A 104,768-nucleotide genomic window follows, 5' to 3' on the forward strand; every position below is an offset into this window, starting at 1 on the left:
CTGTACAATATTATTTTTTATAGTCAACAACTCAGCCCGCAAAAAACCGCATGAGAACACCGAGGCACATTTCTGGAAGTTTTATGGGAGTAAAAGTTGCAGTATGAACAAATAAGAATATGAATAATAAAATGGAGTGTTCATTGTGCCGGCTTTTTATGACGCATTCTGCTTCACTGACAAATCAATACGGATTTACAGAATCCAAACAAAGCTGCAACTGAAGCGTTTCGTTGCTTTCGTGAGGTAATCCATTTCCTTCAGCAGACTGACTTCCACATCCAGTTGATAGCCATAATGCTGAAGTTCAGTGGCACAGCCCTGCTGATTCCAGGCCAGCATAAACCTCAGACTGATTTTCCAACTCACCTGGACAGGTGTTTGCCACGACAGCCGCACTGAAATGTGTAATAATGTAGGACAATAAAGCGAAGGGTTGATTACAGGCGTGGACGTCTGAACGGAGATCAGCCGGTGGGACACACAGAGGGTACCGCAGGGATAATAATGTGGTATAATCACGTAAGGACATAAGTAGAGGGGGGAAGACGCAGACTGGCCTGTCTGGACCGGCTCAGGTGGGATGTGGAGAGGTGCGTTGTGAATTCACTTGACTGTCTGGTGGCCATGTTGGATGTTGCTAACAGCTGTTTGTGGACCACACAGAGTTCTGCCTGTTTCTGGCTGAACACTAAATTATGTCACTGCTTAATGTCCTAAACAGCTCACTTATTCACTTGTGTTCCGAGATGAGAAGGTTGATACGATGCTATTGTCCGCGTGTTCAAAAAAGGCCCAGAACACCGTTTGATATCGGTGAGGTGGGGTGCCTGCAAAGAGTCTAAAGGACTCATAGTCCACCAAAAATAAGTGACATGGAAGTTTCTGTTATGCTGGTTTCACAAATCACCACCAGCCTCATTCCCAAGAGAAATCACAGACTCTCTCTGTGTATATGTGAGGATTTGTATAGCAGTAACTGGATGTATTTTATTTCATTTTATTTCTAATTTACTCTGGGTCGTAAAATGGCTCCAAGTGAGCGAGCATATCTGCCAAAATGTTGATTTCACATGCAATAAACACATTTTTTTTGTTTTATTTCGAAGCTTTTCAAAGATCGAATACAACACGTCTTCCCATAAAGCGGACTATCTCTCTGTATAACAGCATTTAATTTCATGCAATTAACAGACTGGTACAAACGATCAGCCATGTAACATTTACCCTTGTGCATGTTCAGAGGTGGTTCTTTCATTAGCATGAATCAGCTGAGACAATCATTCTCCTTTTTTCAGTTTAATGAGCTTGTTAGGCAAACTGGCCTTTTAGAAGTCACAGAGGGAGTCTGGGAGGAGAGCAGGTTACAGGTTAACGATCCACGTCGGTCACCAAGACAAACGCTGGACAACAAATACTGTTGTCTGATGGAAGCTCACAGATTTCATCAAACAACAGCTGCAATTTGTGAATCCTGAAGCAAAACCTGCACACGTCACGTCCATCTGAAGCTGAACTTCTACATCTGAGGTAGTAAAGGCCTTTGAACACTGAGTCCATTATTTTTCGTCCACAATTGTCACCCAGTTAAAAAATAATTATGACATCACATTGTGTGGATCACGTTTGCACACCGTCAAAAAGAGTTTAGAGAGTTGTTTGACCACTCTGAGCCACCGTCTACAAACGTCCAAATTATCAACAGCGATGCAAATGCACTTCATCGCTCAAAGCAAGACAACCTACGACAAAATAAAGACTGTAAAGATGTGGAGATGAAGGATGGGGGGACGATAAAACACTGGAAACGTATTCAAGAATAACACTTTCAGAGTGATTACAAAGGGGGAAAACCTGAATGTCCTGCCTGAACTTTACAATAATTGATTCTGTTTCATTGTACGATGATAGTCATCCCTTAAAGGGTGGTGTCTTTAACATCTGAGTTCACAGAGAGAGAGAGAGAGAGAGAGAGAGAGAGAGAGAGAGAGAGAGAGAGAGAGAGAGAGAGAGAGAGAGAGAGCGTGTGTGTGTGTGTGTGTGTGTGTGTGTTTGTGTCAGAGAATTCTCAGGACAAATAAATCTGGAACTTTTTGGAGTTTTTGTCCAAAGTGGTGTACGCGGCCTCTTCTGTAACGTGGAGGCAGTAACTTTCATTTTGTCACTTACGTTACTTCAAATTGAAATAAATGTGTTTTAAAGTCGCGGAGAGCGACACTGAAAGAAAATGGGCCATTTGTGTTCTTGCATACGAATCAGTAGATTTCACTTTCACGACCTTCACGAACGGCTAGAAATCATCATTGCATATCTGTATATATCAAAATACCAAAGAAAATGTTTAAATGTTTAATGTTTCTTCATCCTTGATGTTATGTTTATGTAGAATGTAGAATGCAATTTTGTGATAGATTGCTGCTGTCTATTTGAGATGTGTCTATTCTATTTGGAACATATAGCAAATGGCACCATTTTAAATTAATATAACATGTTCTTATTGAGTCAGAGCAGAGAGAAACAACTTTAGTCTAGATCCTGTTGGAGCAGGACACTGTGTGAGGGAAGTTCCTGGTTCAGCCAATCAGGACAACCCCCTCCCTCCCCATGGCAACAAGCAGAGACATACCTCGCCTCACACACTGTGGGCTTCAACATATCTGTACTGCCACCTGTTGTTGATGAGGCTGCACTGCATCCCTTCTCCTGCTTTGACAATGCAAATGTTCCCACTCACCAAAAGATTGCACACTATTTTGAAAAATGTATATTTATATTCACAACCCTAAATGTGTATGGAAGCCCATTGCCGCCACTGTCATAAAAAAAAGAGAAACGTTATCAGGTAATGACTTACTATTTCAAAATAATGACAAACTTTCTCAAAATAATGAGTTAGTGTAGTATGTCATTATTATGAGATACTAAGTCAATAATCTTTCTGGCAGTGTCCCTTCAAAATAAACTTCCATCTTTTCAGGAAGTTAGACGTATTACTGAGGTCACATTACACAACTACTCATGTGACAAAATGTCAACAATTATTTTTGCGCAGAACACGAACAGCGGTCTCTTCTATGAAAGTCTGTGTTTGTCTTCTTGGTATCAATTGTGAAGTGAAGAGTGAAGAAGTGAACTGAAATATTCAATATTCAAATGTCTTAATATATTCTGTAACGTGTATGTGAGCAAATGTTGACATGAGTATTTGGATTTTAACACCACTGTATACTTACTAAATATTTTTACCCGACATTTATACTTTACAATGTTTGTTCTGAATTCAGGCCTTTGAAATTGAAAGATGAATTTTCTTTATTTGCAATTTCAAAAGCTCAATGTAATTTTTTAATTCAAAGATCACAAATTCAGATCCAGAGATTCCTGGGAAGCCCTAATGTTGCTATGTGACAATTTTAGAAATGTATTTTTGGATTTGAATTTGTGAACATTGAAAATAAAAAATGTATAAATTCAGCTATTGAAATACAGAAATACTTTCACATTGTTTCACATTGTTCTTGTTTTATTTAAATTCTCTATTATTCTTTCATACTATCCTCTTTATTGTAAATACATGCACTGCAATGTTGAACAGATTGTGACCCTGTTTCTCTAAATCCCTGCACAACGTTCCCACATTTCTATCATTATTCTTGTTTGCTACGTTTAGTTTGCTTTTAGAGTAGGAAGTATTACACAGTCACTTCATTCTTCTGTACAGTGAAAATGTTCACATCATGTTCAGGTTCTCAGACCGTGAACTAGCTGCCGTCAACAAGGCCAGTCAGAACACAGCGACTGTACACTGATTGCAGTACAGCATGATTTTGAATGGACAGACAGGCTGTAGCATGTCGGTGCTAACTGCTGTGGCAGTGAAGGCCGAAGGAAGCGAGAGACTTTTTATAGGAAGTGTAGCTTGTGACCGAGAAGGCAGAAAACCACAAAACCACATAGAGGACCAGTAAACACACACAACCAACACACATTACCTGTTTGTTCGGCCTAATAAAGCTGCACGCAAATGAATGAGTCAACTGTTTAATGAAAAGATGAGAGGATTAATAAACAACTGGACCTTCTAAATGGAAATCCAGTTTAATATCGTGAACAGTACATGATAGACAGTGTGTGATGCTATTGTGTAGAAGCAAACACCAAAAATAAATCAACCAATATTTAATTTTTTTAAATTTATTATATTTTGTTAGATTTAATGGCATATTAATGGTCATTTATATTGTATGATCAATGTTTCATATACATTACCCATTTCTATATTATAGGTTGAGTGGGTAAAATTGTTAATAATTCAAAATTATTTCTTAAATGAGTATCCTTGAACACAAAGTGTTTATTGTTATTAAACAATCTGTTGTTTTCCTGCAATATGACATAGTGTATCTAACTGTATTCTTGATTATTATGTCATCTTACAAGTAAAACATGTTCAGATTAATAAGGAGATTGTTTCTGGAAAGGCATTTTCCAGTTTTGTGAACACCAAAAATAAAATATATCAGCTTGGCTAAACATCACAGGAGGAACTATAGAAGAAACTATATAATGACTTAAATGATTAAATGAATCAACCCAACATGTTTGTTCAACTTTTAATGCTACTTGCCTCTCGTGTTGCTGATTGGAATGATTATTGTTCACTGTATGTTTGGATGAGAGACTCTGCCCTGTACATGAGTGCTGTATGAGGTCCTGTTTGGACTCAGACCCCGACAACAATTAAACTAATGTCTGTGAGCCCCCCCCCCCCCCCCCCCACCCCCCCCACCCCCCCGACCCCCCTCACTGCAGCTTCCTCATAAACTGAGCCGGACAGAACTCAATACCAAACCACCCTGCCCGTATCACTCACATGGCGCTTATTGCAGCCAATGTGTGCGTGCGTGCATGCGTGTGTGTGTGTGTGTGTGTGTGTGTGTGTGTGTGTGTGTGTGTGTGTGTGTCCTGCTCCTTCTTCACTGTGGTAGGGTAGTAAAAGTAGGTGTGCACCACACAAAGCAGTAAAGAGATTGCTTGTTAAAATCCCTCATAGCCACCACACACACACACACACACACACACACACACACACACACACACACACACACACAGAAGCAGCCACATGAAAACACATATTCACACACACAAACAGACACAGGCCCCAGCAACGTTAAAGTGTACAACAACACCTTTTCTTTTTCTGGTAATCACCAACAAATACAATCGTATCAGTTAGAGGAAACTTCAATCCCTCCAATTACATTGACTTCTGTCATCGTTCCTCCTGCTCTGGTTGAGAAAGAATCCTTCTTCTACATCACAAGCTTCCATTAGAAGTGAGTGCAACTAAGCTGCACTCTCAATGATGTTTCTGGGGAAGCCTGTGTTTTTCTGGACCCAACGGTCATAGTTTCAAACAAAAATAGGTCACAAAACTCCATTGTAAGGTTAAGATAGCTGCTCAGGTCGTGGAAAACATCAGGGTTTGGCTTAAAATGACACTAAATCAAATAAAAATGCAACAAAACTTAGTTATGTTGAGGCAGCCAGATACTCGGTTCACACAGGACATGAACAGCAATCTCCCGGGTGATAGTCCTGCATCTTTTGGCCTTTCCATCACCTCAACCTCCGCCCTATGTGGACTTTCACAGACACGAGCATGTCACATGACAGGATTTGTGATACATCAAGAGGAAACATCCACAAAATACCAAGTGGATGTCCTCAAAAGTTACACTAGTTTCAATATGCAGTTGCCCTTCCGTGTTACTGTTAGTATCTCTGTGACTGAGAACTTCCTTCCACCCAAATGACCCCGTAAATGCAGGTTTTTTTAAACCTTGTGAAAACATGTTAAAATTTGGTGATGCACTGCTTTCCCATAGAAGATGAGTATGCCTTTGTGTTTGTTCTGGAAAACAGGGCTAATAAACAGAGAAAATCTGTTCCTTATTCATTGTCTCTTTCAAACCCTTAAACCAGAGTTGGGGATTGTTGGAACAGTGGAATTAAAATGACTGTTTCTGTCAATGGAGTCTGGTGGGTTTCAGGAAAGCATATGAATTGCATGTTTTGTATGTGAATAAAATCAAAAAGTCGTCCAAATCCTTGTTGATTTGATGTATTATTCACTTCAACACCTCACATACAATCTTTCCCACTGAAGACAAAAGCCAGATGTTAGAGGGGGTTTAATGGGGGTTTAGTTGGTGGTTCTGGGGCTTGCGTGAGCTCCTCTGCCAGCAAACCACAAGAGAAGCGTGAGCAGGTGGAAATCTAAGTGAACATTATCCACGGGTATCATGTCGGACACTTCTGCTTCTGTACTTGCCCTGCAGGACTGGGTCTTTGTTCCTCTCCCGTCTCCAGCTGTTGTACCCGGCTGCAGCACCCTGGCACAGCCTTTTGCCTACATGTCGAGCATCACACCTTATATGGAGTGTCTGCTCCCGGGTAACACCCTAGTGTGTTTCCATCCATATGTTTTCATGCCATTTTGGAATTTGCACATAAAAAAGTACTTTCCAAAAAAGTGGGAAAATAATAAATGAATATTGCAAAAAGCTTTGCATCAATATTAATAAAAACAAGATTCAATATAATGGAATGGAAACCAATATAAATGATGAAGTCGGCTAACATGACATCACTCACTTTCTGACATATTGTCTCCAACGAAAAGACGCTCCCATACAACGAAACTGCACTCTGAATTACGTTTCCATGGAAACATATTTTTCATCGTGGATTTAATAACTTGAAAAATGTGGTTAACGCACAAAACAACTATATCTGTAACTTCTCCCAATAATAAATAAAAATAAAACATGCTATGAAACTGCAGAGTTAGGTTTAGGCAACAAAACTTGGTTCAGTCAAAAATATTGTGGTTTGGCCTTAAATGACGACAAAACTGAATAAAAAAGTGGGACACTCGCTGCAGTCTCCTGGGTGAAAGTCCTGTGTTGTTTGCCCAGTCTGGCACCCAGATCTCTTCCCTTTGTGGACTTCTGCAGACTCATTTTAAATGAAATTGTGATACGTCAAAAGCAAATATAATCCACAGAAAAATACATTTCACCTTGTAACAAAGGAGGGAGGATTAGCTCCACCAACTGTTTATTCTCCAACCAGCAATATTGACACAACTGGATGGCGAGTGGATTTTATTTAGTAGATTTCACGGATAAAATTCTGCTTTACGTGGATGGAAACTTGCCCAAAGTCAGTTTAAGAGGTTGTGTTTGAGAACATTAGCGTCTAATCGAGGCAAGCTTCGTGTTCCTCGCAGGAGGTTTCAATTAACGTGACTTTAGTTCTGGGTACTGTAGGAACGGGGAGCATTGGCACTCATATTGAAAATGAGACCAGGCCTTGGGCAGAGCACATGTGAAACTAATACCATTAATGTTGGCTCCGTTCCATCGAAATGCTCCAGGAAGCCATGAAGGGACTGACATGGATTGTCTCACTGGGACCGGCTCGTTTTCTACAAACAAAAAACTTCTTCCATCAGACTAATTTGAAAATCCCTGTTTGTAGACCACAGAGCCCAGCCTGATGAATCACTAAGTACGCCCCGAAACATGACATCACAACAGCGGCCGTTACCGCTCTGTCCAACAGTCTCACAGCGGTTTGGAAAATAGTCACGAAATGCATCGTTTGGTTTCACTTATATGGACACTGATTCTTCAGGGGTTTTGGTTTCGCTTGCACGACTTTCATGTTTTTCAACTGGAGGTAACGTTTGTGGCTGCAAAACGGATGTTAGGTTTTAGGCAACAAAACCTCCCAAAAACACCACGGTTGGGCTTAAAGTAACTATGTGCGGTTAGGATTTGGGAAAAAAACATACATTAGGTTTAAAAAAACCCTCCACGAACACGTCACTTCACAACCCCACCCCAACTGGTCTCATGGTTCGGCCCGGTCCATTGCTCATCGTGAAATAGTACCAATTAGACACACATGTTTCCACAGGACTTTCGACCACGGGACCGGCGTTGGAGGACCCGTGTCCCAAAGTGAACCTAACATTTGTTTTGTTGTTGCCATGTTGCATGGTAGAAGGTCCTGTGCTGTTCACCCATCCACACACACAACTAACGCCGGCCTCTCAGTGCCACAGTTTAATTCAATTATACTTCCACTGACTTCAGGTTATGGAGATCAGAAAATTCAATTTACACGGCAATTTCCTCATTCACAGTTTTCCAATGAATTAATCCGATAAATGGGATTAATAGGAATATTCCAAGTCTGATAATTGGACTATTTGGGTGTGTCTTATTAGCACATTTTATTAGGCAGTGATGTTCTGTGTCTTAGCCTCTGGTGGCATCAGAGTCAGACAGAGACCCAACAAAGAGTTTATTAGAAGACATCCCAGTGTCCCCTACACACATGCACACACACACACACACACACACACACACACATGCACACGTACATACACACACACACACCCACACACACACACATGCACACGTACACACACACACACACACACACACACACACACACACACACACATGCACACGTACACACACACACACACACACACACACACACACACACACACACTATGTAGGGAAAGACACAGATATATGCAGAAAAGGCTCAATGAGCATCTAGTATATCATATAATCATAACATGTCAAAGTTGATCAAAAAACATCATCCGTCCATGATCCATTCATTCATCATTCATCCTTCCATTCATTCACCCATCATCCTTCCATTCATTCATCATTCATCCTTCCATTCATTCACCCATCATCATCCATTCATTCATCATTCATCCTTCCATTCATTCGCCCATCCATCATCCATTCACCCATCCATCCATCCATTCACCCATACATCCATTCACCCATACATCCATTCACCCATCCATCCATTCATCCATTCATTCATCTATCCATCAAGATGCCCCTGTCTCCAGCAACACTTTCCTGGTGGACCCTGAGGCCATCTATCATGATCATCAAGATCATCTATCCATCAATTATCTGTAAACTGGATTTGCATTGAAGAAGACTTGAAACTAGAGATTGAAACCATCAACTCCATGTAATCAGACTTCGTTTTGCAACCAGAGGAGTCGCCCCCTGATGACCAGCAGAGAGAAAGCAATTCTTAGGTACTTCAGCATTGGCTTCACTTTTCAGAACTGTTGTTGCCTGGAAGAGAACCCAGGGGAACTCCATCCAGAAGGCCTGGATGAACCCCACCCTTTTTGCTGTGAGGACGTCCTAAACCAACTTCACTCCTGATCAGAACTACGAAATGCTCATTCATTCTGAGGATTTTAACCCTTTCAACGTTTACATAATGTCACTAACATGCAGGGTGGAGACGCTGAAGTGACAACCTGTCCAGACTCCAGAGGTACAAACCTGTTAGCTATTTAATGCTGGGATACGCTCCAGAACCCAGTCACACTATAGATCTTTCTGAAACACACACACACACACACACACACACACACACACACACACACACACACACACACACACATCAGTCTTGTAAAAACATTATTAATTGCAGTGTGGATGCAGCTATCCATCTCCAGCTTGGACCAGACCGGCATAGTGGGGAATTGAATGTGTGTGTGTGTGTGTGTGTGTGTGTGTGTGTGTGTGTGTGTGTGTGTGTGTGTGTGTGTGTGTGTGTGTGTGTGTGTGTGTGTGTGTGTGTGTGTGTGTGTGTGTGCTAACCAGGCTCATCTGTCTCCAGTCTATTGATCCCACTGAGGTTGGTCATTATTACTAGGCTACTGTGGAGTGGAATGCTGAGGAGGTGTGTGTGTGTGTGTGTGTGTGTGTGTGTGTGTGTGTGTGTGTGTGTGTGTGTGTGTGTGTGTGTGTGTGTGTGTGTGTGTGTGTGTGTGTGTACATGTCTGCTTCCCCTCTGCTTGCCAATAAATCTAGAGGCCACATTGGCACTCAGCACTAATGAAGATGGCAGTCTCTCCAGTGTGTGTGTGTGTGTGTGTGTGTGTGTGTGTGTGTGTGTGTGTGTGTGTGTGTGTGTGTGTGTGTTCTTGCTTTCTGACGTTCATGTCTGATTTATTTCTGTGCAGCGACGGCTCCTCCCTACATTAGTGCATGTAAGACGTTGGTGAGTGTGATTGCTGTGATCTCCACTAAACAGAAATAGATCCCAGTTAACCAGCTGTGGACCAACACCTGGACTGGACCGTCCCTCCATCCTGACAGAAGAACATGAGACACATGATCTGTGATTAATCCGGCTCCTCTGCCTCCTGTTAGTGCTCATTTGCAAGAAGAAGACAGACAACCAATCAGGAGTCTCTAACTCACCTGTCAATCACTGCTCTTCAAGCCCTTGTACTCTGATCAAGGCAGATAGCCAGTCTGATCAAATATGAATATTTGATCAGACTATATTTTCGTAATTAACTTTGCCAAGTAAATATGAAGGGCTGTTTTTTGTTAAATTGTCTCTTTTTTTATTAAATGTTAAAGAAAAACTGCCAATACAAGTACATACAAAACAGACGTGGTTTTCTTTATGCACATAAGTTATGTTTCAGCGTAGGTTTGTGATGAGCTTGTTAAACCAATGTGAGGTAGGCCTAAATTCCATGAATGTAATAATAATAATAATGTCATTCAGATTAAAAGATGGGAATTATTCCGTCAAAGAAAAGAATAATGTAATATATTTGTCTACTGCATAGGCCTATTTGTTGAAATGTTTTTTTTTATTATTATTTATATAGTAATAGTAATATTGTATTAATGTTGTAGCTTGGCCATCAGTTGTGTCTGTAATTCTAAATTGTGCTGACGTGTAATTGCTGAGATGTGTGAACACGGCGTCGTCAGACGGGATGAAACAAGCCATCAGTCACCTGCATAAAATAATCTGGGAGTCGAACTGATAGTGAGTTCACTCATATATATATATATATTGTGCAAACCAAATAGAACGTGTGTTCTCTGTGTTGTCTCCGATCCTTCACTCAGTGGTTTTCTATATAAAATGCTCAAGGTCCATCCACAATCTCTGTGTGTAAATATCATGAAAAAAGGCCTGCAGTCAGCTCTTTAGTTGCAGGGCCAGTGACCGTGGCAACCATCAGCTCCAGCTCATGTTTAGGAGGACATCTAGTGGACGGCTGGGGTCCTGCATCCACCACATCACCATAATTATCTGCAGAAGAACTCTGCAAAGATCAGTCAGGAGAGAACTATGTATTCACAGTAATAATTTCAACTGGTCAGCTACTTAACAACATGCAGAAAGACAGAAGAGGTGAATTCAATTACAGAAGTTTGGTTGCTGGGTTTCTTTTTCCTCGCCCGACGCACCTTGTGGCTGATATCATTTCAGATTTTTTGGTAGTTCTTTTTGCCAGCGACCTGCCCATTAAGCCTGGGCAGCGTCCCATTCCTTAATTTTCCATATTGATACTGGGCTGGTCCAATCACATCTAGTGCTAGCGGGGCGATATGCAATCTGGTGGGGCAGGATTCATTTTTGAACCCCATGAAATCATGACTTAAATTGAAATCATCATTAGAACTAGTGTAAAACTAAGAAAGATTCCATTTAAACTTCTCTTTTAATAGTTTTACAAATTTAATTCTGTTGACCCAATGATTCAAACTCAAGTGTAACCTATGAGCCAGTATTACCATGAAACACTTGAGGAGGGAAACGGCTGCCTTTTTGAGATCGATAGAGCAAAATAAACAAGTTCCTTGATGAAAGCAAAGAGACAGACTGATGATGCTGCTGCTGAATTTCTTTCAAGGTACCAGTTCAGCAAAGAAGCTGCTTTGGAGCAAAAAGTGTTATTAAAAACATATTATGTTCCATTAATTGGCCGTATTGCTCCAATAATTCAGCCAACAACGAGTTAGATTCTGGAGGTCAAAGGTCAAGGTGACTGCAACACATCTGTCCATCCCTTACTCAGAAACTCCTTGAATGAATTTCTTCAAAGTCGGCACAAACCTCCACCTGGTCTGGAGTATGAACTAATTCAAAGGTCACTGTGACGTCACAACAGGTTTTTGTCTCTAACGCAAGAATTTATTATGCAAATGGTGACAATTTCACACAAATGTTTAAAAGCATGAGGTGCTAATTCTAGTCAGCTAGCTGGCTAGCAAACAATGTACCGTGTTAAGGAACTAAGAGCAGCTGAAATGGTTGTTACCCCTCTTTTAATGCCTTACTCAGCACTCAAAATGTATTTATTTATTTATTGGTTTGTTTGTTTGTTTGTTTGTTTGTTTATTGATTTTAATTGGCAAGCATCTCCACATTGATTAAACTCTATTTAATATTGGTATAAACTTGGATTTACTAAATAAAGAGCTCTGCTTAATTTTATGTCTTCACTCATTTTAAATCTTGCGAAATTATGATTCGATCTAATGTTAAATGTAATGAATCCGTGTTCAAGCCTCAAGGTGTTATACATCAGAATCAAAGACCACACCTCCTGTGATTTGTTCCTGTAGGTTATTTTGACATGAAACTAAATGATAAGTAGCATCCAGATAAAAACAGGAGTAAACACAGACATGAAGGGGAGAAAAAGGATATCAGCCTTCAGTCTCCCAAGTCAACTTTGTTCGGTCTTTGCTTCTGGTGCTCTCTGCCGTAATGGAGTGTGAATAAATGAGCTCTATGTCTGCACGTCTCTCCCAGTCTCTAGAGGAATCTATAATTCTTTTACAGAATATAATGAATATTTATGAGCCGGACTTCCTTCTCAGATCAGCCAATCAGCTGGCAGCAGGCTCAGCATAAATCAGCAGAAAGCTCGCCTCATGTGTTCGCTGGTGTCAGTAAATGCCACTGAATTATTTACATTTACAGTTTTAGCATTTAGCTGACGTTTTCATCTGGATCAGTTGGACAGTATTAGACTACAGTAGAAGGCGCAAGGGTCAAAGGTCACGTTTTTTTTTTTCCATGAGAAAAGTTTTTTTCCCTCAGTTGGTGTGAACGACGACATCGGAGCCAGAAGAATCCGCTCCTGACGACATCGGACGTCCTGCACGACACGGCCTCCCTGGATTCATCAGGATTTCCCATGAAGGTAATATCCCATTTGAAATTTCTTCCGATGAGGAAGGTGAGCTTGGTGGTGTGGGTGAAGGTCAGGTTAGGATTGATGCTGTAGTCTTCTGTAATGATGAGGACACTGAAGAGGAGGAGGAGGAGGATGAAGACACCGAGGATGAAGACTGGGAGAGCACAGATTCTGACTACGACACCATGTCTGAGGATGAAGATGAAGAAGAGGAAGATGACGATGATGATGGCAACATCAGACCTGTCTCTCCTCTCCCTCCTCCCAGCTTCTGGCAGGAACTGCGCCCCGTGTTGTTTCCTGTTCACCTTCCCCCTGGTCATCCATCCTCCCTCCCTTCGGTGTGAGCCGTCCTGAAGGAGGTCCACCCTCAGTTCCTCAGGAGCCAGAAGAGTCCGCTCCCTCAACCTCAGGCTGCAGCTCGTCCACAAAGAGGAGCAGGGAAGTGTGACGAGGCAAAGGAGCTCCGAGGTTTAAAGTTTTTTTTTTATTAGATGTAACAACCTCTTTGCATCTATGCTCAGAAATTAAGAGACAGAACGTTTGTATGTATTAAGCAAATAAAAATACAGTAACAATGTCCATGGAAATGTGAATGCAATTTGCAATACTGTAAAAAAATCTGACCACCGTTGTTTACACGATGCCAAAGGAACACCTCCTTTTGCAGGTGAGCTTTAGTGTTCTGTTGGACCAGAGAAGCGATTTTGACAAATGCACCATACGAGAGAGGCGATTCATACTTTTTACTCTAACGCACTAATATGAATGATAATGTGGTATGTTGATGATCGAGCACAGTTGAACACATCTAAATAGGCAACATAAGTGAAAACACCAGCCTTGATGGACTTTACATGCAAAACATATGATTACTTTATAAAATATGAGGCATTATAACAAATTAAACTACCAAACTGTTACCATAATAATGTATTGCTCTACCTAGATAATAAAAATGATGATAATAACAATAATACTTATTAACAATAATACCAATACGTAAATGCAGTAGTAATAAATCAATAGTGTACAAAAACATTGACAGGGGTTACTGTACTGCCTAATGAGTACTTTTTCTTTTGATACTTAAACGAATTTCAGGGATTTGAGGTATCCAGATTGTGGCATTGACTTTTATTTCTCAATACTTTTGAACTGTTTTAACTTTTAGCATTTCTTACCTTGCTCCTTTGTGCTCCTCGTCTGTTGACCTGTTTTACATTTTTATTTTTCTCTCTTATTTTTTCATATTGTGTTATCCTCATCATTTACCATTTTGTGTATGAATGTTTTGAAACTCCATTTTCACCATTGCTTTGTACCGATCTTTTATTTAATGTATTTGTTTTTGTACGTTTTATTCAATACATACATATACATTTCATGTTTCATAATTTAAAAAAAACTGCAGGGAGCTAATGAAAAGGCGGGACTTCCCTTAGACCAACCAATAGGTGCATAGGACACTGGATGTGCTTTGAAAGGTTGCTCCCTAGTAAGCGCGTCGTTCCCGGCAATACTGTCCAATGAAATTAATGAAAGATCCGTTAGTCCCGCCCTTATAAAACTCCTGGCCAATAAAAAACATTGTTCTTCCGTATAGCTCCATACGATAGGCTAGAGTGACGGACGTCACATGATGATGAGGCGTTCGATAATGAAGAGGGGTTCTCTCCGACCAATGGGCGTTTAGGACGTAGACGCTGAGCTTATAAATGACAAGGTGACAGTTTGCCCCATCCTACATTCATTGACTACCGCTGTGTGCGAGAGCAGCTAATCCCGGACCCTCCGAAAGCCGAAACAAACCGGTAATATTTGCATTTCTTGGCTCCTACACTTCATATGTACTCACTCTGGTCTGCGTTTTCACTGCATGTCCGTCTCGTATTCACACTTCACCGCGTGACTCGCCATGTAACGCTTGTGAAGCTAGCTGTCATTGCTAACATTCGCTAGCAAGCTAGGTCGGCCATTCAATGACTTGGTCTCTAGGAATGACTTCTGAGCCCATACGCTTGGATTACCTGTGTGACAGGTAATATACCAGTAGTAACGGGAGCAGTGCGGTTCGTCCAGCCGCTGCGGTTGTTGTAACGTCACGCAGGTGCAAGCGACCTGTCATGCACGGAGCGCAGCGCGGCCAGCCTGCGTTGACTAGACCATGAATGTAAAATGTCTGACACTGGGCCCACCGTGCTCTGAGTTATTCCACTGCTACAAGGGCATAGCTGTCGGACACCTAGGATCATGCAGCCCTTGTCATTGCACTGAATTACTGTTAAAGTTTGCGTAACAGGGGGTTCACCCCACCAGCTTTCCAGGCCCAATGTGACTCTCTGTGGCTCATTTTTGACCTTCAAGTCTGCAGACTGGTTAGCTTAGCAGCTTAGCCTAGCTCCGGCGTCGCCCCCTCTTCTAGGAGGACGGTCAACCAAAGACCGATGACAACCATGCGAGCCGATTTACGAACATTAAAGTCGTATAGGTGTTTTCATACACTGCTAATATTTACTGAGTTTCAAATCTTGCCACATAACTTGCAACCAGAAACGTCCTCGAGGTTTTAGCCTCTGAAAAAGCCATTCATTCTGCTGCATGTGTGGCTATTTAAAGGTTTATCTAGTTCATCCTCGTAGTAGTCTATGCAATAGGATTAGCCGTCTGGCTGAGCAGAGGAGAATTGCTGTTCTATCAGCTTGTTGCTGTTCTTGACCTCTGCATACGACAGTGCAACAGATGCGTTTCAGATGGGTACTGACCCCGAGCTGTCAAGCAGGTGACTAAAGAACAAAAACTATGGCGCCGAGCTGAATCCCTGGCTAATGCCCTTAAAAGTCACCTAGTTGTACTTGGGAACTATTCAGTTTTACAATTTGTCTGTCAACACCTGTCTGGAAGGTCTTCATTGCTTCATGTTTGCGCTGTGTATAACTAAGATGTTCCAGGTTTGATTCCTGAAATGGCCTTTTAATTTGAATCTGTTACCTGATGAACTACACGTGACTGTGCATGAGAACAGAATACCAAAGTTAACGCTTCTTTCTCCCTCCAGCTTCCAGCCATGTATGCCTGCGCCAAGTTCGTCACTTCTCCTGCTGTGGTAGGTCACCTGCAATACTATTACTACTACAATAATATTGAGGCATGTACAAGCACTAAGTATCAGCAGTTAATTGTGAAGCTTTTAACTGCAATGCAGATACATCTTGTGAGCGTAGTTCAGTGAGAGATTAAACCAACCTGTGGAACCCAAAATGCATTAGAAGATTAATGGCTGCCTTCGCTTTTCCTTGTCTTCAAGGACACTAGTTGGCAATCATAGCCCATGCTCTTTGGAACAGTCACACAGTTGGTTTCCTTGTCAGCTGATCCTGCAGCATGTCAGGCATCTCGGTCGTGGAGGTGATGTGGGGGACATTGTGTTCAGCAGGACAGGCAGACCGTCACCATAGTGCATGTTCAGTAGTTATTAATGTAACTATTGGTGAGCTAAAGGGATACTGACGTGTTCAGATGTTTCGATCATTCCTGCTCTCTGCTTTTCCATATAGTCTACAATGAGGCCCATTACAATTTAGATTATGGGATAAACGCCATGGTCGAAACAAGAAATGTCTACAGACCGACAACTCACTATTGTATATGAGGCTTCATTGTAACGCTGTACCCTTTTCTAAAACGTGTGAAAACTAATTTTATGTTGCAGCAGTGCTTCTTTCGTCATATTAATCATCAAAATTGATCAAAGTGTAGGATTTATTTTTCTTTGAAGACCTCCAGTACCATTTTGTTTGTTTAATTCTACTATTCATCATTGTTTACATAATCCAGTGCTAAAGCTGTTGTCATGAATGTTTCTGCTTAAATATTATTGATTATATTATATATATTTAATATATTTGACTAGATTAATTTAATTTGGTATATTTTTTTAAATCATAACTCCTACTGAATCATGTTAATGCACTTCCCTCATGTCAGTTGACATCTTGTTATCTCTTGGAAACACAAGTCTGCAGTTGAAAATGTTAAAGCATCTTGGAAGAATTGCACATTTTAAGCCGATTATATACTTTACATTGCAACTGATCCTTTTCCAAAAAAAATACATAAATTAAAGCAGTTCTATTCATGTCGGTTAGCTTCAGTATTTGTAAGTGAAGTGTTCAGATGACTGTTTTGGTCTTTTTGCTTTTGTTCTTGAAATGGACAATGTTTTTAAACACTGTGGAAGTGGTCTAACGTAGTTTTGTCCATCTGTAGCTGCGTGGAGGGTCCAGAGTCCTCGCCCGGCCAGTCTCAGTGTCCCTCTTCAACAGACCTGAAGCCACAGTGGAGCAGCAGGTCAGTCCTTCAGTCCTCCTACACTCATTATCTTTGAATGGCTTGTTCCTTCTTTAAACACACCTGATGAATACTGGTGTACTGCTGCATAGGGACGGCTAATATTGATCAAATCTATTGCAGTGTATCACCCACATGACAATGTTGACATGCATCTGGGTATAGTACTGATTTTGCCGAAGTATAGGTATGGCTACCTCAGTATAAATGTATAGAATTACAATTCATGGGATGATTCAAACTGGATCAAAACATAGATAACGGGAAGATTTCTACAGATTCTGGATGAATATCTTTTTAATTTGTTTTGCACTATACAACAATCTATGACATACGATTATGGTTGTCACCATAGTAGAGTTCTAAATGCTATACTGATGCCCAGGAATATACCAAATACCATTTTCAGTGGGGGGGATGACGACACAAAAATTAAGAGCCAGAACTTTTGAAACATTAGAACAATACAAACCTCAATAACACTTTTTAAAAAGTTATCTGACACGCTTGCTCTATGCAGCTTATGTATTGCAAATGAAGTAAAACACATCATGCTAGACTGCTTGATACAAAGGAACATTTTTCAAACTACTCCAGTTTTTCAAATGAATAACCTCCAGTCTAGCTCGGCCTGCCAGTTTCTTTATTAACTCCTATACTTATAATATTTACAGCTGTGTGGGAGGGGCCTCCCCTCAGTGAGCACATTTCCCCATAGCGATGCACCACGACCGGCTATATTAGGTGGTCTTGGAAAGGCCCGGGTTGAAGGTGGCTTGTGGATCCAAACCTGAGCTGTACAGCACCACTCGCCTTGACCTCCCCCACTTCCTTAGAACTCTCCTAGTTAACATGCTTTGCTGTTTTTGCTTTCATATCTATACAACCATTGAGTTTATGGATATATTTACTTTTGTTTACTGTAGATATTGGCTCTTAATTTAACTCTTAAAGTGCATCATTTGCCTTATTAAACTTTGAAAATGTACAAAATTCAGGGTGAAGTCATGTACATTTTTATACCACAATATATTGCAGGAATAATTTACGGTCTGTTTCTTCTCTCCCAGGCCCTGCTGCCCATCAGCCAGAATGCAGTCCTGACCCGCTCCTTCCAGACCAGCGCCGTCTCCCGGGACATCGACACTGCCGCCAAGTTCATTGGTGCCGGTGCTGCCACAGTGGGCGTGGCTGGCTCAGGAGCCGGGATCGGAACAGTGTTCGGCAGCCTCATCATCGGCTATGCCAGGTAAAGTTCTAACTCGTTAACTAACTCGTCGTTTGGATATAATATAATTTTTAATTAATCAAATCAATGTAGACCTAAACATGAAATCTTTTCCAAACCCTTTCCTGAGATGCGTGCGTGCGTGCGTGCGTGCGCGTGTGTGTGTGTGTGTGTGTGCGCGCCTTCAAGCCATTCAGATCTACCTGAAAATGCTGGCTGTTAAAACTGTCCAATTTTAAAAAACAGTTTACTTTCAAAACTCAGCATTACCTTTTTGATGAGTCTGGTGTTGCAGCCTGGTGCTGCCAGCAGAACTAGAAGTTTATAAACTTTGCTTCCAGTTGAAGAGTCGTGTAAATGTGCACAACGGGCAAAATAACTTAAGTTTACCTTCCATTGTTTTGGTGTGCTCTGGGATAATCATATTTCCGATGCTTACTTCATACGTCAGACTACCACTGATGTTACACATCGCACCCTCTCTGGTTCTGCTAAGCCAGGATGTTTGTGTAAAATGAGACTCCATTGCGGCGTTATGCTCCAAACCAATTTCAATATAAACAGTGTGATTGCGGCATATTGAGGGGTCTTTCTGTGATTATGGCAGAATCTTTCTAGAAACGTGTAATGTGATGTGACTGCAGCATTACTGATATCGTACTGATCTGCTTTAGTTGCAGTAAGGTCCAGCCTAGCATTATGCATGTGTAAATGTATTTTGAGGGATAACCTAGAGTCAAGTCAGTCTCTGAACGCTTCACTGAACTAAACTGAAAACAACCTCTGGTTTTGTTACTAAAACTGGGTTAAAACTTAGCTTTCAAAGAACTTGTGAAGCGGGACTGAAGTTCATATCAAGGTGGTGACGTACATAAGTAGCGTGTTCATAAACTGTCTTACACGAAGTGCATGTATAGAACGAGAGTCTGCCGTTACAGCTGCTCTGCACACCATGCACCAGTTATTGCCCTTATTCCAAAAAAGACATCCCTACTTTACATGGCTATTGAAAATGAATATTCTATTTACATGCAACCCTGTATATAAATGTGTACGTAATAGGGATGCAAATTATCGAGTAATTCATTAATCGATAGTTGTTTCATCTTATCGATCGGTGATCGATTAATTGATAAGCGGCAATTCTTCTGAGAAGCTGAATTTCCCTCTGAATAGGTTCTATCTACTGTATACGTAACATCAAATGCTATCTTCCTTATGATATAAAGAACAATGCAAATCATATTTTGAGTAATTTCATTTTAATGCATCAATTTGGGGAATTTTGAGAACCAAAATATGACATATCGTTTCCTGACCAATTTCTTCCAAACTGCTGGTTCTGATCCAAATGTTGACATTAAATGCGGTTGAGGAGTTTAAGCATTCAAGAAAAGATGAAAACAAAAATGACTAAAACACGGTGCTGAGCCTTTAGACTATTAGTTTATTATGATTATTATTATGATTATTATTATTATTATTATTATTATTAATATAAGTGGGTGACTATTCCTCAGCCTTCCATGGTGTTTTGGTTTCGACTAAAGCCCCGTTCACATACGTCGCCACTCGCCCATCTCTGAGTGACAGCTGTCAAAGAATGTGAATGTGTTCTAGTGGAATGTGGCCAGAAAAGGCGATGCGATGTGGGCGGGGACGGAGAGAAAATAACTTTAACTTCCTGTGATGCGAGTACCAATCATAATGTAGAATGGAGATGATTGACAGTTGACGTCAACAGAGAGTTCCACAGAGAGTTGCCGCTTGAAAGTAGCCGCCGGCGGCAGTGAGTGTTTTTTTGCCAGCGAGTAGAATTCAGCGAGAAAGCGAGTAGCGACGTATGTGAACGGGGCTATACGCGCCGTCAAACTCGCCAGCTGAGGGGGGGTCGGCGCGGGGGACGCCTTGCCAAGGCAACGGGGGAAAACCGAACGTTGATGAGCCAAACCAGCCGCGAGGATTTCCCCTTATGGCGTCTGGCGTCAAGCGCGCCCTCACGTCGATAATCGATTGTTTGCATCCCTAGTACGTAACATTGGTCGTCGTCTTTCCCTATTCTTACCAGCATCATCTGGCCTTTACCTTACCGCCCATGTAAACAACCAGGTTTCATCAATCATGGCTGGAATAACCAGTATTGCTGCTTTGTACATGTAGGGAAGTCCCAAATATGCCGGGACGCATAACATCGTATAATATCACCCAGAGGTGCTCGAGTGAGTTTCATCAAGCTGTATACACTGGATGTAGCAACACACTCATCTGCTGGTTTACCACAGCTGGATGAACCCAAAAAAACTAGTTAGCTGTGATATCAATGGACGGATAAAAAGGATGCTGAAATAACTCCATAATGATGGTGATCAGTAAAAAGTCTGAAGTCATGCTTTCTTAGGTCTGTCTGCAAGACGACAAACTAACAACTTGTTTTCTGAATGGAGTCTGGTTGATGGGTGCTAGGCTATGCTAACATTGTAGCTGCTCCATCAACACTCCAAATAAGGTCATCAAGGCATAAATACACAGAGACCTTGTTGTTTGGACCACAGACAGTCTCTGGTTTCTCCACATAGTCTGGTCTCTGGACTTATGTGAGCTACTATCTAGACCTCTGGGGGACCACAGACACAGGAGACATTTGTTTCCTCCATTTATTCAGTGATGACGGGAGGAGAATCTCTATGCCGGTTAGTCTTTCGTGACATGTCACGTGAATTTCTCGCTCGAGTTGAAAAGGATCCAACTTGCATGATTTCATGTCATAATAATCCTGGCCAGAATAATTGTGATTCACAATAATCATCAAAACATGCTTAAAACTCTTAAAAACCCATGAGTCATTGACTTTGTTTCCAATCCAACCACACAATGTCCTTCCCATTTGGTTACTATTTCAGCTCATCCAGTCTGTGAAATGCAGAGTGATATGTGCTTTCAATGTTTGTATACAAACTTCTCACTCTGACATTTTGGGGAAATTTTGAACATATGACACTCTGTGTCCTCCCAGCAAGACTGTGTGCAGGATGCCCGTCCGTTCTGTTTAGTGGTCTTGAGATGAGTGTTTAATAAGCAGTGTTTGACGGTGCACCTCTGTTTCCCCCCCCCCCCTCCACAGGAACCCCTCCCTGAAGCAGCAGCTCTTCTCCTACGCCATCCTGGGCTTTGCTCTGTCCGAGGCCATGGGTCTCTTCTGTCTGATGGTGGCTTTCCTCATCCTCTTCGCCATGTAAACCTGGAAGCGCACCCACAGCTCCGCTCCCTTCACTTCCCCCTTCCTCCCTGCAACCTCCTTCCTTCACTCTGGAGGGGGATTTCCAGAACGGGAACTCTGAATGAGCTGATAGGCCATTCCAATCGGAAAATATATATATAAACGGAAAGATATTTACATCTGTGGTTAACAAACCTCCAATCCTACATTTTTATGTTCCTATGCTTATTTTTGTTTTTCAAAACTTTTATGTAAGACCTCACTTCGGTTGAACTGTCCAAAATAAATGGTTGGGATAACTAAAACATGGTTGTGTTTTTCATCTTTTTTTGGTAAGGAAATTAAATGTTCCCCTTTGACCCCCTGTACAAATATTTTCAATGTAGACGTTACTGTGGCAACCAGCAGAATATAGTACCCATCTGTAATTAATTTACCCATGCAATATCGTTATTTATATAGTCATTATCTGAATTATTGAGCAGATGGTCAAAATTGGAGAGACTGGGTGAGGAGGGGGGAAACTTGGACATGTGGGTTTAAAGGTGGTAAATTTATGGTAAACACAATGTTCTATGACTATGTTCTATATTAAATATGTATGTCCACTAATGTGACAGGATAAAGATACATTGATTATGCAAAGACGTAAATGGCTATATGCACTATAAAATCCATCCTCTTAAAGCCCCCCAGGTAAATATGTGAATTAAAAAAGGGGATGCATAAATATGATCTGATGAGTCTGGAAGGCTGCCAGGCAGGTACAGATCTTGGGCTAGCAACGTCAATTTTTGTCAGGTTTTTTGCTCCTAATAAGTCGGGATGACCCTGTGGACAACGAAAATGGGGTCAAAAATGACCGGATTTCTCCTTTAACAGTAAAATCTGCATACAAAAATCTAAAATATACATGCTTAGATGTTGAGGTAGAAAATGAATGAGCAGACTTTATTTCCTGAGGAAGCTGAGATCCTTCAACGTGTGCAGCAAGATGTTGGAGATCTTCTACCAGTCTGTTGTTTCCAGCACCATTTTCTTTGCTGCTGTGTGTTGGGGCAGCAGCATCAGAGCCAGCGACACCAACAGACTTGATAAAATCATCAAGAAGGCTGGCTCTGTACTTGGTCTCAGGCTGGAGACTCTTGAATCCGTGGTGGAGAGGAGAACGCTGAATAAACTGTTATCCATCATAGACAATGATCAGCACCCTCTCCATCACACAGTGGTCAAACAGAGGAACACCTTCTCCAACAGGCTGCTCCAGCTCCGCTGTCGAAGGGACGGATACAGGAAATCTTTCCTGCAACGTGCCATCACACTGTACAATAACAGCTAGAACTCTGTTCATTCATAATAATACAGTCCTCAAGCCCCTTAGCCTATTGTATTTATCTGTTCACTGCACCTGATTTTTTCACTTTTCAATTTGCACTTTAATTTACTGCCATTTTTACATTTTATATTGCTCTTTTTATACGTCGTGTCTTTACCTATTGTGTTCTTTATCTTTAGTTACTGTGTTGTCACTGTGTGTAATGCTGCTGCTACACTTTAATTTCCCAGCTTGGGATCAATAAAATCTATCTATCTAAAAAATAAAATCTTCTGAGGGTACCAAACGTTTAGATATTTTATGCTTGAAAGGTTATCTAATCTGCGTACTAAATGGCATACTGCGACTCCCCTTACAGATCATGTCCTGTTGCATGCAGTGTGCATTGAATATGGACGCACTGCATAACATTAGGCACATTGGAGATGAGCCGCACAATGCATGCTGGTCAGATTTGTGTCAGACCTCACGAGATCAAGGTGAAACTGAAATGCCCAGGGCATGATGGGAAACGCCTGATCAAAGCGCTGATTGGCTCCCAGGATTTCCCAACAAATGCCACATTAAGTCGAAAATGCTGATTTTCTTTGGAATGTAAAATTCAACACTAGATTGACGACTGTTAGTCTCAGGTTGAGAAATGAAGGTTTAATATGTTAAACACGTGTCGATGATGATGAATATTTATATAGCACTTATGAGAACCAGCTCTCACATAATTACAAGCTTTACAAGGCAGGTATAAAACGAACAAATGATAGAATACAACGGCAGATAGAGAAACATTTCCACATACGTGTATCTAGAATTACAAGCTATCGGAACATGGCGGACAAACTACAGGTCGCCTATAGATCAGATCTAACAAGATGGGACTATTTCTGTGACTTCCTGTAAATTCTTTGAAGGAAACTGTCTGACTGACCTTTAACCCTCTTGCTCATATATCTAATAAGCAGAGGACTGTGGGTCCGGATAGCCAGAAAAGCATGCTGGGTTTGCAGACTATAAAATGCTACCAGATGTAGTAGGACATCCTGGTATTTTTGGTGTACTGCGTTCAACATGCATTGGAACATACTTAAATCTATGTTGCCGGTCTTTACAGTGAAAAAAGTAAGATGCTCTGGATGTCACATCCTTAGATTGTTTATAAGGAGTTGATGTTGTCATGGTGATGTCAGCCATTGGTTTGTGGACTAGGGTTTTGAAGCCTTGGGTTCAGCATTTTGGCTGTCATCATCTTGGATTTTAGCCATTGAGACTTGGATTTTTGCAGCGAGTGAAGGAAGTGACCATATTTGGACTGCAGAGGAGCGACGGGTGGATCTGATGAACACAAGCGCCAGAGCATCAACCTTACTGGATCTGGATCCATCTGGATTCTGTTGTGAAACTGCTAAAAAAAAAAGTTAGCTTCATAATTCAAGGTCAACTTTACAGCTTTGTGTTGTAGTAATTTTAGTAGCTAATTGGTAGCCCTGTCCTAAAGCATCCCCTGCTTCCTGGTCTGTTTGACTGGATTATGGACCATCATTTAGGCTACTAAATGGACATCATGCTGGATTGAAGAAGACTTGAACCCAGACATTGAAACCATAATTTGTTAATTATTATTATTATTTGGCTGGTAAGTCGCCCCCTGATGACCAGCCGTTGGTTTTACTTTTCAGAACCACAATTAATTTTGGTCGTTCATTGCCAAAAAAACTTTAAAAATAACTGTTTTAGGTCTTAACAAACACAACTCACAGTGATAAAAGATCAAGTCGATCTTCTGATTGGTCTTCCGTTCCTGAGTGAAACAGGATCAGCAGGCTGGACATAATGTTGGGAGGAATTTGATTTGATGGTTAAAAAGATTCGCTCACAACCTTCTCAATGTCTGTGAGCTGCTAAAATTGGCAGATCAATGATCATAATTATGTCATGATGTTATTGGTTGGTACTAAGCATGAGTCATATAATGTTTTCCAGGAAGAAAGAAATATTCGATTTCGGGATAGAAATAAGAAGAGATTGTTTTGTATTTATTTCGGTATTACTATTTGATTTAGTTTTGCTAATGTCACATAACAACAACGTCTTACTTTGAAATTCCCACCGGATGTCCCGTCAGCTTAACTGGCGAGAAATCAGATCCTGAAGTTGCCTTCTGTGAACAGAGTGATGCGGATGTGGTCGGTTCAGATATACGTTTTCTAAAACCATATCACTTTTCAACGATAACAACCGGACCGTGGACGGCTCCCTAAGACCCGGGCGGCTGGACGAGATCATTTTCCCGACGACTTCGTACTTTTTCGGAGGCCTGGGGGGAAACAGATAACGTTAAGCTAACGATAAGTAGCCACCATGTCGTGGGAAGAAATGCCTTGTTTTCTGGCCTCGCCTCGGTGCTCGCCTCTGCCCTGCTCGGCTGCTCTCTGATCCCCTGGACAGCAACACAAACAGAGGTAACTTCGCACTCCGCTGCCAGATGCAGCTAACCGTTAGCATTATAAATTAGTCAGCGCCGACGGTTTTACTGTAGCTTGTTAGCTCGCGAGCCATGGCGGACAGCTTCGGAGAGCAGTCCAGCGGCGGTGCCCTTGGCTTAGGCGTTACCGGACAGGGGAGCGGAGCTTCGCTGCTGCCGACTTTGGCCAACTCCTTACCGGTGGGACACTCGGCAGCCAGCGGTGCTGCCTCCAGCGCGAACCCGGCCTCCCCTCCTCCCGTCCCGGCCGTGCAGAGTGGCCTAAGCGCTCTGGTGGCACCCTTGTCCGCTGTCACTGCTACCGCAGCCGGGTTTGGAAACACATTCTCCCCCGGCTCCTCGTCACCGGTGGTGGCTATATCTCCCAGCCTCCACGCCTCCATGCCTCTCCCCGGTGTTGGGCTCGGCGGGGTGGCAGGAGCGGATCTTCTGTCCCATATCCACGCCACCTCCTGGGACCCGACCCTCAGCACGGACTGGGACAACGAGAAGGCTTCTCAGCAGTGCATCCTGAGGATAAAGAGGTAGGCCGACTCAAAACACACGCTCTCAAAGCCACAGGTCAGGTCATTTAAGACCTAAATCTCAGTGTGGTGCGTGGAATTCGAAAGTGAAAGTTTGTCATGAAGTTTGTGTCGTCTGTGTGTCGTCTGAACACTGATGGGGGATTCCAACAGACGTCACCCTTTTTTGTAATTTCGACACTAGCATACCTGCACATAATTGTGAAAGATGTGAAGATCACCAGTTTAGTCTGCTTGAACAATGTAAAACACATTGTATTTATTGTCTGTTAGTTGCCATGTGGTTTCCTCACACGTCACTCATCATTAAAGGGTCAGTTCACCCCAAATTCCTTCTGAGTGGAATTCATCTTTTCAAAAGTAACCACTGAAAACTCGCCAACAGCCGAGACAGCGGGATCCACTCTCAGCCTGAAATATTTCACTAGCATCTCCTCCGCCATGGTATTTAAATTAAAAAGAATAATAACGGTGGTTACCTTCTCTATGCTCTTTCTTGTCAACGCAGCTGGTTGCTAGGCGATTTTTTTCATCTAGGATCATGTTTATAGGATTATATGGATATTAGAGTTGGGCGGTATCCAAATTTTGATACCGTCAAACCTCCTCCCTATTTTACCCCAGTATACGGCATTACCGTGACTAATTAAAAATGATGATGTAAGGCTCAGACGACGTCACTAAACTCATTAGAGTTTAGCTTCTCTGCCCGACCCGAACCCGGCCCGAACCACGGGCCGTGTCGGGACGACATTTCCCATCACTACCCTCGGGCTGGGCCTTTAAACAAGCGTTTGTGTTCGTTCGTTCGTTCTTTTTTTTTTTTTTTTCTATCATTGCATTTATGCCTAGCCTTCTCCCCTTATCTGAGGAGAAGGCTAGGCATAAACATTAAATATTATTGGTTATATGTTTAGCAGAGTAGGTCTACGTAAGAAATGTGTACAAAGTTACACAAAGTTTAAAAAAAAAAAAAAAAAAAGACGCTACACATAGTGCGCACGCATCATTCATAACGGTTCCGCTCTGTGCAGCTAAATCAAAGAATAAATAAGTTACGCTAAAGTGCAACATGGAACTTGGAGACATAAAGGATAAATTAAAAACAGGACAATTAACGTTGAGCAAGTCATCAGGAAAGTCCGAGGTACGGGATCATTTCAAGTGACTAGTAGGAGGAGGCGATAACATACGTGTCGGCTTTGTCCAGTCATATCCTAATCGCGGCACTAATATAGCCTATACAATGATTTGTATATTTTTGTGACTGAGTAGCCTAGTGCAGCCGCACCCCCACTTCCCACGGATATGCATGTAGGGTCGGGCTTGATATTCTGGGCCCGAACTAAGCTCTACTTCTCATTAGGTCGGAACCCGAAATACTGGCAAACTGCAGAAGTCGTGTTCTTCTTTGAGACCAGGTCACTCGGTGCGCGACTCGCCATCTTCTCTCTCTCTCTCTCTCTCTCTCTCTCTCTCTCTCTCTCTCTCTCTCTCTCTCTCTCTCCCCTATATAAGTGCATTGCATTTTTTTAATGACGGTATTGAAACTGATACCGTTGCTATTTTTAAGACCCGTGGTATACCGTATTACCGCCCAAGCCTAATGGATATAGGATTTTTGTTTATATGATTTTGTGAACTCTACCTTGTTTTGTTTTCTTTATTTAGCTCATTATTACTTGACACTTTGGCAATATTGCCCTTGTTACATTCGTGCCAATAAAGCATATCAAATTGAATCATCTCTGTTGACTGTATGTAAGGTTTTCTCTGTCTCTGCCGTAACTTTGTCCTTCTAGGGACCTCACCTGTCTCCATCTCTGTTTCTCTGCAGGGATATCATGTCCATCTACAAGGAGCCTCCACCAGGCATGTTTGTGGTCCCTGATCCGCAAGACATGACCAAGGTAAAAAGCCATGTGCCCCGTCTCATTTCAACTGACCCATATCTGGATAACATCTAGATGCACTGAGCCAGATACAGACGTCTCTGCTGACCAGATCTGACTGGAATTAACACTTTCTTTTCCTACATTTAAATCTATCTTTCGGCATCACGCCTGTGTGCATTGTGTATTTTTCATCAATTTGAAGCACTTAAATTAAGAGTTTAGAACTGTAAAAATGTTTTGCTCTAGTAAAAAATGTATTCTTAAATTCACCGGTTTTATAGATATGTTAAAAAGGTTCAAATGTCACATCCATAAAGCATCCGTGTTTCAAGACGGGTAGGGCGAGCTGCCTGTAAATACATTTTTCATTTATGAACTCTTGACACGCGGCACTAACCTGACTCTCGCCAGATGATTTTCGTTCCGCCTAGCTCCACTCATCCATCTGGGATCGCTCCATTGGAGAGGTGTTTCAGAGGCCTTGGGCCTTATCAAAAATCCTTGCATATGATTGGATAAGACACTTGTCCGTCATCTTTATTGACGTGCTACGTCAACCACTCACATCGAAGCCAGCCCGTGACGCTGATGAGAGCTACGCAGGGAAAATCAAAACAGAACAGCATGAAATAGCAGCATCAATGTTGACGTTTGCTTCCTCGATGCGAGCCGCCATTGTCTGAATCAAAACAGTCTTGCAGTCGCTTCTCCGCTACGTCACATCTATGAAACTCCCGCCCTGCGTCCTGATTGGCTCATCCATAAAATCTGGTGCCGAAATCACTCCCAACGGAAGCGATCCCAGATGGATGTGAGTGGAGCTAGGCGGAACAAAATTCATCTGGCGAGAGTCAGGTTAACGCGGCACAAGAGAGGAGCGAACTTCAGGTGTCCCAGAGGAAAAGTCTTTTGTGGGTGACGCCTCCTAATATGATCGGCAATGCAGTGCCTTTTCTAAAAAGCAGCCCAGCCTATCCTTCTGTAATTACGAACAATGGACCATTTTCAAATCTGCCATTTATACAAATAATATTGCCAAACCCTATTCACAAATAAAAATGATGAGAGCGAATTTATGCATAAATGAATGTTCCGACCATTTAATACGGCCTTTTCCACATCAACTTCTATCATCTGGAATATCAAGATGATAAATCACAATTTGTTTTATGATTCTAATTGAAAACATGTTAAATACATTTTCATGCCCAAATAGCTGCATTTAGGCTGAGTTCATCAACCTTATCAACATGTGTGTGATAAATTGGCTCGTTGTTGTTGTTGTTACTGTGATAACGGTCTTTGTTAGCTTAGCATTTTGACTAGCATTAGCCAACACTCAGCCACTGGCTGGGCCTGAAACTTCTCACCAACATGATATTTAGTCACCACAACACTGACATTTATTAGTACGGCCCACACCTTAGTATGAAACCAGTATTCATAAATTGCAGACTATTAATGTGGAAATATCACAGTATGAAGTACAGCGCCACAATAACAGACGGGAAGGAAATCACCTGATTCGTCCACATCATGAACAACAGTGTTGCCCTGGTGACTGCCTTACAGGCTGCAGGTTGCAGAGACGATGTGTTTTAACTCTCAGGTCTAGCGCCAATAAAACCACTGATCTGTTAGCAGTAAACCATAAGACATCACGTGAGCGTGCTTGTAAGTGTGCAGGTTGGTTAGTGGTTTCCACCATGTGTCACATTTTAACACAGGGTTTTTGTGTCATCTAGAGTCCAAACCAGACTAGAAACCGATGTTAGTAAATAACAAAAAAAAGGAGGTTTTTGGCTCATGGAATCTCTGATACTTAGTTTTCTTCTCATTTGTATTTGGACATCTGATGTGGACGTTACCAGTTATTTCCAAGGTCACATTCTCTGCTCCATGGCCTGTTCGCCTACGCCATCAGTCTCTTTCTTTGTACACCTCTCATGATCACGCCCCCAGGCTTTGAAGCCAATTTCACATAGTGGAGTGGAAGCGGTGAAATTACAATTTCCAGGTCCGTCATGTGATGCCATTGGGCCGAAATAGACTTTTCCCTAGACTTACATTTAGAAAGAGACGTTTTTAACTTGGTTGATAAGCTTTTGAGGTAAATCAACCTGGCACGAACCTGGAATAGCCATTATTTAAATCAGGTCTAGAAGTTGTGAAATAGCTGAATCCGGAGTGGGGTTGACCCTGAGACCCACATTAAGCATCATTCTACATGTTTTTTTGTTCTTCCTGTAGATCCATGCCCTGATCACAGGGCCGTTCGACACACCGTACGAGGGCGGCTTCTTCCTCTTCCTGTTCCGCTGCCCCCCCGACTACCCCATCCACCCACCGCGGGTCAAGCTCATCACCACAGGGCACAACACGGTCCGCTTCAACCCCAACTTTTACCGCAACGGCAAGGTCTGCCTCAGCATCCTGGGGTGAGTCAACAACCATCGCTTGTGTTTGTCCCCACGGCAACCCGTTCAGGGTGGTTGGTGACGGTGAGTGTTGGGTGGTGTGTTAACTCACTATCAACTACTGTGTGTAGGACATGGACAGGTCCAGCATGGAGCCCGGCCCAGAGCATCTCCTCTGTCTTCATCTCCATCCAGTCTCTGATGACGGAGAACCCCTATCACAATGAACCTGGCTTTGAACAGGTACTCTCTCTGTCCGCCTCTGTCTGTGTAATTGTTCAGCTATCTTTGTGAGGACCGGTTTGAGTTTTACGGGGAATCCAAACTGAAAGCAACGTGCGAATCCACACACACTTGATCTTCCTGAAATGTCTGTCTGCTGCACTTTCTGATGAGCTGATTGACAGCATTATGTCCTCACAAAGATGGAAGTACAAGGTTGTGTGTGTGTTGGTAAACCCCAACTCAACACTTTTCTCTGACTATAAAAAGCTGGAAAGGCTGTATGACTTGGCTTTCCATCTACTAAGAGGTGCTTTTCTTTTATCAATCTTTCTAAACGGCAGCTTCATCTTTTGTATAAGAAACAGAAAATCGGTAACGCTCTTCATATTGTGATGAAACTGGTGATTTACACTCCTAACACTGCCGTTCACACACTCTGCAGTTTGCAAACGAATGCAGAAAAAGACATTCATGGACATTCTGCTGGCACTTTCAATTCCTCCTTACATCACAGTGACCTCCAGCCTCCCCCATTGCAGTCAGTGGTCCTGCACTGCGACATGATGGTGGGATTGTTTCAGGGGGGAAATGATTTTGGCCAAGATGGATCCAATCTGATTGCTTGAATATCACAGTGTGGACAGTCTGTCTTAAAGATCTACTATGAGAAACAGATCGTGTGTGGCTGCAGCCTGGATGTCATACATTGTTTGCATTTATATGTGACATTAAATTGAGATGAATCCAGTTTAATAGTGTTAGTAATGAACTGGTGGTATATATATATGAGCTTGGTATAGCTGTCAGGTCTTTGTGTGTGTTTTTTAATGCACTGATAATAAAGTTTCTATATAAGGTTATGGTCTATGTGTTTCAGGAGCGCCACCCAGGGGACAGTAAGAACTACAATGAGTGTATCCGCCATGAAACCATGAGGGTGGCTGTGTGCGACATGCTGGAGGGGAAAGTCCCTTGTCCTGAAGCTCTGTGGTGAGACCCGGCGTCATCTACAAACCAACTAATCGTCACTTCCCTTCCCTTTTCCATCTCCTGTCCTGTCCTGCTCACCTCCTCTTCATCCTCTTCTTCCTGCTCATCAGCTGCTTGGCGTTGTGTGTATTTGTGTGTGTTTTTAGGAGCGTGATGGAAAAGTCCTTCCTGGAATACTATGATTTCTACGAGGGAGTCTGCAAAGAGAGACTGCATCTACAGGGACAGAACATGCAGGTGGCTATATTTCTTATTGTTGGCTTTCCATTCATTTGTACCTATATTTTCACTTCCATTGAGGCTCGGGTGCTATCAGCGTATACCAGGGTTTATAGAAATCCTGACAGCATGATTTCCAATACCATGATACGGGCGTCTAAGCTCAGAAAAATGGCATGTGTTTTAAGCATCAAAAGATGGTTATCTTGTGAGCAATTAAACATAAACATTTCTGTATGCAGAGCATACACTGCAGTACAGAGAGTGAGTTATATATGACTTCCTGGTGGAAACGGATAGACGTCACCTCATCAGGTCAAACATGCTCTGTTTCTGAGGGACATACAGGCCCAGCCGTGGCTCACCTCTCTGTCCGTGTATCCGTCCCTCCACCCAGGACCCGTTTGGCGAGAAGCGTGGCCGTTTCGACTACCAGGGCCTGCTGGCTCGCCTCAGCGCCACCCACCGGCGAATACGCGAGAAGAGCTTGGCGGAGGACAACCACAACGACGACTCGGACTCAGACACCAGTTCCTCAGGGACGGACCCCGACAGCCAGGGCAGCTCCCAGCCCTGACTCCCTGGACGGTGCTGGACTCCAAGTCAGGCCAAAGACCAAAGGGACCTTTTTTTTTTTCTTTTCTTTTTTTTTTATGTGTTTGCTGCGGAGGAGCAAAATCACAGGAGTCCAGCAGGTCCAGGGTCAGAATCAAGCTGGATTTTTCAGTGGGTGAAGAATTCGTAGCGCTCTCTTGGCGAGGACAAAATGAACACCTGGTAAATCTTGCGTGGACGGTGTATGTGTGCTACTTGTGTAGCTAACCGGCCGGCATCATGATGTCCTGTTTGAATCTTAAACAAATGCCCGACAGACGTCGAGACGGACCACCCGGTGGCGCTGGTCGTGGTTATAAAGGGTTAGTTTCGTGGCTCAAACCTGTGAATGCAGTTTGTTCCACTTTGACCCAACAGACTTCCAGTCAGTTTTTTATACTCCTTACTGTGGTCTGTCTGATGGGGATCAACAAGGTGAAGGCCTGGAGTTCACTTGGAGATTTGGGCCAGCAAAGGGACTTTACTGGGACGGTCAGTGGAGGGGGATGGTGTTCGTCAAGGTAGCCCCGCCTGAGTAGCGAGGCTCATCTCCTTCCTGGCAGGGCGAAGCCACGCCGCAGCACTTTTCAGACCCCAAGTGGATAAAACATCAGCAGCTGACTGTCTGAACACAATGATTCCTGTGTGTTATAAAAAAAAAAAAAAAAGAAAAAAAAAAAAAAAGGGCAAAGTTCTGCTTAGCTTTCAGTTCTATTAGCGCTGTTGGATCGAGAGTAAATCTGTTAACCAGATACAAATCTGCTGGAGAAATCACTTATCATTGACAACCACACTTTCTACCCTCTTTGTTGGTGCCGTTCTCTCTCATTGCTGTGCTGAAACTAATTTGCAGTGTGTCAGGGTGCGTTGTTTCTTCGGTGCCCTGCTGTTCTCCGGGTCACCGGCTCTTGTGATGAACCCGCCGCCGTATAAAGCGGACCATCCCGTGCTTTCGCTGAGAGGAAACCGAGACAGAAGCAACTTTCCGTGTGTTCACATTGTAAGTGACTCAACCAAAGGCTTTGGCTGCATCTGTCCACACGGAAACACAGAAGGCTAATCACGTTTGCTGTTGCTTTCTATTGAATTGAATACTTTGAGAATTTGCTAATTAAGTAGCTTTAATTGAATAGAAATCTTAACCCCAATAATTGGTAGGCCAAAAATCTGGAAATCAGTCAGAATCTTAGGACTTCTGCTTCCCTCCACTCCATTCAATGTTGCTTTTTTTTTTTATAGTTTTTGGTTTGATGCCAAAAATGAGTTCTGTGGTTAAGAAAAGCTTAAGAGATGTTCATGTCTTTCTACGACATAAAATATGTTTGTAACGCGTCTAAATGATGCGACTAAACGTCACCACTAGGACACTAGTCTGCCTTGAGTTGCCTCTGAGTTCCTTAGCTTTTTACTTCAGCTGATTGCATTCATGCTTCATTAAAAAAAAAGAATCATAACAGCAGTGTCTTTCTGAACAAAACATGTACGTATCGTGAATTAATATGGTTAGATTTTCTGCAATAATCCAATGAAAAGCACCAATTTGCTTTTAGTTGAGGGAACCGGGGCGGTGCTAACTTCTAGAAGCCGTCATCCCTGCAGCACTCTTATTCATTTGGCATTTTAGTTGCATTATGTTCACCACTAGATGTCAGACTTGACACAGATTTGGGTTTGTTATGGATTCATGTCACTAGGGGAACTAATGAAGGACTCAGATTAGCCAGCCCTTTTTCAGCTAACAGTAGTTTCGTCCAAAATGGAATGAATGGACTTGTCGGTACTTTTATTTACAGTGAGAAGACAGAGGAGCTGGTTTGTAGGGCTTTGAATGGAGAAAACACCCCAAAAAGATTGTTTTCATCTTGATCCAATACTCCCATGCCTTATGTAGGTTCAACGTGTTATTGGTTGTTATTGGTTAATTATTCCAGCTGTAAAAAGATCCACTTCCAGCACCGACTGGTAGTTCATCCTGTGAGTTGCACACATGATGTGGCTGTGTTCCAGATGGTCAGGTGTACACGGAGGGGGTGTTATTTCTGAAAAACATGTACGGCAGTCAACGGATGACAGGATTTTTTTGATTCCCTTTGAATTGTACCATGAATTATACATTGGTTAATTTAAAATATAATCCCAGAAAGTCTCAGTTTGTCCTTTTATTTCTCACACAATGTGCGTCACCAACGCCGCCCTTATAGCTTGGCTTCCATCACAAGTGTAACGTCTTAGCTGATGTGTTTTATCCAGCTACTCTTTATCAGCAGGAAGAGAAAGAAGGAGATCTGTTGTTGTTGTTGTTACATCCTGGTACGGAGCACACCAAGAGAGGGACGCCTCTGTTGGTGTGTCGTCTTTCTTATTCTGTCTTACACTTAACGGCCACAAAATGCTACTTTATTGATGTGCAAAAATCATCTTTTAAATTGACAAATATATGTACAATTCATGGTACTGGATGGGAATTCGGATCAAAACATGTTTGCCTCTCGCTATGACTGCCATATATATCTTTCCCAAATAAGGTCCCATGGGGACATGGGAAGGGGGCGTGGCCTCTATTGCTGTTTTTGTGGCGGCGAAGGAGATAGCAGAATGAAGTTCTGCCATGGTGGAGGGACTCCATGCTGGAAGTAAGATCTTTGTACCAAGAAAAAGAACAGTAACATTGGGAGATGAAAGGAAGGGATGTGTTCATGAGCAGGAGGAATGAGGTCATTGAGTGTCTGACCAGGAACTCGCCCGTCGTATATGTAGGACATGAGCATTGTGTTGAGCTGGTGCTGAAAAATCAAATCCTTTTAAAGGAATATGTTGGTAAATGCTCTTATTCACGTTATCTATGAAGCCAGTTAGCTTAGCATAAAGACTGTGCATTGGGTACACAGCTAAGATTTCTCTAACCCTAAAAGTAATCCACATTAACACATCAAAAGTGTAAAAATGACAAATTACCGGGGGATTATGTCCCATATATAAACCCCCTCATGAAACATTTTTTTACATTTTGGGCTAATGAAACAAACGGAATCTGATGTTAATGAGCTGCTGATAAATGACTGTTGTGTTTGCCGTACGTCCTTTTCTCCGTTGTTCTCCATCATCTCGCCACTAGAGCCGCGTTGATGAGAGAAGAGCAGTTCCCTGTCAGTCCTTCTGTCAAACCCCGGGTCCACCAGCTGGTGTTTGCTTCAAATGGGATTACTAACGTAGGGCATTCCTTTTTTATGATTTGTTTTATTATAATATGAGAAGCAGCTCCTAGCAGAATATATGTGATTGCCAAAATTGTTTGATTGCAGCACACTTTCCCTGATGTGGAAGTGAAGAGATCATAATCCCTGTTTGGTTGTGTTGTGTTGTGTTTAAAGCAGGGTTCTCCTCTGGCTCTGTAAATCCTGGATTACTGACACAAGTGATCGTTTCCAGGTCTGCAAAATGTTGGTATTGAAAAGAATAAAATGTTCAGTCCTGATCCATGTGTCTTCTGTTTCTATTGAGATGAACGCTCACTGTGATTGTGACTTTGCTTGTTGCGGATTAAATAATATTGAAATATGCAACAATTATGAGTAATTTAAAATCATGAATCATAACCCCACTAATTGATATGATAGGCATGTTTAAGTAAGATCATTTATTGTTGTTAGGTTCACTTCAGAATGCTACACGAGTTTGGAAAAAATGGAAAACTTCAAAAATGAATATTAACCATTAAGTCCCAGGCTACTTAGTTCATACATAGAAATTAAATTATATAGTCTTAAACAAGGTCACTTTGTCTCCAAATTTTACTCCAAATTGCAATATCTGAAAACAGACAGACTATCATTCCTACGGAAACTATGGGAGACCCAGTTGAAAACAACGATAGACGGAGAAATATGGGAGGAAATTTTACTTTTACCCTCAAAAATATCCATATGTAATAGATTCAGAAAAATGCAATATAATATCTTACAAAATGTTTATATATCTCCATATATGTATAGTAAATATACAGCAGGGGCCTCTCCAAACTGCCCAAAATGTAAGACTATTTTAGGGACAAGATTTCACTGCCTCTGGGAATGCGAAAAGATTCAACGGTTTTGGCAAACTGTATGTGATGAGATTAGTGTGATAATCAAGCAGCAACTACAACCTAATCCAATATTATGTTTATTGGGATATCTCCTTTAATCACTAAAATCACATAAGAACACTGTAAATGTTTTGCTTATGTTGGGCCGAAAGGCTGTTATGACCAAATGGGTAGGAGATGAACCTCCTTCAATACATCTGTGCAAGTCTTTGATATCAGACTAAGATTTCGTATTAACGGTCAGAAAGACCTTTTTACAGCAAAGTTTGATAAAGTGGTACCTGAGAACTCAGAATGAAACTGCCTGAAATGTAAGACCTAACATGGACCTTTGAGATCATTGCTGTGGATGTATTTTGGACTTGCTACATATCTAATATCATCTGCACTGTGCTGGACTGTTATAATTTTGAAAATGTTCAAAAAACAAAACAAAAAAAAAAGAAATTAAATGATCAAGTTCTTTATAAATGACAATAATTGAATGACTAACTGCAAACTAAAAAACTAAAACAGACAAATCAAGAATAAAGTATGAAAATATCAGTACAATGAATAATGTACAATGAATAATGTACAATGAATAATGATTGCATAGAAGTCTATGAGAAAATGGTCCTACTTCTCTCTTGATGTATTATCTCAGTAAACATTGTAAACATGAGTTTATGTTCTCAATCTCTAGTTTCAAGTCTTCTTCAATCCAGCATGATGTTCATTTAGTACATTATGGTCCATTTAGAGTCCACCAGACCAGAAAGCAGGGGATGCTTTAGGGGGCGGGCTTACCTGCTGATTGACAGGTCGCTACCATGCTAGCAATGCAGTTATAGCTACTAATGTTACTTTAACACTTAGTTGTAAAGTTGACGTTGAATTATGAAGCTAACATTTTTTTTGCCAATTACCAATTTTGTAAATTAGATTTTATATTTTTGTGTTAAAAATAAGAAGACGAACAAAGTGTTCCCATGATGCACCTGTCCTGCACCTGTGCTCGTGGGTGTAGTTTTGTGGCACGGGCACGCGAGGCAGCGGCAGTTCGGTTTCATCATCAGGTCGGCCGGTCGCTTCATCTCGGGCAGGACGCTGACTGGCAGTGAAAACAGGTGAGTCCAGGAAAAAAAAACACTTTTTCGCCTCCAACTTGGCGCCAGGTAAACCATTTCATACTGTTTTACTTTTCAAGCGGAAGAAACTTTTCTTTCTTTTTTTTAAATAAGTAGTAGTAGCGGTTTGTTTGGTGAGCGCCAGGGCGTTCACGCGTGTTGTGGGCGGACGGTTCGTTTTGTTTGCTAGGTGAAATAAGATGGCGTATGTTTTACCTTTCTAACTTTGAGACACAGAAACGTTTGACCGCATTCTGGTGTGTGACTCTCCAATGACGAATGTTTTCAGAGATAACGTGAACTATGTCAGAGAAAGATCTCCTTATCGGTCGATGACATGTGTGACAGGTGTTCACTTGAACCAAACCTGTTTCTTCACCCTCTTACCGCTCTCTCTCACACACACGCACACACACGCACGCACGCACGCACGCACGCACACACACACACACACACACACACACACACACACACACACACACACACACACACACACCCTCCCGTGTGACTGGATGCTCTTCTTCCCACCAGAAGCCAGTTGGGTGTGTTGTGTAAATTCACATAAAGTAGGCCTACCGTTTTGTTGTTACCCTGATTTGTTTGTAGGCCGTTGCAAAGCTAACATTAGCTTCATGAAATCCATGACTAGAAGCTTCGAATTTCACTAACTACACACACCTGGTGCATTGAAGAACAACCCTTACCCACTCATCTGGACTTTCTTATCGCAATTTATAATAGTGATTTACGATGTTATCCCAATATCTATCAAAATATGCTTGAAACTCTTAAAATGGCATCACGTTACCTTACATTTTAAAGAAATATTGCATCTCAGATACGTTTTTAATAATTTTAAAGTGGAAAATGAACATTTAATACGGAAATTAAAAATTAAAGCAACAATAAGGCTAAATGTTTAAAAAAAAAAAAAAAAAGTCTGTTGGTGAGGAAGCTCAAAATATAGCAATACAACTGCATGCATGCACAAATTGGGTAAAGAGTGAGGTTGAGTCATTTATGGCTGCCATCTTTGTTGAAATTAGGACAAACTTTCCCTTTAACATCGAGACAATTTCAGATGCAGCGCTTACTGTTTCAGTGGTCCAATGGATGTTTCTCCACCTCTTTTTTGGGTAGATCAATGAACGGTGTCTGTGGTTACCACCAGTTTAAGAGGTTTTAATGGGATGGTTTTTGTTTGATATAAAATAAATAGAAATGTGAAAGACCCATCTCATAAATTTTGAATCTTTTTACATTACAAGTAGCTTAATGAGACTACTAAATAGCATCACGCCGGCTTGCCCGCCTCTGTTAGCTTTTTGCTTCTGGAGATTGCATTCAAGCTTAAAAAATGATCAAACCGGTGTTAATTTGTGTAACAAAATCACAAAGCCTTTTTTATGCTGTAATCAAATGTAAAAATTCCATTGGCTTTTCGTCGAGAGGAACCAGTTTTATGCTAACTTCAGGGGCTGGCCTACAAATCCGCGTCATCCCTGCACCGCTCTTTTCTACATATTAGGACAAAAAAAACTGCACCCAAAACTGAAGCACTGGGTTGTTGAGTTGAGAACTCCCATCTGTCACGATGCTCCGGCACATTCCTTGACAGAGGGAGGGAGTGAATGAGCCAGCGTGAACCAGTCCGTTCAGATCTCTGTGACTGTGAAAGAACAGATTGTTCTGGACCTTAAAGTACACACCACAATAGTCTTAACCTGTTTATTAATCTGATATTGCGGTCACGTTGGGCATAGATGCTTTGTTAGCTGACTTACTATATCTGTTAGCTGTCGATATAGAGTTCTTCTTTTGCCTTCAGTCATGTTGGATGTATGAATTCAGTTATTTCTGCTTGGAGGAGTTAGCGGGGGCAACGTCCATGAGACCATGGCTGTGTGGCTCTGTTTGATCATGTTTGAATGTATTATTTTGAAAGTAAAGAGTCGGCTTGTAGTAGCATCATTTTTAGTTGTGTGTAACTTCTCAGTGACACACTACGTGTGTCATCAACATGGTCATGAGTGACGTTCCATCCCTAAAATAACGTTATCTTAACCGATGTGTCTTATCCAGCGACTCTTTTTAACAGCCAGGAAGAGGGGAAATGAGCCAGACCTGTAAGCGTGAGTCACGTTACATCCTGGTACCGAACACAGGCGTCGTAGCTTCAGAGACAAACGTCACTTATGCGACTTTTGATTGTAGTCTTTCTAATTATGTATTTTAACAGTCTTATGTCCAAAAGTATCTTTTTAAATTGACAAATATCATGTGCACTCATGGTGCAATTCAAATGGAAAGAATAGCTGAGTGATTGAGACAAATCCCTGAGTTATGGTGTGAAAAATAAATGTGAGCAGAGCATCACAACACAAATGGCCACAAAGGCACACAACGGCAGCATATACTCGCTCCTTTCATTGTCTTTCCCAATTCACAGTGCCTGCTGCCACTGATTAGACTGCAGATTTATACTGGAACAGATAATTGAACAGAGGTGTAATTTAATTCCCGACAGCCATGTCTGATAATGAATTGTATTCTGTGTTCAGGTCATCATGATATCTTATTATGCGTTGCCATGTGGCAACTGAATGGCAAAGTTCTGTTGGGCACAGCAAGCACCAAGTCCACAGCAAGAGGTGCTGTAATGCTCAAGCTCACAGCTGGAACTGCAAGACACGGGAACGTGGCTTGTGTCTAGTTGTAGCTTTTAATCACCATTAAATAAGTGATACACACATTAACGCTGTAACGTTACTGCTGACTTCATACTCGGTGTCACACGCTCTCCCTCCACCGGGCACTCGCTAACGTAAAGCAGGCTGTAGTACATCGGTGAAACCCAGACTGCTAATAAATGATGATTTAACATGTTTGTTCATCAAGTTCTTGTTGCAGCTGGGCGTCTTATTAGGCTCAATGGTGAGAGGTTAATGTCAGTAGCGTCCTACCCGATCTCCCTCATTTGGTTATGTTGGGCAGTTTTATCCTGGCGTTTCCTGGCCTGTGGTTCCATAGGAATGGCGCACCTCTGTTTTTGGGGCCTCTGCTGATTCCCGCCACTAATGGCTACCTGGTTAACACTCGGGTACACTCGGGAATGTTTATCCATTATCCACAGTGTTTCAAACCCGATGGATTGGAAGCTGAGGATCTAGTTTGTGACAACACCATAGAGCTATGGGAGACATGTTGTTGAATGAGTTTACATAATCCAAACACAGAATTCCTCTATTTCTGCTCCAGGCAATGATACAGTTGGTGTTGTACTTTTTAAAATCCTGCTCTCATGCCTGTATCTCAGCCCCTACTCTCTCTGGTGTACTGGTCAGACCACATACCTCTCATGGTTCCTCTGTTCTAGTTCATGACTTGACATCATGCTTGGGCCATGACAGCAGGAAATTAAATTAACATGTGACACCTAATGCTGGCTGTGGCAGGTAAACATGTCTGGTCACCTGCAACCATGCCAGATGTATTTAGAAATATAATTTTTAAGACAAAAATAGTGTGTATGGATTGGGGTTACATTATTTAATCCATGTGTCTGCTATCTGACATCACTCATTCAGTTTTTATGATTTCAAAGCTTTTCCAAATGAGTGGCATGGAGTAAAAATGGTCAGGCATCATATGTGATAGAGGTTGTTTCTGAATTTCCTGCCAAATAGTCGGAGATTACAGAAATGCTAGTGTCTGTCTTGGTCTCATCACCCCTCTCAAGACCCCTTTTTGAATGGTTCATGTCAGAATCAAATACATTTTTCATGACCAGACCAAAGTAATACCGCTATCGGATTGGATGTCAAACTTCCTGCTTTGAATGCTATCAATAACTGGACTCATTTGTCCATGCATCCAAAGGAATTTTGACTAAAGATGGTTAAGTTGATTTCAGCTCCATAGTATTTGTTTTCTCACAAAAAACAAAGGAACACTCTCTCACAAAAGATTCACCTCTGCAATGTCTTTTTATTTTTCCAAAACATTTCTCAAGATACACTTGCATACTGTATCTATGACCATGCAAGCTCTGTTTTTATGGGAATGTGGATCATTCAGATCAGTTAGAGGAGTGCCTATATAGTTTGCATGTTTCACATTTTATTGCAAGTGAGTCATGCAGTGTGGCACTGAGTTTTGTATTATGACACTGTAAGTGTTGAGGAGGATATCATTAAGGATTAAGTTATTTTCAGAATATAGTCTCTGTTTTGCAACTAAAGTACTATTACCTTGGTTGTCCATTGTGATCCTGAGCATGCTGGGTTCTGCAGATACCAGCCAGTGCACAATTAGTTACTTTTCAACATGTTTTTTTTGTAGATGTTTTCATTTTTTCTTGGCAATAAAATCTTACTTTCTAGTTTTGTGGTATGTGCAGGGACAGAAAATGAGAAAAATCTGTCTATTTATAGTGAGCTGAGTGCTTTTATTTTTCTTCCATCTGATTATCAATGCAATTTTGAGAGCTTCACATTAGTGAAGGGAGCATGTGTCCTGAATTAGCACAACAAAATTGACACAAGTAAAAAAAGGATGTCTCAATTCAGTCTACATTGTCCTCCGTATGGGCGTACAGCAACAAAGCAATAACGCCTATCATCTTGTGGAATGTTTTAGACACAGTCTCTAACCCAGATGTAATCATACAATGATGTGCCGTGCGAAGCATGCAGGAAATGTTGTGGTCGTCTTTCTACTCCGTCTTTGGTTCCAGCAGACGGAAGAACCAACCGGTTTAAACATCTGCTAAATGTAAGGAAGTAATTGCTTGTCAGTGTGGCTGCATACATTGTTCTTCCAGTGAACACAAGACTAAGCGGTCAATCTCTTAAGTTAATGCTGCACACGTGTTATTATAGTAATGGCCAGGAAACAAACCTTCAATTAGCAGTTAGCTTGCATTCATCCAGCACAAACTCCAGCACCAGGAGTCACAGTGGGCTGGTAGAGCATTGGGTCTAAGGGCAGCGACGAAAGTTGATCTGATGGGAAGTCGGGGCAGTCCCCCAGGATCAGACAGTTACTACAGCCCTCCCCAAGCCACCACCCAATCTCCCGGCAAAGTAGTCCCCCGATGGCGGGGAGGAAAGGACTACTTTTCTCATTTCTGTAAATTTGGATGTAGCAAATCTAAAATGTGAATGAAATGATGCTTTTCCTGAGAGAAGTTTAGAAAGAAGACCGCAGACATCAATCAGTATCAGTCTTTCCTCCTGTTTACAAGGATTGTAAGATATGTGGCAAGCGAAGCTAAACGGACGACATTCAGACAGCTTTTGTCTTGGCTTGTGTAGCCGAGGCTATGTTGTGCCTATACGTTGTCATAGTAATAAATTGGTAACACGGACCCTCCGTTGTTTGCACCAAGACAACAACTTCCGGTCCAACTTGTCAACAGAGCATCACCGCTTCATCCTGGAAATAGAAAGTCAGTCAGAGCCTTCACGAGGCAACAAAAAAGCTTGTTCAACGTTTGTCTATTACATAAGCTGTCATGCTGTGCTTGTATAAATACAGTGGTGATGGACAAGTGACAGAGCAGATTGAGTTATTTGTTTTCTACCCATCTACAGATGTATGCTTGTTGAACAGGTGTCTTGATGAATAATTGGCCTTCTACTTGTGATGGTTTCATTATTCAGTAGTTCATTGTCGTAGTTATCTCCCCTTCACCTGGTTCACTCTGCAACGCAGCCTTCCTTATCGACTGTATGCTGACGTCGCTGCACAAGTTTGTGTGTAAGTGAAAGAATGTTCTCACGATACTAAAATTATGACTTTGATTTGATATCCTGCCTAAAAAGCTACCATATACGACAGAAAAACTCTCTAAAACTTCCCAAAGTGATGTAATGATGGATGACAAAATTAGTTTATTAATTAACTCACTGTCAAACTGCTTTTCCTTTCTGTCTACTTCAAGTTACTGAGAAGCCCAGTGAAATAATACTTGAACATGCTCTTTGGTGGATCACATGTTTGATGAATTACAGGAGATGCTTGGACAGATTCAGAAAAGATGCAGAGTCTGATTTTTATCATTACATTTGGAGCCTGTTTCATACCGGGTTTTTAGAAAGGTTTTTTTAAATTTTTTTATAAACATAACTGATATGTTGACTGAAGCTGATCTGTATTAGTTGTGTAGATTATACACATCAAACCTTTAATCACAGTAATTGCTACTGTTTACATGTAGGGCAGAATTGAGCTTTTAATTGAGCTCTTTTCTTTCTAAAGTCGGCTCCACAGATCACAACAGTTCTGTTAGAGCCTGCCCTTGTAATGACAAGCTGGCGGGCCTGTTCGGTCAGGTAGGATTGTGTTGCTCTACTTTCAGGCCCGCCCAGATACCTGCAGTCAGGGTTGACATTCCTCTCAGTGAAACAGTTTCTCAAAGGACTAGCTGAAGGACTATTCCAAGGAGCATTTCTTTTTGTTGTGTGGATTTTTTTCTTTTCAATAGAATTTTGAAGGAAATTCTTGTCTACAAATATTCTCAAGGGGAACGTTAAAGGAAATTCCTGTGGACAACAGGAGGAGCAGCTTGTTGGACATCAGGCCAACAAAGGTGTGTTTTATTTGTTGTTGTGTCACTAAGGCTTTTCTGATTTGAACTGTTGCGTTCAACTGCCTCATTATAGTGTTATGTTCTTGGATTTTTTTCTTTGATGCTACCTTGTGATCAGTATTACTAATGGCTGTAGTTTTAAACTTAGTGTGGGAGTGGGCAATATGTATAAAAGGTCATCATTGTATATTATATGTTCATATACAGTATCTTCTGATATTGTAAAATGCAATGCTCTAATTCGCTCATTAACAATACAAATGGAAAAATTCATGATTGAATTTATATTGTCATATCATCCAAATGTCATTTGGCGATTTTGATCTAATCCTTCCAAATCCAATCCACCCTGTGCTAGAGTGGGGGCCAAAGAAGCACACCATCATGTGATAATAGCTGCCAGCCAGCAGTGACAAACTGCAGATAGAATCTGGTCAGGCTTCTCAAAACACTTCTCAACATGGAGCACTTCCTCATCCTGACTGTGAGAAAAGGGGAAGGCAGACATTGAGGAGGGAGGGTCATATTTTACCAGAGGAGCAAGAACAGTTACTGGATATACAAAAGGCCATGTGTTGACTGTGGTTTCATCCTAGTTATTCATGTCATTGTCTGTCTGACCTAATGGTCTAGAGACTTTACCACTTCCTTCATCAGCACTGATACAAAGTGAAGGTAGTTTTTACTGTGCTTGTGTCAATATGTGCATCGTATTATATTAGAGGTGTTGTGATGTTGTGTTACATAACTGGCCTTACTGTTAGTCAAGAGGCAAATATACTTCCTTAATGAACAGCTTAACATAGTGAATCCATCCATTGAGGCATATCCATTTAATGATGAAGAGCTGGGAAGAAACATATAAAAAAAAAAAAACTCATAACTAATGGCTAATAACATCAGCAAGGTGTCACTTCTACTAGGGGCTGCAAGATATAATAATTCATCAATTTGATGCACTTTCAGGGCTAAATTAAGATTTAAGATCGATAATCAATTTTGTGCTCTTAGTAAAAAATGTATTCATAAACTTACTGGTTACAGTCACACCCACAACTCATGTTTATGAGATGGGCTTTGTGTTTCAAGACAGGTCGGTTGCCATCATCGCCGCAGGCCCCTCCCACTCTGGACAGCCTACCTCTGTTGATGGTAGTGCTGGGAGCCCCATTCCTCCCCACAGGGAGGGAAAGGCGGAGCTAGTATTAAGAAGGCGGTGAGGTCAATGTCAGTGAGGGGTGCAATAAAGCTCAGTCAGATCCACCTTCAACCCGGGTCTTTCCAAGTTGACTGAACATAGCCGGGTGTGTTGCATCACAACAGCTATCCCCCTCCTTCCACACAGAACGGCCCGTGTGGAAACGTATTTGAGGCAGGCTGACCTAGGCTGTAGGGCATTAATCACAAACACTGCTCATAAAATGAGAATCATGGGAGTTTTTGTTTGTGTCAACTAGCAAAATAGTAATGTGACTAGGCCTGGGCAATACAAATATACTGCCAATTATTCTGGTGTAACTTTTCTTTGAGAAATGTAAGACATGGTTGATAGAACCCATTCCTTCCATGTTTTGAGATACAACACGAGCAGCCAATGAGAAGCAGTCGGCAGCAGCACACATGCTAATGTTTGGGCTCCTGCAGCGGTGCGCATCAGCGAAACAAAAGAAAACAATGTCAGAAAATGTTAAGTCGAGCTTTTCTGAAAGACCCCCCAACAGACACAGACTGAGGCTCAAAAGACGAAGACATCGTTGACAAGACGGTTCGGGGAATTGACTAGTGTGGACGACATTTGAAGTCCGACAAGAAGCAGCGTAGTAGCACTGTAGACTGGAAAGCATGTGCCCACAGTCCGGTAGAACCACCACTGTTTACCCTCTGAAGCCGCGCCGTCCTCTAGAGAAGCACAGTGCAGGACTTTCCAGAACCAGACCCGTGCTGCTGGTCCTCTAGAAGCACCAGTGTGATAGCTGGGCAACAACAACAGACCATAGTGTCTTCTTCTCTAGCCTTACAGTAAAAAAAAAAACAAGAGACAGAAGCAAGAGACTTTATGTTCCCCTCTGTTTCCATTTGAAAGCTGCTTTTTTGGTCCATTTATTACTGGGTTTGTTTCCCAACAACTTAAAACAGTTTGAATCTATACAAAATACAGTGAGGTAGTCTTTATTTTGGACCTAGACTCCAGTTGTAAATGTTTTGTTTGATATTCATTGAATATAACGATTGTATTTATTTAAAATTCAGTTTTACAATGTCTACAGTTTGTGATCAACTTCAGAGAGAAAATAAATAATTTAAACATTTAAGCTAGACAGAAATGAAATAATTAATTAAAGAAAAAAAAGTGATTTATATTGTGATATATTTATCAGCCTATGAATAAAAATATACAAGATTTTATCCCATATCGCCCAGCCCTAAATGTGACGCGTTTGCAGGACGTGCAATGTTGGCAACTTGAGTCGGTGTCTATGTCGATGCTGAACGATATTACAATTGACATTTGTTTGAACTTGGTTACGTTACTGTACATATCTTCTACTTCCTCAATGTCTTCATGATTGTTTTATCACTGTACTGTTACTTTTTTTGGTTTCCTCAGGGCCGTGTACTTTGCCCTGAGACACAACCTTTCCTGAAGGTCCATGCAACGCTTTCCTCAACAAATTGCACCAATGGACCCTCAGGTGTGTCCGCCACCTCTGAGCAGCAGCCAGTCGGTGGTCAGCGGTCTTGACAAATCCCCTGCCAGCACATTTAAACCTAGCCACTCGCGGAACAGCAGCACCGGCTCCTCCAAATATTCAAAACAGGTAACGAGACCCACAAGTACAGAATCTGACAGTACTGTGTTGTTTCCCCTCAGTCCTCAAAACTTGGGACAAAATCATCATCCACGCAGTATTGCACAGTAGGTTGGGAGGAATGCTTTAAGCGGTATTGTATTCCTGCTGTCAAAACTTTGGGCTTGCCTGGCAATTGGGATTCCCTCTACATTCCCACTGTGAGCAACAAACAGTCAAAGTCCATGAGTAATAACAACAAAAAGAGGAGGAATAAATGGGGAACCTGTTAATTGATTACTATCATTGAAGCACTAAGATCAGTTTAAATCTGGTAAACCAGCTGAACGACTGCTTGCCCCCAAATAAAAAGGCTTTTAAGTCACGCCCCCTTCAGTGTTTCTCATGGGACCTTATTATGGAAAAATACGGTCAACAGCGAAAGACAATTTAAAAAAAAAAAAAAAAAGTTTTTATCCCATTTGAATTGGACCATGATTCCATGTATGATCAAGTCAAGAAAATCTCAGTTTGTCGTCTCATTCTGTTCGGGGATCGAACCGCCAACCCGCTCTACCAACTGAGCCACAGTCGCCCCAAGCACAGTCGCCTGTAGCATCTTTTAAATTAATAAAATCAGTAGGTTGGGAGGTATGCTTAAAACGGTATTGTACAGTAAAAAGGTTTCAAGTAATCCGGTTTCTGCATTTAACTACAGTACTACAGTTTTTTGTGCTGAGTGCATATTGAAATCATGAGTGGAAAAAGAGGCAATTTCTCACAATGGAAAAACCATACTCTCCTCGACCCTAATGACAAACCTTCTGTTATAATGCATTTGATTTATTTTCTTGTGACACCAAAGTCCAAATGTTGCCTGAATACGTTATTCATTTTTTATTTTATTTTGTAATAATTAGTGTTTCCTCTGTGTCAGTCTCGTCACTGGGAGGTAATTGATGACTTGGACATGTATTCAGTTCCCGGCTCCACTGTGGACCTCAGCATCCCCGGGATCTGTGAGGGCTACTTGATGAAGAGGAGGAAGTACCCGCTCAAAGGCTGGCACAAGGTGAGATATGCAACTCAGATTTGACATCTGAATTTTTTTTTTTTCTTTTAACCATTCAGCGTTACTGAATTCTCATCTTTGTTACCTGTGATTGGTCCTTTTCAGAGATACTTCCTGTTGGAGAAAGGAATTCTCAAGTACTCAAAGACTCAGCTAGATGTAAGTGATGAGCAAAAATGCAGCTGCCAACACTTAACTTTCATTCACACAAAGATCAACGGCCATAATTATTTGCCATGATTCTGTTACTCTAGTGTGCTCTTAAAGTCTGTTTGAGTTTTACCTTTTTAAAATGTGTTTTAGATTCAGAGAGGGAAGCTCCATGGATCTCTGGATGTCAGTCTGGCAGTCATGTCCATCAACAAGAAGTCTAAAGGCATAGACCTGGATGCTGGAGACAACCTCTACCACCTCAAGGTAACCCACACAGCACACTCTAGGCTGTTTTCACATATAGTCCTCTTTAAACAAACCAAACTCACTCCTCAAAAAGCAGAACATGAAGGGAGTTTATTTACATTATCCGTTCATTTGAAAGAGGACTCTGGAGTTCTGTTTGTGGTTCACTTCAGCTCTGCGTGGTTCTTGTTCTGCTCACACTACCTTCATCACTGCTGTTCACTGCTTTCCCCTTAATGACATGTTTAAGAACACTGTCATGAATTATCTCTAAACAAGCTATTTAATATTAATGTGAAAACCTCTCATTCAAACAACTGGACTTATTAAAGTTTCTCACTTAATTTTACAAGATTACATTTGAACACATTATGATATCATTTTCATAATGTAACTCAATGCATATGGATGTTCTTTAGCCTGCAGTGAACTTGACATCTTTGTTTTTTTTTCTTGATTTCGATGCGTTTCTCTCTCCTTCCTCCCTGTTAGGCAAAGAGCCATGACCTCTTCTACATCTGGTTGACCAAGCTGTGTGCCCATCGCGTGTATCGGAAAAACGAGGCGATGAGTGTGCATCATGGTGTCCTTCACGCTCTCTCCTTGGCCCCCAACAACCTTCCAAATATGGCCAATTTTGCCCAGACAAACAGAGCAACGGTCAGTTAAGACTCCTAAGAGCGAAAACTTTTGTTGGATAAAACGGATGGTGACAAACCGCATAACTTATAGTTGAAGAAAACGAACCATTGCAATATATCGCAATGTTATCACATTTTTTTTTTAATTGAGATAAGATGGTCTAATTAAGTATCATTGATAATACTGTATAGTGGGGCCTCTGGTGATTTCTGATGGATCAATAGACAAACTTTTGCATTATTATTTACAGTATCGCTCACAGTGACAATTGTTTAAAAGAAAAATGGAAGCAAATTTAGTTTCTGTCATTGTCATTTTTAATTCTGATTTATGCTGTGCTGTCTGATCATCCAGCCTCCTATCTATGCCAGCTTGGCATCAGTGTACCAGCAAGATGTGGGAAGCCCCACCTCTGCTGCCACCTCTCACCCAGGAGTGACCAGCAAGGTGTCAGCGTGGCTGCAGCAGACCCACGACATCGATGCAACCTCCAATGGTGAGAACATCTTGAGCCACAGAGTGAAGCCCGGCTGTCAGATTTCATCAACAGTTACAAATTCCACATTTATTGGGGGGAAAAAAAACCTGTTGTGATCACAATCACTAAACTGACCTTTTGACCCTCTGTTTCTCAGACCTGACTCGATGTCAAACAGAGCTGACAGAGTTGGCTCAGCTCATCCAACGACTCCATTGGCTGGAGGGCGGTCTCCCCATCACAAACACAGACCTGGAGATGCGAATCAGCATGCAGGTGAGTGGTGTGGTGACAACAATCAACCCTCCAAATTGTGATTGTGATTCTTGACTTTTACTACCTCTTAGGGAAAATATCTGAGGTATAGAAATACAGAATGTGAATAAATATCCGTCTACATAAGCTGTTAAACATTTGAATGTTTTTTAGAGAAGTTGTTGTCTGTTGTAGAATCTCTCCCTGGAGAAACCCAAGAGGAAGGTGGGGAAGGGGTTCGGTCACTCCAGGACTTTGTCCCGCGTTGAAGCCATGGGGGGAATGGTAGGAGAGACTTTTGCTGTATATGCAGTGATGCCATTCATGTTAATTTTGTTCCGTTAAATAGTAACATCCTCTGATCGATGTTCTACCCTCTTTCCTCTCTCTCGTCGTCTCCAGTTCACTTCCAGCCACCTAAGCTCCAACGGTGGGCCCCCGGTGGGGGCGTCTGTTCAATCCATCCCTGACTACGTCTACAATCAGCTGTCCAACCCTCAGGTCACGTCACCTGAGGCCAAGAAGCTTCACCAGGACATCTGCACTGCTTCTCATAGGGGTGGGGCTCTCACACCTAACAGCTGCATTTCTGTGACGAGGTTTCATTAAGATAGTTTTAACGTTACTACATGGAACATTTCACATGAAGCAGTCTCCATGTAATACTGATGCCTCTATATGAGCTACGTAAGCAAACTAGCTACTGTTTTTGTCCACAGAGACCGCCAAGATGAGAAAAAAAAATTAAGTTCCACGTAGTAACTTTAATAAGTTACACCTTTCAGATATATACGGTATTAATGGAAGCTAAAACTTATGCAGAAAGTGAAAAATGCCTAACCTAATACCCACTACTGGCTGCAGCATTTGTCTTTATTACAAGTAGCATCATGTTAATGAAGTTGCTGTATGTTGTGTTTCAGTTCATGCATCCCTGAAGTCGGTTCATGAGGTTCTGACGTTGGAGAGAGAGAGACTGAGGCAGGCCTGGACCACCCCGGACCTGAAGCAAAACACCTCACAGCAGCTCGCTACACTCTGCAGCACACTGTCTGAGGTAATACGCAGAGACTCATGCATGCTTATCACTTGACTGTTATCATGACTGTTATCATGACTGTGACAGTGACATATCATACCCCCGACACCTTTTCTACAACTCCGAGTTAGTACACAAATTTCTGGCACAGAATATTAGTATCGTCCTGCAAAAATACAAGACAGGCCAAGCCCTCACTGTCTGTTGGTGAGGTGCTGTCTGAAACTGTTGAGCAGGTTTGGGCTGTTTCTAGGCAGGACAGGAACACACCTCAAGTCTTTCTCTCCGTTTCCACACACAAAGAAATGACATGATCGTTGTCGCACACTGAAACCCAACAGTCTCGTCAGTCGAGTGGCTTGTTAATTCCTGCTGTCAAACTGACGGTGCTCAGTTCAACCTTCTTGTTTGGTGTTGCATGTTGTTTCTTCTTGGCTGCTTCTTTTCTGCCCATGCTGTGTATGAATGTCTTTTTCATCCAATGGGATAACAATTGCCCTCTACGTTCCCACTGTGAGCAGCAAACAGTGAAAGTCGATGAGTAATGACAACAAAAAAAGGAGGAATAAAGACCTCTTTTATGATACATGTGGAACCTGTTCATTGATTACTATCATTGAAGCACTCAGATCAGTTTAAATCGTTAAACCAGCTGAACGACTGGAGTGCCCCCAAATAAAGAGGCTAAGTCACTTAGCTACGTTCCATCACAAATGTAACGTTATTTTGCCTGATGTGTTTTATCCAGCAACTCTTTTCATGAGCTGGGTAATGAAAGTATGAACAAGACCTGTTGTAGCTTAGTTATCACCGTCATTGTCCATGTATTGGTCAATAAATCGATATAGTAATCATTGGGACAGCCTGCCCATTCAAACACATCCATGGCTGTAGACATGTCAACAGTTGGACAGTAGAGTGACACATTGATCAACGCCTCGTGCTGTGACTGCTCTGGAGTCTGCATGACATTCTGACCATTTATCATCTTCTGTGTTTTTCTACTTCCTGTGTCTTGCATGGCTGGTCTTTGTATGCATGTGTGTGTGTGTGTGTGCGTGTGTGTGTGTGTATATGTGTGCATGTCCCTCCATGTGCGTTTAGCTTGACATACAGTCCCATCTGACCAAAGTCCATTCGCTTTCCCTGTCCTCTGACTCTACTGAGGAATCCTTCTGCACCGTCCGTCCTGACCAGGTGTGTACTGTGTTGTGCATTTGTGTGTGACGGATAGGGTTGGGTATTGTTAAACCAAATTGTCGGCCCCACCCTCTATTAGGGAAAAACCAATTAATAGCGGAGAAAACAAGACAAACCTTCACCTGCAAGCAACAACATTTTCCCCTCATCATCCAAAGTATAACCAGTGTTTCCTCTATATTCACAATCATTCTGATGCTCTGCTCACGGGTTTCATCGCATACATGGAGGGTCTGCACACAGAGAGAGAGAGACAGAGAGACAGACGGGTGAAGCAAAAGTCATGTCGGTACCGTTTACAAATGGGTTCGTTAGTGGATGACACACTTACATGTCAACGATGTAGAACAGATCCTCATTGGTCTCGATGTAATGGTGCATTTCACCTGGACTGAGCGCTGCACCAGACTCTGTTTATTAAGATAGCCTTTTATGTCATCAACCAGCTTTTACAGTGACATATTTTCTTTTTAGTGCCGTTCGCTGGTTTCCATTTATGCCAATGTGAAGAGTGGTTCATGTGCATTTAAAAAAAAAGGGAATTATAATGAATACTTGGAAAATCAAATGATGAATAACTAATAAGTGTTAAACTTGAGAACAGAGTTTGGTGGGCTGGTAGAGTGAGTGTTTAATCCATTTCTTTTTATGTTGCCAAAATGTTGGTTTTGCAGTGAACTATTACATCTTACTGTCATCTCAAGAAGAGCATATCTAGACTCTTCCCGTCACGACACACGGACTTTGCTGTTGCAAAAAAATACATATGAATGACAGACAAAGAGCAGAACAATGCATGTAGATATTCTGTGGGTGGCATGTTTCCTGCTTGTCCGATACTCCGCATGCCTGCTGGCTAATGGTCTGTACAACTCTTCCTTTTATACAAACTGTTCTTCCCTGCTCTCCCTCACAGAGGACTCCATCTACGGGTCGTCACATTCATCGGACGCCCTCAGTGGCAGAATCCATGTACTTTGACGCCAGCGAGGTGATCGTGTGTGAGACCTCATCAGAGGCCGAGGCGTCGGATGAGTCGGGCCTGAGTGACATCACCACCACCAGCAACTCTGAGCCTGAAGAAGGACACGGTGAGTGTCTGCCTACAAGCACTGGTCAGAACACACGACCCAACCACCACTCCCCAGGTGAGCTGACTCTCTCCTTTCTCCTCCTCAGCCACTGCCACGCTCAACTACCGGGCCAGTCTGAGCAACGCTCCTGACGATCCCAGCCCAGTGCCCACGAATACAGGTAAGGCCATCACTGTGTTGTCTCATTTCTATGCTGAATGAGGCATCAGCGCTGCCTTGTTAGACAACTTGATTACTGTTCACAGGCTTCACCAGCAGTGATTGAGTGTTAAAGACTCCTCTGTTCTGATTGGCTGATTTCCTCTGTGTGCCGTGGACTAAAAGGAGGCAGCAGATAGAATATTTTGTTTCAGCATTGCCATTGTGATGTGGGCATGAGCAATCATCACATCACAGGATGGGTGTTGTCAGCAAATGAACTCAAATACATAATGCTATATTTTATTTGCCATGCTTTTGTTATATTTCCTAATTCGTTGTGTATTTGATCATGTTGCACTACTTCTGGACATTTGTGGAAACCTTTTGTGACATTTGGATGTCCTTTAGCTGATTTGCGTTGCTGTGATCCAGGTCGTCGCGCTACCATCCCCGCCCAGTCAACAGACAACAGCCACATCGGCATCATGACCATCCTGTACAACAACATCGGCAAGGACCTGTCCAGAGTCTCCATGCCAGCCGCTCTCAATGAGCCTCTGTCTCTGATGCAGAGAGTCTGTGAGGAGCTGGAGTACTCTGAGCTGCTGGACATTGCCAACCACATTGATGATCCGTATGAGAGAATGGTGAGTGTGGCTTAGCTGGCTGGAGCTGAGATACTGTTGAGTCTAGCAGCAGGTTAATTAATTTAAAAACACCACACTGCTTGTTCTCAGGTTTACATAGCAGCGTTCTCCATCTCTGGATATGCCTGGGCTTCCTGGAGGTATCGCTATAAACCCTTCAACCCTGTTCTGGGAGAAACCTACGAGAATCACAGAGAAGACCGAGGCTTCCACTACACCAGTGAGCAGGTAACCAGTCGTTGGAAAAGTATAGAAACATTTTGACCAAATCTCAATGGTGGTCAAAATGTCTAGGGCTTTTATTGTGAAAGATGTTGTGATACTTTGTCCCACGCCTAGTTTAAAACATAATGTCATGCTGCTTTACATGTTGTGCTTTCAGGTCAGCCATCACCCACCCATCTCTGCCTGCCACGCAGAGTCCGAAAACTTCACCTTCTGGCAAGGTAGGAGCTGCTTAGAGAGGAGTGTTGGCTCAGTCTGTACTGCGTGAGTGGATTCAAACCTAGCACCCTGTTTGTCTCCTCTCAGATCAGAGATGGAAGAACAAGTTTTGGGGGAAGTCGGTGGAGATCCTCTCTTTTGGACTGGTCAACGTTACCCTGCCCACGTCAGTGAGCCACTGCTTCATTTAACATCACCCATCACACAATGCAGCAGATAACGGCTAGATGTACAACAGTAGTATAACTACTAGCTCCTAGTTTAATAATATCATACAGCAGTACAACTTCTCATACGATATAGAAACCAGGGACAACCTCCAGGTCTGAAAAGGGAAGTCAACATTGAAGTGCCAAAATCTGCAGTTCACTAAAGGGCCACTAGAGGCTGCCTCCAAAAGTCAATCTCGAGAGACTCATGTTAAAACACTGAACTTTGAAGCAGAAATTAATGTTATTGCATGGTACAAAAAAAACAAACAGTTTGGGCTTCTCTAGAGCTAATGTACCTGTGTATTTATATTTTGGGGTTAAAGTGAACAACTCTATGCTAGTGACTTGCCCTCAATGTTCTTTTGCACTAAGAGACTAGGGAGTCGGCTTTTTCCAGTAGGCACATTTTGTTTGTAAGTCTATTTGAATCTTAGACTTCAGATTCAGTAAACTCCCCTAACTTCAGGTAAATGTGTAAATGCCCATCGTAAACATGATAAATGCCACCTGTGTAAAGTGGGTTTATGACGCAACAAAATTCTCCAGTGTAATTTATATAGGATTTCCAAACTTGGAATAATAGAAATAAAAAAACTTTGGTTTGGACGACAGCAGATGTACATTCAGGTTTTTGTAATGAGGCATTTAGGCAATAATGTACTACGGCTGTCTGCTGGAGATGCTCAGTCCTCTTTCATCAACCTTAAACATGGTGCACACAATGTGGACACGTTGAGAAATGAGCCCAAAAAACAACTCTGAAAGTAGGCAAGCCACACAAAATGAGGTTGAATATCATTCCAACAATTGTGCGTTTGTGTTTATAGCTACGGTGATCACTACGAATGGAACAAGGTCGTGACTTGTATCCACAATGTGCTGAGTCAGGACCGCTGGTTGGAGCACTATGGCGAGGTGGTCATCAAAAACACAAAGAGCGACGCCTGCACCTGCAAGATCACGTTTGTCAAGGTCAGGACTCCCACTGTTTCACCAGCCTCTTATGTTTGCACCTGTTAGCGCTCGATCAGTTGGAAGTCTGAAGAATGTTCAACCACGCTGACCTTCTCTCCATATTCCAGTCTCGCTACTGGAGCTCAGACAACAGTAAGAACGAGGTGCAGGGTGTGGTTCTGGACCGGGCCGGAGAGGTGGTTCATCGTTTCGGAGGCCTCTGGCATGAGGGCATTTTCTGTGATACCCTGTCGACACCAAAGTGCATCTGGAAGCCCAGTGAGTAACGTTCTTAAAGCTACTGGGCTTTTCTGCTTTTCCCCGTTCCTCTCCTGTTTATAGTGATTTGTGCATGTAAAAGGTCCCCGGAGTGTCCAAGCCTAATGTCCACATCTAAAGGGAGTCCCTCCCTCTCAATTCAAATCGTGCTTCTGTAAAGTGGCGGTGTCCCCAAGTTACTCATTAGCATGTCTGCCCAGCTGCTAGTTTGTCCCGCCCTCAAACAAAGCTAGTCAGTGGATCTGAGCGTAGAGATGCATGTTGAGAAGACGAACTTAAACGTCCTTCGTATGGATGTCTGGAGCAAGCGGAGATGAAGAACAAGTGGCTAAGATTAATTTTATCACTGTTCCTCAGCAGTACAACTCCTGGTTCTGTAAGGGGCGGGACATTTCTGTGTGGTTGACCAATTGGAGCAGGATGAGCTTTTGAGGAGGGAGGGGCAGGAGCTCAGTGTTTCAGGGAGAGGCTGAGAAGAGCTGCTGCAAGCACAGCCTGGTGGGAAAAGAAATGAAAGCATGTAAACGGTTCTAGTAGGAATCTAAAATACAAGTAAGCACCAGAAAGGAGCAGAATGGGTCCTCTTTAAAAGCCTTGACACATTTGACATTTCATATTTAGTTGTTTGTTCACGCAGCCCGGTGGTAGAGGGGTTTCCTCTACATGGAGTCTCAGGGTTTTATCAGTTAGAAGCTATGTTCATGTGGATTTTAGGAACTAAAACTGGTTTGGATGCCTCTTGAGAAGCGTTATGGCTCCACCTAGTGGTGAGAAAAAATTGTCTAAGAATTTAAACTTTTCTTACTGGTGTTGGAATAAATTAACCAGAACATTCCTTGTTATTGTTTGCTCAGTTATTTGTTATGAGCTTGATCTTTGTATTCTCGTTTGGAATCAACCTGCTGCACTTTTGCTGTAGAACCCTTGTTGAAGTGAATCACTGCCACTGTTCTGAAATATAAAGTTGTTGTACATTTACAAATATAGCTGAATTTCACTGGTGATATTCAAGTTGTCGACCAGAAACTCTCTGAAATCGTTCCACATCGAATGTCCCCAGACCTGATATGCATGATGTCATTTCCTGTGTAGATGTGCAGCCTGATGACCACGCCCAGTTCTACGGCTTCTCGCGTTTCGCCAGGGAACTAAACGAACTGACGCCTGAGCTGAAGGCGGTCCTCCCGCCGACAGACACGCGCTTCAGACCAGACCAGAGGTACCAGCTTGATCTGTGTCTATTTCAAGTGAAACATTACTTCGCTGTAGCACCGTCCTCCATGTGGCCTCTGTTCTCTTCGTCAGGCTGCTGGAGGAGGGCAAGGTAGCAGAGGCAGATAAGAAGAAGGACGAGGTCGAGGAGAAGCAGAGGGAGAGGAGGAAGGAGATGGCCAAGACGGGGGAGGAGCACACCCCCAGGTTCTTCAGGTGAGGAACATTTAACAATGCTTAATAGTTTATTTAGCTTCATCCAGTGACCACTAGATGGCAACAGTAATCTCTTGTTCGTCATCTCAGGAAATCTGTGGATGAGGCTGGCAGAGAGGTGTGGCTGAACAACGGAACCTACTGGAAGCTCCGCAAGGACCCGGGCTTCGCCAAGACTCAGAACCTGGACCTGTGGTAGACCATGAAGAGGAATAATACGCCCCCAGTTAGTAAATATTATTAAATGTGTCATTGTAAGTAACAAATGCATGAAGGTCCAGAGGTCTGCTGTTCACATTACTGCAAGGATGAGGCAGAGAATGTTTGAAGACACAAATGACCCTGTCATGTAGAGGTGAGGTGTCACTATGGAACAAATGAAGCCGAATGTCCTTCCAGCCTTTGGCCTACCTCTGACCTGAAAGGAGATCTTCAATATAATCAGTCATTATTCAAAAACCAGCAAATCTTAACTTGAAATCCAGTTTTTAAACTTTATTTAGTAAGTCGTTTATCAGGATTGAGGCCTCTCTTTTTTTTATGTTGTTTTATATCATGTTGGTGGATTTCAGATCATGTAAACAAAGTATTTTGAGTAAGGCTTATTTGTATGCCAGTTTTGATGAGAAATCAGGAATAAATGATGTAAAACTTGCTGCAGAACACACCAAGAGTTAATCTGGGCCCTGTCAGGTGTATATAAGGTGAACTGGTGCTGTCCTGCCTTTTCTCTCAGTGGGTCTTACTGTGTCAAATTGGTGAGTATTTTATTTTCTCATGTTTAACGTCGACACGTTGGTGATGAATTGTTCTTCTAAAGCTGGCAGTGCTGTTAGCCTAGCTGCCTTCTTCCTCTGTTGCCTGTACCATTTGTTATTCAAAACGAGCTGACGGATGAGTTTTGCTCCTCTTGGACCTTTTGTGCTCTCATAGATGCAAGTGAACTATTTTAATTGATGTTTCAACAATGGATTTTAATAAGGAAAAGAGAATACTGTTAAACCCCAGTGAAATGTTTTCTTAATGATTTTGTTTCAAATAAAAGGTTCAATAATCAAGTGTTTTGCCTCGGTTTCTTTTTTAAAAATCCGTCTCTGGAGCTGCGACTTTAAGGCCTCACTGATGCATGTCGTCACCATGAGTTTGACTTGACTTCTCCTTTCTATCATTGTTCGACTGTGGCTGACGCATAAATCACATCAGTCATTAACGCATAAACACGCGTTGGTTTTGATTCATCATTTATTCCTTGTTATTCCGGGTCATTTACAGCACAGAAACATCCACCGTCCGAACATGAGTTCATGATTCAAAAAGTGTTCGCTCTGCTCTCTTGCTGATGTTGTAAACAGTGACGTAACAGTGAGGTATTCATAACAACTATAACGCATCCTCAACCAACACGGCTAAAATCATGTGCATAATCAGTTTGTCAGAGAAAATCATTCCCGGTGAAGCTTATGAACACAACTACATTGTACAATAATAATAATAAAAAATATTGTAAAAAGTCATAACACATTGTTAAAAAGTTAAGTAATTCACTCCAAATCAAGATTTGGGCCAATACGACGTGGCTAATGCAGCCGATCACTTTTCCTCAAAATTCTGAAATTTTAAAGAATAAGAATTAACATTATGTAAACGAATAATAAAAAAAACAAAAAAAAATATCCATGGAGCATTTAGAAAGGTGCAGAATCAAAAGTATCACTTGTGGGGGAAAAATGTTTTGAATTAATCATTTAAAAAAATGTCAGTCAGTAATGTTTTGTTTACCTCTGTGTAGATGTGTGACGTTTGCTTCTAGCAAGGCTTGTGAGCCAATAGAATAACGACATTGGTATCACATGGTATCTCTGTGTAGTCAGGGGTCAAGAGTCTTTGGGGTTGCCAGCTAGTGTGGGGAAAAAGGGGGAAAATGTCTGAGTTTGATGGTAAGCAGGCGGCATTTCGGCACCAAGTTTCGGCAAGTGTTGAGTGACAAAAGGAGGAGACCAGAGTGAACGTTGGTTCAGCGTTTTATCGTTGGAGTCAGCTGAAGTTTCAAGGACTGAAAACGCTGAGGTGGATACTTTCTTCTGGACCGGTAAGATATCGTTAAAGCTAGCTTTTAGCTAACACCAACGCTGGCAACCCATTGAGGGCGCATGTGCTCCGAGCAACAGCTGTGTTGTGACGTAAATGCAATGGAAGAGGGGAGAGCGACATCTAGTGGCTGGATGTTATAAATGTTGTCAATAGCACCTTTAAAGATAAGGTTTGTTATGACTTTCACGTCTATTTTAATTTAAGTGACACATTCTTTAGACTTTTTAAACACAGTTCTCATCCTTTTAAAGGTTTTATGAATTTGAACACTGTCAATCAGCAATTTTTCAGTAATTTGGTGTCTAATGGTTTGTGTCCATGTGAACGTTTGGAAGATGCACAGCAAATTATATAACCACCTCTTTATATAGAGTTGTTTTATTTTCGGGTCCGCCAGTACAGTAGTACAAATAGTGACTGCTACCCAACATTCCCTGCGGCTGTTGCTTCACAATAAAAGTTGCCAAACGATGGTGACTTTTATTGTGAAATCCAAATCAATCATCGTGGTCGGCGCCCCGCGGCTTCCGACACCAACGCTCGTTAACGGAACGCGTTATGGGCATTATGCTGCTGTGTGTGCAAAACTAAAAGCAGACTTTGAAATGTGGTCGGTGGTTGGTGAGGTGAGTTATTAGTGTCGTTAAACGTCGTTTGTCAGTGACGTCAACACTCGCCATGTCACAACGTCTCAAAAACGGCGTTCCTACGGCGTCAGTGTGAACGGATCCTTCATCCAAGAGAGACTACATAGCACCGAAAGTAACTGAGCCCAGTGACAGAAAAGAAAGAGGTATTGCAGAAAGGTTAAAGTGACACAGATTCATATGTTGTAGCCCTAACCTAGTTCTTCGTCCTATATGTACAACATAGCAGTTATTATGTAACTATGTACACCAGTGCACCTGCACCAAATGTCCTACTTTCAGCGGCGAACACACTTCAGCTTCCAGGCTGAGTGTAATCCCTTGTCACTTCGCCAGGTGGCGACAGAAACAAGCACAGAGCATCTGATGGACATGTGATGCTCATTCTCAGGTTTATGTTTACACATATATTGTGTTTCGACTCAAACAACTAGATATGCTTTAATGCTCAAAAGCATGATGTGAATGTCGTACATTATGGTCCATTTAGAGTCACAGAGCAGACTAGACAGCTTTCTGCTGGCTCCATGGAAGAAGTGTTGGTTTTCAAACAGCCAGTGTGTGTCCAACCACAGCCAGGTGTCCTTGAGCAAGGCAGCAAGTCCCCGACCAGCTGCTCATAATACTGTATGTCCATCTCAACAAGAGTCAAATGTATAAAATCCCTTCCATCCCGGGAACAACAAACCATGTAGGTACATAACGAAGAGTATTTTTGCTTGATTCATATTAAATTCTCTTATAGATTATTATTTTTTGCTTGATACGTGTGGCTTTCATCCTAGCTCAATAACAGCTGAGAGTCAGAAAATCGGTTGGTGTCGGGTAAATCTGCCCAGAGTTTCTCCACATGAGTCCAGGTGGTTCAGCTCAGATGACACAGAGGTGAGAAATGATGACTCACGTGATATTTCTCATGTTTTTAAGTACCAGCAGAAACCTGTGGAGCAAAACAACAACGCATAAACTCATGAGAGAGGAATGTTTCAGCAGATTTAAAATACAATGTCAAACTGAAAAAGAATAATAATAAAATATAATAGATCCATAAAAGTTGTTGATAATTCTTGATTGTGCCATAAAATAATTTCTCAGGAATATGAAACACTTAAATTGGAATTCCTATCTCTAATTGGCTGATAAAATGTCATAATTATGACTTAGTAACTCATAATAATTAGCAATTAGCAAGCTGGCTTAGTTGCTGGAAATATGAGTTGAAAATATATTGCATGAATATTTATTTGAAAATGAGACTGTTTACCATAATTATGCAATATTAGGTCAGAATTATTAGATATGTTAAACATAATTCATATCTAATTATTTCTTTTTCTTTGTAGGTCCCAAATTTTTCTTTTTATTACAATTTATTTTGACTATAAGATACAACATCACAATAATCAGATCACATAGATACTAAGTCATAATTACTAGGTGAGTCATACATAACAAGACATAATTATTAGTTAATAATAGTTCCCTATAATTATGAGATGCTATCTCATCAGCATGAATTTAAAAATTTATATATATATTGCCATAATTATGAGAATAAACATCATGATTAAGGGAAGTCATGAATCTTTTCTTATCGTTAAAGCTAATTAATAATCAGAAAAGTGACGCTGATGATGTTTTCCAGAATTCTGCAATAATTCTCATGATTATGAGGGGACAGTCATTTAAACAATGAAGGATTATGAGATATGCCAGTATACAAACTATTCACATAATCACAAAATATGAAGTCGTAATCATAAAATAATCATTAAGAATGAATGAAAAAATGACAAAGACAGATGTTTTATGACATTTACAAGTCGCTGAAATGGTTTCCTCTGTCTTCTCCAAATAAAGCTTGTGGTTGAGTAAAGACACCACTTTCATTACCACACCAACATGTTCCCAGAGGCCTTTTTTGCTTTTTACTCCCATGTTTTTATTAAAGTTACTACAAGGAACTTTCATTTCATGTTGATTTTGGCGGCCCCTGTGGACAAAAGTTGTAGTCCGAGCACCAGGATCCTTTTAGAAAACCTCTCATTTTTCTGTCTACCCCCTTCCTTCCAGCAGGGGGCAGTACAGCCTGGTAAAATAGAAATAGTGCCTTTTCTTTCTGTTGCAGCGGAATATGCTAATACATATTTTTATTCATCAGTGTTACACATTATCAACAAAAACAGAAAGAAGACCTACCCCTGAATAAGCTATCATGACGTGACGCAAAACCAATATCATATATCATATATTTCCGCCAATCAAAAATCTTGTGCTCCACCATTGCCAGATCTGGCTCTGATGATATAGAAATAGCCAATCTCCCCCTCCAGTGGACCACCATGGGATCTTATTTTGAAAACTTATCACAGCAGTTAATTGCATGAGACAAATACTTCTAATCCTGCTTGAATTACAAATATGATGTTTGTCCATTTAAAATACAATTTTACACAACAATAAAGTTGCATGTTGTTGTACAACTGTTGAAGTAATACAGGATAAAATAAATATTTTTCGCTCGTGGTTGTCAACTGTACATGTTTTTTGGTGGCGTGTCGCCCTGGTAACGCGTCTTCACTACATCACGTCTTTTCCTCCTCGGGTGCTCGGAGCGTTTAGACAGAACGCCGTATTGCCTCGTCTCTCCTCTGATGCGGCTCTGTGACGACCTTCGTCGGCGTCTCAGAGTAATATTCTGTTACACCTTTCCGCCTCGGTGAGCGTTTAGACTGACGACGGGGTGGGATAATGGCGGAATACTCCCGCAACGAAAAGGCTGTCTAAAACCTTCACAAGCAAATAAGACAGTTTGATAAATGTTCCTCATAGTAACCTGAGAATGTGGCCCTCTTGTTGAGTTTACATGTGGTTCCTCATCATCATCCACCCGTCTGCTGATTCCTGTACATCAACCCGTCATACACTATCTATTAGACTTTTAGACTGTATAGTATTCATTCATGTTATTATCATATCCAAATAACCAAATTACATCTGCACACTATTTTTTTCTCTTTTACCTCATCATAACTCATATATTCCAGAGATATTTTGAGATGAATCATTATGAGGAGGGGTTTGGTGCATGCTGGAACATAAAAGGCGTCACCATGTTTCCAGCACATCTTCTGACGTCCTCGGCTGCTCTGAGACCAGCATACATGACGTCAATAACAATTCCTATGGGAGCATCAGCAGCTCCGCTCTCTGTCTTTTCCACATCTGCTATATCTTTACCCCTCAGGTCTTTGTATGAATGAAAAGAAAGAACGCTGGTTGATATGGAGCTTTGTCAGAGATGTTATGCTGTATTCACAATAAACGCCAAGCAAGACTGCATACAGAATCTATGCAAAGACGCTGAATGACGTAAAAGATGCAAATGTGTGGCCGAGGAATGAGGCAAATACACAAAATTTGCATCGTTCCGTTGTTAGTTGTTATTTTAGAGCAAGAAATTTATGTGACTTTGTTTTTTGAAAGCCTATCAGCTTGTGTCCTGACATCGCTGAATCAGAATCAGAGGAAACAAATGTAGTCTCCTGTGTCCGTGGTCCCCCAGAGGTCTAGATAGTAGCTCACATTAGTCCAGAGACCAGACCAGACTATGTGGACAAACCAGAGACTGTCTGTGGTCCAAACAACAAGGTTTCTGCTGTATTTATGTCTAGATTACCTTATTTGGAGTGTCGATGGAGCAGCTACAATGTTAGCATAGCCTAGCACCCATCAACCAGACTCCATTCAGAAAACAAGCATTTTAAAAGTGGTTAACTTGTAGTCTTACAGACAGATCTAAAAAAAAACTTGACATTTTACTGATCACCATCATTAGGGAGTTATTTCAGCATCCTTCTGATCTGTTTATTGCAATTAAATCACAGCTAAATCGTTTGTTTTGGGTCCATCCAGCTGTAGTAAACCAGCAGATGTGTGCTAGACACAGAGAATCCAGCTTGGTGAAATTCACCGAGCACCTCTGGATGATGTCATACTTAGACAGGACGGCCATGTTGGATGAAACATCGTTGGTGTCTACACAATCCGGCAGTCAAGCTTTGTGTGTGAACACAGCGTAAGGTAATGTATGCAAATGAAGAGAAAATCAAACATGTTTGGTCGCTGGTCAAATTCCACAATCTGGATGGAAGGGCAAAGGGCAGGGGCCCTTAAGCAAGGCATGGCAACCCCTGCACCACGATTCTGGATCTATGCTGGGAAAGTTCCACATAGAAGAAGCATGCAGGCTCATCAAACCATTCTGGGATAAAACTGGAATAGAAAACAACCCGTACGGGCCTGGAGTCCATCTCAGCAGACAATGGGTGGACAACGCTTGATTAAAAAAAGGAAGAAAAAAAGTCAGATCTTGCTGTTCTCCAAGTGGGATTCGATGTGTTTGATGAGGGCGTCGTCAGGGTAACCGGTTGGGAAGGTCAGCTGACACAGAGGACAGCTCCGAACAGCACTCTCTTCCGACTCCATCCATAACTACAGAGGAAGACACAGCTGTCAAGATACTGAACATGGCGGCAAAATCACATTTTTAGTTTTGAAATCCAAACAGTTGTTGGAAGTAGCTAAGAAGTGATTATTTTTAAAGCTGTATTAACCTGTTTTCTTTTCTTTATTGGAAGCGTTCCCTGGGATGTTCTCAGGCTCACACATTTATCAAATATTGGTCAAACCGTTTGACTGAGAAATGTGGTTCATCTCCAGGAACATGGGACTACTGTTTTGGTTAAATATGTTATATTTTAGGAATTATTAGTAGTCCCATGTGCCCAAAGACTAAATATAGTACAATATGAAGATGTTGCACAAAAACACATTATGATTTGTATTATGAGTTACACCCTCAGTTCCTTGTAAACCAACTACCAGTAGTTCCATCTTGTTCCTCACGTATCCTTAAATATGAATCCAACAGTCATCAGCGTGTCCCTGATCAAGTCCACTTTCAGTCTAAGGGTGCAGTCGAATAGTCAAAAAATAAGGTCCTAACTCCTATTCCTAACTCCTATTCCTTGACCTCTGGGGAAAACGTCACGGGGTTAAGGAAAGGCGATAGGAGAACTCAAAAGGATTTAGGAATAGTCGACCGCGGTGCTCAGAGAATCCGACCGGACTTTCACTAAACTACGTCATTATAACGCGGCTGCTGATGATTGACAGCTGATGATCGGCACCGGTGATTGACGTGCGTCTGCGCTGGAGAAACTACAAAAATGGACTACAAAAAACACGTCGTCCACTTCTCCCCATGTTGGTTTTATAAACAGCTGGTTCACTGACCGGCTTCAGTTCCAGCAGCTCCTGTTTGACCGTTGTTTTATTTACATTTCATTTGTGGTTTTAGTTTCGTTTTTGTCAAACATTTGTAACATGATTGAAATAAATAAATAAAAAACATTCAATTATTATCACTGTCCACACATTTATCATCACTATTCCAATGACTATATGTCTGCATGAAAGTCATTGTTAAATATGTAAATGCACATATCGTTTGTTTTCATGAACGGCCGACGTGTGCGGCACTTTAAATGTTGCTCTCGCAAAGAATTGTGGGTCGGCGTAATCTCCTTTCCTTTCGTATAGGAAGGTCCGTTGCATCCTATGCTAAAGGAGCTCTGAAAGGAAGCATTGGAGCTCCTTTCCTATGCATTTAGAGAATTCGAACAGCTCTTATCATGGCGGCCACTTGTTTACTTCCGGGTCACTTCTTCAGTTAGGAACCTTCCTAAGCAAAAAAGACTATTCGACTGCACCCTATATTCTGATTAGTCAGCTGAATCCCTCTCTCACATACACAAATGTGTTTGGTCCATTGGTGTGATATCCTTTTAAGCTGTTATGAGCCAGTTTGCCCACAGGGAGGGGATCTATGAGTTGCTTTGTCTCATCATTGTTTTCTACTCACGTTAATGGAGGGCCATGACTGAGCATGCTCAGTGTTCATGTAGGGAGGCAGATGGCAGGAGAGGGCGGCAGGGCCCTCGGGGGATGAGAAAGAGGGATGGTGGGGCTGTTTCCTAGGAGACGAGAATGAGGGGTGTAGGGGCTGTTCCCTAGGCGATGATGAGCCAATCCCGATTGCGCCGAGCGTCCGAGGCGGGCTGGCAGCCGGTGATAGATATGTACATATGTCCTGTAAATGTACACAACACACACACACACACACACACACACACACACACACACACTTCAGGTGAATGACTCCCACTTTGAAGTCACGAGAAGAGCACACACACACAGTTATCATAATCACCATCATCATCATCATCATCATCATCATCATCATCATCATCATCATCATCATCATCATCCCCATCATCATCATCATCACCACCATCATCATCATCATCATCTTCACCACCATCATCATCATCATCATGACCACCATCACCATCATCGTCATCACCAGCACCACCATCATCATCATTATCATCCCCATCATCATCATCATCATCATCATCACCATCATCATCATCATCATCATCACCTCTTCATCATCAGAGGACTGTGGCGGTGTCACCAGAGGGGTGGGCTCAGGCGGGTTGTCATGACGACAGAAGTGATGTGCCTGAATGAATAGAGCATTAGGGTTACATGAGTTGCATGCATGGACTGTATAGAAGAAGTGGACGTCGTCATGGTGACGTCATTCATTGGTTTTGGGACTACGGTTTTGAAGCCTCCAGTTCGGCATTTTGGCCGTCGCCATCTTGGAATTTTTGCAACCAGTGAAGGAAGTGACCATATTTGGACTGTGGAGGAGCAACGGGTGGATCTGACAAACACAAGCAGCAGAGCGGCACCCTTACTGGATCTGGATCCATCTGGATTCTTGTGTGAACTTGTTTAGCTTCATAATTCAAGATCAACTTAACAGCTAAGTGTTAAAGTGATCATAGAGGCTTATTCTATTGGTAGCGTTGGCAGCGAGGCAATGGTAATAACCTGTCAATCACCAGGTAGCCCCGCCCCTAAAGCAACCCCTGCTTTCTGGTCTGTTTGACTCTAAATCGCCCCCTGATGGCCAGCAGAGAGACTGACAGTTTAAGGCCCTTCAGTGTAGGGTCCTTCCCAGAATGTTGACACTTATAATAACAATCTGAGCCTGTCAGTGGCAACTAGAAGGACTTGTAGTGGACGTAAATTGATGGAGAGGAGTTGCCTGTTTAGTGGCCTCAATCTGCAACTGCTACACAGAACGTTACCCTTTCAACCCCACTCAGACAGCCTTATTTTCCTTGAGCCGCTAGAATTTCAATCAAGCAAGTTTCTCTTTGACGTAAAGAAAATGAAAGTTCAAGTCTCACCTCAGGAGCCAGAGGGAAGCCCCGGTCCAGAGCACAGTGATGTGGACTGCTGCTCAGACTGCTGCCTCCCCCCCTCTCTCCTCCCCCACCACCTCCTCGCTCTCCTCCGGCTCCGTGAGCCGAGGCCGGTCTGACCAGGCCCACCAAGGAGGTGCGCAGCTGAGCTTTAATTTGGCCGTAACCCTGCTTCTCCCCCAGGAGGGGTCTGGGCTTGGGGAGGGTGGATACTGGATCCCTCATCAGCCGAGCCGACGGCCTGTGGATGAGGGACGGGTCGGACACCTGGAGAAAGAAGGGTCAAAAGGTCAAAGGCTCTGTCGTTTGACTGCAAAATGATGTTGACGCATCGAAAACTCACCTCCGAGTAACTACGGCGACCCTGGAACTTCGCTCGTAGGCGGCTGCAGGAGGGCTGATGGGAGTAGGAGGCGGGGCCCTCGTTAGGGGAAAGGGGAGGAGAGGGGGTGGGGAGGAGCTGGTCAGGGGAGAGTGAGGGGCGCTGGGGGGAGGTGGGGGAGAGACGCTGAGGAGCAGGGCTGGGACGGGAGACTGGAGGAGGGAGAGAGAACAAGACAGAAACTTAACCGGCTTCTCCGATAACTCGTCTATTCTTCTCCGTTTTTGGTGTATTTATGTAGCAGAAACAGCGCCACAAATAGGCCTGGAATATGTACTACAGCGTTACTACAGTGTGCTGAGTCATTTACAATGGATTCATTAGGACACAGACTTTTTTTTGACATGACGCCAAAGAAAAACAGGTGAAAAAATATGTTTTTTGATTTAAAAATCACTCACTATCACTCGCCATTTGGAGTCCTGTCTGAATGTAGTATAAGAATTATTATAACCTAGTCAGAGGTTCTCAAAGTGGGGTCTGGGGACGCCTGGGGGTCCGTAAAATAATTTGCTATAAACTATGAAATTGTGCTCTACAGATGGGGACCATTTGCACCACTAAAACCAGCATATTGTGTCCATTCCTCCCGCCCACGTTAACGTTAGAAACTCTGATATGATTGTGACACATCACGTCGATCTGTCAATCATGCTTCACTCATACTTCCAGCGGCGATTTAAATGTGCTTAATCTGTGTTAGGATTATAAGGGTGTCTTTGGAAGATGTTCTCCCCTGTAAGGGGTCCCTGGACCTAAAAAGAAGAGGGCCCCTGCCCTCGTGGACTCAAAGTATCCCATAATTAATTAGTCTTTGTGTTGTGACTTCACACAGTGAAAATACGCAATCAAAATGACAAACGGACAGTTTGATGGTGATCTTCAATACTTTTTCTGGAACTTTCAAGCTCGTAGACTTTCACCATATCGGTGTCTCTCTATCAGCCCCCCGTTACCATGACGACCTACCGGGCTCCTGTGAGACATGTCGCAGAAGGTCCCCCTGTTTCACAGCCAGATTGCGAACACGACCCAGCTCCTCCGTTAGCTCGGTGTAGGCTAACGCTAGGTTGACCCTGCGACGTAAAGAAACGCATGTGAATGACGTTCTGAAACCAGGACAAAGTATTTTTTAGTTTCATACTCACTGTTCGTCCCCGGCTTTCTTGATCCACTCCACGTCACAGTGCTCGCAGTGCGGGGCCAACTCCTGTGACTGACACAACAACACCGGGCTTTAGGACTGGAGCAATCCAACACACTTCTACTGATGTTGTTGGTGCAGGCTTGTCTATGTCCTCTAGCACTCCAACTATTTTTATTTATTGATTTTAATCTATGTTTAGTCCGGAACCATCCTGCAACCTTCTGCTCATGTTTAAGTTGGATGTTGCAGCTACTGAGGAAATTGGACATTTAGCATAGTTGAGGCAGAGAACCTATTTGATAGTTTTTCACCTACAAGGATTTTCACTAAAGAAAGTCTTATCTGTGATGCAATAAAAAAAATCTTTTTTTTAACTAAATGTAAAGTGAGTCCATTTAAGAATTTTAAACATATTTAGATTATCAGGATAATATTGTGAATGCACAGTGAATAAAAAAAGCATCAAAATGGAGCTTGTTTATCACGTTCTTTTTTCCTGGGGGGTTATCACCCTGGACCTCCTTATTGGGGTCTGGGTCGAGCCCCGAATGCCCTCATGTCCTGGATCTGCCCCTGAATTTTCATCCCATCGTCTCTAACATGGCCCCAGTCTGCAGTAGAGATAATGTAGCGGTGAGACCTACCTGTCTCTGTGCTTCCTGGAGCTGGTCTACCTCCTGCTGCAGCCTCTGAAACTCTGCCCTCAGCTCCTTCTCCCTCTGGCAGGCTCCCTCCACCTGATGCCGCGCTCCGTCCAGCTCCGCCTCCAGTCGCTGCAGCTTCAGGTCGGACAGGGCGTCCAGACTACGGGAGCTCTGCAGGGTTGGCCCGCGGCCCTCTGGGAAAACCAATTTAATTCCATATTGTCGTTTTACATGCATGAGTGTAAAAAGTGGACGTTGTCATGGTGACGTCACCCGACACTTTTGTCTCAAGTTTGGCAATTGTCCCTCGGAAGTGAACACCCCACCTAATTGTAATAGTAGCGACAATAGTGAGGCTGCAGTAACAACCTGTCAATCAGCAGGTAGCCCCGCCCCCTAAAGCATCCTATGCTTTCTGGTCTGGTGGACTCTAAATGGACCATAATGTACTAAATGAACATCATGCTGGATTGAAGAAGACTTGAAACTAGAGATTGAGGCCATAAACTCATGTTTACAATGTTTACTGAGATAATACATCAAGAGAGAAGTAGGACCATTTTCTCATAGACTTCTATACAATCAGACTTCTATTTGCAACCAGAGGCGTCGCCCCCTGATGGCCAGCAGAGAGAATGCCAGCTTAAGCTTTGTTTTTCAGAACCGGAGGTTGCAGCCTGAGCCTGGTACCTAAAGCTTATATCCCCATTCATGTGACAGATTTATTAGCACTGGGAGCAACGAGACCACAGGGCTAACGTTAGCCGGCTAGCAACACAGGCTAGCATATAGCCTAGACTTTTAGCCTCAGCTAGCTTGGTAGATGGGTGGGCATGTTTCAGCGACCAGGCTTCATTCGGCCAGCCTCGGCCCATTTGTTTGGATCAGCTGGTGTCGTCACTCCCAAAGGGCGTTGCCACGGAGACGATGATGCTAGGGAGAACTCCTCCTGCTGAAGACCCACCTCTGGGAACGTCCAGGCTGGTGTGGAGCTGCAGCTGATGAGCGCCTTTGCTGCGGAGTTGAGCGCTGAGCTTCTGAAGGGACGTTTCTCTCTGTCGGAGCGCCGACTCCAGACTGCAGATCTGCTCCACGTGCTGCTCTGCTAGACTCGTCTGACACAAACACACGAGTGACACTGAAACCCAAACTGTCGCTCAACGCTAACGGATCTAACCTCATCCCAAGGGAAGGGCGTGTAAAGCACGCATGTGCATGTTTACCATCTTGTCCAGGTCCCTCTGGACGTTACTTTTCTCCAAGTGAATCTTCTCGTACGCCTGGATGACTTCCGCCAACCTCTCCTCTCGTTCCTTACTCTTCTGGAGCTGAGATGGAGATGGACAAGAGAAAAGATCACGTCAGTCCAGTCCTGATGTTTTTAAATATTCCGGTTATCAGTATTTGTAATGTGTTGTCCCAAGACAGGGAACAAAAAAAACTAAAAAAATCCAATAAATATATTTGGAAAAAAAAAATATATATATATTCCGGTTATCATCCATATTATCGGTTGGAATTTGCTGATGTAGGCACACGTCCTATTTTGTTTTACAGGAAGAAGATAATGGATTTTTGATATAAAAATATTGATAATTAATTATTTATGTTTGCATATATTGTTAAATAGCACCAAAATGAAGTACCACCACCGTGGAAACAATTCAGGTTAAGGCAACAAAAGCACTTTGTTGTGGTTTGGGTTAATATAAGTAACTTTGCATAATAACATGTCGTATAAAATAAATCTACGTTGACTTTTGGTCTCCCACAGAACTGGAACTTCACACAGGAGACCCTGTGTGAAGTACGGCGGCTAACAACCATAGAAATAAAATAGAGTAGAAGAGACTTTCCCCATCCAAATCAATGCAGCAAGACTGTTAGAGGGGCGGCCATTTTTATGTGAACATATTAGCGGTCCACTTCCATATTTAAGAAAAAAGGTGCTCTATGAATGAAGTTTAATTACTTTCTATAAGTGAAAATACCATACCATTCATACCGCTCCCCCACCAAAACAGATAAACAGCTTAGTTCTGTCAACAGTCTGGGTTGTGAAATGGTCACAGAATGTTAATCTACTTAATCTTGTATGTATTTCGTGTCGTACAGCACGACATTCAAACTCATAAATCTCATTTAGTTTGTTTCTGTCAGTCACAACGACGTTACACTACAAAAATAATGTTTTTCGGCAACAAAACCTCTATGTTCGGATTCAGGAACCCCGTCATGGTCGGGCTTGAAATAACTAGGATTAGGTTTAAACAGCAAAGTGAACGTTCTGGCTCAGCTGCCAGCTCGATGTCTGAGTACCTCCTGAGTGAGGGAGTTGACCCTCTGTTGTAGGTTGGTGGTCTCTGATTGGATAACGCTGGTATCCTTGATGATTGGCTCACAGGAACAGCACAGTATCCTCTCCTCCCCAAATTCACTGACCATCGGAAACTGGAGGAGACAAGAGATTGAATTTGCAGAGAACTTTGACATGAGGAGAGTCGATGAGATCGTACAGCGGACCGTGTGAGCGTGTGAGCTGCTCTCCACCTTGACCTCGTAGTGTTTGAGCTTCCTCTTGATGCTGCTGTTCTCCCGCTCCAAACTCGCCAGCCGGCTCTTGATGTCGTGATAGGCGGCAGCCAGAGCCAATCCGGACGCCGGGTACATGTCCTCCGGCAGCCGGTTGGACGACCAGCTGATCCCGGGAATGCCCACATCGTCCCTCAGGCCCTCTCCTCCTCCTCCCAGCAGCCCCAGCTCTCCTCTGCGGAATAGATCCATCATCAGTTAGCTGTAGGAGAGGAGAAAAAAGAGGTGCGTGGTTAAAACGTAGTAGAAAACACTTTGGGCAGACCGACAAAAGCGGCCGAGTCGGCTCAGTTAGTCACTTTGCATCCTTAACCTCACACAGCAGGGGCACCTATGGGAGTCAGTCTGTTGCACCCCGTGTGCTGGCAGGGGTGACGCTCGCTATGTGTGTGTTCAAACTGGCACACTGAGGCCGCGAGCCAACAGTTTGCCGTTTCCCATCTGCTGCCGTGAAGTACACCCTCTTTTCCCTGCCCCGACTCTCACTGCTGGTCTCCATGGTTACGGCTGAAAACTGATCCCCCTCAACCTCAAAAAAGAGGGAGAATTTCATTCTAAAAATACAACAGGATCAAGAGGACCTGTTAGGATTTTCTTTTCCTTTAGTGTTATCATTTTATGTTCTCTGCTCCATCAGCAGAAATGAATTTAACAGAAATTGCAGTTGATGGCAAGAATAAATAGATCCTCTGATTTAGTCAAGGAATCAATTTGAGTACTTTTTAATATTTTAATAATACGTGATCTAACAGGAGCCAACTACTTTACAACAGATAAAAGTATCACACAGGTTCAAATGCAGCAGAATACAGGCGATGACTTGTACTCTGTTAAAGGATACATCATATAGAGTCAGCGGTGTTAGTGGGCTGCCCATTATGTAACAGGCCTCCATTTGTCAAGAACAACTGCAGGCTTTGAAGAGACACCAAGCGGGTTCTGCAGTGCGTGAAGAGGACTATAAACCTGGACCATGTGATCGGTAGAGGGAATGGGCTTTTGCTCTGAGCAATGCTGTGATTCAGGTGTTGATGTGGCTCCACTCTGTAGTCTACCTCAGCCACATGCAGCAGATACGGACGGTGGTGAGTTAATGGACTGAGGAAGCAACCAACCTGCGGCCGCAGCTGACCTTTGACCTTGGACTGCTCTTCCCCTTGTCTCTATAGTAGGACCACAGCCATTCTGACCACCCTGCTCTATTGCTCTCTCTTTGACCCATATTTAATGTCTGAGTAGGACACTGACTGACCTTCCTTCTCCCTTGATAACTGAGGATCATTTCACTCCCACACATTTAAGTGTTTTCTTCCATTAAGCATAAAGACGGCACTAAGCTGTGTTCAAACCGAAGCTGAAGTGAATTTCAGAGGCAGTGCGAGTGCGTATAACGCAAATATGTGTGTTGACTCAACTAGTTGCAGATTTGTCCTGGTGGTGCAAAGCGAGGCCCAAACATGTCCATTAGAGTTAGAGTCGGTGTTTATCCCGAGGCTTCGTGACTCCACTGTATAAACACAGAGACGAGAGGCAACGCAGAGAAACGCAGAAGAGAGGTCCTGGTTATGAGTTGAGTACATGCTTGCTGCGTAGTCAGTAGGATAAACCGGCAAAATAAACGGACCCAACAATAGTAGACCAAATGCATCATTTTTAACTACGGGAAGAATATCTGGATATAGACGCAGCCCAGGTTTAAATTTCATCTTCCCTTTAACCAAACCAGGCAGTTTCTTCTTTACTAACCAAGTACTGTTGTTAAGTAGTTTTGTAGCATGTTATGTTAAACACATGTTTCAAACTCTGACCTGTATCCCGGAGAAAATCCCCTTGAAAGGTAATTGAGAGTGCACTATATGGGAATGTAATTTGGTAGGAGACAGGTTTTTATAGACCAGAAAGTCTTATTTGCGTGTCAAAGTGTCAGAGTGGGACTGATGTTTACCATCGCCACAACGGATTCCTTGCAAATAAAGAAAAATAAAATTCCCCTTTGAAATTACGTTCAGCTTTTTTAAATGTTCGGCATTCACTCATTCTTTTCTGTTCTGCCATGTTTACGTGATCTGACCGAGGTGACTGTTTTCATTGACTAGTAATCAATGAAGACCAAGTAATGACAGCAACATCTAGTGTTCATACTAGGAATGCATGATATTGCAATATATATATATATCCATCCATCCATTTTCTACCGCTTATCCTGTATTCAGGGTCGCGGGGGGCTGGAGCGGATCCCAGCTGTCATTGGGCGAAGGCAGGGTATATATATATATATATATATATATATATATATATATAAGGAGTTTTCCTTTGTATCAAGCAGCAAAATAGATCATAAATAATAATAAATCATTTTGAACAACTATTTAGTCTGTAAACCATATCTTGCAGTGTGGCAGTGTGGCTTATATTTTTCTGTGCATTCTGACACGTCATTCCTGTTTAAGAGCAGCAGCTGCCACAGTGCTCGAAGGCAAGGCAGCAGCAGCAGCAGAGAGGAAGGGAGGTCAAAGCATCTCTCTAGATAACTCCCACTCTTCCAGCCCCCCCCCCCCCCCCCACACACACACACACACACAGCCAGCCCACACACACGCACACACACACACACACACACACACACAGCCAGCCCACACACACACACACACACATCAGGCCCACACACTGCTTGTGTCTATCATCTATTTATCCTCCTCTTCCTCTGTATCTCCCTCTTAGTTCTATTGACTTTTTATCAAACACACACACACACACACACACACACACACACACACACACACACACACACACACACACACACAGGGCAGCCAAGGGCACATCAGAAGCAAGGCCATATGTCTTCATCACATGGTTGGTTCATTTATTAATGGACTAACGGTCGGCCTTTACCCACAACCCCCTGCGGCCAAACACAAAGGCGAGTGGACTGCCTCATCATCACATTGTGTGCATCGACTGAGTCCATGTTGACCGCAGCTACAGGAGAGTGATGATGCTGAGGTCAGTGTTTGACTTCTTTACTGTGTTATCAAATTTGTTTTGAAGCTAAATCAAGAAAATTCACTTTAACAAAACAGTGCAACGTTAGACATGGGACCATATTTTGGAAAAATATGTACGGAAGTCGATAGGTTCGAAAGGTGAAGAAGACAGGGCCTTCAGCACCAAGGAGAGGTCCCACGCTGGAACCCTGGGGGAGACCGAGGGCCGCAGCCTCAATGCCCCCCTTAAAAATAGAGACACCAGCCGCTGGCACCCTACAGTAGCATTGTCTATCAAGTCATGCTGCCATGAAATGGCTGCCACATACACCTTCAAAGTGGAAGGTGCACGGCCGTCGTCCAGGAGAGACTGAAGAAATTCCAGAATGGTGGCCACCGGACAAGAAGTGGGGTCTTCCCCCCTGTCAGCGCACCAGGCAGAGAACCTCCTCCACTTGCTCTCATACTGGAGACGGGTGGATGATGCACGAGCATGCAAGATGGTTCGTCGGACAGGCTCAGTGCAACCGGTCAGAAGCGTGTTGGGCCCTGCAGCGGCCAGGCCCAAAGCTGGAGACGGCAGGGGTTGGGGTGCCAAATCCGCCCCCCTAGCTGTGACAGGAGATCTTTCCTCCCTGGGAGACGCCATGGCGAGCTGCAGCAGAGCTGCCGCAGCAGTGGAAACCAGGGCCTTCCTGGCCAGAACGGGGCTACCAGGAGGAGGTGGTGGCCCCGATGAAGGACTCGCTGCAGCATCGGGAGGATCAGAGGCAGCGGTGGGAAGGCGTACAGGAACATGCTGGGCCACTCGTGCCCCAAGGCATCCTGTCCCAGAGGACTGTCCTCCTCCATCCAGGAAAACCATAGGGGACAATGGGTCGACTCCCTGGAGGCAAAGAGATCCACCTCTGCCCTGCCGAAAACGCCCCAGATCAGCTCGACAACCTCTTGGTGTAGCCTCCACTCCCAGAAAGGAAATCTGCCACCTGATTCTGGTCCCCCGGGAGCCACATTGCTCGCAAGCTCAACAGACGGGGAGCGGCCCATGTCAGCAGGCGCTGGGACACCTGCAGCAGTTGCGCCGACTTGGTGCCCCCTTGATGATTGACCTGGGAGACCACTGCCTTGTTGTCTGACCGGACCAGCACATGTTTCCCCTGCAGGTGCGGTAACAAATGTCGGAGAGCCAGGTGGACAGCCCGCAGCACCAGCACATTGATGTGCTGCGTGCGGTCCCGAAGAGACCACCGTCCCTGGGCGGACCTGCCACGCCAGACTGCACCCCACCCCAACTGGGATGCATCTGTGGCAACCGTCTCTCGGAAGGAAGGGAGGACCCCCAGAGGCGCACCCCCCCATTAGAAAGCCCTGTCTTTGTATGGTGCCAGAGCGTGGACGCACACCTGAGACACCATGATCAGCTTGTGCCTGTGAAACTTCGGGTCCAGATGGAAGCTGTTCAGCCACATCTGGAGTGGGCGCAGTAGCAACAGGCCGGAAGGTATGGCAGTCGATGCAGCCGTCTGTTTGCCCAGGAGCTGCAGGAAATGAATGTAAGGTAGCCGCCTGCCCCTCTTGAAGAAAGGGAGGAGTTGGAGGATGTTGCTCACACGTTTCTCCGACAGATAGGCCTTCATGGTGACCGAGTCCAGATCCAGACCCAAATAAGCAATCCGCTGAGTGGGGACCAGGCAACTTTTTGCAATGTTGACAGTGACGCCCAGTCGGCCACATGCAGCAGAAGACGGTTGGTATCCCGGACCACCTGGGCACGGGAATGCGCGCACACCAACCAGTCGTTGAGATAGGGCAGGACCTTCATGCCTCCCGCCTGCAGAGGCGCCAAGGCTGCCGCAGCACAACGGGTGAACACTCTTGGGGACAGGGAGAGTCCAAAGGGGAGCACCCTGAACTGGTAATGGTGACCCTGGAAGGCAAAGCTCAGAAAGGGCTGATGATGAGCAGCGATCGGGACATGAAAGTAGGCATCCTTCAAATCTATGGAGGTGAACCACTCGTTGGGATTGACCACACGCTGAACATCTGCTGCAGTCAGCATGTGGAATGGCAGAACTTTTAAATACCTGTTCAGGCCTCGCAGGTCCAGGATGGGCCGTAGTCCGCCATCCTTCTTGCCGACGAGAAAGCAGGTTGAGTAGAAGCCCCCGGGATGAAGGAGGGGGTCCACCGGTACGATGGCACCCTTGTCCAGGAGGGTGGACAGCTCCTGGGCTAAGGTTTGGGCCTTGGCCGGGTCACCGATGGATGTCACTCTCACCCGGCCGAAGGCTGGGGGCCGGTGTCGGAACTGCAATTCGTAACCCCGAGTCAAGGTGGAAACTACCCAGGGGTCCGGACAGCAGGCAGCCCAGTGACTGAGCTGCTGCTGGGAAAAGCAGCCGACGACCGGCCCCATGGCCCTAGCGCCGTTGCCCCCGGCCCCCGAAGGAACCGGAAGGACGGCGGTCAGGCTTGGAGGCCTGGGGCTGACGTGGTGAGCGGCGCACGGTGGAGCGAAAGTCGCCTGCCGGCTTCTTAGGATCCCGTCGCGACGGCCGCTGACCACTCTGGGGAGGCAGCTGTGGAGGACGTGCAGGGGCAGATGGAAAGGCTCTCGGCCCGCTGGAGGTAGGCGCCCTCCTGTGAAGGCCTGCAAGCCGCCGCCTGGTCTCATCAGCTTCGGCTGTGCGGTCAAATGCCTGCAGAGCTGCAGAGCCAAACAGCTCACCAGGTTCCGCTGGCACCCTGCGAAGGACCCTACGAGTCGCCTCCGTCAGGGGTGACTGGGCCAGCCACATGTGACGACGAGTGTAGACAAGCGTCGACATAAGTCGACCCAACTCTCTCGACTGACAGGCAAAAGTCTGCAGTGAGGCATCGCAGATGTCACGGATGGAGTCATCCACCTGAGCATCCTGCAGGGAAGATGAGAGGGCCAAAAGGAAGTGGGAGAGGGTGTTTCCAAGGCGGCCGATGCGCGCTGCCGTGTTGTAAGCTCTGCAGACGTAGTCATCAGTGACCTTACACTGGGCAGAAGGGCACCTGGGGTCCGACTTCATTGCCTCCTCTGGAGAAACAATCAGGGCAGCAATTGCAGGTTCCACCACTGGCATGTGGAGAAGACCAACTGCCTCAGCACCCTCCATGGCAGCTAAGGCTCGCTCATCCGACCCAGGCCTGGTGAGGGCTGACGTGTCTCCCCAGCAGGAATGCAGCTCCTTCAAAAAATCAGGAGAGTGCGGCACCATAGTCTTCGCCGGTGGGGGGTTGCGCCTGTAGAAAGCGCTAGGAGCTTTTTCTTGACTCGGAGCGTCAAGCTGCAGGCGTGCCAGGGCAGCCCGGATGATTGCCCCCATGGAGGAGTCATCAGATCCTCGCCGTGAATCCGAGGCTGAAGAATGTGAGGAGCCTGGTGCAGTCGGAGTCGTCAACCCGACCTGGGAACCATTAAACTGGCTAGATGAAGCTGCAATGGAGATAGCGTCGTCCGGTGGCAGCGTTGACCCCTGGGCAGCCGCAACAGCAGCATGTGTCATCCCCCCAGCAGGCTGCAGGCTAAGAAGAAGTGCCTTCATTTCCTCCATATCAGCAGCCATACGGTCAACCTTAGAGGAGAGCTGGTCGTCTGCCTTCCTTCGCCGATTTCCTACGAGGACACCGTCCCCGTCCTGTGTGGCAGACCGCCTCTTTGCAGCACCCCGACAGGAATCCACCCTCTCAGGCTGGAATGAAGGCAGGCAGGATAGTGGATCCATTTGGGCCAGCCTGGCCAGCCTTATTGACCTCGGCATAATGCTACAATTTATGCAGGCTTCGTCGGTGATGGCCTCCTGCAGGTGATCCACGCCAAGACAGGACACACACCGGTCATGGCCATCCTCAGGCTCCAGGGATGCCATACAGCTGCCACAGGCATGCTCCATCCGGAACCAGGTGGAGAGGTAGCCAAGTAAACAACAAACAACACAAAGTGTGACGCCGCCGGGACAGGAACGCCAACACTTTGAAAAACAATACCAAGTTGGGAGAGGGGGCAGGTACGCAACCTTCACCAACAAGATTATTAGTTTAGCACAAATACAACTAAGCTTGAACAGAAAGAAACAGAGAAACACAAAACAGTTATTAGCATTCAAAGCAGCATCAACCAGCTAGTAACCCAGCCCTCAGCAGCTGTGTGCAATGCTGGAAGGTGAGAGGCGGAAACGCCACCAACCCAGCAAAGCCACCAGAGCAGGTACAACATACAATGTGCAAAACGCTGGCGACAGCCTCTCGGAGGATGAGCCTCAGCCCGTTACTCCTGCCATGGAGGCACGAGGCTGCACAAAGCCAGCAGCATGCCAGTAATAATTGTACCGGCCATTTAAACGGCCATGCTATACTTACGTACACCTTGACGCGCGGTCGCGAGAAGAATGAAGGAGCCGATTGCCTGCTGACACCGGAAGATAAAGCCTCCCGGGGGTCATGCAGGAGTCACAGGTGACATTGTTGTTATTCGTACTCGACATGCACTACCGCGGGCGGAGTTATCCAGTGCTTAAAGCACCGCCTCTGGCGGTCAGTAGGGACGAAATAGAACTTCCGTTATCATCGGGAGATGTCAAAGCTCAAACATCCACCTAACTCTGCCGAAAAAGCAAAACTGGAATAAACCGGAGTGGATCATTTACATTGAGACTCATTAAACTTCAAACAAACCACATCTGAAGACAAAAGTGCTTTTATGTGTCCCTAGGGGTTAAACTGACTCACTCATAGAAACCAGCCTGTTCTGTCTAGTACAAATGGTGGTAACGGTGCTCACTCTCAGACTGTTAGATAACCCGTTAAACACTTTGATGATCCATGTCCTGATGCTTTAGGCTGCTAAATATGGAACTGATTGCAGCCAAATCTAGGATGAAGACGAATGTGATATGCAGTGAAAATATATGTGATATAACCTGGCGATAATATTGTGAAGGAAGGCCGGTTCATAACGAAGCTCAGCTGCTTGAAGCCTCAATAAGCTTTAACTCATTTGTGGGTCATTAGTCATTAGTGTGTACAAATGACGTAGTTAAACTCATGAATGAACATTGATTTGAGAGCTAGTTATTCATTCTTGTGTTAAACCACCAAGCGAAGGCACCTCTTGTCTCTGGATCTTTAGTTTATTAAATATATAACATGTGTGCATTCTTTTCATGTTAATGATTGTAATTGAAATATAATGGTTTTAACTTTCTGAATCCCATTTTGTCCAAACAAATACAAATGCTTTTGGTTGAACTTAAAAGTAAATGTTTTGTGCCCGTTTTTTTTGTTTTTTTTTGTTTTATGATTGCTTGCCAAATTGATTTTGACATGTGCAATTTTTACCTACCATTAGAACTGTATTAAAACTGTTGCAACAAGGGATGTAACCATACCAGACATGTTTTAGTCAACGCAATACCATTTAAATAAAAAATATATTTTTCAACATACACTTCTATCTCTGGCCAAAACCATTTAACACATCATGATAACATTTTAGTTTATGTTGAAAGTTTACATGAATAAAACAAGTTTTACTTCAAACCTGGTTTAATGACCACGACACAGAGCATGTAACGCTAATAACTGACATGGCAGTGGACACTTTTACCAGAAGCCACCGGGATAACACTGTCCACTAATGGAACACAGTGGTCAAACTAGAGTTTACCTATGCCTAATACTCATTTTTACGCAATAGAGCCTGAACGCATCATAATGTAACGATTGCAACCCCCTCCGTAAGCTACATGTTAGCTGCATTATTAAGCCGAGCAGGAACAGCTGACATGAACTAGCATACCACTGCTGAATTCAACACAGATTTATTCTTCATGCAAAAATAGCATATTTCCTACGAGGTCCGTCAAAATACACCCAAATTCAAATGGGTGTTATTAAAATAAAAATATGAATCTTCATATTTGTTAAATGTTGTGAAATTGTGATGTAAAAATGCTGAAATATAATATGAATCTGTCAACAGTTATTTTAATGGCTTAGCATTAAAAACATACATTATTATTCAAACATTACTCTAGCACTAAGCTGCACTACACATTATTATTGGCCTAGTTTAATAAGCAACACCTTTTCGTGATATTTAATAGGGGGTCCTTGGCCTGAAAAACCTGAAGACCTCTGGAATAAGGCCAAATTCAGAATATGAAAACAGAATATGATGTGAGCACGACACGTGTCAAAGTCGGAATATTGTCATTTTCGCAATAATAGTAGTCACTGATGCAAAAAGCTCTGAACTCAAGTTGTATTGTTGAAGAAGCTGTCGACATGGTATTTAACGCTCTCACCCAACGCCACTGCTAACTGTTAGCAGGACGGCGCTTTTCAACCTTTTTGTGAGGGAATAGAAAAGGCACCGCATAATGAAGGAAAGACAGAAAGCTCAGTCATGATAAAAGCAGCGCGCCGATGAGGAAAAGGAGAGACAGCGAGAGTCCTTAAGGACATGGCGGCATATCTGAGCACAGCTGAAGGCTCAGTCAGTGTTTTGGCAGGGGGGCGACACACAGACATCGTCAGCAGTCGGCTACAGAGACACAAAGACAGAGATGAGAGACGGATCAGGATAACAGAACGTGATGTGGAGGCAGAGAACGAGGGATGGAACGAAAACCAGGTCAATTTTCTGTCCTACTTCTATAGTCATGTGACCTTCTCAACATGTAACGCACACGTGGAAATGAGGACAGCTCTTATTTCACTTTAGGAATCCTTTTAAAAGCATTTCAAGTGTGTTGATTCGTGTACTGCCGTGATCCTGGGTTGGTAGGCCTTCTGTTTGGCATTGCATCAACCCTTTGTTGAAGACCAGTGAGTGACTGTCTTCTTCTGGTGGAACCCATGCAAGCAAATGGAAGATCTGAGATCCTTCACAAGGGGACCAGAGTGTGTGTTTCACTGTCTAAAGGTCTAAAAGCCTTAACAAACCAGAGGCGCTCTTTTGGGTTCAATGAATTTGCAATATATTTTTAAAACTGTTTTTGTCATCATTACTTTCACACAGAAAACCAATATTACAAGATGCAAAAATTAAAAAACATTATTTCTCCTTTCAACCTTGACAAAGGCAGTGTAGACCAGATCCACTCCTTCTTACCTTTCACAATAAAAGCCATATACATATACATTGCATAGCCGGTAGTTGGTCCTCTGTCTGGTGGATCTATTTTAACCTCTATTTGACAAAGTTGTAAATGTTGCAAATTCATATTTGCTGCTTGTTTGTCTATTATGAAATTTGTCACAAGCGTCAGTCTTGGTGGAAACAGCTATCAGTTATGGGCCTCAAGTCTGGGTCCCCTACCGTTCATGTTAACCCCTCCTTTACCTGTGTACATCTCAACAAATGCCCGTTCCCTTTGCATTTTAGTGCACTTCATGCAGGTCGGATTTTGTTTTCAGTGCAATCGAACCGCACTGGGATTCGCTTGAGACCATCTCTCCAAGCGGTCTGGGACCGGTTGATTCACACCTGACATTGTGCACCAGAGTTCAGTTATAGTGGACTAAATGAATGATGTTGAGGGATTGCCTCCATAGGCTCTCAATGTCTTGGAGCTAACAGTGCTAACAGCAGTTAGCACAGGCAAACAAGCCACGTCACACATTCAGTCCATGTTGTGAAAGAACTCAGTTTTAGATCCATCAGCTTCAAGATGAATATATTTAGGTCAGTCTCCCAAACACCTCGGGAATTCTCCTTAATACTCATGATGGAAAAATAAATGTAATTAAAGTTAATAAAGTTGATTAAATGCTTTCAGTTCTAACAAAATGGCCTGGAGCAAAACTATACTGGTGAGAACTGAGACAGGTGGGTTAGTATCTTCTTCTTTGACTTGCACGCACCACTTTCTCTGTAGTGGTGTAGGTGGTCCTCTGCCCCCCTCCCCTCTATCTACTCTACTCCTTCTGCAAACCCTTCTGCTGTTCCAGCCAACCACATGTAAAACAAAGCTCTCTGCTACTCGTGGCCCTGTTGGACTCCATCCAGCTGCCGTACCGGAGGATGCTCCAGCAGACCACCCACCTCCAGCTAGTTTTAGGCTTTCAGATGGAGAGGAAAGTGGAGTGAGGAGGAATCACAGGTGAGGTAACATGAGTTTCACTCAGCCTCTTTAAAACCCGGAGTAATGCAGATGGATTTGGGGGATAAGAGAAAGCCAAAGAGTCTTCAGATCAGTCCGGCTTTCATGGGGAGTTTTACAGAAAGCTGAGAGTTGAGGTATTAAATATCAATTCCAGTCATAAAGTCAGTTGGCAGTACCTGTGTTAAAAGATTGTCTGCTTCAATGAATAGACTATTTTTGCACCTTTGTAGTTGCAACACAAATGTTCTTTTCAAGTGGGACATCAGATGAAGCAACCACTCGGCTGCTCCAGGTGAATAAATCAATCATCTAGTGGTAAAATTAACATGTGACATCGCTAACAGTTCTTCTAGAGTTTTACAAAGGCCTAAAGCCAACATCCCAAACAGGAGCACAACTCAACCTGGCAGGTGCTGCTAAATTTGAGCACCAAACTCAAACACAAACTCAACCTCAAATATATGATTTGCACATTTTTAACACACTTTACAACTAGAATACGAGTAGAATCAGAGAATGAGAGACATACTGAACAAACCTGAACCTGGCTATAAAAATGACGATGCCAATAGAGCCTTTAATTTCTACTTCACTCGAAACCCAACATGTGATTGGAAGCATTCAGTTACTTAAAATGCCAACACCACTTTTATTTTATCACATGACAAAACTTTAGAATTGGTGGCATCTCTTCATGCCAACTCTGTCAAACACACCGAGAGACCATTTGTCTGGATCGCTGCACAATAAGGATCAAATCAAGGTTTAGTTTGGCTGGAGACCTTTGACATTATATTCAAGTACATTTCTAGCAAAGACCGATGCTGTGTTCACATCAAACATAAAGCACCCCCCCCCCCCCCCAAAAAAAAAAAAAAAAAACACCCTTACCTATAGCACTCTGATCGTAGCACTGTTGCTCTTGAACTACTAGTTTACTCAGATGAGGACCTAACACTTGTTCTACTTTTAGCTCTTACTTTATCAGAAATGATACGTTGTGGTTTCCTTGTTTCCTTCTTTTGACAAATGTACTTATTATAAGTCGCTTTGGACAAAAGCGTCTGCTAAATGACCTAAATGTAAATGTAAATGTAAATTTGTTATTTGACATGATTGCACTCAAAGTCAATGCAAAGATGCAAATGATCTGAGATGAATCACAGAATTCACGTCTTCAACCTAACTGTTGGTTTTATGTTGAGGATTTTACTAAACCTAACAAATAGGTGTTGTAGCTTAATGTAATTTAATTTCACAACAACTGCTGTGAGACTCTCTCACACACACACACACACACACACACACACACACACACACACACACACACACACACACACACACACACACTTACTTTGAGAACTGGTGTGGTCAGCTGAATAGATCCCATCTCTTGCAGCTGTTAGAGAATGTCTCTCTGATTAGCCAGAGCCTAACAGCACATTAATCGACCTGTGTGTGTGTGTATGTGTGCGTGTATGGGTGTGTGTGTGTGTGTGTGTGTGTGTGTGTGTGTGTGTGTGTGTGTGTGTGGTCAGAAGGTCACAGCACAAAGTCATCATCTGCCTCTCAGCTAATCCCACTACTCTGCCGTGGACTGAGGTCACCAGGTCACCGCTGGAGACACCAGGCAGACAGGCTTAAAGAAAGATACTACATACTAAGGTTTGATTGAGTTTATGAACACATGCTTCTGCCTGATTAGGAGGAAATGGATCTAATAATAGAAAACCCTAACTCAAAATAAGATCTAGATACAACAGCAGTTCAACAATCTGGAATTTCAAATCCAGGGAACGAGACTGTATGATAGCTACTAGGGTTACCATAACGATGGTAGGACAACAATAAATACAAATAATGAATACATCGACCGGTAACCTGTCTGTCTCTACATGTCAGCCCTGTGATAGACTGGTTACCTGTCTGTCTCTACATGTCTCCCTGTGATAGACTGATTACCTGTCTGTCTCTACATGTCAGCCCTGTGATAGACAGGTTACCTGTCTGTCTCTACATGTCAGCCCTGTGATAGACTGGTTAACTGTCTGTCTCTACATGTCAGCCCTGTTATAGACAGGTTACCTGTCTGTCTCTACATGTCAGCCCTGTGATAGACTGGTTAACTGTCTGTCTCTACATGTCAGCCCTGTTATAGACTGGTTACCTGTCTGTCTCTACATGTCAGCCCTGTTATAGACTGGTTACCTGTCTGTCTCTACATGTCTCCCTGTGATAGACTGGTTACCTGTCTGCCTCTACATGTCTCCCTGTGATAGACAGGTTACCTGTCTGCCTCTACATGTCTCCCTGTGATAGACTGGTTACCTGTCTGTCTCTACATGTCAGCCCTGTGATAGACTGGTTACCTGTCTGTCTCTACATGTCTCCCTGTGATAGACTGATTACCTGTCTGTCTCTACATGTCAGCCCTGTGATAGACAGGTTACCTGTCTGTCTCTACATGTCAGCCCTGCGATAGACTGGTTAACTGTCTGTCTCTACATGTCTCCCTGTGATAGACTGGTTAACTGTCTGTCTCTACATGTCTCCCTGTGATAGACTGGTTACCTGTCTGTCTCTACATGTCAGCCCTGTGTTAGACTGGTTACCTGTCTGTCTCTACATGTCAGCCCTGTGATAGACTGGTTACCTGTCTGTCTACATGTCAGTCCTGTGATAGACCGGTTACCTGTCTGTCTCTACATGTCTCCCTGTGATAGACCGGTAACCTGTCTGTCTCTACATGTCAGCCCTGTGATAGACTGGTTACCTGTCTGTCTCTACATGTCAGCCCTGTGATAGACTGGTTACCTGTCTGTCTCTACATGTCAGCCCTGTGATAGACTGGTTACCTGTCTGTCTCTACATGTCAGCCCTGTGATAGACTGGTTACCTGTCTGTCTCTACATGTCAGCCCTGTGATAGACTGGTTACCTGTCTGTCTCTACATGTCTCCCTGTGATAGACTGGTTACCTGTCTGTCTCTACATGTCTACCTGTGATAGACTGGTTACCTGTCTGTCTCTACAAAAAACAAAAACAAGTAGCAAGGTGAATACCGGAAGGGGCGTGGCTTAGCCTCATTATAGCATGTATGTGTATGAAAGGGAGGTTCCATTTGATGCATGCCTTTCCTCTCTAAAAAAAAACGACAACCCCTGAACTCAACACGTGCCTCCGTGCTCTATATGCTTGAAAGCCTCGCTGCTGAAAACAAACGTTAGTGTGTTGTAGTCGGGACCGAATATAATCCCGAAGAGCCCGAAGCCCCGGTCCGTATCACAGCTCGGCTCCCTCCGTCACATCCCTCCGTCTGCTTTCCTCCTCCTATCCACAACAGCGTCGCCACTGAGCCTGTTTTTACCCGACAGCGTCCACCGCTGCGCAACCAAAACATCCAGCCCGACCCGCTCGGCGTGTCCGCCGGCAGCAACGAGGAGAGAAGCGGTGATAGTTGGAGAAAAGGACGGCGGAGCCGGTTTACTTACCTCTCTGTAGGAAAGCCATGAAGATGATGGTGCTGAGGAGGGTCGACATGACTGGAGTCTGACATCAGCAGAGTGTGTGTGTGTGTGTGTGCCTCCCCCTCCCCCTTTGACCGTTTAACGAGAAGGGGAGGGTGAAGACTTTCATCATGAGAGCAAAAGCACCTCACATTACCTTTGATTTTCTATTTCCGGATCCTTCCTGTAAAGTCATGCTGAAATGAAAAAAATGTTCACCTATTTAACAATATACAAAACAATTATAATGAAATACATCATTCAAATTCCAATATATTTTTCTGCCTAGGAAACAAAATATGACACGTGCGTACATCCGCTAGTAGCAAACTAATTTCAACCAATAATATCATGACATCAATCAATCTGTAACTTTTATTGGCTCAGAGGTCTGTTTTCTCAGATATACATCACCATATTGAAAATATATAAAATGTAAAGCCAAGCTGAAGTGCCTTAAATTAACATTCTCTCTGCTGGCCATCAGGGGGCGACTCCTCTTTGATTGTATAGAAGTCTATAAGAAAATCTCCTACTTCTCTCTTGATGTATTATCTCAGTAAACATTGTAAACATAAGTTTATGGTCTCAATCTCTAGTTTCAAGTCTTCTTCAATCCAGCATGATGTTCATTTAGTACATTATGGTCCATTTAGAGTCCACCAGACCAGAAAGCAGGGGATGCTTTAGGGGGCGGGGCTACCTGCTGATTGACAGGTCGCTACCAATGCAGTTAGCTACTAAGATGACTTCAACACTTAGCTGTAAAGTTGACCTTGAATTATGAAGCTAACTTCACATACACACTTCAATAAACAGGTTGCATCATCAGTTGCTTTGTGAATCTGCAGTGGGAGGAGCCTGAACGCTGTGGAGGGAAGGACTTTATTGTTCCAGTAATCCACACATTCAGGTGAAACATGTACTCTGAAACACCAGCTGTTAATCAACGAATACCCTCTCAGGATCAGGCATACTACCTCAACACCTTTGTGCTGCACAAGTAATAGAAGAAAGGAAACCAAAGCACTGGTGCATTCTTGTAATCACTTTTGGAATTTGCATTCAAAGGAATGTTCAACGGGAACCACAAAAACAATTCTCTGAGCAGATAACACGATGGGCATCATAACATTAAAAATTCAACATATGGGAAACATAAGCTGTGTCCCAATTCAGTGGAGCGTACGTCGGCCAAGTCTGGTCTACAGAGGATTTCCTGGTTGTGGTTTCAGGCACGAGTGTGTTCAGCCGCAATTAATCTTGGGATAAGTTGGGCCATGAAGGATCCAGTTGGATCCTCTGAATCTGGGAAAAGAATGCCAGATTTCTGGGCCGCACTTGAAAAGTGTCTTTGAAATGGGACGGCCTCATCTTAGCTGCTGTCTTGTATTCGGTCTTCAAACACCCTCCGACCGGGTTTGAGCATCGAGCATCATTGATGTCAAAACAGAGTCCACCTCCTCAGAGGCCTGAGGTCCGCCCATGCAGTGCAGCTTGATCCGGGACGCCACCATGGAGCCGGGTCTCTGTAACGATGTGGTCAGAACAATCAGCTGCATTCGCCTGGAAGCCAGGAGCATGCTGGGTAGTGGAGTAGCTGTTAGCGTATAGCTTCCGTTTCTCCTGCAGTGGTCGACTTGCTTTCTGTGGCGTTATTGGCCGGGCAGGTCTGGCTGTGTGATCGTCCTCACTCTCTCTCTGTATCTATGTGCATACACCTGTTTATGACCATATTTATTGTGAAATCATATCCAAATCCATAAATATATTCAAACAAGAAGAGAGCCGGGTCACATCACTGCGTTGCTTCATTTCCAACATAAAGCTCTAGCGGGTAAATCAAAACTTAATTCCAGGCTTCTTTCCCTGATTGGACCGTCGGCAGCTGGAGCTTTAAATCTGATTTAAACATCACTCTATAGCACTGAACGCTGCTAAATGAACGTGAAAAACATTCTTATTGGCTGCACTTCCACGTTGCTCTGACAAGCAGAGACTTCAGTCTGACACTAGAGGTCGCTGTTGCCATGAAAACTACCTCAGCAGCAGCTTGTGTCAGGACAACATGAGGTCTGAGCTTTATTCTGCCCGTAGAATGTGTTTTACATCGAAATTGAAATGAATCATGAAATACAAAAATATATTAATTAATGCAAATATAAATACGGGACTGTCTGGGACTTCTATTTCATAATGTCAGTTTTATTTATTTAATGATACTTTTATATCTTAATGCCACATTTATTCAGCACTTTGTATTTACATATTTTATATATAAATGTGATTATCTCAACACCAGAACAGCACTGACTCTTAGTCTCTTAGTATTCAAAATAATAATAAAGTACAAGTCAAATAAAAGTCTCCCTGAAACAAATAAATGCATTTCATATTTATATATGTATTTTCTCATTTATTTATTCAACGTTAATTTTATCTGCATATTTTTTCATGCATATAATAAAACCTGCAGACTTTGGTAGTGCAGCCTGTATCTGCTGTGGGACATTGGCGAGGTGAGTCCTTGTGAAGTCCATACGTAACAATGTTGTTATTCTATCTCAGTATGGTGGATTGTGGGTAATAAATCAGATTTCACCAGCTGTGCCAGTAGGAGGGAGCGACCATCGTTCTGACCTCAGCCTCCCACTGATTCACGGCAAGTGGACCACTATGAGACTGTTAAGAGGTGGTTGTGGTTGAGTTGAGCTTAATTAGCTTAACAACATAAAATCAATCAATATTCATGTTTAAATAGTCTGTCTGCTTATTTGAATAGTGTGTTTGTGGGTTTTTCTACTTTTCTTTTTAAAGCAGTGTGTAGTGAAAAGTGCCTTTTGTTTTTAAATCTTTACCTTTTCTGGTCTTAAAGCAACACTTAAGAACTTTTCCTCTTCGGTCCCCCTACAGGTTGGAAGGGAATTGTCCATTACTGCCGTCGTAAATAATTTAGCCTACCGCAGCCTACTGTCGCACGCACATTATTTGATGAACGATTTGAACGATGTTCAGTGACAAGGTACAGTAGCTAACGTCTTAGCTAAGATTAGCTAACATGAGCCATAGCGATAGTTACATATATATTAGCCTGAGCTAACATGAGCCAATAAAATAATCGACAATGTATTGTACACAGATGCACACTGTTGGAAAAAAATGATGACCGGTATTATTTACAAGTCCAGCAGCAACAAAGCCAAGTCACCATCCGTCTTGCATTTTGTAGCTCCTTCAGCTCTCGCCAACGAGTGTGAGCCGGTCCGATATTCACTCTTGTTCGAGCTCGTTCTTTGTCATGCTTCCGTTTTCTTTCCTTCGCCTCATCGGACATTATACTCCTCCTTTTCTTTGCAGGCTCTGCCATGACGCCAATTTAAAACTACCTAACTGCAAGGTATCTTCCACGCACCTGCCGGGTGTTCTCCCTCTGATCTCTACCTACTGGCTTTTGTAACGCTTGCCGTAAAGCAGGTCAAATTCGTAGTCTCATTAGAACTACAAAACCGCTACCCGACGAGGCAAAGTAACATAGTGCGGTTACAGCCGATAGACGGCTGCAGAGCGAATGCTGAAGTGCCGTTCACCCCGTTTTGAGGTGATGAACCACTGAAACTATTTTGGAAACATTATTTTAAGGCACTAAATACTCTTTAGTGTTGCTTTAATGGGTGCATGACATGTTATACGCTGGGTGAAATGTAAATTTGATGGTCCTGCTGCTTATTATATCCACATAACTTATAATTCTTAAAATGTCTCATTCGCAGTAGAGTTTCCCCTCAACCGCAAACAGCTGACTTCTTTATCCACTACTCAAAAAAATGAAGAGAACACTTTATCATCACAGTATCACACCATTCAGTCAAACTTCAGGGAGATCAACGTGTTCATTAAGGAAACACAAGTGATGGTGAATCAGGTTCAGCTGCTTTGGTGTGAATGAAAGAGACAACAGGTAGAATGGAGGGACAGCAGGACGAGAACCAACAAGGAGGTTCTGATGTGGAGAACACAGACAGCTGCTCTCTCCTTCTCCTTCCTGACTGCTTCTTCTCTAGTTCTGGTTCTTCTGGTCTCCTTGCCACTACTAGGAGCATGAGGTGGAACCTGCAGCCCGATCAGGTTCACAGGTAGTCCAGCTCCTCCAGGATCCACATCCATACGTGAGGTCACGAGAAGGTTTGCTGAGTCTCCCAGCACAGTCTCAAGAGCCTGGAGGAGGACCAGGAGACCGTTACACCAGGACAGCTGGACATAGAAGGACATCAACTCAGCACCAGGACCGGTATCTGGTCCTTTGTGTGAGGAGGACCAGGAGGAGCACTGCCAGAGTCCTACAACATGACCTCCAGCAGGCTGCTAGTGTTCATGTTTCTGACCAAACTGACCAAACGGCCAGAAACAGACTCCATGAAGGTGGATGAGGGGACTGTGTCCTCTAGTGGGACCTGGTCTCACAGCCCAGCTCCACTGGCATTCACCAGGGAACACCAGGACTTGCAGGTCCACCATTGGTCCCCGTTCTCTTCACAGATGAGAGCAGGTTCACACTGAGACCATGTGACAGGCTGAAAGCCTGGAGACGGCGTGGTGACTGTAAGCCTGTAACTTGATCCAGCAGTCCCATAACCCAGCTGGGTTCCTCCAGGGCAGGAACATACAGTAAGAACTGTAAATGGTCCTCATTTATGTAGTGCTTTTCTCCAAAGCGCTTTACAGTTATGACTGACATTCACCCATTCACTCACACATTCACACACCGACGGCGGAGTCAACCACGCAGGGCGAGAGCCAGCTCGTCAGGAGCAATTAGGGTGAGGTGTCTTGCTCAGGGACACCAGGCACTCAGCTAGGAGGAGCCGGGGATCAAACCGGCAATCTTGCGGTTGCCAGCCAACCTGCTCTACTTCCTGAGCTAAACCCCCTCCTACTGTCACCTACAGACATGCTCATTTAACTTTGGAAGACGTCTCTTTTACAAAAAGAGTATTTTGTTCTTTTAATGAGTGAAGTATGGAAATATAGTTGACATGGCAACATTCAATGATTTAATATGTATTTAATATACAATTATGCCAAATGTCTCCGGCATGATAAGGGTCCAGGCCTGAAGACATTCACATGGCAATATTTTCAAACAGTCATAGTGCCCCCTAATGGCGTTTCATGAAATGTCATGTTGCTTTACTCCTGCTAATGGGTTCAGTGTTTCCCCTACAATGCTATAGGAATGGTGGTGTTCCTATTAAACCCCTGCCAGGAAAGGCCAAAATAAAATGTTAGATGTTAAAAAAAATGTAGCCTGTCATAAAAAAAAGAAATCTACCAAACATTTCTAGAATGAACATATTACAGTTATAGAACAGTAATGCATCCACTCAAAACTGTGAAATACAAACTCACCAGTTTAGTTTTCCTGCAGTACAGTCACAGGCTGTAATGGATGCCCTCCACCACCACGTGGCGCTGTGGTCCAAAGATCTGAAGGTGCAGTTGAACTTGTTTTTTTCTTTTCTGAATGCTTCAACAGGAGCAGTGATCCTTGAAACCTCAATGAAACATTAAAATTTAGGCAATGCATTTACAAACTGAATGCACCTTCTCTGCTTTCTAACACACTTTTTGCTACTTTATTTATTCATTTATTATTTGTGGCTTAGGCACTATCTTTAGAGATTAGGCGGCTATTTTTGCAAAACCTTCCACCAAATCAGCGAAACATTATCTCTCGGAAAAGTAAAGAATTCCAGGAAAACACTTTTAATAAAACAGTGTTGTTCAACAGTAACACAGATCATCGTTTGTATAATTACGAGAAGCACCAACTACACACCGATAGTGGAAATTCTCAAGTAGCTGTGCAAGTATCCCCTTCATGTGTGGAGCAGAACCCTGAGGAGCTCCAGCATCAGGCCTGAAGACTGGACCCGTCAGTCCGCCATCGCGTGGTCACCCATAGGTGCTGATGAAGCAGCGGCTTATTTCACTGTGATGAAGAGTCTCAGAGGTTCGTTCAAAACGGCACAGCGGGGATTTAACTGCTTTCCGCTGAGATCTGGATGTTGGTGATGTGCCATCAATCATCACCTCATCTGGCAGGTTTACATGCTGTTCCATCTTGATTTTATGTCCCTAGTATGTCCCATCCTTATATTTCCATACATGTTAACAACAACAACATGTTGTCCCTTGCATTTTCCTTGTATGGGAACATCATTTTTACACACATACAAAAAGGTCTCATAACTTCAACTTAAAGCTGCACTAAGAGTATTTACTTTATCAACAGCTGATCACGTGTAATGTGAAAATATTAAACCGCACACATAATAATGTGTAGTGCAGCCTATAGTGCCATGTATAACAGTACTTATGATATATGTAATGATGTGTGTATACAATGCTAAGACATTAAAATAATAATTGTTGACAGATTCTTTTTTAATTCTATTTTGGCATTTTATCACAATTTCAGAACATAATGTTAAACAAACAGGAAGATTTATATTTGCTTAATATAGGTTGTATTCATGTTAACGTGTATTTTTTGGACATTTACGTTTTTGGAAGAAAAAAAGGTTGGGATCAAATCATTTCGTGGACCCCCTGCAGTAACTCTGCGGACCCCCTAGGGGTCCTCGAACCCCCTGTTGAAGATCTTTATGGTCAGAACCCACAGTTTTCCAGCCTGTGACCCCCCTTGTCCTTCAGGCTTTTATTCCTGGGAATGTAACAAAATATATTCAAATTAAAAATTATTTTACTAAATAGGCGACCTGTCGAGGGTGAACCCCGCCTTCGCCCAATGACAGCTGGGATCGGCTCCAGCCCCCCCCCCGTGACCCTGAATACAGGATAAGCGGTAGAAAATGGATGGATGGATGGATTTTACTAAATACTTTATTATATAAGCTATTTTATGATCATTGTAAGTCTGAGATCATTAATGTTAAATACAAAAACGATTATCTGAGATGTTTTGATACAATATTGTGGCCGTTGTGCATTAGTTTGTGTTGGCTGGTAAAGCTGCCGACGACCAGCTGATTCTTTTATTTTGATTTATTCTTTCACAATAAAGATCCAGTTTTTCTTCAAATATGACCAACCTGAGTCCTGCGTGATTGGAGTGTACGAAGAACGTCATCTGCAGAACGCGTCTACTCCGTATCTCCCCATCGCCTCCTCATTAGTCACTCACCCTCGCCCACCTTCCTCTCCTCACTGTTGATTCAGCTGTGTGCGTTTTTAAATGGACCTGATGAATCAAATCAATCCACTGCTGAACACCGTAACTCCCAAATAAAGGACACTTTGCATCCTCCTCCAGAGCCTTCGCCAATACCAATACAATCAATCACATCATGCTGATCCGGACCTTTATATTCATTCATAATAATTGTAAGGACAATTTGTCGAGCAGGTGTTCACCAAACAGTCTTTCACCAGACAGTCATCTGGCTAATAGAAAAGCTATCACTTAGCTCTGGTTGAATAGGATACACTGCAGGGCATGAACTTTACACAGCACATTTCAGCAACAAGGCACTTCTGTACTGTACTGTACATAACACATCAAAGGCAAAAGTGCAAAATAAAAAGACAATTAAATAGTAAATTAAGGGCCAAGAGAATAGAAAATTAAAGCAAGCTAAAATATAATACGACTTACAAGAATTAAAGTTACAGTGCAGTTTAAGAAAGGATCTAATGGAAAGCAGAACAGGGGGGGTTTAGCTCAGGAGGTAGAGCGGGTTGGCTGACAACCGCAAGATCGCCGATTTGATCCCCGGCTCCTCCTAGCTGAGTGCCTGGTGTCCCTGAGCAAGACACCTCACCCTAATTGCTCCTGACGAGCTGGCTGTCGCCCTGCGTGGTTGACTCTGCCGTCGGTGTGTGAATGTGTGAGTGAATGGGTGAATGTCAGTCATTGTTGTAAAGCACTTTGGATAAAAGAGCTATATAAATGAGGACCATTTACCAGTCTTCAGCTGCTGACCTGCAGTTTTCTGGGAGTTTGTTTTAGATATAAAAAGGTGGCTGCTGTTCTGAAAAGTGAAGCAAAGGCTGTATTCTCTCTACTGGCCATCAGGGGGCAACTCATTATGGTCCATTTAGAGTCCAACAGACCAGAAAGCAGGGGATGCTTTAGGGGGCGGGGCTACCTTGTGATTGACAGGTTGCTACAACGCTACCGTTAGCTACTTCTCCATGTTTTGTTTTGGGCAGAAAGCATCATAATGTAGCAGAAGACCAGAGGTTGACCCTAAAAGTGCTTTGGAAACCAACAGTAGTATTTTGAAATCTATTATTTGACTGAAAGGAAGCCAGCAGTCTGAATCAGCTGTTTTTTGTACAAATTGAACAAACGAGATATAAATTATATTAAAGTACATTTCACAAGGTGTCAGACTAGTGATGACAATAGTTGATTATTCGGCTGATCATACATATTACAGCTGAGGTTGAACAGAAAAATGCATGTGATTCTGTTTTTGCTCTCAGCCTCTCACGCAGCACCGAGATGCAATTAGCAAAAACAAAGCCACGTTTCTTTCCAGGAAGTGATCCCAAGGCATCCAGCGTAGAAATTAGCAGCATGTGTCTCCTCGTCTTCTGGCACAAATTCAATAGCCGCCTCACATTCCAGTGGACCCGAGCTGCCTTTAACAAACCGGAGTTTCAAAAGGATTCATCTCTGTTCCATCCAGTCGCACATGGATGTAAATCCTCAACGTGGTTACATGCGTCGATACGTTCTCAGCAAGCCAACACACTCACAGCACTGAAGCACTTGTTAATACACACACACACACACACACACACACACACACACACACACACACACACACACACACACACACACACACACACACACACACACACACAGTTGATGAACGTCCATGCAGACATAACAATGCCCCCCAGCAAGGCAAATATCTGTACAGCGAATGATTGAGCGATCTAATTATAAGGAGGGGGAAGCATCCAGTTGTTTACTACCTGTAGTGATGCTGCTGCTCGACGGGAGCGAGTTCAGCAGAGACCTCCAACATATGTAGCAAATCAACACAGTATAGACTCAGAGCTTCTGGGCTAAAGAGCGGGGAGGACGACTCTGAGGGAGACGCATAAAGTTGCATCCTCTCTTACGGGAGCTGTTTTTTAGCCTGAGAGCCGGCTTCAACAGCTTTGCAATATAGTCTTTTTAATGCATCTATGGTGGGCTCTTATAGATCACAAACAATGATGATGTGTGTGAGTGTGGAAACAGAAGTGCAATAGCTTGTCAGGCTGTGGAAGGGCATTCACACCCAAAGAATCAGACCCCGTTCTGTGTGCTGGTGAGCGGCTCAGATACGTCAGCAAGTGCCCAATATTGAGTGGCCATATATATATATATATATATATATATATATATATATATATATATATATCTGACAACCGAACATGCAACAAGCAGACATTTTGATGCTGGTAATGGTGACGACACAATGCTTCCGTTCCACAAAAAACACAACAAAATGTGATTTACAAAAGGAAACTCAAGGTTACACAATAGTTGAGCTGAGCCATAATTTGAGTTCTACTTCCCACAAGGCTGGACATGAGTAAACCGACAATATCAATCTACACAGTTAGAAAATGCTGCATTTGCACAGACAGGTTGAAAATATGCTGCACAGAATCCCGTCGAAGGGCCTCGACTGATGAATCTAATTTTCTTTTTTTTTATGTTTTAGATTTAAATGTTTTTAACCTTACACTTGAACCTGACATACACTTTTCAGGTTGTACAGGGTAACATCAGTTTAAGTCCCACTCAGTTTAAAAAAAATTCTAGGACCACCTTCCTAAATAAAAAAAAAATGGAGATGAAATAAACTGTGCTGTTATGTTATGCCACTGAGAGCTGTAATCACCACAATAAATAATCTGCTTTCACCGTTCACTGCCTGATATCATGGTTCACATTTCCTCACTGAAAGCGTTTTTTTACTGGTGCACTCCTGCATCACATTTTAAAGATCCCCTATTATACAGATTTTCATCAATTCCACACAGCTGTCAGAGGTCCAACAAAGCTGTTTTCGATATGCTTTGCCCCAAACCCATCCGTGCTCCTGAATTTCAGTTGTCTAAAAGTTGCTCAAATGAGCTCTGCTGAGAACAGGCTGCTTCTGTGTCTGCACCTTTAAATGCTAATGAGCTCTGACTGTCATCGCCTACTTTGAGAACGACGGAGACGATGCCACTTACGCTAGCGGCAGCATGCGCCAATGTTTACGTGGATGTATCGCTATGGCTCGCCTATGTGGCTCAGGTGAAGTTGCTGGGTCCCGTATGGTTGGGACAGATCCTTTTACGAGGGTCAGTGTCGAGGCAAAGCCAGCTTTGTACTGACCCTCGTTACTGAAGCAGTCCGATGTGAAGTGGTTAGCACACGCATAGAAGCTAACACGGACATAGCCGTGGGAAGTGGGGGGGCTGGGGGTGCGGCAGCATATTTATTTGTCATACCACTCGCGATCAAAAAATAAATATTAAAAAAATTAATAAAAACTCTCCGTCCCCCTGTCTATCATGCACTAATATAATGTTACATTAATCCTAAGAGATCTAAACAAAAACAAGACAAATTAACAAAAAAAAAATCTGAGTGAGATATCCTAGCTCATGGCGGTTACCCTAGATATGTCAGTGAGATATGGCACAGAAAAGAATTTCCGATTTTTTCAATCAATCAACACCGATTACCACACCTCTGCTGTCTGCTTCAAGTCCGAGTGTTGAAAGTAGGAGACCCCAAGAGCCTACCTCAGTTCCACCGATTGCTGCTGGCACTAGCAGGCTACCTGGCACGGTAACAGCGCCTTTTCAGCTCGTCAACTACAACTTCCCTGGTCGCTGTTTTGGGACAGAAACATTTTGTCGATCATTCACGCCGGCCTGGTTCAACAGGTGGGGATGGCTACATTAATTTCGGTGCAAGGCTGTACAGCAACATTTGTTACCTTAGCAAACGGTTACCTTGTTTGTGTTAGTATCAATCTGCATGCGTTTTGCATTTTGTCGCCTTTTTTTGACAGTGATGTATGCCTGTGCTGTGTGCCATGCAATGCTAGTATGCTGTCCTGTTACAGAGGCGTTTCAATAAAATACAATCAATTTTGTACCATTTCAAATAAAGCCTATTTTTATGGATTTCTGGCAAACTACCCCCCACTACAGCACCCCCAACCAAAACTCACTTCCCACGGCCCTGAACACGAACCTTAGCCGGCACATTGTCAATAAAAATGAAACGCAACCACCGTCTCTTCTGTTCTTCTGTAGCTGGGACAGAATAGAAGCACTTATGTTGATTTGTACAACCAACAACAGAGCAATCGGCGTGTCTAGCTCTGAGCGATGACATTGTGAAACACCGCTATCTCACTGCTGTCGTTACGTAATGATGGGAGCTGAATCTGAACAGCCTGTAGGAGCACCGTTGTACCAGAGGGGGGGCTGCAGAGACCATGCAGGAGTCGCTTGTTTTCCTCACCCTTGGAGTTGGCAGGCTCAGGGAGGACCAGTTTATAGGTGTAGAAACCAGAGAAAAAGTGTTTTTCATAATATGGAACCTTTAAGATAACTATTAAGAGGTACCACCACAACCCATTAGGTGGCGCTCTGGGGCCAACCCCATGGGAAAAGGCCTTACCAGAAACAATTTAGTGGCAACGTCACAAGAATATTTTTTTATGCTCATATTTGTAAATGAAGTGTTTCTGTCGAGCCACATGTTCTAATTCCAAAGGCCTCCTCGTTGACAGTTGCCATCCATTCTCCTCCTTTTCCAATTGGTCTGAAGCCCCGCCCACTCACACACCTGCATCTCATTCCTTCATCAAACTCTCTCTTTATAAAGCGGCCGAGCTCCTCTGTCCCTCTGCCTATTATTCACAGGTCTGTGCTTTTCACGTGTTCAAGTCTTCAAGCCATTTCATTCCATTACACCGCTGATACCATCAGTACTTCCCTTATTGCACCCCCTCACCATTGTTGCCCTCCCCCCAGGCAACAAGAGCAACTGGTGAAAGAAACATGTTGTTTCTCCATAACCAGCGAGCCTCACGTTGGGGTGTAGAATAAATGATCCGAGTCAGAATGAATATGAGGCAAACACCGAAGCACTAAACTCCGTCTGCGAGCTGAAACAATGACAGTAATGATGACAGTTAAGAGCTAGAGGAGCAACACAGAAGTTCTAGGTCCGTCTCGTGTGTGTGGTTTCTACTGAAGCCTGCATTATGGATGAAAGTTTGCTGTCTGGGTAGAATGTGCTGGAGGGCTCCAGCAGGCTCTCAGGTCAGAGTCAGCCAATAAAAAAACAATCATGCACTGTTTGGAAATTAAAAAGTCGCCGTCCCGACAGGATTCATCAGAGGGGGAAAAGAAAAGACAATCCTGCAGACAAACACGGGGAGGAACTTGGGTTTGCTCAAGTACCAGTGGAGAGGCGGAGCTTGGGACCAGATCTCTGATTTAATATGAATGGATGATCCATCTCAGAGGTGTAGTCCTTTTCTCTGCTGTGGCTCCACTTTGTGAGTCTGATCACAACTTTATGATCATTTTTGCAGTACAAATGTGCAGCTCTAGTTCCTAAAGGTACGTTCACAGCGTTATTGCATATATATATATATAATTCATCTATAGCCCATGTAGACTATGTGTTTTTTATTTGACTGCATTAATTTTCTTCGTCTGGGTCTCATTATTTTTGATTGAATGTTATCATTATCATGGTAACATTCCTTCCGAGCAACAGGGTTGTATGGTCACAAGAGGAAGCATAATATACATACATAATAAGGAATTTGCATTAATTTGCCCTGTGTCGGCGTTTCCCACCTAGTGTGTTGTGTTTGCTTATCCCCGAAGAAAAGTGGTGACAGCCAGAGTGATGCCTGCGATTTAGCCCGGCAACAACGGCTCCCTTGGTGGATAAGTGGATTTAAGCGAAAGCAATGACAAACAAAAGGAAGGACTGGAAGCGGGACATTTTAAATAAATGTCTAATTATCTCGTGTTTCGTGGCAACTTTCTTCAAAGTGTATGTTGGACCCTAAAAGTCCTGTTTCGATGAACAAAACGCTTCATGTAATGTTCCTTTAATGTCCATCTTTAAAAGCTGCACAAACCAAACTATCCACACGGACTTTTACTCCGTTTGCATTCTGGATGCTCATGTTGCTCCTCCAGCGCTCGGATCTCAGGTTTTCAAGTGAAGACTCTCCAGTGACAAAAACTCACACACTCAGTTTATTAAAGTTTTAGGACGTTTGAACTTTTATATGCACATAAATGTCGTTACGTTGTATATGTAATTGTCTTTCCTGCCCCAGGCACTGCTACTAAATGTAAAAAGCCATAAGCTGAGAGTTGTTAGGAGAACAACACGCTGCTCTGTCACATGCTTTAAAGTTCTGCCAGATTTTAAGACTTCACTAATTATGAACAAAGCAAGAAATGATTGAAATCCTGGCAACAACTAAAGCGGTTCAGTCAAAGAGCGACGTTATAGCCTGGGAGGAGAATTTAATCTCAAATTTAAAAAAACATCCTACCAATAAGAAGAGCACTTGTATAACTATGTGGGGGAGAATGTAAGGAAAGTATTAGATGTAGAAATATAATTCAATTTAAGTGAATTTATAAAAAAGAAAAAAGGTTTTTGGAATGACCAGAAATTCAGAAGGTGCCTTTTCTCTCATGGGACTGTGAAGGTCATTGTTGATGATGTTATTGTTTGTTTTATATATTAAAGGAGCAATATGTAGAATTCAGAGCATTAATATAACAGCAAACAAGCATTAACTATTTAAAGACATAGTAGAGTAATGGCTACACATCCCTCTGTGTGTGTTGTTAGGATAACACCGTCCGAAGTGTGACACTGTTACCGCTGTTAGCTCAGCCGTCTCCATGCTGAGATGTATAATAAAAATGCTCTCAATCTTGTATATCACACATTAGATGATTTATGTGATAAACATCAAGTTAATCATTAGAACAGTGATTTAAGCTACAAGGGAGAAGGACCTGACTCCTACCTGCTGTATATTTTTACTGTTCATTTTATTGGTTATTCTTTTTTTGCTTTATTATTTGTTACATTTTCAAAATAAATCGATGTAATCTAATCTAGAGTGGACGCTCCAGATTAGATTGCTCGATGAGCTCAGATATTAACTTTTTTCCTCCCAGACCTTTTACAGTCAAGCAGCTGCTGAAAGTGACTGAGGTCAGAATCTGTTTCCTCGACAACCAGCAAGCGGATCGATGTTGTGCCTGAGAGAGATGGACGGTGGTGTTAGAGAGGCCTGATACCGACCATTTAAGTGAGGGATTCCTGCCATTGACCATGTCAATGATTTTCATTGAAAAGTCCATAAGGTTATAAACATATTTTCCTTTAGCGACTATCCAAATGTTTTTAAGACTTAATACCAGAAAAGCTATAATATAAAAATACATTTTAATATTATTGTCACTGTAATTGAAGCCCAGCATACATCCTCAAATCAGGTCCCACAGCTTATCGTGACATTTCCAACGGAAACATCCATTTTAACAATTATGTGAGTCACTTAGTCCTTATGGGTGAATGGTTAAACATAACTGAGGTAATGATGTGGGCATCATGTTCTGTCATGCAGCAGTCCAGCAGGAAGGAGGCCTTCCAGGACAGAACAGGTGTTTTATTTTTTGTTGTTTGACACAGTTTTATTTACATTTAAAGGCGCCAGTATGGCATACTAGGCCTTTGAGGTTCGTCTGAGTGCAAATGCACTAATAGATTGTGGCCATAGACTATCTCTGATATAATACTTAACTCTAATCTTTTGTCACCATGCTTTAACATTTCTCCACCACATACCTTAAAGCTCTAGTCTACGATTTTTCACTTGAGCCAAACTTTAGCCAATAGTAGCCATCCGGTCCGCATGGCTACTATTGGCTAAATGTTCCGATCCAATCCTCGCTCACTCTCCTGATCCTGCTCACGTCTCGTCCCGACTCACTTCCGCGTTTGAAACTACGAACGGACAAGACGCTTGTTGCCCTGAGCAGTTCAGGTATGGAGCAGGGCTCTCACGTCAGTTCGTCTGTGGGGAGGGGGGGGGGGGGGGGGGGGATGTTTGGGATCGGGGATGTACTGCAGTCGGGGTGAGAGAGAAATCCGACCGGCACCCACTGCATTTACACCGATAATGTTTCATCATTCATGGCCGTAATAAACACTATTATTGCTTTGTACATGTTGTGGAAGTCCCGGACACACTGGGAAACTAAACGGCGTCCTGCCTGAGTTCATACACGGAGGGGATGTTCCCATTCATTGTCTATGTAAGAAGCCGTGCAATGCCGCTGCCGCCCTCAAGCTCTGGAAAATCTTTCAACCTGACCGTTGTCGATCTAAAATCAAGACAGATTCAGCAACTGCATAGCTTATCTCACCTAAAATGTTTTCAGAAACACATTTCGGTGAACTATTTTCGTAAAATAAGAGGGAGGTGGGAGGCGGGGCGGGGCTGATTGACAGGTCACGACCCCACCTTCCATGCAATTAGCTACTAAGATGACTTTCACACTTAGCTGTAAAGTTTTCTGAATAACGGAAGCTAACTTTGTTGAAAGCTTCATGAAGCCAGCTGGATCCAGATCTAGTAAGGTTCCTGTAGGGGTAAATATGAAGCTACTGCCTGTTAGCTTAGCATGGAGACTAGAAACTGCTTGTCTGGCTCTTTACACTCTGGTTTCTGTATGGATGAAACAAACAGGATATTAAGTGTTGCTTAGAGGTGCTTTTAGGTGGATATTCTTAGCTGTTGACGGAGCGACGCTAGCTGCTTCACCCCCGTTTCCAGTCTTAGATAAGCTAACTATCTGCTGAAAGCTTCATATTTACCACAAAGACGGAGAGTGGTGTCCATCACTGAACATGAACATGAAAAAGCATACTTCCCAAAAGGTGAAACAATTCCTTTCAAACTGAAGCTGCTGCAGGAAGATTTTTGATAGTCTCAAATGGAATAAGCCAACTCTGTAAAGCATCCCACTGTGTAAGCTTTTCCATCCAATCAACCCATTGTGTACATTCATGGTGCCCAGAAGATGAATTGTAATCACTTTAGTGATCCTCTGATTTTTACTGTAACAGCAACTTCATGGTCACCGGATGATGAACCCTGACATCGGTGATCCTTCAGGATGAAATGTCGTCATTTAAAGTCCCAGTCGGCAAGTCCAGTGGATCGAGGGCACTCTGTCAGAATTTGAAAGTTTACAACTCTCACGCTCCTCCCCCACGACCACAGAGCTCCTCCCCCTCAACTCCGTGCCCTTTGAAAACCCTTAGAAACGCGAGTCCGATGTTGACTCTGGTTTTATCACGGGCACCGTCGCAATCTTTCTTTTTTCCTTCTTCTCCACCGGTGTTTTCTTTTCCTTGGTAGTTTTGGACCTCCTCGTTTCGGTTTTTAACCGAGGAATTGGAAGCTTGTTGCTACTTCCCTCCGCCTCCCCCTGTGATAGTGGAACGACCCGAGGGGGGAGGGGCTCTGTGTGTGGACGAACACAGCCCTGCGTGCTGATTGGACAGGATGATCTGGGCGCTGTCAGATCTTTGCAAAACAAACAACAGGCTCTACGTGCACGTAGAGGCGCGCCTTTTTTTCTAAAACCAGATGATTTATGTTGTTCTATCAGAGCGTCGGCTTCAGTGAATATGACCAAAAACATGTTGCCGACTGGGAGTTTTTTTTCAAGACCAAATAGCTGGAAATAGCCAAACCATATACTTGATATTCCAATAGTCCTGAAGTAGGACAGAATAATGTTCCCTCTTTGATTCTCAATAGTTGCTGATTGTCAAAGGAGACTGATTGCAGCATAGCAATTTTTTCTTTAATCTAAACTCCAAACCACTGTCATTAGATTAAAGAAGTGCATATATAGATGACTAATCAGTGATCAACCAAAGTTCTAGATGATTGATTGAAGGTCAGCTTCGACCGTGAACTGGAATATTATTTTTTTTAGGTCAGAGCAACTTTACTGTGAGACAGTTGTGTTTCAGGTTGTTCTTCAAACACCGCAAAACAACCAACATTTAAATCAAATGAGAGATGGCGTAATGACATAATGGTGACCTGCTGGTTGTGGGGGAGATGATTGGAGGAACAGTGTTATCTGATGTTATCTGATTGGACGCTTGAAGCCCGCCATCTGTTTTGACGTGTGCAGAGCTACTCACGCTGCGGTCACGCTACGAGTGTCATGCCAACAGACTACAAGTCATTTTCAACAAGAAAACTACAAACACGAATGGAGCCCAAGTGTAATTCCCACATCCCTCTTCAGCCATGACACCAGGAGGAGTCAAGTCATTTGGAGAACAACAAAATTCCCTTGAAATCCTAAAGGTTAAGAGTGCGGGAGGCTGATCCCTGGAAAGCTGTTTGTGTAGCGAGATAAGCCCCGTGACGGGAAACAGTGTTTGTGGCACAGTGGAGTGGTTCTTGGAAAACGATTGATGCAAAAGGTCACACAGTTCTTCCTTACCTGTGATCAGGACATCCGTCTGTCAACTGTGCTAATGCTATTCATATCGATATTTTAACCACAAGACCACTTCAGCTAATGCTAACATCAACATGCCAAAATGCTAACATTGACAAGTGACCAACCTTCACTGGATGGAATTTTAGCAACCAGTGAAGGAAGTGACCATATTTGGAGAGCAGAGGAGCAACAGGTGGATCTGATGAACACAAGCAGCAGAGCGGCACCCTTACTGGATCTGGGTCCATCTGGATTCTGG

At 43.1% G+C, this 104,768-nt stretch overlaps 4 protein-coding genes across 6 annotated transcripts; 3 read left to right on the forward strand and 1 right to left on the reverse strand.

The window, feature by feature from the left end:
- The first annotated feature begins 14,791 nt into the window (after window positions 1–14,791).
- On the forward strand, window positions 14,792–22,186 carry atp5mc1 (ATP synthase membrane subunit c locus 1). The gene is made up of 5 exons (XM_084036991.1): window positions 14,792–14,898; window positions 16,143–16,190; window positions 17,354–17,434; window positions 18,505–18,683; window positions 21,784–22,186. The coding sequence occupies exons 2-5, from the start codon at window positions 16,152–16,154 to the stop codon at window positions 21,896–21,898; spliced, it is 414 nt and encodes a 137-aa protein (XP_083893117.1). The 5' UTR covers window positions 14,792–14,898; window positions 16,143–16,151; the 3' UTR covers window positions 21,899–22,186.
- Window positions 22,187–25,349: 3,163 nt separating this feature from the next.
- ube2z (ubiquitin-conjugating enzyme E2Z) lies at window positions 25,350–34,006 on the forward strand. Its single transcript, XM_084037569.1, has 7 exons — window positions 25,350–26,218; window positions 28,056–28,128; window positions 30,364–30,551; window positions 30,662–30,773; window positions 31,633–31,745; window positions 31,892–31,982; window positions 32,362–34,006. The coding sequence occupies exons 1-7, from the start codon at window positions 25,767–25,769 to the stop codon at window positions 32,539–32,541; spliced, it is 1,209 nt and encodes a 402-aa protein (XP_083893695.1). The 5' UTR covers window positions 25,350–25,766; the 3' UTR covers window positions 32,542–34,006.
- Window positions 34,007–44,132: 10,126 nt separating this feature from the next.
- LOC311031054 (oxysterol-binding protein-related protein 7-like) lies at window positions 44,133–58,474 on the forward strand. Of its 2 annotated transcripts, XM_084037161.1 has the most exons (23): window positions 44,133–44,343; window positions 46,952–47,162; window positions 48,070–48,204; window positions 48,310–48,363; window positions 48,508–48,621; window positions 49,096–49,263; window positions 49,600–49,741; window positions 49,881–49,999; window positions 50,174–50,263; window positions 50,381–50,537; window positions 50,902–51,035; window positions 52,122–52,214; window positions 53,134–53,308; window positions 53,397–53,471; window positions 53,885–54,099; window positions 54,190–54,327; window positions 54,482–54,545; window positions 54,631–54,709; window positions 55,583–55,727; window positions 55,838–55,988; window positions 57,081–57,207; window positions 57,294–57,416; window positions 57,507–58,474. In XM_084037161.1, the coding sequence occupies exons 2-23, from the start codon at window positions 46,995–46,997 to the stop codon at window positions 57,613–57,615; spliced, it is 2,775 nt and encodes a 924-aa protein (XP_083893287.1). In that variant the 5' UTR covers window positions 44,133–44,343; window positions 46,952–46,994; the 3' UTR covers window positions 57,616–58,474. The 2 variants fall into 2 exon arrangements, with proteins under 2 accessions (XP_083893287.1, XP_083893288.1); XM_084037162.1 differs by lacking the exon at window positions 52,122–52,214.
- Window positions 58,475–64,492: 6,018 nt separating this feature from the next.
- On the reverse strand, window positions 64,493–72,458 carry LOC311030894 (TANK-binding kinase 1-binding protein 1-like). 2 transcript variants are annotated; one of them, XM_084036929.1, is made up of 12 exons: window positions 72,227–72,458; window positions 71,990–72,121; window positions 70,894–70,998; window positions 70,635–70,785; window positions 69,671–69,864; window positions 69,028–69,095; window positions 68,849–68,955; window positions 67,841–68,031; window positions 67,483–67,764; window positions 66,663–66,743; window positions 66,081–66,308; window positions 64,493–64,648 (listed from the first exon to the last, which is right to left on the reverse strand). In XM_084036929.1, the coding sequence occupies exons 1-12, from the start codon at window positions 72,455–72,457 to the stop codon at window positions 64,520–64,522; spliced, it is 1,899 nt and encodes a 632-aa protein (XP_083893055.1). In that variant the 5' UTR covers window position 72,458; the 3' UTR covers window positions 64,493–64,519. The 2 variants fall into 2 exon arrangements, with proteins under 2 accessions (XP_083893055.1, XP_083893054.1); XM_084036928.1 differs by having other exon boundaries at window positions 72,221–72,458.
- Between the last annotated feature and the right edge of the window lie 32,310 nt (window positions 72,459–104,768).

The sequence above is a fragment of the Eutrigla gurnardus genome (assembly GCF_963514095.1).
Source record: "Eutrigla gurnardus genome assembly, chromosome: 20".
NCBI classification, from domain to species: domain Eukaryota; kingdom Metazoa; phylum Chordata; class Actinopteri; order Perciformes; family Triglidae; genus Eutrigla; species Eutrigla gurnardus.

Bases quoted from the DNA above. Each gene is read 5' to 3' on its own strand.
- LOC311031054 (XM_084037161.1), top strand. From the start codon at position 46,995: ATGCAACGCTTTCCTCAACAAATTGCACCAATGGACCCTCAGGTGTGT. The intron at 53,309-53,396 runs GTGAGTGTCTGC...TCTCCTCCTCAG, and splicing joins TGAGCCTGAAGAAGGACACG to CCACTGCCACGCTCAACTAC. The intron at 54,328-54,481 runs GTAACCAGTCGT...TTGTGCTTTCAG, and splicing joins TCCACTACACCAGTGAGCAG to GTCAGCCATCACCCACCCAT.
- ube2z (XM_084037569.1), top strand. From the start codon at position 25,767: ATGGCGGACAGCTTCGGAGAGCAGTCCAGCGGCGGTGCCCTTGGCTTA. The intron at 26,219-28,055 runs GTAGGCCGACTC...GTTTCTCTGCAG, and splicing joins TGCATCCTGAGGATAAAGAG to GGATATCATGTCCATCTACA. The intron at 28,129-30,363 runs GTAAAAAGCCAT...TTCTTCCTGTAG, and splicing joins ATCCGCAAGACATGACCAAG to ATCCATGCCCTGATCACAGG.
- LOC311030894 (XM_084036928.1), bottom strand. From the start codon at position 72,457: ATGATGGATCTATTCCGCAGAGGAGAGCTGGGGCTGCTGGGAGGAGGA. The intron at 68,956-69,027 runs GTGAGTATGAAA...TTTACGTCGCAG, and splicing joins AAGAAAGCCGGGGACGAACA to GGTCAACCTAGCGTTAGCCT. The intron at 68,032-68,848 runs GTAGGTCGTCAT...TCCCTCCTCCAG, and splicing joins ACATGTCTCACAGGAGCCCG to TCTCCCGTCCCAGCCCTGCT.
- atp5mc1 (XM_084036991.1), top strand. From the start codon at position 16,152: ATGTATGCCTGCGCCAAGTTCGTCACTTCTCCTGCTGTG. The intron at 16,191-17,353 runs GTAGGTCACCTG...GTCCATCTGTAG, and splicing joins TCGTCACTTCTCCTGCTGTG to CTGCGTGGAGGGTCCAGAGT. The intron at 17,435-18,504 runs GTCAGTCCTTCA...CTTCTCTCCCAG, and splicing joins AAGCCACAGTGGAGCAGCAG to GCCCTGCTGCCCATCAGCCA.